Here is a 144179-nt window from a genome sequence, read left to right on the forward strand (position 1 = left end):
ATACAAGAATCATAGCTTGAATGAAATGGAAAATTAAATGGCTGAAGATGACTGTTTCTGACAAACTAGTAAAATAAAGTTCAACATTATTTAATGGAATGGGTAAAAAAAACCAAAAAAATCCTGTTCAATGCTTTTGTCTTAGAACCCATAATTGTCAGAGCATGTTCTTTCTGATGTAACAACACGTACTATGCAGATGAGTTGATATCATCCCAGGATGGTGGTGGAGGGGGAGGGGGTAGTCAGTGTGGCTTTGTCCAAGGACCTCCTCCTCTATCCTCAGATGCTGATGTATCATATAAACAGAGCTTTGTTAGGTGGTGGGACTGTGGTTTTGCTGTGTGGAAAATCAACATTACCACCATCCTCCAGATTTCATTTACATACTGTCATGTGGACTAAAGTAGCTCAGCACTTTTCCTCTTTACTAGAAAGCCAACTATTTGGTCCACATTTTATCAACACAACCTTTTAAAAAAGGGCAAACAAAAACTGCTAAAATAGTCATTGTACAATGACCAACACACTCAAATGGCCAAACATGTTTGTATATTTCAATTAATCTTTTCAGTGGATAGAAAGACAATTGTGAAAAAAACAAAGCAAAAATTTCCAGAGAAATCAGATTAATAAAAATAGTCGATACGAAAACATACATGATTCTAATTTTTTATTCTAATAATCACATTTTTTTTTAAATTCAGTTTTATTGAAATACATTCACACATCATACAATCATCCATGATATGCAATCCACTGTCCACAGTATGATAACATAGTTATGCGTTCATCACCACAATCTATCTCTGAACATTTTCCTTACATCAGAAAGAACCAGAACAAGAATAAAAAATAAAAGTGAAAAAAAAACACCCAAATCATCCCCCCATCCCACCCCATTTGTCCTTTAGTTTTTATCCCCATTCCTCCACTCATCCATACACTAGATAAAGGGGGTGTGATCCACAAGGTCTTCAAAATCACACTGTCACCCCTTGTAATCTACATTATTATATAATTGTCTTCAGGAGTCCAGGCTGCTGGGTTGGAGTTTGGTAGTGTCAGGTATTTACTTCTAGCTATTCCAATACATTAAAGCCTAAGAGGTGTTATCTATATAGTGCATAAGAATGTCCACCAGAGTGACCTCTCGACTCCATTTGGAATCTCTCAGCCACTGAAACCATTTTGTCTCATTTTGCATCCCCCTTTTGGTCAAGAAGACACTCTCAGTCCCACGATGCCGGGTCCACATTCATCCCCGGGAGTCATACTCTGCGTTGCCAGGGAGATTTACACCCCTGGGAGTTGGGTCCCACGTAGGGGGGAGGGCAGCGAGTTCACCTGTTGAGATGGCTCAGTTAGAGAGAGAGAGGGCCACATCTGAGCAACAAAGAGGTACTCAGGGGGAGACTCTTAGGCACCTCTAATAATCACATTTTTAACATTGTGTCCGCATTCCTTAGACTAAAAAATAGCACAACAAACTCTGAATCTCTGAATTAATGGCAAACTCTGAATCTAGCAGAAGTGAAGTTATGATTTTAAGATTTTTGCTTTTTAAATTCATGACAGTAGCCTCTATTATGAGTTTTCTTTGGAGAATTTAAAATGAATTTGTCCATAAATTGCTACAAAATAACTTCCCCAAATGTGAATGAGTTTGGTAAAATTTAAGTATTTTCCTGCACTTATGTTTCTAGGTAATAAACTTGAAATTTTATTGCCAAATAAGAGCATATGGTTATATTTTTCAAACTAAATGAAAACATTCATTTGACAAATTAGTTTAAGGTTATGCAGAAAATTTCAATAACGACAATTCAAATAAAGTAAACAGAATAAACCATTTATTAAAACATGTGATAAACTTTTTGATCCAATTGTACAGCAGTCAACATTTTCCCCTCACTAACATTCCAGCTAAAACACAGTTACATAGTTAAATCACAACATAATCCAATCTGACCAGAGGTTGAAAATACTTATATGTTTTTTATCACTCAATGATTAGACAGTGAGGTACATGCTGATCTAGGTCTTCTTGATGAATCAAAGAGACAATAAAAATCCCATATACCCCATGAAATTTTATGAACTTTGTTCACTGGTATGTGTCCAAACTTAAAATTCTCATTTCATCAAATGAAGAGTCTATGAGTCACATCTCCCCTCTCCTCAGAAAATAAATATCAGAAACAAATTAAGATTAAAAGTTGGGTTTGAAACTGTACTTTATTTGTTACTATAACATTCTCTCTCTTTTTTCAACTGATCAACTGTAAGCATGCAAAAAGTCGTCTTCTCAATGGAGCTGCTTCCACAGCCCCTTGGATATCAATAGGTAAATTATAAAGGTCATTAGGTTCGTAGTTCTCTACTCTTTTACAGCACTTCAAAGCAGTGTGTGAGACACTACACCACAGAGGTAGGAAAGACCACATCTTTTACAAATTATCTTCTTCATTGTAGAGAATTCACAAAAATAAAACTGACAAAATGCTAAACCACGCCTTTGATGAATGCCGAAGGACCATGGATCCACCTCCTCTTATTTGAAGAATTAAATCCCCGGAGTGTCCACGCCTTTGTAGGGCACTTGTTGATAACAAGATCCACCAGGGCTCCGAACAACTGCACTAAAAAAGCCTTCCTTCCATTCTCATTTGCCGATTCTTTGTACCACCCAGTCCTGCTGGCAGAGAGGGCAGCGATTATTCTGTTTTACCCACAGGGACATGCAGCAGTTGTGGAAGGAGTGATTACACTCTCCCCAGACCACTGAAAGAAAGAATATTTACATTACATATTTCAATTCAAATTATTGAAATCAAAATTATAACTATGCTATTTCATATGAATTTTAGGAATAATAATCAGCTTTCTATCAATTTAACTACTAAGATGGTTAATTGGTCAAAATAATCTCTTCTATTACAAGGAAGCAAACAGAATCTTATATGTGTAAGGCATGCTTTTAAAAACAAGTCACTGTTGAGGACTTTCCATTTATGTTCTAGAATTTGTGTGGTTGAGGTGGTGGTCCTCAGTTCCTACAAAGCTCTACATGCTATATTCCAGAAGTTGGGAGCTTAAAGGAACTGAGCCTTCTTTAAAATTCCAGACTTTATCAGTCATGCAATGACCTGGGAGACCTTTTGGGCTTTATTTTGTTGGAAAATGTACCCCACCCCCACCCCCGCATTTTGTATTTACCAAGACATAATGAGTTTTAAATGTTCTCCTTTCAATAGTAGGCAATTATAAATAGATGATGGGATTCTAAGCATTATCAGTTGCACATCTACCAAGCTGTTTTCTAGAAGTGATGAACTGAGTTGTTATCTAGAAGCAGGGCAATTCCTTATGAGACAAAATGAAAATTTCAAAGTGGCTGGCTGCAGAGAGAAGTCTCTCTGTGATCAAACAAAGCTAGCCTACCTCTCACAATTCCCAAATTAATTTATTTTAAACAGACAACATGAAAGAAAAATACAAAACCAGAGACATCACCCACAATCTAGGATACAATCTCACACTTGGTTTTTTTTTTTCCTTGCTTGACCAACTGAATTCTATGGAAACATACCAAGATGAAATTAAAGAAATAGGGAGAAAAAGGGAAAAGAGGAAGAAAATACTTCTTATGAAAACTGACTATACATCACATACATCCTTAGTAATAAGCTATATGTAAACCATGCAAGTACCAAGTTAACCTTTCATTCTAGGGAAATGTTGAAACACTTTAACATAGCAATCTAGAAGTGCTAGGAAATAAAAACCTTGGAATTGCTTAAAATATTTAGGCTAAGATAAATTTTGTAGTCTCAGACTCTAAGGAAAATGGAATAGATTTCTAAAAACAAACCACACAAATAAAATACTTGACATGTAGATTTTTTCTTACCTTAGTTGAAACGTTAAATACTATATCATAAAAGAGTACTGTAAACTGAAATGCTTTTTAAGAATGAAAGCCTACCAAAAGTGACCTATAAGATAGCCAAAATTTAAATGATGTTTTGGCAAATTCCTCATATAATTTTATAACAGAAGAGAATTATTTCTTTTTTGATTATCAAAATGTTTCCTATGACCATGTCAGGAATATATAACCAATTCTCAATTGTAGGCAATAAAAGAACTTGCAGATTCATTCCACTGACGTCTTTTAAGAACCAACAGATTTTATATTAATAATGGATCACTGCTTTACAGTTTATTTTTGTGTATTGATAAAGTCAACCTTAATTGCAAATTCAAACATCCCCCCTGAGAGGAAACCTTCAGTTGAAAATGCAAGAGAATGAAATTACAACATACCAACACAATCCTCTTGTTTGTTTTCAGCTTGACATCTAAGACAGGCATCTAAAAGTAAACAAACAGCAATTCTCATTCTGATGCTCAGAATGCATTTTAAAACCCAGACACTTCAAAGTCAAATAAAACCCTAGGGGTTACAGATGAAGATAATAAACTCATATTATTAATTTCTCATCTGAATATAACTTTTTAAAGACGAATAAAGTACCAGGCACTCTAATTACTTATGACCAGGAGCAATTTCGCAAAGGTTACCAACCCTCTATTTTTATAAGCTCTGATGAAAAGATGTCCTGCCAGCAGATGCAATCACTAGAGGAAAACATGCCACACTACTATATTATAAATTATTATAAACTCATTGGCCACCCCTACATAGATCAACCGTATTAAAGGTAGTTTGTTTTCAAGACACCCTTTTAAATGAGCCATGCATATATATTTAATTTTGTTTATACTTAAAGAAACTCTAGAAGAATATCCAAGAAACTAATAAAGTTTACCTGGGAAGGAGAATTATCACTGTTTATCTTTTTATATTTTTGAACTATCGGACTGTATAACCTACATAAAAATTGAATTTAAAAATCTATAATTAAATAAATAATTTTATACACTTCCTATTGGTCATTCAAACAAGACTGGTAAAAAAGCAGTGAAGTATAGACAGGAAAGCAAAGGCTTTCTGGCATCCAATCTTACTTCATTACCATTTACCAGCTGTGTACCCCTGCTCCAGTTAATGAACCTCTATGAGCCTCAATTCTCTCATCTGTAAAGTGGGGATACCACAAGATATTTATATTTTAAGTGGGGATGATACATATCTGTGAGGATTTTATTAAATAAAATTTTAAGTACTTAGATACACAATGTTCTCTTTTCTCTTTAAGAAAATACTTTCTTTACAGATAAGTCTGAGCCCAAAGTATCTACCCAACAATGGCAAAGTATTTTTAGAAATTACTTAGGAGTAAATACCAGGAATGAGCACTCAAAGAGTGAACAAGAAACTTTCAAAATTCAATCTTGAGTACTATTTGCTTGATGAAGGTAACAGTGTATTTTAGGGAGCACTAAAGCAGACTCACTCACCATGTAGAGGAGGGATCAGAGGGATCAAAGGATAAGATGTTTAAACCAACAGAAAAAAAGTAGTTTTTAACATAAAAAGGAGAAAAACAATTTTGCAAAAATGGAAACAGTAGATTTGGAACCTGCTTCTCTTCTTACACTGGATTATGCTTACACATTTTTTTGTTCCTCTCCCCATGCTCTTACCCTTAAAAACAACAAAAACATACCCTGGCCTCTTCAATGTGGACTAAAAATAACCAGTGCTTCAATTCCAAAACTACTGTGCATCTACTTTGTGCAAGGAGTTATGCACTGGGGGCACCAAAATGACCAAGGCTGGGTCCCTGGTTTCTCTCTAAAAGCTCACCAGGAAATGGAGAGGCAGGCAGACATGCAACTAAATATCATAAGGATCGTGATATACAAGTGAAGAAATCCTACCTATATCTGGCTTCTGTTCTGTAAAATCACAAAATTTGAGAATTTTAGAGCTGTGAAGGGCATCTTTGGTGATTCCAATTGTTTTCTTTTACAAACTATAAAAATAAGGCTTCACAAAGGTTTAATCAAAAGTCGGAGTTAACATATAGCCACAAAGGGTTGCTTCAGCTTTTTATAAGCTTGGCTGCAGTAGTAAACCTGTGCCCTCTTCCTCAACAGCATTTGCTCACTGTGGAGTCTGCTCCTTTCAGAATAAAAGGAAAGTAGAAAATAAGGTAGAGAATGTTACCCATGTCAGAAGTGACTGACAGGCAAATACTGAAGCAAGAAGTCAAAACAAATTGTTTTTAAGTGTCTGAGAAAAATTTCAAATACTAAAGAAACAGGACTAAGTGGGCTCTTGTTGCAGAATCTAAAAGTCTCTGAATTATGCTTAACGGCTTTGGTTTAGAGCCATCATCAAAAGTTGACACCAATACAAATTCCTAAATTTCAGGTAAAAGAAAAAAAATTTTCTTTTAATGGTGTTCCCAATACCTAAAACAGCATATTTCTAACGAGCACAATAATACAGCAATCCTTTTGGGTAAGGATTGGAAGTCTGAAAAACAAACTTTGTGATGCTGTCAGCTGACCACTCAGTGGATTTTAATACTTCCTACATAAAATAAAAAGATCTACTAGTCCAGAATACTTTCTGAATCCAAAGTACAGCTGTTGTAAATCTGTAACATTAATTCTGCAGTAACAAAATACTTGCTATAATTAGAAAGTTAATGAACTTGAGCCATTTATAGCCCATATCTATTTTAAATATTCCAGTAAAGTTTATTTGTAGCAAAATTTCAACTATTATTAGGGGTTTCTGCATTTCCATTTATATTTATAAAAATTTCTTTGGGGAAAAAATAGCTTTTTTAGACATAAATTCTTTTTTAATGTCCTTTCAAAAACATTTTCCTTCTTAAATTAAAGGAAACTTAAGGGATGACATTTTTAGCAAAGTTTATCTTGCAAAAGAAAAGATTAAGTTGCTTGCATCAGTTAAAAATGGCACCCAAACTGGAAACATTCTGATTCTTATTTAAGTAAGGGGTGGGGGAAACTGTATTGCAGGCAAATAAATGCATGCTTATAGGGAAGCAAATAAATGCTTTAAAAATTTAATATGTAAGATAAATGGGTCATGTCTAAAATTAAGTTCTTTCAAAAGTAAAAAATAAAAATATTTGTATCCCATTGTTTTAAATCCTCTTTGAAACATGCCCTTATGAACAAAACACAAAAGAGAACATACTACAGAGCCTAAAATGAGAAATCTCCATTCTGGTAGGTTTAAATTCTCATCTCGCAAGGAGGGAGAGCAATAGTTTTTAAGTTATTTTCTCCAGTTCTCTCATTTTTTCAGGGCAAGCCCTGAAGTTTCCAAACTACAGAACCTGTTTTCTTCACCTATTCTCAAGAAACAACATATAAGATGCTGTGACAGTAATTTCAGATGCCCTATTTAAAAACATAACTTGCATTTTAAACAGTACCCCGTTTAAAGGTGGTTTGAGATCTTAAAACAGAAACCACATAAAACATAACTGGATTCAGCTGTTCTGAAATGTTTCACTTGGCCCAATATATATATATTTTTTAAATATCACAGAAAGTAAGACCTATCTGTAAAAGAGGGTTTTCCACAAAAGCATGACTCAAAGCAGGACAGTATCTTCTCAAGAAAATAGCATCCTATGATGGGAGGACAGAGGGCAGGATGGAAACGCATTTATTTGGAGCAGAAATACTGTCCCTGAAAAAACGACTGACATTCTTCAATTCCCATGTAACTTAAATATTCTTGAACTACACTGTAGCCCCTTCAAACCCATAGAGTGCTTTCTGACCAAATGAAAAAGCCAGAAGAACAGCAGTAGGTAATCTAGAAATGCAATAGCTGGGCACATTTTTCTTTCCTGCGCCTCTCCAGAAGAGGACTGAGGGTGTCGTTTTTCGTGGAAGGTGATTCAAGAGGATCACTTTGGTGTGTGATCAGAACGATTAAAGGGCACTGCCTCTACCCTGACCTCTTTCCGGCGTTGCTTTTAGAGATCCGGTTGCAACACATGAACGAAATGGATCCTCCCAGCTCCCATCATGTCACCCAGTTTTATTTTCTTGACTGCTCCCATCACTACCTGAACTCACTTTGTTTAATTCCTCTGCTTATAGCCCTTCTCCCTCCCTAAAACATATGCCCCCCTCTTTGCCTCCAGCATTAGGCGCCTGTAGAAAGACCCCAGGCGGCGGCCGTAGTCCTCAGACCGGGGACTGACCCCACCCGCCTCCGCCCCTTCCAGGGATCGGCCGGCGGAGGCCGCAGCGCGACCCCGGCCTCGCGTGCAGGGCTTACCCATCACCTGGACCCTGCAAATGGCGCACGTATCGCACTCCACGTCCCAGCTCCACATGGCCACCGCGTTCCACTTCTTGAGGGAGAACATTTTGTCGCTCCCCGACTTGGAGCCCGCGCTCCCAGAATGAGAGGACAGAGTGCCGGACTCCTCACCGTCTTCCACGTCGGCCATGGCGGCGGCGCGGAGCCGGCGACCGAGACGTCGAGCCGAGAAAGGCGGGCGACTACGTCGGTTCCCCGGGGTCGGCGGACCCGCTGCAGCGCCGCCCGCAGGCCGCGAGCCACCGGCCGTTGCCGCGCCTCCAATCGGCGCCGCCCGCGATTGGCTGGGGCCGTCCGGTGACGTCACCTACGTCAGCGCAGGGGTTGTGGGAAAGGGGTTGCGTCTCCACCTTCCCTGCGCTGTGGCCGTCCCCGGTTCTGGGTGTCTTCGCTGGGAATAAGGGTTGGGTTTGTTGAATATTACTGGCGTAAAAACAGAGGACTATGCTCTGTTTTATGCCGATAGTAAATTTAATGCTGTCAGGAATATTCTTGTTAATTTACTCGTTTGTCTCTTCCTTCCCAAATGTAAACTACATCAATGCGGGGACCACTTCCCTATCACCACCTTTTCCTCGGTGCCTAAAACCTGCCTGGCCGCTGTAGGCGCTCGATGATTATTTGTTGAGTGAAGGAATGAATGACCTCGAAGATCTAGATAGCTGGCTCAGTGGTTCTCAAACTTTTTAGTCTCAGGACTCCTTTACACTCTTAAAAGTTATAAGGAACTTAGCCTTTGTTTATGTAGGTTACAGCGATGCTTACTTTTTAAGAAATTAAAACAAAATTCGTAAAATGTCTTAATTCATTTAAGAATAATAGTAATAAACGTATTACAAGGTATCATTAGAGTGATGGTATCATTCATCATATAGCTTCTGGAAAATTCCACTGTTCATTAATGAGAGAATGAGATCAAAAAGAGTATTTCTGAGTATTATTTTCCAAATAGTTTTGACCTTGTGGCCCCCTGAAAGGATCCTGAGGACCCTAGTGGTTTCTCTGGACCACAGTTTGAGAAACTCTGATATAGTTTAACCTCTTTCCTTTATATGTAGGGGTCATGAGGTCCAGAAAAGTGAAGTAACTTAACAAAGATGTGATTTATCACATTGTGATTATGTGAGGGTGGCAGTTTTGAATCCAGGGTTCTTCCATTAGCACAGGCTCATATTCTTGTTTTCCTAGGCAAAACAGACAATATTTGAAAGATTAGAAAGCTGAGGCACAGGTAGCCTAAAGAGGTGCCCGATTCTCACCACTACCTAGAGATGGATATCTACTGTATCATGTTCGGGATTCAAAGCCTCCCACATCTTGCTGTGCCTTTCACTATTCCCTCATCTCCTGATCTTAGGTCTTGTGCCTGGGTAGGTCCTAACAAGACTCAAGGAGTCTGATGGGAAAGTTGTGAATACATCAACAAATAAAAATATAAATATGGACACAGGGTCATATTTGGCTAGATGCAAATGTGTATCTTTTGTTGAGTGTTGAGTTAAGTGCTGTGCGGGTATGGAGACATCCCTGAGGATTGATGCAGTGAGTGAAAGCCTCATGGAAGAAATGAAGTTTGAAGCTGGGGGAGATAGGAGGCCTGGAAAACAATAAAGAGAATAAATCTCTCCAAACTGTCAGCCAGACCAGTCTAGTAGTAGTGGTGGAGGATGTAAACCTTACCACACCAAACTTTATAAGCCAGACAAAAATGCCTGTTAACAAATCCAAATGACCCATTCAAAACACAGGTTCTGTTCATATTAAACAACCACACATTTGACTGAAGATGGCTATTGTTTTGGTTTGTTAAAGCTGCCAGAGTGCAATATAGCAGATGTGGATTGGCTTTTATAAGGAGATTTATTTATTAGTTACAAATTTACAGTTCTTAGGCCATAAAAGTGTCCAAACTAAAGCATCAACAAGATGATACCTTCACTGAAGGACACCTCTGTCAGCTGGTCCTTTGCTCCCGGGTTGCTTTCAGCTTCGGATTCCAGTGGCTTTCTCTTTAAGCGTCCATGGGTCCTCACTTAGCTTCTCCGGGGCAAACTCTGGGCTTCATCTCTTAGCTTAGCGTCTCCAAACATCTGTCTGTCTGCATCTCCAAGTGTCTGGGTCTTTGTCAGCTCTGAGCTCTCTCTCTCTCTCCCTGAGCTCTCTTAAGGACTCAAGTAAACTAATTAAGACCCACCTTGAATAGGCAGGGTCACATCTCCAAGGAAATAATCAAAAGGTCCCACCCATAACTGAGTGGGTCACATCTCCATAGAAACAACCTAATCAAAAGATCCCACCCACGGTAAGTCTGCACCCAAAAGATTGGATTAAAAGAGCATGGCTTTTCTGGGGTAAATAACAGTTTCAAACTGGCACAGCTATAAATGCTAGATATCTAATAAAGAAAGAAGGCTGGTAGCAGATGAGGATAAAATTCACCCAGTTGTTGAGAACTGGGCAGTTGGAAGGAGGAAAGGAGGGAAACTCAGCTGAAAGGATGAAAGGGGGGAGGATGGTTTAGACTTAAGGAATGGTGGCTGCCTGTGCCAAGGCATGAAATTTGGAGGCAGAAGTCTTCGCTGTGTTGAAATTTGAGAGTGGATGTGAGGAGGGATAATGGGGGTAAGAAATGAAGAGAAGAGACACTTGACAGAGATGAAGGCATTGTGGGTAAGAAGGCGAGTTCAGTTTTGACACATTGTATGTTAAGAGGACTTTTTCAGATGACAGAGAACAGGGATGATGCAATGTATGAGATTCAGTGCAGCAAGCGAGGATATATTGGGAAGAGGATGGAGTGGGTACAGAGACAAGGAAACTAAGGCTGGATGGGATGTTCAGGTGTGGCCCGAGCCGGCTGGAGGGGACTCCTGTGATTCACCTCCTTTGATTCACCCCTGTGAGGATTTGTCTCAGTTATAATCACTAAAAAGGCATAAGCACCAAAAAGGGAACCTAAAGAAGAGTGCAGGGAAACAAATACCTGTTTACCTCATGCTCCACTTGGCTCCCCTTCTACCATAACACCAAAGTTACTCTCCCCAGTTCCAGGGGTGTGTGAGCAAAAGTCAGACTCAAGCTCTGGATTTCAGGACCCATAACCCCAACTCTGCAGTCTCCACTACTTACACTCACTAAGTTGAAGACATGGTCCTTTGCGTTTGGGGGACTTCCCTTAAGCAAAATATTTAAGTCCTTTAAAAAAGCTGTCTCTCAGTGCAAGTGGATATTTTTGTTATTTCTTTCTTTGATTTTCACTCCAGCTGTTATTCCACACACACCCCTCCTCTATGGCATTCATCTTTCCATTATTAGGGGTAAAAAACAACCCTATTGACATTTGCGTTTATTGAGCTGCCTTTCCTGGAAGGGACCGGTGTTTGGAACTGTAAAGAGAAGTAAGAAAACTGTCCAAGAGGCTAGGAATCAAAGCCCAAAATATGTATGCTGCCCTACCTGGGGATGTCCTAAACAAATCCGCTACCCATCACACTTGTCAGACAAGAGCCATCTCTCTTCTTTCTTGGAAATAATTGTGTCCATGCTCATAGGTCCCTGGGTATTTGCTGGTCTTCTTTGGTCAGATGGAACATTCCAGTTCATTTGCTTCCCTTGGTCCTAGATGAAGGTGCCATGTAGCTACAAATTGCTACCTTCCCCTCCCTCCATCACCACAAGATGGTGAAGGTGCAAATTTGACTAATCAGAATTTTGGTGAATTTCTGAAATCCCCCAAATTACCATATTTCATCTAATGTAAGACATCATCATCATAATGTAAGACATCATCAAATCCCCCAAATTACCATATTTCATCTAATGTAAGACATCATCAAAAATTACCATATTTCATCTAATGTAAGACATATTTCATCTAATGTAAGACATCATCAATTGTTAAAGGAGTGAAGAAAGAGATGCATTTCAGAGTAGATGTAAAATGAAATATGAAAATCCATGCCTAAAACTCAGGATGCCTTCTTTAGAAAACTGATACTCTTCCTAAGAAAGTGAGAGATTTCAGGATTGATTTTGATCAATTTGCCTAAAATTACACCAAGTTGGATCTTCTTGAACAAGAAGTGTGGGTGGGTATAGCCCTGTGGTTGAGCTTTTACCTACTTTCTGAAATCTGGTTGTTTTCTATCAGATATTAGTCATGTGTGCTGGTTTGAATGTATTGTGTCCCCCAAATGCCATTGTCTTTGTAGTTTTGTGGGGCAGACGTTTGGTGCTGGTTAGATTTGCTTGGAATGTGCCCCACCCAGCTGTGGGTAATGATTTTGATGAGGTGTTCTCATGGAGGCGTGGCCCCGCCCATTCAGGGTGGGCCTTGATCAGTGGAGCTATATAAATGAGCTGACTCAGAGAGAGGGAAGTGAGTGCAGCTGTGAGTGGCGTTTTGAGGAGGAGCAAGCTTGCTAGAGAGGAATGTCCTGGGAGAAAGCCGTTTTGAGGCCAGAGCTTTGGAGCGGACGCCGGCTGCTTTCCTAGCTAGCAGAGGTTTTTCGGAGGCCATTGGCCATCCTCCAGTGAAGGTACCCGATTGCTGGTGTGTTACCTTGGATGCTTTGTGGCCTTAAGACTTAAGACTTTAACTGTGTAGTGAAATAAATCCCCGTTTTATAAAAGCCTATCCATCTCTGGTGTTTTGCATTCTGCAGCATTAGCAAACTAGGGCACCATGTCTGGTTGGATGGCTCACCAGTGCTTCAAATTCAACAGGTGAAAAAGGAGTTAATTGCCTTTCTTGCAAAATTTAGCTCCCCTCCAAGAGTTCTCTTTCTCTGCCTGAGGTATCATTCTCTCTCAGGTCTAATTGTCCTAGCCTGAAACCATAATCACCTTTAACTCTTCCCTGTTCCCCACCCTCCAGATACAATTATCTGTTTATTTTTCCATTAGAAATTTCTAGAATCAACCCAACTTTCCATTCCCATTGCTGAGTCTGAGCCTAGTCATCCTTCCCCTGTATTACTGTGTCTGGACTTCCTTCCTCTCTCCTCTCCCCAATCTAACTGGTGCTCCATCCAAGTGCCTGACTAATCTTCTGACATTCCCATTTCCATCTGGCACTTCTCTGCTCAAAATGTTCCATGGCTCCCATTATCATCACAAATCTAAATGTCTCAGTGGATCATTTAAGTCCATTAACAATATGGCCCCAACCTACCTTTCTAGTGTCAGGCTAAGCACTCCTTTCTGGGACCCTCATCAAACTGGCCTGCTTTGTTGTTCAAACACAGCCTGGTCATCTCGTCCTGCAATTCAGCTGACAGAACCCCTCCCGCCCTCCCAGCTGGCTTGCCCTCTGCACTTGGGAAGAGCCCACTCCTCCTTGAGTCCTCACTGATGACCCTTTGCCTCCATATATTATTTCCACCCAGGAAATCATAGCACCTTTTGTGCTTCTTCCATCCTTTTGACACCTGGTTACACAGCATCCAAAAAGTGTTACTGATTTTAACAAGCTCATCACAGTTTATCAAATCAAAAAAGTGTGCCCCCTTAAAGTGGTAAAAATAGAAGAGACATTTATTTCAGTGATGCTACCATTGCTGAAAATAATTTTGAAAATTTCAGTATCTGAGACCTATCCTTTTACATATTTTCAACAATAACAAATCTTCATCCTTTGAGAATCTATTTGATTTTTGAAGCTAGATAAAACTCATTGGAAACAAATCAGATTAAAATCATTTTGATACACACACAAGATGAGACTAAAATGAGACTGACTTTGCCTATATAATGTTGAAAGCAATTTTAAAAGTTTATTTAATTGACAGATTGTTAATAATACAAAATTAAGAAAGCAAAAAGATATATAGTGAAAAATAAAGCAAGAACTGTTAATAGGATCTTATGTAGTCTCCAGAAATTCCTATATATTTACAAGCAGAAACATACTACATCTATTCATTTTCAAAATAAATCTTAATTTTCCATGCTCTTCATTCCTACACCATATTATCATGACATGTAAAACGCAACAATCCAATTTATTATGCATACATTGATTAACCACATCCACTTCCGTTTCCCATGGGACTGACATCTTCATGGTAGGGTAGAGGGATGATAAGTTTCCTCATTTGGGGAAGATCCCTATTTTTAGGGATGTTGTCTTTTCAGAAGTGGTTATTAGTTACAAACATTCCTGTTGTTCCCAAGTATAGCTTTAATTATTTGAAATTCTTTCTTACTTAGATAAAGATCATAATTTCCTTCAAGTTATAAATTCTACATACACAAAAGAAAAAGCCCTATAAGAGAATCACACCTATTTTTACTAAGGTCCAATTGTGAAACTCACATTTTAGATAACAACAAAGGTGATAGGATTATCACTACTTTGAATTTTAATGAAATAATCTTATCAAATTTTAGAAATCAAAAGGGCTTGGTTACAGTGAAAAATATTACAGAACAAGCAGTGTCATTCTGGGTATGTCTGTACTCTGTCATGGAAATAGATGGCATCCATATTCAGTTTTTAGCCTGTGAAATAGGAAAACATAAATTAAAAAAAGAAAAAGGGAAGTTCAACTAAACTACATACAACAGAGAGTAAACATATGTGAATCATTTCCCCCTAAATGACAGCAGAGGCTTCAAAAAAAGTGTAATTAAATGTGTCTTTTCCAAACCACAGCAGGCTAGCAGGAAACCAGGATCTGTTGATGGGAGAACAGGGTTAACATTGACCTCTGAAGGAACTGTTTTTCTCTTACTACTTAAACCTTGGTACAATCATCATCCATCAGAATGGACATTACCTAGAATGGAAATTCTCTCATAACCTTATCAAGTGCAAAATCTGCTGCCACCTGAGCTATCTACACCTCCCCAACCCCTGAGAGTGCCCCAGGCTCCATGCAGCGCCCCCTGGTGGCTGCTACTTACCAACACAGATATCCAAGGGCTTACCTTTTCCTTCTTTTTATGGGTAATACTAGATTTCCTGCTATTTTTCCAAATAGATCTGAAGGTGTCTGAAGAGATTTGGGGAGTGACTGTAATTTTTAACACTGGCAGTTTACCTGCAGGGAGGAAGAACATAATAGTAAATGGTAGACTATCTCACAATTCCATTTGGTGGACTGGATCTTAGGCTGAAGGGGGCATTCTCTCACTCTTCTTACCAGTTGGGCAACTCTTCTCCCATCTAATAACTTTTCTCTATATCTCCTTGATGTGAGTGATCATAACAGTTAATTTACCTGTGTAATATCTTCTTACACTTGGTCTTTCTTTTCTAATCCCCACTGTCATATCTTTTACCTGGATGATAATAAATAGTAGCTTCCTAAATGGTCTTCCTAATCCTAGACTTCTTCAACCCCAAATTCATCCTGGACCCTGCCACCAGATTAAATATCTGAAAGCAAAATTCTGATCTTGTCATTCTCCAGCTCTATTACCATTACCGGTTCTCCATCTATAGTAGATAGCTCTTGTTTTTCTCTGCCACACTTCCATTCTAGCTTCTTTTTGGAACAACACCTTGAATTTCCTTTGGGAGTCCACTCCCCTGCCCTTCAGAGATGAGCACATGACCCAACACTGGCTGATTAGTGTATTTCACCCCCCACCACAATGATTGGGTAAGGGGTGTGCATGTGAGTGTGACCTGAGGTGGTTCATGAAAGTCAAGAGAAGAGCTCTTTCTGTTAGATCACTAAATTGGAAGAATGTAAACTTTGGGTTAATGGTACCAACTTGCCACTGTGTGGGAAGAACCTGCCTGAGAATAAAATCAACTCAGACCAGAACTACCAGGAAAAGATGGATATTGGTGGCATTATTTGAACACCTGACTCTAGCTGGACCTGAAGCCAAAAACTATCCTTGGACTTTAAGTTATACGGGTTAAAATAAATCTCCTTTTGCACTTAAATCAAGAGTTCTCACTAACCAAGAGTTCTCACTAAATTGCCTATAAAATAAAAACCAACTACTTAGCATGCTATTCAGAGACCCTGGAATGCAATCTTGTGGGGGCAGATTTATAAGTCTTTTGATTAGGGTGGAAACTTTTGACTGTTTCCATGGAGATATGACTCACCTAACTGTGGGTGAGCCCTTTGATTGGGTTATTTCTATGGAGGTGTGGACCCCACCCATTCAGGGTGGGTCTGATTAGTTTACTGGAGTATTTAAGAGAGAAACCAAGAGCTGACACAGACCCAGATGCTTGCTGATGCTTACAGACAGTTAGAGATGCAGACAAAAGGATGTTTGGAGATGCTAAGCTAAGAGATGAAGCCCAGAGTTTGCCCCAGAGAAGCTAAAAGAGACTGAGAGACATTTTGGAGAACACCATTTTTAAATGCAACCCAGGAGCAAAGGGACAGTGCAGACACAAGCCACGTGCCTTCCCAGCCAACAGAACTGTTCTGTACACCATAGGCCATTCTTCTGTGAAGGTATCCTCATGCTGACGCTTTAGTTTCAACACTTTCATGGCCTCAGATCTGTAAATTTGTAACCTAATAAACCCCCTTTATAAAAGCCAGTCTATTTCTGGTATTTTTCATAATGTCAGCTCTAGCAAACTGGAACACTTCCCATGGCAATTTCTTGTCCCTTTTCCTCTTTCTAATTTTTCTGGATGGCCAGGTCCTGTTCATAGGGCTAGAGGTGCCTCAACATAGAGTCTCCAGAGGCCAGGATAGACCAGGGAGAGGCCAAAAGCAGAGAGTATGTAAGAAATATGGTTGAGGGGAAAAATAAGAACTTTAGAAATAGCACTGAATGTCAGCTCCAGAAGGTGAATTGAGGTTAAAACATGAAAATGATTGTCTAAGCTGGGTTGTAATGGTATGGGATCAAATCAGGCTGGGCACAGTAAAGGGTAGTAGAGGGCAAGGTAGATGAATATGGACAAAGGAACTGGAAGCATAAGAGGATATGGTTTATAATTTGAGGACGTGGAAAGGGCCAGAATCTGAGTCTGCTGAGAGCCTAAGTGGTGTAAATGTGTCCAGAAGAGAGGCAAAGTCAGTATCCTAGTTTGACGTTTTCCTCCAGTGAGTAGAGCTTGTTAGAACTGGTGTGCTAGGGGTCATTCCATCCTATCTCATCAAAGACAATCAAGTGGGGGGTGGGGCTTGCTCCAATACTGGGTGGGGTTGGTTAGTAATAAAATAGAGGGTAATGATATGTTAGCAGTTTGCCTAGGTTGAGAGGTCATGCATAAGTAGGCTTTTGAATTTCCTGGGTCTATTTTTGGCACCATTGTGTTTCTTCTGTGTTTCCTTGTGGAGTAGTGGCAGGTCATGCAGGTGCAGCCAGGTAGCAGTCTCAAGGGGTCACACTGAATGTCCAACAAAGACTATGATGTCTCACTAGGGCAACTCTGGAAGGGCCACTGGCTTCAAGGGTCTTTGACAAGGTCTAGAGTACAAAGGACCAGAATGGTCAGTCTGTAGCAATCCAAAGGAGCTTGAGGCAAATAATTCTGGTTCCTACCCAATATCCTTTCTTCTCTTCTTCTTTTCTAACAGAACTCAGATTTTGTTTGGGCCAGCAATGTGTTCAGCAAAGAAACTCTACTGTCCAAGTCTCTGCTGGCATTAGGGGTGGGCATGTGACATACTTCTGGCCAATGAGACACAGGCAGAAATGTGCTGGGGATTTCTAGGAATTCCTCAACTACACACTGCCACTTCCTCCTTGTCCCATCCTTTTCCTTCTGGCCTGGAATGAAGATGGGAGACTAGAGGTGAAGCGGCAATTTTGCAGCCATGAGGATAAAAGCCACTTGTTATGGTTGATGGTAGAAAAAGAGAGAAGGAGGCTGGGACATTGATGACATCATGGAGGAGCTATACCTGCCCAGTCAACCTCTACCTGATTAAGCATTGTAGTTGGGTCTGTTACATGTAGTCAAACACCCAACCCTTGCCCATACACTCTCAATCCTCCTTGCCTGATTTATTTTTTTTTCCAAAGTATGGTCACCATGTGATAGAGAATACTTTAAATTTTCCTTCTTTGTTATTGTCTGTCATCCTGCACTAGAAAGTAATCCTCACGAATGCCGGAATTCATCGTGCCACTCCCCAGTGTGTAGGACAGTGGCAGGCACATAACAGGCACTTAATGAATAGATACCAAAAAATATAAATAAATAAAAATGACACTGAAGTATTCTGTTTCCTAAGTCAAGACAAAGCCCTTTACGATATGGATGGCAGTCTGTCTTTTGGTTAACTTTTTAGAAAAGAAGTGAGGCTGCTGCTGTTTTGAGGAAGATTTCATTGTGTGCATTCCATCATTAAAGGCAGGTCATTAAGAACTCCTTGGTAGGCAAATAAGTGGCCTCAGGCTGTTAATTTGGATTTCATGAAAGAATTAAAATTAGAAATTACCTTGTTAATTTGCAAATGATAAGGATACAGAAGCAATCAAAAGAAGAACATTAGTTCTATAATCAGTGATGTTACTAATTGCTTTTAATGTTTAAAATTATGCCATTAGGGCTGCATAGCAAGAGACTTTTTCTACAGAATCCAAGCATTTAATCCTGTTCTGAGGAGTCTTTCTTGGTGTTCAAACTAACAGTCTGATTGAAGTGCTGCATTAGAAATACTGTATAATTATTTCAGTTCAAGATATTGTCACATTAAGGCTACTCATGATATATTCTAGTATATTTGTGAAACACCAATTTCTTGGGCAATAAATTATTTTTTAATGCTTTTTAAATGAGTATTTGTACTTTCAGGTGGTTATTTCACAATTATCGTCTCATTTGTGCAAATTGAACGCTTTACTAAGCAAGCACAATGTTTTGCAGTTCCAAATATGTTCTCAACGATAATCATTTTTCATCAAAGCATCTGAGACCTTCCATCATTAGTATTTGCTAGAGTAATGGTCAGAAGGCCACCTGCTTCTCTGTTGTGTATAATGAAAATGTTACTATGACGCCAGGAAAAACAAAATGAAATCATTAGATCATTAAAGTTAAATTTGAATTAATGTTGACAGAATAACTCTTTTGAATTTGAATTCAAGTCTAGTGGAACAGGAAGTAAATGTTCTGTTTCTATAAAATGAAGTGGAAATTAAAAAGTCTTGGAATCATCCGATTTGTTGTTATTTAGTTCAAAAATGGCAAGTAGTAGACAGTAAAATTATAATTTTTCTCTCTAAAACAGGGCCAGGGTTAAAAAAATCTGTAATTATACCATATCTTTAAGACTGTATAATCAGAGATGATAAAGACCAGATGCTGTGACATTTAATTCTGTTAAGTGTTCTGTTCACATATCCACGAGATAATGTGCCAAGGTTTTCCCCACTTTTCTTAACATTGAATTTGCATTTTCAAATCTGTTTATAATGTCTTTGTTGAGCCTCATTTAACATGATGCTTCTTCACCTCCTCCCCATGAGCTGTAAGGGTTGCCATCACTAATAATGGTCATTATATTGATGGAGAGGGCAGAGATGGCCAACCATAAACAACTCCCTCCCTATATGATTCCCTTGTTTTCAAAGAATTAGATGATCATAAAATACCCTTAATATTGTCCCTATGCCAATCACAATTTAACCATTTTTGATGATCCAGAAAGCATATCAGAATCTTATGGGTGCAGTTGCTTGAGATTGCCAAAGGATATCTGGACAAGTCTTTGCAGGTTGATCTGGGGAGGAAAATAGAGAATGGGAGAGAGAATAGGCAAGGATGAGAGGAGAGACAAAGAAAAAGCTACAGAGAAATTTCCACTTCAAAGATATTCATTACTTAGAGCAAGGATATATATATCACAAAAGTTGTAAAACTCTGTGCAAATCACTGGGAAAATTGACACAATGGTGGCCAGGATATGACTATTCCTGGGTCAGCAAATAGTTGAGGCCAGTTATTTAAATGACAAAAATAGAGCAAGTTTTGAGTAGTACAGAGTTTGGGAATGAGTGGATTTGGGCAGGTTGGAGTGAGGACACAAAGTAAAAATATTCTTACTTGTGTTTCTTGATTTCAGGGCTTCAAGTATGTTAACAGCAGCCATTTCTCCCAGGACATTGTTTCCAAGGTCAATTTCCCTTAATTTGGCAGAGTATCTGATCAGGCTGCCCAAAGAAAATGACAAAACAAAATGGCATTGTGCCAAGCATGGTTATTCAAAGACACTTAACGCAGTTATTTTGGGGTATAATCTTTCTTTTTAGGAGTTGCTCTCTCCTTACTCCCATTCCCTAAGATGACACACTTACCCCAGCATCAATTTAAGCCTGGAGACATCCTGAATCCAGTTTTATTTTTCCAATTTAATATCTCCAGTTCAGATGCTTCTCTTATGTAAATTGGTGAGAGAAGAATTTTTAGTTGCCTTAAACTTTGTCTCCAGATCATTCATCCATTCATTTATTTACTCAAAAGAGATGATGTGATATTGTACAGGGCTTCCCAATCTTTGAGATTTTCTACACTAGTAAATGTCAAAAAACTGGGGAGGAATGACAAAGGTTTGGCATTTTCAGTATGGCAAATGTTCTGGTTTGCTAATGCTGCCAGAATGCAAAACACCAGAAATGGATTGGCTTTTATAAAAGGGGGTTTATTTGGTTACACAGTTATAGTCTTAAGGCCATAAAATGTCCAAGGCAACGCATCAACAATCGGATTCCTTCACTGGAGAATGGCCAATGGTGTCCGGAAAACCTCTGTTAGCTGGGAAGGCACGTGGCTGGCGTCTGCTCCAAGTTCTGTTTCAAAATGTCTTTCTCCCAGGATGTTCCTCTCTAGGTTGCAGTTCCTCAAAAATGTCACTCTTAGTTGCTCTTAGGGCATTTGTCCTCTCTTAGCTTCTTGGGAGCAAAAGTCTGCTTTCAAAGGCCATCTCCAAAATGTCTCTGTAAGCTGCAGCTCCTCTCTCAGCTCCTGTGTGTTCTTCAAAGTGTCTCTCTTAGCTGTAGCAAGCTCACTTCTTCTGTCTGAGCTTATATAGTGCTCCAGTAAACCAAGCAAGGCCTATGCCAAATGGGTGAGGCCACACCTCCATGGAAACTATCCAATCAGAGTCATCACCCACAATTGGGTGGGTCACATCTCCATGGAAATACTCAAAGAATTATAATCTAATCAACACTAATATGTCTGCCCACACAAGATTGCATCAAAAATAATGGCGTTTTGGGAGACACAATACATTCAAACCGGCACAGCAAATAAACAGCTCTCACCCAGTAACACCATAAAAGAAAAAAATTACATAGTTAGGAAGAGCATACTCTCAAAATAAATGACAGCCCTTTACAACTAATAGCTTTAGCTTTATGAAACATGCACTGCACTGTCTTTATTTTTCAAATTTCTTTGAGGAGTGTTGAACATTCCTTTTAATTCATCTGCCAGAGGCTCTTTCTCTAACTTGCTCACAGGTGCTAGCTGAGGCCCTGGGGTGCTGTATTTAGCATCTTTACTGTATTATCTCATTTAATCCTACAACACTCTCTTGAAGTGGATTCTATTATTGTGCCCATTTTTACAGATGAGGAAACTGAGATAAAGATATTATTTAACTTGCGTACGATTACACAGCTAGTAAAAATGGAGCACGGCTGTGAACCCAACCCGTCTGCACTAAATAACCATGGAACATGATTCAGATATTCCAAGAAAAGATGCCTTTAGTCCCCAGTAGTTCCTAATTCTTACATGTTAAGAAAAGAGAATAAAAATATTTATGTCTTTTATGTCATAAGAGAAAAAAAAAAACATGGCACAGGAATCCTGGCACCATGCAGATGCATGTTATTTATGGTATTAACGGATCTGTCACACAGGGTAGCTTCCTGGGTGTGCAATCTGCACAGTCACAGGGGACTTGGTTTAATGCTCTGCTGTCACCCTTTTGATATTCTTAATACTTTTTAATTATTTATTTATTTTTTATTTTGAAATAAATTCAAACTTACAGGAACAGTTGCAAAAATAATACAAACCCCATACACAGAACTCCAGCATACCCCAAACCCCCTCCACTGATACCCCGATCTACCAACTTTAATATTTAATCACTTTACCATTTCTTTCTTTCCCTCCCTGTCTATCATCCATCATCTATTGCTCTGTCTTCTGAACATATGAGAGCTAGTTGCACACATCCTTGAACAAACAATGTAATTCACATATACATTTCCTATGAATAAGAATATTCATTTATGTAATCACATTAAGTGTAGTTAAGAAGTTCAAGAAATTTAACATTGATATAAAGCTTACATTCTATATTTTATTTTTTTTCTTATGTCCCAATTGTGTCCTTTTGAGCCTTTTCTCCTCTATTCTTAGATCCTGTCCAGGATCATCTATGGCATTTAATTGTCATTATCTATTTAGACTGTCTTTTTTTTCAATTGTGGAAACATATCTACAGCATAAATCTTCCCATTCCAACCCCTCCCAAGCATTCCACTTAGTGGGATTAATCACATTCACAATGTTGCAATGCCATCACCTTCCCACCATCCATTACTAGATATTTCCCTTCACACCAAACAGAAACCCTACACTCATTTCTTATTAACTCCCCATTGCCCCTTCCCCCACTTCTCATAATCCATACTCTATCTTTCATCTCTATGATCATAGTCCCTGATACTTTCTTTGTGTTTACCATGGGGCTTAAATTTAACCTCTTAAATCTATAACAATCTTGTTTTTCTTTGATACCAACTTAACTTCAATAGGACACGTAAACTATATTCCTATACTCCTCCATTCCCCCACCTTTATGTAGTTCTTGTCAAAAATTACATATTTTACATTGAGTTGAAAACCACTGATTTATCATTACACTTTATGTATTTTAGATCCTGTAGGGAGTAAATAGTGAAGTTACAAATCAAAATACAGTAGTATTGGTATTTATATTTACCATGTGATCTTTACTGGAAATCTTTATTTCTTCATGTGGTTTCAGTCAATTGTTTAGTGTCCCTTCCTTTCAGCCTGCACAATTGCCTTTAGCATTTCTTATAGGACTGATCTACTGGTGATGAAGTCTCTCAGCTTTTGATTATCCGGGAATGTTTTCATCTCCCCCTCATTTTTAACCTCCAGGTGTTTGTGAATTTTCTAAGTCTCTGATGGCTATTGACTTCTATTTGTATTCCACTGTGGTCAGAGAATGTGCTTTGAATAATTTCATTTTTTTAAATTTATTGAGGCTTGTTTTATGTCCCAGTATATGGTCTATTCTGGAGAAAGTTCCGTGATCACTAGAGAAGAATGTGTATCCTGGTGATTTGGGATGTAATGTTCTATATATGTCTGTTAAATTTCTCTCTATCTCTCTCTATTTTCTTTGTTTCTCTGTTGGTAGGGCTCCCTTTAGTATCTGAAGTAGGGCAGGTCTTTTATTAGCAAAATCTCTCAGCATTTGTTTGTCTGTGAAAAATTGAAGCTCTCCCTCAAATTTGAAGGAGAGTTTTGCTGGATAAAGTATTCTTGGTTGGAAATTTTTCTCTCTCAGAATTTTAAATATGTCATGCCACTGCCTTCTTACCTCCATGGTGGCTGCTGAGTAGTCACTACTTAGTCTTTTTTTGTTTCCTTTGTATGTGGTGAATTGCTTTTCTCTTGCTGCTTTCAAAACCTGCTCCTTTTCTTCAGTATTTGAGAGTCTGATCAGAATATGTCTGGGAGTGGGTTTATTTGAATTTATTCTATTTGGAGATTGCTGGGCATTTATGATTTGTGTATTTATATTGTGTAGAGGTTTGGGAAGTTTTCCCCAACAATTTCTTTGAAGACTCTTTCTACACCTTTACCCTTCTCTTCCCCTTCTGGGACACCATGAGTCTTACATTTGGATGTTTTATTTTATCTATCATATCCCTGAGATCCATTTCAATTTTTTCAATTTTTCCACATTCTTTCTTTTGTTCTTTCATTTTCTGTTCTGTGGTTCTTGAGGTTGCTGAGTCATTGTTCAGCTTCCTCTAGTCTTGTACTATGAGTATTCAGAATCTTTTGAATTTGGTCAACAGTTTCTTTTATTTCCATAAGATCATCTGTTTTTTTATTTACTCTTGCAGTTTCTTCTTTATGCTCTTCTAGGGTCTTCTTCATGTCCTTTATATCCTGTGCCATGCTCTTCTTCATGTCCTTTATATCCTGTGCCATGCTCTCATTGTTTGTCTTTAGTGCTTTGATTAATTGCTCTAAGTACTGTGTCTCCTCTGATCTTTTGATTTGGGTGTTTGGGTTTGGGTTATCCATATCATCTGGTTTTATCATATGCTTTATTATTTTTTTTTAAATAAATCTTCATTTTATTGAGATATTCACATACCACGCAGTCATACAAAACAAATCGTACATTCGATTGTTCACAGTACCATTACATAGTTGTACATTCATCACCTAAACCAATCCCTGACACCTTCATTAGCATACACACAAAAATAACAAGAATAATAATTAAAGTGAAAAAGAGCAGTTAAAGTAAAAAAGAACACTGGGTACCTTTGTCTGTTTGTTTGTTTGTTTCCTTCCACTATTTTTCTACTCATCCATCCATAAACTAGACAAAGGGAAGTGTGGTCCTTATGTCCTTATGGCTTTCCCAATCCCATTGTCACCCCTCATAAGCTACATTTTTATACAATTGTCTTCGAGATTCATGGGTTCTGGGTTGTGGTTTGGTAGTTTCAGGTATCTACCGCCAGCTACCCCAATTCATTAGAACCTAAAAAGGGTTGTCTAAATTGTGCGTAAGAGTGCCCACCAGAGTGACCTCTTGGCTCCTTTTGGAATCTCTCTGCCACTGAAGGTTATTTCATTTTCTGTTGTTTTTGGGCTCTTGGCATTTGCTTTACTTGATAGTGTTCCTTTAGGATATGATGGATTATTCAAACCCCAATCTCTAATTTGTCAGATCTATAGCTTGGTGGCATACACTTTCTCTAACCAACCAGCAGATGGTGTCCATGAGTCACCTATTCCCCTCAAGTCAGTTCTCCCCAACTTTGTCTTTGTGGTGTGTAGGGGTCTGATTCTTGTGGGATCCAATTGGTGCACCAAGTTTGGGTGCGTTGTTGGTGCTGTCCACCCTGAATATGGGGCATGTGTCTGAGTGGTTAGGGAGGCAGGGCAGCTTTAATAATCAAACCTCTCAGGTGTTCCTGGAGATTTAAGGCTGTTGCAAGAGTCTAAACCTTCATTTCAGTCTTGCCACAGATTGTCTCTGCCGCTGACCCATAAGTGTTTGGTATTGGTGAAGGGTCCCTGGGATTGCCGAGTGGGTCCTTCTTCCCAGCCGTGCCCTTCCAGGGCCTCTGCTGGGGGAAGGCTGTGCTATGTCACAAGTGTGCGCCATCCCTCAAGGGAAACCCTGGGCTGCTGGGCTGTGCAGGGGCGTTCTCAGCCTGCTTTAAAGATAGCTGAATGGGGTGCTTAATACTTTTTGAATAGGTTCTATAGTTTTCATTTTACACTGGGCCCTGCAAATTATGTAGCTGGTCCTGCTGTCACATTTAGCGTAGTCAGAGCAGAAGACAGAATCTGACAAAGGGTCAGCCTTAAGTAATTGGACAGGTTCTGGCAACACTGTAGACCATTGCCAGATGAATCCTAATCAGAGGGAGCCCTGATTCATACAAGTAGGAACTATAGGGCCATTTGGCTCCTGCCTTAAGCTCAAAGAAGTCACAGATACTGGCTTTAGGAGTAGACTTAAGCAGCAGAGGTAGGTAATGTCACATTACCAACAAAAGGCATGGCACCCCCTGTCTCTTGACTAGCTAATCTAAGGGTTGGGGATGGGCCCAAATGGTAGAAGGATAGCTGGGTAAATGAGTAGGCAGGAGGATAGCTGCCCCATAACCTCCATCACAAAACCCTACCTCAACATACATGCATATGCATAAATCATTCTAAGTCAATATTCAATCTAAGCAGACCCAGGAGCTCACTGTGCTAATAGGCCCTCAGACAATAGTCCCTTAGCTCTCCTTCTAACCTCTGAGACCCTCCTTCAAAGACATTCAGGGTCTCCAGTGATAAAGGGGAGGAGCCATGTATCTGTTCCCTGAAATGCTCCCAAGCATCTATTTGGTCATTGCCCAACTCCCCCTGAGCTGGTCCAGAACAGGGCAGGTGGGATATGAAGATAGTGCTTCCACTTCCTCATGCAGCATGCAGCACTGCAGATGGATGCGAAAGGAAGGTGAGTGTTGGACCTACAGAGATGGGAAAGGGGGATACAAGGAAGCTGCCCTTCAGGTGAGCATGCAGTTCACAGTGTGAGCCACATAAGAAAGCCACCAACTGCTGATGAGGTGGGGTGAGGCCAAAACGGCCCAGAATAGTTTGAAGGTGCAAAGTCCACAAATACTACATTTACAGTAACCTGTCATTATGAGCTCAGGTTGATTAAGTCATTAGGGTAGAAGAGAATGTAAAATCAAGCATAATTACTAAAAAGTTGTCCACTGAGGCAGGTTTCAGTCACCAGGGGAGGAAGTGAAGAATGATGCAAGAGGTAAGGGGTGAAAAATAGGTGAGTTGGGCTGGTGGGGAAAATGAGAGTGTTCAAGGACTCTACAAGGGTGAGAGCACTTCCAACAAGGAGCCTGGTTCAGGCTTTGAGTCAGTTAAGACCCAGGTTTCAAACCCAAATTTATAGTTACAATTCTGACACCCTGGGCAAGTGACTTAGCTTCTTTGAATCTCAGTTTCCTCATCTGTAAAATGAGAGTAATCATAATATTTATGATCCAAGATTGTGGTGAGGAATAAAAAACTATATGCATAGCCCCTGGTACATGTAAGTGTTTAATAAAATGAAGCAGGACTTTTGCTTTTGGCCTTGAGGGAGTAACAGGGACTGGATTTACCCTTCTGCTGAAGTAATTTTGAAAACCAGAGAAAATGTATTTAACAATGGTTTTCACTCATTGGACAACAGGCAGCACAGGACAATGATCTTGGAGAGTGGAAACACAGCACACAAGGTGAGCCCCTGAGAGTGTCCCTGATAACTGCTTGGAGAGAGTTTCTGCATCACAACATTGGGAGGGGGAATCAAATCAGAGCCTGATGGTCTTGCTGAGTTGAGGAAACAGACTTCAAAGTTTGGGGAAAGATGTCAGAATTTACGAGGCAGAATACTGGAAAGAAGAGCTTTGCAGAAAAAGAGAGCTGGAGATCAACAGACAGTTTACCTCAAATCTTTGGTTAAGTACTCATAAGCATAAGCTTCTGGGAAAAGTACTAAGGCCAGGCAAAGAATCACAGGACAGAAACACATGGAACAATCCATGAAGCTCATAAGAGCCAGGAACAGTTAGTATTCCTGCCAGTCAGTGTGTAAAGACCTTCTACCACACAGTCCATCAGTGAGAGTCCTAAGAAGTTACCATGATTTGAGGCTGCATGTACCCCAGAAAAACTTGTTCTTAAATTTAATCCATTCCTGTGATGTAAACCCATTGTAAGTAGGACCTTTTGATGAGGTTACTTCAGTTAAGGTGTGGCCCATTTCAATCAGGATGAGTCTTAATCCTACTACTGGAGTCCTTTATAAGTAAAATGAAATTCAGACAATGAGAGAAAGCCCTGGAAGCAAGAAGCTGAAATTCAAAGGCACCTGTAAGGAAATGGAGAGGTCAGGAGAGGCCGTCATGTGCATTGCCATACAACAGAGGAGACAAGGACCAAGGACCAAGGATCACCAGCAGTCAGTCCCCGAATGTCAATCTTTGGGAAGAAAGTATCAGTTTGACAACTCCTTGATTTGTTCTTTTTCCCAGCCTCAAGCCATGAGCAAATAAATTCCTATTGTTTAAGCCAAACCATTGCATGGTATTTGCTTGAGCAGTCTAGGAAACTAAAACAGAAGGGTATTGCCTCAGTAGTGTGACCAAATTAGCCCTTGAGTAAAGGCTATTCTGGATCTGCCCTAATGAAGCTTTAAAGTAAGCCTCAAAATGATCCAATTATTTCCAAAGAACTTAACCATATTATAGAACAAAGACCAAAAAATGTTTAAAGGAATGAAAACAAATTCACAATATCTGGCATCCAAAGAAATTACTAAACATGCAAAGAAGCAATAACTAAGAGAAAAAATAATCAAAATACCTAGAAATGATACTGATGATCGAATTAGTGGTAAAGATATTAAATCCTTTATTAGAAGTATATTCTATGTCTTCAAGAAGACAGAGAAAATTATAAGCATGGTGAGGAAAAGAATGAAAGATATAAAATAGACCCAAATTGAATTTCTAGAGAAATGTCTGAGATGACAAATACATTGGATGGAATTAACAGCAGATTAGACATTACACAAAAAATGATTAGTGAATGTGAAGTCATAGCAATAAAAACTATTCAAAGTGAAACACAGAGAAATAAAAAGACTGGAAAAAAAAGCACAGCATCAGTGAGCTGTGGGGAAAAAAATCAGCCTAAATTGCATATAGTTAGAGTTCCAGAAGGAGAGAAGAGACAGGAGGTAGAAGAAAAAAATATTTGAAAAATAGTGGTTGAAATTTCCTAAATTTGGTGAAAAGTATAAATGCATATATATAAGAAGCTCAACAACCCCAAGCAGGGAAACAAGAAGAAAACCACACCAAGGCAAATCAAATGCTGGAAACCAGTGAAAAGACTAAGTCTTAAAACTAGCTGGAAAAAAAGACAAATTATATATAGAGGAACAAGGATACAGATGATAACAGAATTCTCATCAGCAATAATGCAAGCCAGGAGACTCGAAAACATTTTGAAAATACTACAAAAAATAAAAAAGGTCAACCAAGAAATCTATACCCAGTAAAAATATCTTTAAAAATGAAGGCAAAAGAAGATTTGTTCAAACATAAAAAGCTTAGAGAATTCATCACCAGCATAAGAAATAGTAAAGTAAATCCTTCATTTAGAAGGAAAATGATACCATATAGAAATTTGGATATATCTAAAGGAATGAATAATACCAGAAATTGTAAATATGTAAGTAAATATAAAAGACTTTTTCCTTTTATTAAAAAATTTTTTGAATCACTGCTTAAAGCAAGCATAATGTATTTTGGGATTTATAATATATGTAAAAATGAAATATATGACAATAATAGTACAAAGAATGGAAGGGGAAGAGAAGTAAACTGTTGAAAGATTCTTATATAAGTAAAGTAATATAATATTATTTGAAGATAGACCATGGTAGGTTAGAGATGAATACCATAAATGCTAGAGCAACCACTAAAACCCAAAAAAGACAAAGAGGTATAGCTAGTGATAAGGATATAAAATGGAATAAAAAAATACTCAGTCCAAAAGACGGCAGAAAATGAGCTAAAAAGGAACAAAGAACAGAGGAGACAAATGGAAAACAAATAACAATGTAGTGGACTTAAAACTCAACCATATTGATAATCATATTGTGTGTAAATGTTCTAAACATACCAGTTAAAAGGCAGAGATTGTGAGATTGGATAAAAAAAGACTCAACTATATGCTATATATAAGAAATCCAATTTGAATATAAGATCACAGATGGGTTAAAAGAAGAAGTATGGAGAAAGATGCTATTATTAATCAAAAAGAAAGCTGGAGTGGATATATTAATCTCAACCAAGTCAATTTCAGAGCACAGAAAATTATCAAGAATAAAGAAGGTCATCTTATAATGACAAAGTGATCAATTCATCAAGAGGACATAATCCTAAATGTTTATGCTCGTAATCAAAGAGCTTCAAAATATGTGAAGCAAAACCTGAGTAAACTCCAAGGAAAAATAAAACAAAGTCACAATCATTCCTTTCTCAATAACTGATAGAGCAGGTAAACAGATAATTGGTAAGGGTATAGAATATTTGAACAACACTGCCAACCAACATGACCAAAATGACATTTATTGAAAACTCCATCCTATAACAGCAGGACACACATTCTTTTCAAGAGCACATGGAACATTTACCAAGATAGGGCATATTCTGGGCCATAAAACAGGTCTTAATACTCTTAATCAGTTTGAAATCATACAGAGTATCTTCTCCAGCCACAACAGAAATAAATTAGAAAGATATCTGGAAATCCACAAATATTTGGAAACTAAACAACACTTCTAAATGGCCCATGACTATTTAAAAATAGTTCAAACTGAATGAAAATACAACATATCAAATTTGTGGGATGCAATGAAGCTTAGCAGTGATATAAACAATTAGAATAGCAGAAAGGTTTACAAATCAATAATTTAAGCTTCCACCTTAAGAAACTAGAAAGAGAAGAGCAAATTAAATTCAAAGTAAGTAGAATAAAGGAAATAATAAAGGTAAGAGCAAAAATCATTGAAATCAAAAGCAGGAAAACAGTGGAGAAAAGTGAAACAACAACAACAAAAAAAAACAAGCTGGTTCATTGAAAAGAACAATAAAATTGATAAACTTATAGCCTGATTGATCAGAAAAAAGAGAGAAGACACCAATTATCAATATCTGGAATGAAAGAGGGGATATCACTACAGATTCTACAGTCATTAAAAGGATAATAAGGAAACATTAGGAATAATTTTATATTATTCAATAACTTAGATGAAACAGACAAATTCCTTGAAAGGACGAACTACCAAAACTCACTCAAGAAAAACAATAATCAGAATAGTACTACATTTATTAAATAAATTGAATTTGCATTTAAAAACCTTCCCATACAGAAAACTCCAGGTAAGTTCTACCAAATATTTAAGGACAAAATAATGCCAGTTCTACACAAAGTCTTCCAAAAAACTGAAGAGGGAACACTTCCTAATTCATTCTGTGAGACCAGCATTACCCTGCGCCCAAAACCAGGCAAAAATGTTAGAAGAAAAGTACAACCCAATATCTCTTATGAAAATAGGTGCAAAATAGCAATATACTAAAAGAATAATATATCAGCAAATAACAAATCCAGCAATATATGAAAAGGTTAATAAAAGTGAAGTTTATTTTAATTATTATAAAAATAGCAACAAAGCTAGCCAGGTTGGAAATCTTCACATCTGCCCTGAATAAGGAAGTAAAATATATTAGCAAAAGAATGTTTTTCTCCTAAAATAATAAATAACAAACAGTCAAGCCCTCAAGCTCCAAACTTTGGATTTGTCCTATTGTTCCTGAGTGTACCAACATGCTACAAGTACTGACCACCTGGGACAGAGTTGCTGGGAACCCTTTCCATCTAGCAAACTTCTTTCTACCTTAGCTGCGGACATCCTGACTTGGGGCTTGGTCCATTGGAGATGCGGGTTTAGTATAACTGAATAGGGAGATGTCCAAGGTTGTCAAGAAGTTTCCAGAATAGCTGTATCTTTCTGCCTAGAGAAATTGGTACTCCTTTATACTCAAACAGAGAAGAGTTTTCACTTTCCAGTAGGCTACTTGTCTTCCTCAGGTCCCATTGCTAGCATTTCACATTATATCCTAAATTTAGGGAAGAAAAATCTAGAGGTTGTACCTTCTGTCTTTCTTTAACTGCCAAGTTCCAAAAATGGAACCCATTTATGGTTCACATACAACTGTCTGCCACATCATTTTTATTATTTCAGACCCTCCTATTTAGGATCAGTTACCAAAACCAAGATGGGTCACAGCTTCCATCTCCATGCTGGAAAACCTCACCAGGAACAGCTAAAGGACTGCAGTTAAGTCATTGCCTCAGAACTTAATTCAAACACCTAGTTTTGGAAGGTGAACAAGTAAAACCTCTTAATTTGCTACTCACCATGTTAAAATTTGAATGAATTCCAACAAGCCATTTTCTCCTTCTTTTCCTTTTCCATCTATGCCATTATCCACCAAATACAATTTCACTAACCAAGGACCAGCTTCAGACAAACCTTTCATTTTTTTCTTGATTCCTACAAGAAGATCAGGATATTTAATTATTCTTACACAATAGCTTCCCCATGTATCACCAGTTAAGTTGACTTAATTTTTTAGATGTGTACTTATTTGACTTGTGTGAATGGATGCATTTTGCAATATTATCAAGGAAATATATGTAATAAAAAGTCTTCATTCTTTACAACAGGCAGCCCCAAATTGCTCTGGATGAAAGGAAATACCATCTAAGATTCAGATTGTTGCCTTCACTTTGGCTAAATTGGAAAATTAACATCTTTGGAAATTTCTTGGTAGAGGAAGAATGAGTTGTCAGGGGATCCAGAAGAAGTGATAGTCCTTTAAAGTAGCACAAAGGAGCCTGCAAAGTAGTCACATTTTTTTGAGCTCCAGAAGGAAAAGTTGGAACTGTCCTGCCTTCGCAGGCTTCAGGACTGAGGTCAATGGCCCTGGTGTCTAGTTCACCCTCAGTGGCTTTTATAAAGCAAAATGTCCATGTTGTGGAGCAGCATTGTGCACATATTTAACTTAATACCGTTTGAGCTTAGGAGTTGGGCAAAGGCAAAACAGGAAGGGATGGAGAAAAAGAAACAGCCGTGGACATAATGCTGGTCATTCACTCAGTAAGCGTGAGATGGGAGATGCACAACTGCAGCCCCAAAGCCAAATTCTTCCTAGGGTCCCTCACTGTGCAGGCACCTTTCAGAGCTGACGGCGCTCTAAGGGTATAAATACAACAGGATCCATGGGAAAATCCATGGGAAATCCATGGGAAAATTTAAGTCTCCCTCGGACTAGTGGTAAGAGAAGTAACAACGTCATCTTTGCCTATGAAAACAACCAGTTTAGAAAATGGTAGTTCAAACCACTCTCCAGAATTTAGGCATCTAGTGAGTTACAGTGTCACTGTTAGAGGGTAGAAAGGCTGATGTTGCTTAAGACAGGGGTTTCCTGCTCCAGGGTTTCAACCAAAGTTCAAGCAGAACCAGATTCTTTTCTCAGGATGGAAAATAAATTCCTTGGAGAAAGAGATAGTACATGCTCAGCCCCGGTAATACTTGATCCACCACCACTGTATTCACCCCAACCCATTTTTATGTGATCTTACATTTCTTTAGTTTAAAGCAAAAACAAGCTCACCAACAGTGATCACTTTATCTCTATCTCTCTCAGAGAATTTAGCAGTGGCATACCTATGCCTAGTTGTGCCTGCAAGGCAGGGTGGTGGTCGTGAAATGAACGGAAACTCTGGATTTAAAACCTCTCTCTGAAAAATGCCATGTAACTCCCTAGAGAGTCACTTAACTTCTCTGAATCTAAATTTCCTCATTGGTAAAATAGAGATCATGTGTTCACCCCCAGAAGCATAAAACATTGACTGGGAAGCAGCATGAAATGATAGCTGTGGAGGCACCTGGTACACAGTAAATATTAGTACCTTGCTTCCCAGTTTCATTTCTGGATCATGGAAGACAGTGAAACAGCAGAATGGGAGGAACCTGGTGGACAGCCTCCACGTGACAGGTGCCCTGTCTCCCACCACCATCTCCCCTGAAAGTCAGACACAAATTTCTGACATCTGCACACATCCACCTGCAAGTCTCTCCAAGAATCCAGTATGGACTCACTCAACCTTGCATCTTCCCTCTTTGGTTAAGTGGCATGCTTCCCTAGTGGTCCCTGACTTCAGCATCTTTCTTACAATCTCCATTGAATGGGTTACTAGGTCTTGGTTCTCCCTAATCAACATTTCTAGATTATCTCTCCATCACTGTAGTCTCAGTTCTGGGCTTTATCTTCTCTTGCCTGAACTATTGCAAGAACTTCAAACTAGTCTCCCATTCTACAGATGCAGCTCTCTTTAAAATATATTCTGCAAAGCTACCTAAGGTACTTTTCAAAAACTCAAATCTGACTATGTCACTATCCTTCTTCAAAACCATCATTGGCTCCCCTTTACACGCAGGGGAAAGTCAAACTCCTTAGCTTGGCAGTCGTGGTCCTTGGCCATGTGGGTCCTCTGGTCTTTTCCGCCACATCTCCAGCCACCCTTCCAGTGATCACTGCTGTGAACGTCATGTGTCCCATATGCTGAACACTCCAGACACCTTCATCCTCTGAGCCTTTCTTCATGTGGTTCCCTCTACTTAGAATGTCCTCTGTTTTCAGTTGAAGAACTTTTCTTTCATTCCTTCCAGAGAAAGCTCTATTTCCTATGTAGACCAGCATTTAAAGACCAAGTGTAAGTTTTCATGGAGCCAGTCATTTTCCCAGAAGATGAGATCTCCTCATCTTCTCCCTCACCCTCTGAATGCTTCTGGGACATTATAAATTCCAGTTGGCATCAGAATGTTCTGTTAAACCACTACTCAAGTACTGATCTGTGGATGCCAAGTCCTGGTAGGACCCTCTTTGTGTTGTTGATTTTTTTTAAACTTGGTAAAAATAGCTTTTTTCCATCAACAAGGAGCATGTGTAATTTCCTGTGCAATTACCAGAGTTCTATAAACCAGAACATAAATTCTGTTTGCCTGATTACAGGATTTAAGGAAGCAAAGTGTAATTTTGGACCTTGGACCTTGGACCTTGGAACCTGCCCATGAAGGTTTTCATTGTTAAGCTGCCACCCCAGGATGAAATCCCAAGTAAAATAACTTCAGGATTATAACCATTTACTTCCTGTTTTGGAACTAATAAAACTGTTTTGAAGATTACATCTTGACTGTTGAACTTGGCCTTTGCATTCCTTAATGCCGCTGGCATCTCTGTGGACTGTGGCTATGATGTAAGCAATAATGCCTCTTTTAGGGAAGTGAATTTGCCATTTTAGTGGCATTGGTACTCTATAGTAAAGGTCTGATGGATCCCAAGCTGGTGTGTGGATTGGCCATTTAATAGTCAGGTTTTGTCTTCTGTACGTATCTAAGTCATGTACTGGCCCTCCTTGTCCTAAATCCTCAAGAATTAAAGCATCACTGGAGATGATTGTATGGGGCTTGAACAGAGAGGGGGAGCAGGCCCAGGTGCTAGGACACCCCTGAGTCCTCACTGGGTCTTTCAGGAACTTTTGGGTCTTAAGGTGACAAGGCAGGACTGGCTGAATGGCGCTTCGAGAAACCATCTTATCTGCAGGTGACTTTATTCCTGATAACTTTTCGGTAACTTCCAGTCTTCGGACATCTACTGACTCTTTATGGACCTGATGGACTTGTGACTATGAAAAGGCCAAGCCAAACTTACCCATTTGAGTGCTGACCAACCTCCAGCCCCAGTTTCTGTATCTCCATAGTACAAAGAATCATGACGCTTGGAGGTGGGCCAGACTGGGTATGGAAGAGACAGAGAAGCCTGAAAGGAAGGGCCTGGGCCCTGTTTGTTCTGCGCTTGCCAGGGCAGTGAAAGGGCATCTAGGAGTCTCATCCTGCCCTCTGATTTTCTTCACCCAGTAAAATGCAGTCAAGAACAAACAATCTGATTTGATTTTCTCTCAAGTCTAAAGCAGTGGATCTCTAAGTGTGGTCCCTGGACTGGCAGCATTAGCATTACCTGGAAACTTGATAGGCAAATTCTCCAGCCTTACTTCATACCCACTGATTCAGAAATCTGTGCTTTTAACAAGCTCTCTGATGCTGGACAAGATTGAAAACCACTGGTCTAATGATGCTTCATGCTCTGAGGCAGGACTGGCTTAAACAAACTTCTCTAAGTATAGAAATGGAATATTTTGCTTCTATCAACTTAAAAAAGGCTGATAAATGTGAAGTTGTCAGATTCTTGCAATTAGCATTTGGAGAGGAGTAACTGGCATTAGGCTTCTGATTGGAGGTTTGAACTTGTACAGTATTGTGTAGACAACTTTCCAAGCAGCAGGCCAAAAGCATCCCATCCACAAATGGGAGTGCATAAAAATAGTTTGGCTGTTTCCAGTAGGGACCAAATGGAAAACATCTGGCCTCCTCACCCAGGAGGTTGATATAAATCAGCTCAGTCTGACCCTTCATTTAGAAATAAGTGGAACTCTTCTACCAAAGGCAAAACTCACTCCCCAAACAATCAACAAACAAACACGTTATGACTATAAAAGCAATTGTCCAACAGGAAAAGTTGTTTTTAAGTTTGTTTTGTGGACTCTTGAAAGCATAAAAATGTTCTGCCCTTGCAAGCAATAAAATGAATATATATTAGATACAAGGTTGTTTCTAATGATTTGAGGCAAAGGATTTTGGGGCGATGAAGGGCTTTAATGGCTCCTGTTGTTTATGGGATGAAGCTCAAACTCCTTAGGCTGACAGTGCAAAGTCCTCCCTAATATGACCCACCCGCTGTTGGCTCTTGCCAGGTTCACCCTTCCCACATTCTCTGTTCCAGCTAAACTGTCAGGCTCGCAGCTTGCATTGTTAAGTCCCCTCCTCTTCACTTAAGTCCTTCCTTTCCTTTGGCATTGGTTCAGCTCTGGCTTTATTCATAAGGTCGTCCCTCCCTGCCTCCAGGGTCCGTGTGTGTTCTTAGTAGGCCCTACCTTCCGTGGTTATTTGTTTCCTTGTGTGAAACTTGTCCCTAAACTGCATTCTTAATCGCCTTACAGGCAGGAACAGGCCTTGTGCCCCACACAGAGCTGGCACACAATTAACCATTTTCTATTGAGCCAGCCACTATGACCAGACGGTAAGCTCCTTGGGTCAGGGACCAGAGGTCTCCCTCACCACATCCCCCACAGAATGGGCCCATTTTATTAGTCACAGTTGACTGAAAGAATGACCACAGGCCACCTGCAGCTCTTTAAGGCCCCCAACCTCCTCCCTGGAAAACGGCAAGATACTGAACTTCCTGGAGACCTGGTGGGAGCCACCTTACCTCTGCCGCCTGGGCCTCAATTTAGCTATTTAAAAGCTGAGGGATGAATAATCGGGTTGCTTTGTTTGTCTTTTCTCTGGAACTATCCAACTTCTCTGGGGGTTCAACATCTCCAGGGCCTATAGGAGATGGGGAGCAAGGGGGATGGGGTGGGGGGAGGGTGCACAGGAGGATTCAATTTCAAGAAAGGCTGCACCTTCAGACTCTGACATCAGTGCCTATGAGGTTATGCACAATTCTCCGTGTTTTTATGTGTTAGAAGAGTTATCTTGTTAAATATAGACTTCAAATATTGCACAATTTTTGTAACCTTGTTCTGCCATTTCTTCTTCCTCTTCCTGCTCTTCCTCTTCTTCCTCTCCTTCCTCCCCTTCCATCTCCCCCTCCCCCTCCTTCCTCTTCTTCTTCTCCTCTTCCTTCTCATTCTTCCTCTTCTTCCTCTTCTCCTTCTCCCTCTCCTTCTCCTTCTTCTTTAAATCAGGGAAGCTCAACAAATAGAAGTCGTCAGGACCTCTCCCCAGTCTGGAGAGGCCTTAAAGTTCTCAGATAGGTTTTGGCCTTTTCTGTCTCTGCAATGCCAAGTTGGCAGCAGGCTGGGATGCTGATGCTCAGTCATTGTCCTTCTTACCACCTTCTGTTTGTCCAGATGCAGAGGCAGAATTCATGGCCCAGCACTCCTCCCCCCTCAGATGTCATTTGGCCACCTGTTCTGGTGACACAGATTACCCTCATCCCCACAGGAACCCCAAACAATTCCTCTGAAAGGATTTTGGCTGAAAATATTCCCAAATGGCAGCTGTCTAAAACAAATGATAACACAGCATGGTTCTTCCTTGCCGCCCACCCTTTTAGTGGGTTTTCCAGCATATCCAGTGTAAAGACTATACTGACAGCAGACAGCCGAGACCAGGTCAGTTAAATTTTCTCTCTTTACATTTTCATTTGGATTTTTCAAAAACAGGAATTTGTCTTTCTCTAATTCAGTGAAATATCACAGAGGAGATGCAAGTATAATTCAAGGACAAACACACACACATATACATACACACACACAAGAACAGATTAAATTTGAAGAAGTGAAAGCCAAAGGGTGAAGAGCTTCTTTCTAAAGGCCTGTTGCCTTCCACAAACTAACTGTACAGAAAGAAACAAAATGGCCTTAAACAGAACAACACAAATTCAGAGTAGTCTCCAAAAGGAGTTTCCCAAAGACTGTATTTATGACACACCCAGTGAATATCTTGTAATATCTCTTTAGAATTTCGAAATGTTAAAGCTGGAGTGGAATTTAGGAACTAGTAAGTGCAAAGTCCTCATTTTGCAGTATATGGTGCTAAGACATGGTCATTAGTGAGGGAGTTGGAATAGAATCCTGTTTTCCTAACCCGTAGCTGCAAACCCTCAATACTTGGACAGCTTTTCCTTTAGTTTAACCATGCTCAGAGATGGGGAATGAACTTGGTGATTTTTTAAAAATTCTTTCTAAACCACCAAGTTTCTGATTCCAGGTAACATCCACAGGAGAGAAATCTTTGAGCTAAATTGATCAGATCCTGCAGGTTGTTCATTACAGACAGATTGGGCTCTTTTTCAGTATTGGTGATTGTGCCTTTGCTGGTATGGATATTTTATGTCCCCTACAAAGCCATGTTTTAATCCAATCTTGTGGGATTTTTGGATTAAGTTGTTTCCATGAAGATGTTACTCACCCAAATGTGGGTGATACCTCTTGAGTGAATGTTTCCATGGAGATTTGACCCTGCTCATACAGGGTAGGTTTTAATTAGTTCAGTGGACTACTTAAAAGAGCTCCAGGCCCAGACACTGCTGACACTGATGCTTAGAAACGCTTGCTGATGCTTTGAGATGCTAGCCCAGAGTTTGCTCCAGTGAAGCTAAGAGAGGACCCCAATGCTTAGATGCAGGGGCTGAAGAAGCTAAGAGAGACAAATCCAGAGACATTTTGGAGAAAGCCATTTTGAAACACATCCCAGGAACAAACAGACAGCAGACGCCAGCTATGTGCCTTCCCAGCTGACAGAGGTGTTCTGAACACCATCAACCATTCTACAGTGAAGGCATCTGTTCTAGTTTGCTAATGCTGCTGGAATGCAAAACACCAGAGATGGACTGGCTTTTATAAAGGGGGTTTATTTGGTTACACAGTTACAGTCTTAAGGCCATAAAGTGTCCATCAACAAAGGGTACTTTCACTGGAGAAAGGCCATTGGCATCCTGAAAACCTCTGTTAGCTGGGAAGGCATGTGGCTGGCATCTGTTTGCCCCCAGGTTGCATTTCAAAATAGCATTCTCCAAAATGTCTGCATCAGCTTCCAATTGCCATCTTCAAAATGTCTGTCTCAGCTCCAGCTAGCTATGAGCTCCTTCTGTCTGAGTGTGCCAGTTTGAATGTATTATGTCCCCCAGAAAAAGCCATATTCTTTGATGCAATCTTGTGGGGCAGACATTTTAGTGCTGATTAGATTGGAATCCTTTGAGTGTTTCCATGGAGATGTGACCCACCCAACTGGAGGTGATAACTCTGAAGAGATAATTTCCATGGAGGCGTGGCCCCACCCATTCAGTGTGGGCCTTGATTACTGGAGCAGTGTATAAGCTCAGACAGAAGGAGCAAGCTTGCCACAGCCAAGCGGGACACTTTGAAGAATGCACAGAAGCTACAGATGAGAGATAGTGAAGACGACCACTGAAAGCGGACTCTTGCTCCAGAGAAGCTAAGAGAGGACAAATGCTCCAAGAGCAACTGAGAGTGACATTTTGAAGAGGAGCTGCAGCCTAAAGAGGAATGTCCTGGGAGAAAGCTATTTTGAAACCAGAACTTGGATCAGATGCCAGCCACATGCCTTCCCAGCTAACAGAGGTTTTCTGGATGCCATTGGCCATCCTCCAGTGAAGGGACTCGATTGCTGATGTGTTACCTTGGACACTTTATGGCCTTAAGACTGAAACTGTGTGACCAAATAAACCCCCTTTTATAAAAGCCAATCCGTCTCTGGTGTTTTGCATTCCGGCAGCATTAGCAAAGTAGAACACTGAGTTTATATAGTGCTCCAGTAAACTAAACCAGGCCCACGCTGAATTAGCAGTGCCATACCTCCATGGAAATTATCCAGTCAGAGTTATCACCTACAGTTGGGTGGGTCACGTCTCCATGGACACTGAACTAATAGGTTCCAACCCAATCCACAGTAATATGTCTGCCCCCACAAGAATGCATTAAAGAATATGGCTTTTTCTGGGGGACATAAATATACAAACTGGCACAGCATCCCCTTGTTGACACCTTAGTTTGGACACTACTATGGCCTTAGAACATAAATTTATAACTTAATAAATCCCCTTTATAAAAGCCAATCCATTTCTGGTATTCTGCATAATGGCAGCATTAGCAAACCGGAACAGTGCCCAAAACTAATTTCTCTAGTGGCACTGGCTAAGCTGAGCTGTATTTGATTTATATGAGGCCAGAGATAGTGAGTCTGCCTTTTTCTCCACCCGAGTTTTTCTCTCTGTTTGAGGAAATTACTTAATAGAAGAGAACACACAACTCAGGAAGGAGGAAATGATTTAGAAGATGAAGTAAGTGGGAGGAATAGTTGAAACTGCAACAACAAAAATACCTTGTTTTCGGTTTTTCTTCCTTGATGTACTTTTCACTGTTACGGTGCCCGATGATTTTGTAATCTGATTCAAAGTTGAACTTCCTCCCTGTCTGGCTGTATGACAAAAAAAAAGATTTCTAAAAAGTCTGCTTAAAGTCAAATGGATAAATTTTCACACGCTTTGATATTGGTTTTTGCCTTCATTTTACATACACTTCAGGCAGAGGTATTTCTCACAAGAAAGAATTATCTGACTTGTCAAACTCACATTCCTTTCAGTTCAGTCCCATCTTCTTTCATCTTTCTCTCCTCCAGGCTTTAGGAGGGCATGCCACCAAGCAGAGCCCAAGTACACAATTAATCAATACAACATATAAATTTTATATTTTGATAAATCCTAATTAAACACAAAAATAAAAATTTTATTGACTGCATTGTTCAATGAGATGAATGGTGCTATTTTATTTATTTGTTTTCAAGTCATGTATTCAGTAAAGAATATTACTGTTAGAATGGAGCAGACTTCAGCATCAGTTCTATTTTTATCTTTCATTGCTATAGTTGTAAATGCTGAGAAACATTGTTCATACAAGATGGGAAAGAAATAGGGGTGCCAGATTTAGCATTCTTCCCCACCAAAAACATACAGCAAATCCAGTTAAATTTAACTTTCAGGTAAACAATGAATAATTTTTTAGTATAAGCATATCCCAAACATTGCATGGGACATACTAATACTAAATTATTTGTTGTTTATCTGAAATTCAAATTTAACTAGGCAATTCTATAAAGAGTTTTATTATAGCAGTATTACTCAATTCTTTGAACTCCTGAGTTATATGATAAAATCACATAGTGGTCTATCACACACAAAAAGTATTTTTACCGGCTTGTTAGCTGATAACTTGATTAGGTCCTCCTTCAATTTTGTTAAAAGCAAAAATTGGAAGCCACCACTGAGTTATTAGAGTCATTTACTTTCTCAACACTGACATTAATATTTTGAACTGTCTTCACTTTTACGTCTTACGGCAAGACATTCTGCTAAGATACTGGATGGGAAAGGGTGTGCCTTTCTTTTGCAAAGATGAAGGATGATGACTTGACCAAGGACATTTTGATCACAGGCATGGAAGTTGAGAATCTGGACATTTGTTTAAAACTATTCACACATACTCCCAACATACCCCTTGGAAAGTGTTTGTGTACCCCAGTTTCAAGTCCAGGAACCAGGGCAATTCTAGGAGCCTGGCAGGATGAGCCGAAGGACTGGGTAGGGGTGGTGTGCCCTGTTCCTCTGCTCAGGAGTCACCTTTCAGGGTGGCATAGTCCAGCCGGTGGAGCTTGGGTCCCACACCCACTTGTGGTCAGGGGAGGGCTGGCACCCTGACTGACTACCCTCAAAGCAAAATCGGGGTGCTGGTTAGCGGAGGAAGTGGGGGATGGATGCTAGTTTGCCCCAAACGCTGCTGGGTTGTAGAAGAAAATCAGTGCAATTGTTTTCCCTTTGCCAATGCTTGGATGCCTTGAAAAGAGCTGGGTAATGTAAGAAACTAGGACTTGTTGCACTGACAGATTGATATTAAGTATGTTGTGGTTAAAGAAAATGAAAAGGGAACAGGGAGAGGTGCTGGTAATACCCCATAATTCATTTTTCTCGCCTCACATGCCTTTTATTCCAACAATCACTTAAAGCTAATCCTCCAGGCTAAGAAGTTAAATTAAAATAGGAAAGATTGATTACAGCTTTAGGAATACAGCTGTGAAATAAAAGGTACTTTTACTCTGTACTGGCATGTACCCAAATGAATGAGGAATAGCTAAAATAGCATCAGTTGAACTAGATAAAAATCAAAGTTCAAGTGACTGTCAATGTGAGAGACTATCCTGATTAGTCTTACGGTTTGGCCTTAAAGGAAGAGAAGCACCTAGAAATGTATTTGTGGATTTTGCTGTTGTTAATGCTGAGATCCTGAGCGACGTGAGAAACTGACTGCAAAGCCTGGCCCAGCTGGAGCAGTTCCCACCCTGTTCAGGGTCACGTGAAGGAAGCCAGGGCAGGCGCTCTCTGCTGTCAGCTCTAACAAGCCTGGCCTTTTGGGTTCCCGGGAAAGCAATCCACAGCTTTTAAGGTTAAGACTTAACTGCCACTTCCAGTGGAAACCACTTGGGACAACCAGAATGGGAGATTTCCACATGTCACTTGTTTACCTTTCCAATCCCACACCTCTCATGCCTGTCCCCACCTGCCACATGACCAAGCCCTCAGGATGGTGCTTTTATATTCCCAATTATTAAAAAGATCCGCTTAGTTATTTAGACCCACAAGTTACAATGCCCAACTTAATAAACATGGCATTTATTTATGGCATTTAACAAGAATGTTGGTAAAAATAGCAAAGGGAAAATAATACTTGATAATAAATATTGTTTTCCCATCTTTTTGTGTATTTATTTGGTTGGCTGAATTACCGAGTTTAACAACTGATCTATTTAATTATGATACCATTAATGTCCCTAAACAGATAAACTGTTATATTTATCAATTCGTAGTGAAAATTGAGTTCTTTGCACTCATTTCCACAAAGTAGCCTTTACTTCAGCTTTCTATCTTCATTTTTCCCAGCAAGTAGTATGAATGGGTTCCCCAAAGTGCTTCAAGATTTTACGCTTTTATAGGAAAAGGTTGTTGTTGTTATAATGGTGATGATGATGTTGGTGGTGATAATTAATATCCCTCAAGTATTTACTATGTGCAAAGCATGGTGCTAACTACTTTATATCATTTAATACTCACAAAATCCTATGAGGTCATTATCATTATGCTCATTTTGCAGCTGAAGAAGTTGAAGTTGGATTCATTTGGCAACTTGCCTGCAGTCACACACAGAATAAGATTCGAGCCCTGGTCTATCTCTAAGTCTGCTGCTAACCATTTGCTATAGTTTACTGTTACCAATTATTAAAAGTGGCCAGCTTTAACATGTGTTATAACTGTGGGTATATCAGGTCTTTTAAAACAAATGAAAAGCCATTTACAGAGGATTGAGCAGCTGTTGTTTTTGTCTGTCCTGCATCTGCCCTCCCTATCTGTCTACTTCTTTGGGGGCCTTCCACTCCCCTGCTGCAAATCACGTGATTCTGTGGGGCTGCCAATCACAGGGCTTCACCGCTGGCCAGTCGTGGTTCATCATGGCCTGAGGCATAGAGATTGGTCCCAGGGGTGGGCATGTGACCCAAGGAGGGTATTTATAGTCCTTTATGGGATTTGGCACATAGTCACTGGAAGAAAGGGGCTCACACTGTTTGGCTGATTACAAATTTTGATAATACACCTCTGGGAAACTTGGCAGTCACATACACTGCCTCTTCCTGCTTGGAGGGACCCCATGTGCCCTGGGAGAGAAGGCAGCCAGCTCTCAGAAGGGAAGTGAGTCAAAAGCAGCAAACTCAGGGTCTTCTGATGACATAGTGTGAACCCCTGAACTTAGCCATCTCTGAAGACAGTTCCACTCTGTGCCTCCCAGTTATGCAGCCAACAAGCCCACTATTTTTCCTTAATCCTCTTTGGGTTGCTGTCACTTTTAATCTAAAGTGCTGTTGAACATGCTGTACTAGTTGCCTATTGCTGCTGTAACAAATTATCACACGTTTAGTAGTTTAAAACACATACATATTGTCTTACAATTCTGAAGCTCAGAAGTCTGAAATGGGTCTTATGGGCAAAAATCAAGGTGTCAGCACAGTTGCATTCTTTCTGGAAGCCCTAGGGGAGAGTCCATTTCCTTGCCAGCTCCTAGAAGCTGCCTGCATTCCTTGGCTCATGGCCCCTTCTTTAACTTCAAAGCACATCACTCCAACCTCTGCATCAATGATCACATCTCCTTCTCTGACTCTGATCCTCTTGCCTCCCTCTTATAATCCTTGTCATTCGTTACCTTGGGCTCATAATAATTCAGGATAACTTCTCAACTCAGGATCCTCAACTTAAACATGTCTGTAAAGTCCCTTTGCCATGCATGATAGTATATTCAGGGGATCCAGGGATTAGGGCATGGACATCTTTGGGTCGGGGCGAGCAGCACTATTCTATCACACTTGCTGAGGAAGAAGAACCTCTGTTGCCACTTGAAAGGTCACTTTAATCACAGAGGAAAGTTTCCTTTGTTTGGGCGGCCCCATCAGCAGGTTAGTGCCAAGTCCCCTAGCACTTACCTTGCAGCAGCTGAGGGGGATTTCCGGTGTCTGGTGAGGATGTGGCTGACTGGGCTTTCCCCTGCATCTCTGCATACTCTGCCAGGGGTCTGAGGAGAGCCAGGGCTCCGGAACATTGCAAGTAATTGCCATCAAGATGCAGCTCACTGGGAAGAGGACAAAATGCATTGTTCATTTGATTATTCCCACTTCCTCAAATTTGGATTTGAGGTTTTCATTTCAAAAAATCATAGGTAATAAAAAATAGACTTACTGAAACTGTCAGCTGGCCAAGAACATGCATTCAGGATCACACTCTTGATTCTCAAGTTTAACTAAAGGGACTTTCTCTGATAATTAAGGAAAAAAAAAAAACCTGAGGGGGGAAAAACCTAGATGATTAAACCATAATGAAAAATCAGGAGGAGTTATGGGCTAGTAGACTCTGTAAATAAGCAGGTTCTGCAACTCAAGATGGATCAGTCCCAAGAGGATCAGGGGAAGCAGGGGAAGCATCTCACCAAATGGCGCTCTGGCTTATGATCGAGCCCAGCCTTGGCCCACTCTGTGGCCCCAGACCACAGTAACGCAGACTGAGGCCTTGAAGCCTGTGGTTGTTCTCCAGGCCTGAGAAAATACTCTCAATTTCCTCATTTCCAAATCTAAAAAGAATGATAGGAACAAATTAGTGACTTTTAAAACCCATGTTACCCACTGGATTATTAAATTTAAAGCACTCCCTAGGATGCGTTAGAGGCATTTTGCTGACCCCCAATCTGAGATTCCAGGATGAGGGCTGGCTGTGGGGGGCAGCCTGGGTGTGTAGGAAAGGGGACCCAGAGTCTGTCTCTTGGGCGAAGGGAGCAGAGGACAGTGGGAAGTACCCATCCAGGGAGCAGATGGAGAGCAAGCTCTGAATCTTGAACTTCACAGAGACAGATGTGATGGCCCTGCTGGCAGGGACAGGAGTAGTCCAGGAAGACCCTAGCGGCCCCAGGACTTTATAAGGAGGGGGCCTTTTAAAGTGTGTGCAGAGAAGGTTCTGGAAGCTCAACTTCTCATCCTGCCTTTCACGGCCCTCTGCTGTTTCATCCCCTTATATTGCAAACTGAAATCATGTGCATCATCTCCTTGATGCCAGCAACAGCCTCTGAAGTGGGTATCAGCAAAATTTAATGGATCAGGAAGCTGGGTTTCAGTGCGGTAAAGCAACATCTTTAAGGAATTTGTAATGTCAAGGCTTAAACTTTAAGATGAAGAGGGTAGAATTAACAGAAATAACTTCTAAAATGTATTGATTCATTCAACAAGTAATTGTTGAGGGCCTACAAGGTGCCAGCTACTGTGACGGGAATGGGATGCAGCCGTGCATGGGACAGAAGAGCATCCTGCTTGATGGACCTCAAGGAAGACAATGAAGAAAGACCGCCAGTCCCCACAAGGCCATTAACCTGCAATTGTACCAGAGCTGAGGTCTCAGATGGTGATTCCCAGCTACCCAATCCTGACAGCTTCTAGGGGTCTTAGCAGCAGCAGCATTTCGACTGAGGGTTAAAAGAAACTGCTTCCTGAAGTTGAGAATTCCTTCTTTCTGCCTTCTCTCTCCCCACCAGCCTGGGTCCCTGGTGAGGTCGAATGGGCTGTCTTAGCAGTGGGGCTAGCTCTGCTGAGTGCAGCCTGGGAAGCTGACGAGGGGAGATTCCTGGACAGACCCTGTGGTCACTGTGTGGTGTCCTGGGGCCCCTGGCCTCCTGCTGCCCTGCCATAGGAGACCCTGCCTAATGTTCCTCTTGGAGTTCCAGGAAAACTACTAGGATGAAACCCTGTGCCTCAGCAGAGAACTCCCCTCTCCCCAAGTTTTGCTGATGGACCTGTCCACGGTCTCCACCACAGCCTTGATGAGACCCTGGCTCAATAAGGTACCTCTTCTCAGGCATGAGTCATCTCTTTCCCCTCACTGCCTCTGGCCTCTTGAGGGCAAGGCACCCCCTGACAACATGGGAAGAGGCCTGTGGTCCAGACTTCCACATTGGCAGAGGCCATCTTGTCATGGATCAGGGAGGCAGTAGGATTTGCCCCAGATGGTTCAAGAACTCAAAATTATTTATAGGTGGCAAATTATAGATTCCCAGGAATCTTGAGTCACAAGTTAGAGGGTGGGCTCTGATTCAGACAATCTGGACTCACATGACAGCCCCATCCCTATCAGCTGAATAACCTTGAACAGGCTAATTAATCCCCCTGTGTCTTTCCTCATCTGTAATTTAGAAATAGAAATGTTACCTGTCTTATAAGGTTGTTGGGAAAATAAAATGACATAATCCATGTGTTGTGCTTGAGTGTTAGCACTCAACCATTAGTTGGGATTTATTGTTATTATTATAATCATTATTACCCCTGACATTCCTCCAACACGCGTGGTGCCTCTGAAGGCCACACCTTTCACCCCCTCTTCTCCTGGTGAATATTCAATCCATCATCCAGGAAGCTGTGGTTTCTCTTACCTGAACCACCACAGAAATATATACGGACATCTTTTGTGATACTCAGACCTTCTACCTTGCATTGTATAAAATGAAGAGCTGGTTTCCTCTTCACTTCTATACCAAAAATCCCTTGTGCAGCAGCATGCTCTTATACATATTTGTATCTTCCTTAGCAATAAATACAGTATCTTGAACAAACTGAACTTCAATAAATATTTGTTGAAAGAATAAAGGAATGCTTAGAGGCTCTTTTTGAGAACACTCACATTTACTCGAGAACATTAGCTCTATGGAGGTTTTAGAGGGTCTTCCTCCTTCAGTCATGACTCAGGAGGCTCCAGGAAAACCCAGACATTGCCCTTCACTCCCTGCCCATCCCCACAGCTGACAGCAGGAACTCCGCCTTCCATCCTTACTTGCAGTAATCGAGGACAAGAGAGTGCAGACTACTGAATTGCAGAGCCTTTCCAAGTCGCCCTAGAGACCACAGATCCATTTTGCAATCAATGATTTCTAGAGTGGTCAGTGGGTAATTGGTAGGCCCCTTCAATTCCAGAAGCAGAGCCTAAGAAGGTGAGGTAAAAAAAAAAAAAGTGTTTACACAATGACGAAAAATATACCGTGTTTTTATGTTCTTTAAAAGCCAATTGTGCTAATTACTTCAACCTTTATCTTCTTTTAACTGAATAAAAATTTTAATAGTTAAATTATCTGTCATTCATAGTCATAGATATTATTAGGATTTACAGGTCTGCTCAAAGCTGAACTGTGCAAATCCGGCAATGAGGTGCTTGTCTTTGTGGAGCATTTGGACTGACAATGCATTAGGCATCTCAAATTCTCTCCTGCCCCCGAATTAAGGAGGCTTCTGGCAAGGCTGTTCCTTGTTAAAGGACACCAAGGACAGTTACATCACTCCCCTAAGTGGTGGTAGGTGTTATTTAAAACTACAAATCATGGGAATGTCATGAAGCTACCTTTTAGCAATTAGGATCACCACAGCCTAAGGATTCCTCCAATTCAGAATTTAGGCCAAAAGGGGCTTTGATGGGGTTTGGGGGATTAGGGCTTTTTGAAGTAATGACGTGTTGGTCAGATACAGGATTCCAAATTGTACCTTGGCTGAGAATAAAAAGACACTTGCAACCTTAACTGCAGAGCTGGTGCCAGGGGCCTCTTTAATGAGAGCTGGATTAAATTTCTCAAGCCAGCTTTCTGACAGAGGAGCCCATGTGGCACTTCTGTTCGTATGCTACCAACAGTCTGTGCAAATCAGCTTCTCGATCGGGCCCAAAGGACCCTGGCCAGAGGTATGCAGCTCCACTTTCTGCTATGGGCAAGGACCAAAACGCCCATGGTAAGAATTCCTCAGCAATGTCCAGATTACCAAGAGGACAAAATTTTAAAGAATCATTGAGGATTGCTTTTAGTTTGCATGGACAGCTTTCTATTCACAGCAATTGAGTAGACTGGGCATCCTGACTGACCTTCTGAATAAAAACAACTAAAAATGCTGGTTGCATAATTAAAATCCTTATATTAAGTGTGTTGAACTAGCTGGCAGCCTAGTGAGGAATAGCCAACTGTCAGTGAAGGGGAGAAAGTGGGAAGCAGGGTGCTGAAGCCAGCTTTCCCTTTCAGAGCATGACTAAAGCGGCGGATGTAAGCTTTGGTTTTCATGGGTCATAGGGCCCAGGGGACTGGAGAGAGAACCTGTGGCCCATCAAGGTGAGGAAACACTGCACAAAGGTGTGACCCAAAACATAACTTGGGGCTCAATAGACCCACCTCTCCCATCTCCCGAGGACCTGGAGGGAAAATTGTCTATCTCAAACTGATACTGAGCAGAAGGAAAAAAATATATTTATCCCCTGAGAACTCACAAATCATCACTACACAGGTTTGCAGGCTGAATTAATTCTACTAGGATGGTTCAAAGAAACCTCAAATTGGGGATTCAATTTAATGTGGCTGCAGAATGGTAGCACCCTGAGTATCTGGCAGAAGCAAATGTAAATCGTCTCTGGAGGAATATATCTTCAAATCAAAACTCAAGGAATTACCATAACTATTTTTTCAAGAAACATGAGTTTACAGTAAGAAAATAAATCACAAAACACACAAAGAAATATCACCGTTAAGTATGGATGAGTAGAAGCAAGAGACAATAGGATCAGACCTCCCAATCATTCAAATCACTGAAACTACTAGAACATGAAATGAAATTAGCATGTTCAAAGCAAAAAAGCAATAAAATAAGCGATTAAAAAAAAGAGAAGAGACTAGAAAAAGAACCATTGGTGCCATTTCTCATTTTCCTCTCCCCTCGTCCTCCTCCAAAGCAATTTTTTGACGATCAAATATTATAGTTTAGTTTTACCTGTTTTTTGAACTTCATATAAATGGAATCATACAGTATGTATTCTTTTGCATCTCTCTTCTTTTGAGCACATTATGTTTGTGTGAGTCATCCACACTTTTTTGTATAGCTTAGTTCATTTTCATTGCTATATAGTGTGACTATTGTGACTAATGCTACCATGAACATTTTTGTACATGTCTCCTGGTGCCCATGTGCATATATTTATGTTGGGAATATAGCTATGGAGTGGGATTATGGAGCATAGACATTAGTATCAATAGATACTGCAATACTGTTTTCCAAAGTTATTGTACCAATTTACACTTCCACCAGCAGTATGTAAAAATCTCAGCTGCTCCAAATCCTCACTGACTCTGGTAATGTGTTTTTATTTTCATTATTCTTGTAGGTGTGTAATGGTATCTCTTCATGTTTTAAATTTGCATTCCCCTAATTCCTAAAGAGGTCGAGCACCTTTTTACACGTTTATTGGCTGTTTGATATTTTCTTCTGTAAAATGCCTATTCAAATTTCTTGCCCATGTCTCTTCTGTGTGTTTTTTTTTTTTTTTTTTTGTCTTTTTAATAACGGGAGTTTTAGTAATGTATGGGAGTTTTTTGACAATATATGCTGAACATGAAACACGTTTGATTATTGTGCCGGTTCGAATGTATTATGTCCCCCAGAAAAAGCCATATTCTTTGATGCAGTCTTGTGGGGCAGACATTTTGGTGCTGATTAGATTTGCATGGACATGCACCCCACCCAACTGTACATGATAACTCTGATGAGATATTTCCATGGAGGCATGGCCCCAGCCATTCAGGGTGGGCCTTGATCAGTGGAGCCATATAAATGAGCTGATGGGCAGAGAGAACTCAGTGCAGTGCAGCTGTGAATGACATTTTGAAGAGGAGCCACAGCCAAGAGGGACACTTTGAAGAAAGCACAGGAGCTGCAGATGAGAAACAGTTTGAAAACAGCTGTTGAAAGCAGACTCTTGCTCCAGAGAAGCTGAGAGAGGACAAATATCCCAAGTGCAACTAAGAGTGACATTTTTGAGGAATTGCGGCCTAGAGAGGAACGTCCTGGGAGAAAGCCATTTTGAAACCAGAACTTGGAGCAGACGCCAGCCACGTGCCTTCCCAGCTAACAGAGGTTTTCCGTATGCCATCAGCCATCCTCCAGTGAAGGTACCCGATTGTTGATGCCTTACCTTGGGCACTTTATGGCCTTAAGACTATAACTGTGTAACCAAATAAACCCCCTTTCATAAAAGCCAATCCATCTCTGGTGTTTTGCATTCTGGCAGCATTAGCAAACTAGAACAATTATATACTCAGCAAACACTTTTTCTAGCTCCGTGGCTTTCCTTTTCACTCTTTGATTGGTGATCCTTCATAAATAGAAGGCCTTAGTTTTAATAGAGTACAATTCATCATTTTTTAAATGGTTAGTGGTTTTTGTGTCTTGTTTAATAAGTCTTTCTCCACCCCAAGGTTGTGATGCTATTCCCCTGTATTATAGTCTAGAAACTTTTTTATATTGCATTTCACATTTAAATCTGTAATCCACCTGGAATTGATTTTAGGGTATGACATGAGGTAGGTATAAGTCTTCTTTATCCTCCATACTTACAGTCAATTGTTTCAGCACTATTAATTGAAAGGACCACCCTTTCCCCAATGCTCTGCATTGTCATCTTTGTTGAGAATTAAATGTTCATATAGATATGGGTCTGTTTCCGGATTTTCTATTCTTTTCCATTGGTTTACTTATCTATCCTTGCAACGATAAAAATATTAGCTACTGTAGCCTTAAATAAGTCTTGATAACTGTTAGAGAAAATTCTCTCACTGTGTTCTTTTTCAAGATTGTTTCGCTTATGCTTAGCCATTAATATCTCCATATAAAATCGAGAATCAGTTTTTCAAGTTCAATAGGAAAACTATTTTTATGGCTCTTTGATTCTTCCTGCATTACCAACCTTCCATCTGGAATCATTTTCCTTCTTTGTGAAGAATTCACTTTTGTATTTCCTTTATGTCAGATCTGCCAGTGACAAATTTCCAGTTTTTGTTTATCTGACAATGTCTTTATTTCATTTTCATTTTTTTTGAAGAATGGTTTTTTGGGGGGAGGGTATAGAATTTTTAATTGACACTTCCCACCCAGAATTTTGAAGATATCATTCTACTGGTGACTGATCTTCAGTGTTGCTTCTGTTGAAAAGTCAGATGTCAGTTTTATGCACTTCTTTAAAGTACTGTGATTCATCTTAAGATTTAAAATGTAAGATTTAAAATAGACTGATTTAAAGATTTTCTCTTTGTCTTTGGTCCTTAGTAGTTTTACTCTCTGTGGCTTATGTCTTTCATGTTTGAGAAAGTTATCATCTCTAGGTATTGCTTTGCTGCATTCTCAGTCCCCTCTCCTCCTGGACTCCAATTATACACATGTGGATCATCTCACCTACCCACTATGTCTCTTACCTTCTCTTCTGAGTTTTCTTTCTTTTCTTATTTCATGCTTCATTATGGATGTTTTCTTCTAACCTATCATTATTTTACTAATTATCTCTTTAGATCTGTCTAATATGCTCTTAAATCCATCCACTGAGAATTAAATTTCATTGATCTTTTCTAGAATGTCAATTTAATTCATTTTTTTAGTTTCTAGTTCTTTGTCAACATTTTTTATTTCGTCTAATATTTCCCTGAACATTGTAAGCATAGATATTTTAAAGTATATGTCTGATAACTACAATTATCTGGAGTCTTTGTGGGACTGTTTATATAGTCTGTTATTTCTACAGTCTATTTCTTATTCATATTGTCTTGCATCCTCATATTTTTTTCCTGTATGCTGTACTGTGTTTTTATAAACCTCTCTATAGATATAATTTGGAGCCTAAAATTATGTAATTGCCTTCCAGGGAGTATTTTTATTTGCTTCTGGACTCTTGGGGGCACCAATAATCTGGAATATCTCAATCTAATTCTGGAACTTGAGATGATCAGAAATTAAGTTATAACACCCCTCTACCTAGCTGTATTCCTAGCTGCCTGTGGCCTTCACAGTCCCAACCCAAAGCAAGGGGTGCTCATTAGGGCTTCCCCAGGCAATCAGTGTCTCCTAGCATTGCAAGACTGACAAAAGCACTGCTTAGATTCTCTTTTTTTTCCCATAAAAAGAGACATAATATTTTATTAATTAAGTGCCTCACAGATTTCTCTAATAATTTTCCCTATTTTTTAAAATGCTATTTTATTGAGATATATTCATTCACCATACAATCCATCCAAAATATACAATCAGTGGCTTACTGTATCATCGCATAGTTGTGAATTCATCACCACAGTCAATTTTAGAACATTTTCACTACTCCAAAACAAGAAATAAAAATAAAAAGGAAAACCAAAAACATACCATACCACTTAGCCCCCCAATTATTGACCCCTAGTATTGAAGTGATACATTTGTTACTTAAACCACCCCCTCTTTAAATAATATATCCCAGGAAAAAATAGTCCTTGGCTGTGTCTGTACATTGGGCCTCCAGCCTCTCTTGGATTCCTTGCATAATGTGTGTGTGTGCATGTGTGTATTCTAGCTTATCTTGTCCTCTGTAAGAGGGTTGTTCTGAATTACCTGATAGGTACCTGATACCTATCCAGAAGCAAGGTCCTGCATATGATTTCTCACTAACAGTAATGGAAATTCAATTAAAACAAACCAATGACTAATCTATAATTGCATATCCAAGCAACTTTTCTTTCAAGAATGAAGGTTATGTGTGCTATTTTAGCAGTCAGAAAGAATGAACACGGAGAAATTCTGACAACATAATGTGAGTAAAAAAGGATACATACAGTATAGTTACATTCATGTAAATAAAAACACATATGCATAAGTTATAAAAGTATGAGAACAATCATGGGATTGAAACACCTCAACTTTAGGCTAGTGGTACTTCTGGGGAAGTAGATACGAGGAAAGGAAGCGAAATAGCTGCAATTTTTATTCCTTTTTGAAAAGTATGTGTCATCTGGGTGGTGGGCACATGATTTGTTCAATTTTTTCTTTATTTTTATATAAAGTTGAAATATTTCTTTTAAAACACATTTTTTTTAAAAGAAAATCTTGCACATATATCAGTCAGCAACCAAATGAACTACAGCTTGAATACATGATATTACATATTTACATTCAATTTTAAGGTTCGAAAAAATATTTTGAAACCCATGACTCACAAGTCTGGCAACCTCTGGGTTGTTCAGCTGAAGGCCCCAGATGCAGAGCTCTTTCCCCAGTGTGTAACACTCATCTCGAATTGCCATGAGCAAGGGTTCCAAGGAAACTGGTAGCAAGTTTGGTGAGGAGTCATTAGGTCTTATAAGTATAAACTGGAGTATAAGAAAAAAGGAATGTATCATCATAACCATAAGGACATTTAAAATATGATTAATTTTGGATCAGCTGTGCATTGGGGTGGAATTCAACACCAGCAATGTTTATGAAGTTCTTGCCATGTGCAAGGCCCCATGGGAACTCCTACAGAGCAAAGAATCTCTAGCAGGTTACTAATCATTATTGGGTCAGGAAATCAATTCAGTGGTTGCAATCAGCTTTTTATTTTTATTTTTTAATGAAATATAAAAGAAAGGAAAATATCTGAGTGCATGCTGTGGAGTAAGGCTATTAATCGGCTCATGAAACTTTTATTTTAGTGATATGCAAAATCAAAATGGAGGCCAAGCCTAAGCAACCCACCCAATCTAAACAACCCTTAGGATTGTACTGATGCACTCGAGGGGAATTTCACTTATATACCAGGTCAGGATGTTAATTATATTTCAGATGATGGATTGTAATAGTAACTCATAAAGATTGGGAAACATTGCTGAAGGGAATATAAATTTGAACAAGACTTATGTTTAACCCTTATGACTAAGTACTGACAGCTAATTACAATACAAGAATTACAGTAGAAAAAATAAATTACTAATTATTTTGCCACAAAAAGGGTGGCTCTGAGAAGCTCTTCCATTTGGATGAGCAGGAACTGCTAAAGACAGGATAAGAAAGATCTGGGAGGACAGAGTTGGGAAGAGAAGAGGAGGTGGGGGGAGAGAGGCTGAAGGGAAGGATAGGAGAGGGGGGGAGGTTGCCCTGGGAAGTGAAAGTTTTGGGGAAAGAGGGATGCGTGAAGAGGAACTTTTTAGGAGATGCTTTTTGTGAGAGGAGCAATGTATTCATCCTCCCACCCCACCCCCACCCCCACCCCCACCCCCAAAGAAGAAGGAAAAATCTGGGTGGGTCAAAATCACCTTAGAATAATGTTCTTTTTTTTTTTTTTTTTTTCCTTTTTAAAACACCTATCTGTATCTAATGGCTTTGTTTAATCTGATGTCTTGTCAGCAGAGCATTTTAGGAAATCAGTAGGTATTTGATTATGAAACACAGGCTGTTCTTCTGGGCTGGCGATAGAAAAGTCGTGAAGCCGCCCAGTCTGTCTTTGGGGTGCCAGGCTCCCCCTTCTGGTCCACCAGGTGCCTCTCCCCAACCTTCCCAACAGTGGTCCATTTAGTTTCTTTTTTTTTTTTTTTTTTTTTTTAATCATTTTATTGAGATATATTCACATACCACGCAGTCATACAAAACAAATTGTACTTTCGATTGTTTACAGTACCAATACATAGTTGTACATTCATCACCTAAATCAATCCCTGACACCTTCATTAGCACACACACAAAAATAACAAGAATAATAATTAGAGTGAAAAAGAGCAATTGAAGTAAAAAAGAACACTGGGTACCTTTGTCTGTTTGTTTGCTTCCCCTACTTTTCTACACATCCATCCATAAACTAGACAAAGTGGAGTTTGGTCCTTATGGCATTCCCAATCCCACTGTCACCCCTCATAAGCTACATTTTTTTTTTTTTTAATCATCATTTTATTGAGATATATTCACATACCACGCAGTCATACAAAACAAATTGTACTTTCGATTGTTTACAGTACCATTACATAGTTGTACATTCATCACCTAAATCAATCCCTGACACCTTCATTAGCACACACACAAAAATAATAAGAATAATAATTAGAGTGAAAAAGAGCAATTGAAGTAAAAAAGAACACTGGGTACCTTTGTCTGTTTGTTTGCTTCCCCTACTTTTCTACACATCCATCCATAAACTAGACAAAGTGGAGTTTGGTCCTTATGGCATTCCCAATCCCACTGTCACCCCTCATAAGCTACATTTTTATATAACTGTCTTCGAGATTCATGGGTTCTGAGTTGTAGTTTAATAGTTTCAGGTATCCACCACCAGCTACCCCAATTCTTTAGAACCTAAAAAGGGTTGTCTAAAGTGTGCGTAAGAGTGCCCACCAGAGTGATCTCTCGGCTCGTTTTGGAATCTCTCTGCCACTGAAGCTTATTTCATTTCCTTTCACATCCCCCTTTTGGTCAAGAAGATGTTCTCCGTCCCACGATGCCGGGTCTACATTCCTCCCCGGGAGTCATATTCCACGTTGCCAGGGAGATTCACTTCCCTGGGTGTCTGATCCCACGTAGGGGGGAGGGCAGTGATTTCACCTTTCAAGTTGGCTTAGCCAGAGAGAGAGGGCCACATCTGAGCAACAAAGAGGCATTCAGGAGGAGACTCTTAGGCACAAATACAGGGAGGCCTAGCTTCTCCTTTGCAGCAACTGTCTTCCCAAGGGTAAAATTTATGGTAGAGGGCTCAACCCATCAAACCACCAGTCCCCTATGTCTGTGGTCATGTTAGCAACCATGGAGGTGGGGTAGGCGAATACCCCTGCATTCTCCACAGGCTCCTCAAGGGGGCACTACATCTTTTTTTTTTTTCCTTGTTTGTCTTTTTTCTTTCTTTTTTTTTTTTTTAACTTTCCCTTCTTTTTTAAATCAACTGTATGAAAAAAAAAGTTAAAAGAAAACAAACATACAATAAAAGAACATTTCAAAGAGACCATAACAAGGGAGTAAGAAAAAGACAACTAACCTAAGATAACTGCTTAACTTCCAACATGTTCCTACTTTACCCCAAGAAAGTTACATAATATAGCAACATTTCAGTGAACTTGTTCCTACTACATCCATCAGAAATTAACAGACCATAGTCATTTCTGGGCATCCCCAGAACGTTAAATAGCTTATCTGTTCTTCTTGGATTATTGTTCCCCCTTCCTTAATTGCTCTCTACTGCTAGTTCCCCTACATTCTACATTATAAACCATTTGTTTTACATTTTTCAAAGTTCACATTAGTGGTAGCATATAATATTTCTCTTTTTGTGCCTGGCTTATTTCGCTCAGCATTATGTCTTCAAGGTTCATCCATGTTGTCATATGTTTCACCAGATCGTTCCTTCTTACTGCCGCGTAGTATTCCATCGTGTGTATATACCACATTTTATTTATCCACTCATCTGTTGAAGGACATTTGGGTTGTTTCCATCTCTTGGCAATTGTGAATAATGCTGCTATGAACATTGGCGTGCAGATATCTGTTCGTGTCACTGCTTTCCGACCTTCCGGGTATATACCGAGAAGTGCAATCGCTGGATTGAATGGTAACTCTATATCTAGTTTTCTAAGGAACTGCCAGACTGACTTCCAGAGTGGCTGAACCATTATACAGTCCCACCAACAATGAATAAGAGTTCCAATTTCTCCACATCCCCTCCAGCATTTGTAGTTTCCTGTTTGTTTAATGGCAGCCATTCTAACCGGTGTTAGATGGTATCTCATTGTGGTCTTAATTTGCATCTCTCTAATAGCTAGTGAAGCTGAACATTTTTTCATGTGTTTCTTGGCCATTTGTATTTCCTCTTCAGAGAACTGTCTTTTCATATCTTTTGCCCATTTTATAATTGGGCTGTCTGTACTATTGTCATTGAGTTGTAGGATTTCTTTGTATATGCAAGATATCAGTCTTTTGTCAGATACATGGTTTCCAAAAATTTTTTCCCATTGAGTTGGCTGCCTCTTTACCTTTTTGAGAAATTCCTTTGAGGTGCAGAAACTTCTAAGCTTGAGGAGTTCCCATTTATCTATTTTCTCTTTTGTTGCTTGTGCTTTGGGTGTAAAGTCTAGGAAGTGGCCTCCTAATACAAGGTCTTGAAGATGTTTTCCTACATTATCTTCTAGGAGTTTTATGGTACTTTCTTTTATATTGAGATCTTTGGTCCATTTGGAGTTAATTTTTGTGTAGGGGGTGAGGTAGGGGTCCTCTTTCATTCTTTTGGATATGGATATCCAACTCTCCCAGCCCTATTTGTTGAAAAGACCATTATGGCTCAGTTCGGTGACTTTGGGGGCCTTATCAAAGATCAGTCGGCCATAGATCTGAGGGTCTATCTCTGAATTCTCAATTCGATTCCATTGATCTATATGTCTATCTTTGTGCCAGTACCATGCTGTTTTGGCAACTGTGGCTTTATAATAAGCTTCAAAGTCAGGGAGTGTAAGTCCTCCCACTTCGTTTTTCTTTTTTAGAGTGTCTTTAGCAATTCGAGGCATCTTCCCTTTCCAAATAAATTTGATAACTAGCTTTTCCAAGTCTGCAAAGTAGGTTGTTGGAATTTTGATTGGGATTGCATTGAATCTGTAGATGAGTTTGGGTAGAATTGACATCTTAATGACATTTAGCCTTCCTATCCATGAACATGGAATATTTTTCCATCTTTTAAGGTCCCCTTCTATTTCTTTTAGTAGAGTTATGTAGTTTTCTTTGTATAGGTCTTTTACATCTTTGGTTAAGTTTATTCCTAGGTACTTGATTTTTTTTAGTTGCTATTGAAAATGGTATCTTTTTCTTGAGTGTCTCTTCAGTTTGTTCATTTCTAGCATATAGAAACATTACTGACTTATGTGCATTAATCTTGTATCCCGCTACTTTGCTAAATTTGTTTATTAGCTCTAGTAGGTGTATCGTTGATTTCTCAGGGTTTTCTAGATATAAGATCATATCATCTGCAAACAATGACAGTTTTACTTCTTCTTTTCCAATTTGGATGCCTTTTATTTCTTTGTCTTGCCGGATTGCCCTGGCTAGCACTTCCAGCACAATGTTGAATAACAGTGGTGACAGCGGGCATCCTTGTCTTGTTCCTGATCTTAGAGGGAAGGCTTTCAGTCTCTCACCATTGAGTACTATGCTGGCTGTGGGTTTTTCATATATGCTCTTTATCATGTTGAGGAAGTTTCCTTCAATTCCTACCTTTTGAAGTGTTTTTATCAAAAAGGGATGTTGGATTTTGTCAAATGCTTTTTCAGCATCTATTGAGATGATCAATTGATTTTTCCCTTTCGAGTTTTTAATGTGTTGTAATACATTGATTGTTTTTCTTATGTTGAACCATCCTTGCATGCCTGGAATGAACCCCACTTGGTCATGGTGTATGATTTTTTTAATGTGTCTTTGGATTCGATTTGCAAGTATTTTGTTGAGGATTTTTGCATCTATATTCATTAGGGAGATTGGCCGGTAGTTTTCCTTTTTTGTAGTATCTTTGCCTGGTTTTGGTATTAGATTGATGTTAGCTTCATAAAATGAGTTAGGTAGTGTTCCATTTTTTTCAATGTTTTGAAAGAGTTTGAGTAAGATTGGTGTCAGTTCTTTCTGGAAAGTTTGGTAGAATTCCCCTGTGAAGCCATCTGGCCCTGGGCATTTATTTGTGGGAAGATTTTTGATGACTGATTGGATCTCTTTGCTTGTGATGGGTTGGTTGAGGTCTTCTATTTCTTCTCTGGTCAGTCTAGGTTGTTCATATGTTTCCAGGAAATTGTCCATTTCTTCTACATTATCCAGTTTGTTGCCATACAGTTGTTCATAATATCCTCTTATAATTTTTTTAATTTCTTCAGGATCTGCAGTTATGTCACCTTTTTCATTCATTATTTTGTTTATATGGGTTTTCTCTCTTTTTGATTTTGTCAGTCTAGCTAGGGGCTTGTCAATCTTGTTGATCTTCTCAAAGAACCAACTTTTGGTGATATTTATCTTCTCTATTGTTTTTTTGTTCTCTATGTCATTTATTTCTGCTTTAATCCTTGTTATTTCTTTTCTTGTACTTGGTTTAGGATTGGTTTGCTGTTCATTTTCTAGCTTCTTCAGTTGATCCATTAGTTCTTTGATTTTGGCTCTTTCTTCCTTTTTAATATATGCGTTTAGTGCTATAAATTTCCCCCTTACCACTGCTTTTGCTGCATCCCATAGGTTTTGGTATGTTGTGTTCTCATTTTCATTCGTCTCTATATATTTAGCAATTTCTCTTGCTATTTCTTCTTTAACCCACTGATTGTTTAGGAGTGTGTTGTTTAACCTCCAGGTATTTGTGAATTTTCTAAGTCTCTTATGGTTATTGACTTCTAATTGTATTCCATTGTGGTCAGAGAATGTGCTTTGAATAATTTCAATCTTTTTAAATTTACTGAGGCTTGTTTTATGTCCCAGCATATGATCTATTCTGGAGAAAGTTCCGTGAGCACTAGAAAAGTATGTGTATCCTGGTGATTTGGGATGTAATGTCCTGTAGATGTCTGTTAAATCTAATTCATTTATCAGATTGTTTAGGTTTTCAATTTCCTTATTGGTCTTCTGTCTGGTTGATCTATCTATAGGAGAGAGTGATGTGTTGAAGTCTCCCACAATTATTGTGGAAACATCAATTGCTTCCTTTAGTTTTGCCAGTGTTTCTCTCATGTATTTTGTGGCACCTTGATTGGGTGCATAGACATTTACGATTGTTATTTCTTCTTGCTGAATTGCCCCTTTTATTAGTATGTAGTGGCCTTCTTTGTCTCTCAAAACATCCCTGCATTTGAAGTCTATTTTATCTGAGATTAATATTGCTACACCTGCTTTCTTTTGGCTGTAGCTTGCATGAAATATTTTTTTCCATCCTTTCACTTTCAGTTTCTTTGTGTCCCTGTGTCTAAGATGAGTCTCTTGTATGCAACATATTGATGGTTCATTTTTTTTGATCCATTCTGCGAATCTATATCTTTTAATTGGGGAGTTTAATCCATTTACATTCAACGTTAAAACCGTGAAGGCATTTCTTGAATCGGCCATCTTATCCTTTGGATTATGTTTGCCATATTTTTCCCTCTCTCTATTAATATCCTTTATTGTACCCATACCGAATCTCTTTAGTACTGAACCTTTCTCCAAGTCTCTCTGTCCTGTCTTTGTTTCTCTGTCTGTAGGGCTCCCTTTAGTATCTCCAGTAGGGCAGGTCTCTTGTTAGCAAATTCTCTCAGCATTTGTTTGTCTGTGAAAAATTTAAGCTCTCCCTCAAATTTGAAGGAGAGCTTTGCTGGATAAAATATTCTTGGCTGGAAATTCCTCTCACTCAGAATTTTAAATATATCGTGCCACTGCCTTCTTGCCTCCATGGTGGCTGCTGAGTAGTCACTACTTAGTCTTATGCTGTTTCCTTTGTATGTGGTGAATTGCTTTTCTCTTGCTGCTTTCAGAACTTGCTCCTTCTCTTCTATGTTTGACAGTGTGATCAGTATATGTCTCGGAGTGGGTTTTTTTGGATTTATTCTATTTGGAGTTCGCTGAGCATTTATGATTTGTGTATTTATGTTGTTTAGAAGATTTGGGAAGTTTTCCCCAACAATTTCTTTGAATACCCTTCCTAGACCTTTACCCTTTTCTTCCCCTTCTGGGACACCAATGAGTCTTATATTCGGATGTTTCATATTATCTATCATATCCCTGAGGTCCATTTCGAGTTTTTCAATTTTTTTCCCCATTCTTTCTTTTATGCTTTCATTTTCCATTCTGTCATCTTCCAGGTCACTGATTCGTTGTTCAACTTCCTCTAGTCTTGTACTATGAGTGTCCAGAATCTTTTTAATTTGGTCAACAGTTTCTTTAATTTCCATAAGATCATCCATTTTTTTATTTAGTCTTGCAATGTCTTCTTTATGCTCTTCTAGGGTCTTCTTGATTTCCTTTGTCTCCCGTACTATGGTCTCATTGTTCATCTTTAGTTCTTTGAGTAGCTGCTCTAGGTGCTGTGTGTCTTCTGGTCTTTTGATTTGGGTGCTTGGGCTTGGGTTATCCATATCGTCTGGTTTTTTCATATGCTTTATAATTTTCTGTTGTTTTTGGCCTCGTGGCATTTGCTGAACTTGATAGGGTTCTTTTAGGGTTTGTAGACCAGTTGAAGTCCTTATCTCTAATTTATCGGATCTACAGCTTCGTGGAGTACACTTTCTCTAACTAACCAGCAGGTGGCGTCCACGAGCCACCTGTTCTCCACAAGCCAGATCTCCCCCGCTTAGCCTTTTTGGTGAGTGGGGGAGTGAGTCTTGTGGGGCCCAATTGGTGTACCAAGCTTGCGTGTGTAGTTGGTGTTGCCTGCCCTGTATGTGGGGAGTGTTTCTGGGCAGTCGGGGAGGGGGGGGTGGCCCTAACAATCAAATCTCCCTGATGATCCTAGAGTTTTAAAGCTGCTGCAATAGTCTAATCCTTCAGTTCAGTCCTGCCACAGTTTGTCTCTGCCACTGACCCACAAGTCTTTGGTATTGGCGTATGGCTCCTGAGACTTGCAAGTGGGCCCCTCTTCCAGGCTGTGCACCCCGGGTCCTCTGTTGAGGGATGACTGTGCTATGTCACAGGTGAGTGCCGTCCCCCCAGGGCAGTTCTGGGCTGCTGGGCTGTGTTGGGAGGCTCCCAGTCTGCTCAAATGATGGCTGAATGGGGCTCTGTTAATTCACACTGCTCCCCCTTCCCAGCTCTGGGACATTCAGCTGAGGTTTCAGGGAAGGCTAATGTCCACGCCCAGTTTTGTGGTGTGTGCCTGTTATTTGAAGCACTTCCGTCACACTGGGTTGTCTGGGGCAGCTCTGGGCTATGGGGCTGGCGATGGGCAGGAGTGTTTCCTGTCCACCAGGATGGTGGCTGTGAGCGGACACCCCCCTTTTCTTGGGAAGTTGTGTTGTTTAGTGAATTTTCTCAGCCACTGGATTATTGCCTTTTGTCTCAGAGCTCTCTTAGTTCTGCTCTTGACTTGACGTGCCCAAATTTCAATTCTTTGAAGCTTTCTGTATTGAGCTTCTTAGAGTAATTGTTTTAGAAAAAGCAAAAAGGATTTAAAAAAAAAAAACAAAAAAAAACGGCCCTCCTCAGAGATCTAATGGGTTATTGAAATGCTAATAGACAAAGCAACCAGGGTCATTAAGGAAAGGTGCACAGGGCAGAGAGATCAGCTTTGCTTCGGGATTTGCATATGCGCCTCAAGGCCTGATCTCCGCCCTTCCCCTTTCTGTGTTCACCAGAACTCCAAAAATCCTCTGCTTTTATTTTGGAGTTTTTCGTGTTGTTTTTTTTCTATGCCTGTCTCCTCTCTGCTGGGCTGGCTGCTCTCAGAGTCTCTGGTGTCTGGTCTCAGTCTATCTATGGTTGGAGTTTGAATCAGTAGAATGAGTTTCCGGTAAGAGCAGCCACTGCAATTCTCCCTTCTCCTTCCCGGAGCTGACAGCCCCTCCTCCCCCGGGACTGAGCCTGGCAGGGAGGGGCGCGGGTCCCCTGGCCGCAAAAACTTACAGATTTCGCTGATCTCAGCAGTTCCACGTTTTCATGAGTGTTGTATGAAGTATGCCCAAAGACAGATTGCTCTGTGGTGTCCAGTCCACGCAGTTCCTGGCTTTTTACCTACTTTCCTGGAGGAGTAACTAAAACATACAGCTCACCAGTCTGCCATCTTGCCCCGCCTCCCCCCATTTAGTTTCAATGCTGCCTTCTCCTCTTCTTTCCTCTCTTCCCAATCCCTAAATTTAAACTCAAGAAAGATATGACATCAGATTTTTTTCGGAATTCCACTGCTTTTGGGGTCAGAATTGTGTCTCTTTTGACCTCATTCACTTGCCTCACAGGGAGAGGTGTGGGGAAGCACAGGTCTGGGCTGATGATGTGGACACAGAGGTGGTCAAGAGAAGGAGACATTCACTCTGAAGGGTCAGCTGGGGTGGCCAGAGCACTGGAGAGGGGAGGGCCTGCAAGGATGACAGCAGCGGTGGCTTTTGAGCTGGGCCTTCCAGATGGTGACGTGGAGTGAGAAAAGGCACACCTGCTGGACAGGATGAGAAGGGTGGATCTGGAGGTAGGAGCTGGAAGGTAGGGGAGTTGCTGAGCAGACACCTGGTGCCAGGGCAAGGCTTCGGACTTCACTCAGTCAGAGTGGTGACACAGCCAGATTTGGGCTCATGGAGACTGGGGACCCATGTTCCTTGGGGGTAAACCCCAGTCAGCTCATTTCAGAGAATAAGAAAGGAGATCATACACTCACCTTCCTGAGAATCTGCTCACCATCAATGCTGGCTTTCAGATCCCTTCTGATGGTTGGGCACACAGATGTCTGAGACTGTGCACAGTGCCTCTCGTACGTTTTCAGGAACTTTTGGAGAATAGGAATGATACGCAGAGGTGCCTCTTTAGTTTTTCCTTTTCCTTCTTTTGCTCTTGGCATTGTTGTATAGTGTTGGATTCCACGTGGATACTGAAAGCAGAAACTTATCCTGAAACCCAACACACACATGTCTTTTTAAGGAATAGAACACATCTCCCTCACTAAAAATTGACAAACATTCTTGTATACCCCTTTCTCAAAATCTTAAAATGCTTCATTTATCTTAAAACAGGAGCAGGGGTTACTAGATGTCAAGATGGAGATGGTAGAAGGGGAATTGTTCGGTTTTCAATTTCCTTATTCATGGGTCCAGGTTTTTTCTTTGAGATTCTTTAAAATTTAAAACTCAATTATAAAGGAATTAAAATAATATTAATATTGGATGCTAAATATTACCAAGGGTATATAAATTTAAAAATAACATAATTCTTTTTTATAAACACAATTCTTGCCAAGTAGTATATGAGTGGTTAAGAATGTGGGTTTGGAGGTCAGCAGACCTGGGTTTTAGCCTTGCCTGCACCACTTGATTCACTATGTGGCCTTAGATACGATACAAAACCTCATTAAGACCCCATTTCCCTGTCTGTAAAACGGATTATGGTTGTTATAATGATTAAGTGAGATAAGTTTATAAAGCACTTAGCCCAGTGCCTGGCACATCATGGAAGTGCTCAATGAACTTTATTATTAGTCATGTTTTTATTATTATTCTGCAGGCTATAGGCAGTAAATCAGTACTGATTTTGTCCCTTAAATTATTCAGCCTGGAAGGGTCCCTCCATGTGATGACTTAAGGTAAAATGATTAGGGCACTGAACTGGATTCACAGAGACAAAGGTTTGTGGGAATTATTAGAGTTTTCACATATGGGAATGTTTCCAGCTGGAAACTGTTCAGATATGTTGTGCCTGACTTGCATCAAAAGGGGCTTTCCTGGTTGAATCTAGGCTGGATGGAGCATCCCAGAGAAATTAGAAAGAGACATGGGCTATGGAGAAAAGCAAACATCACAAGGAATTCCAATTTTCTGAAACTACCACCATCACTTTTCCACCCACATGATTGCCTCAGCCCTCTTGTCCTCTGTTTTAATTTGCCAGGCTGCTGAAAGAAAATACCATGAAATGGTTTGGCTTGAACAATGGGAATTTATTAGCTTACAGTTTTGAGGCCAAGAAAATGTTCAACTCGAGGCATCATCAAGGCGATGCTCTCTTCCCAAAGACCATCTGCCCGTGACCCTTGGCTTCTCTGCACATGGCAAGGCACTTGGCAGCAGTTGCTGGTCTCTCTTCTTCTGGGTTTTTTAAAATTTCAGCTTCTTGCTTCTGTGGCTTTCTTTCTCTTTATAAAGGTCTCCAGTAATAGGAATAAGACTCATTCTGAATGAGGTGGGTCACACCTTAATTGAAGTAACCTCATCAAAAGATCCTACTTAGAATGGGTTCACACCCACAGGAATGGACTAGATTTAAGAACATGTTTTTCTGGGGTACATTGAACTTCAAACCACCACATTCCCCTTCAGTCTATTCTCCAGACAACAACTAGAATGACATTTTTGAAATGTAAACTAGATCGTGTGATTGTTCTGCTTGAATGTCTCCAATGTCTTACCATTGCACCTATCTTTATCGATTTTTTGTATGCTTATTCAATCAGTTATTAAGAGAGATATATGAATCTATTTCTGCTATTAGTTCTGGCAATTTTTGTTTTCTATATTTCAGAGCTATGTTATTAGGTTCTTTTAAATTTAGAATTGTTAGATCTTCCTGTTAGGTTGGTCCTTTTGTTATTATTTAATATCTTTCTTTCTCTTTAGTAATACTTCGTGCCTTAGAGTTGTGGTTCCAAACTGTGCACTGTGGTGCCTATGGGCATAGCAGCAAACACAGAGGCATTGTAGGATATTTTAAAATTTCGAGGGAAATCCAGCAACATCTGTCAGATGCCACGTGAACTACTACCTGGAAGTGGTTCATTGTTTCAAATTAGGTCATGACTGAACTAATAATCTATTGATATGTAACAAATTTCCCCCAAAATTAGCAGCTTAAAACACAAAACTTTATTATCTCACAATTTCTGTGGGTCAGGAATTTGGGAGTGGATTAGTTGGGTGGATCTGGGTCATGGTCTCTTGTGGAGTTGTAATCAAGCTGTCAGCCTGAGCTGCATCTTCTGAAGGTCAGTTTCCAAAATGGTTCATTCACTGGCTGTTGATCAGAGGCTTCAGTTCTTCCCTGGCTTTTGGCAGGAGGCCTCAGTTCCTCATCATGTGGGCCTCTGCATAGGATTATTTGAATGTCCCTAAGACATGGCAATAGGTTTCCCCCAGAGCAAATGATCCAAGAGAGAGAGTAGGGAGGAAGTTGCAATGCCTTTTATGGCCTAGTCCCAGAAGACACGCACCATCCCTTCCTCACGGTCTATTTGTTAGAAGTGAATTACTAAGTCCAGCCTACACTCAAGAGGAAAGGAATTCACCCCATCTCTTGAAGGGAGAAATATCAAGGAATTGGAGGACATATTGTAAAACCATCACAATGCTATGTATTACTTTCAATGACATCATAGTTTTGTGAAATTGGGGGTTTGGAGGTTGCTGTGAAAAAAAGGGAGTACTGAAAATCAGTGTAGAACAGGAAATGAAGATGACAGTATCCAATTTGACTCAAAGGTTTGAGAAGTTGTGCAGTGCTCAAGTAAACACATCCCATTAACAAATAACTGTGGTTATTAGAGAATTAAATTAACATATACATTTTTAAATTTATGTGCTTTTTTTTTCAAATGGCTACTAAGTTGTTAGGTTATAAACACTACTTAAATTATTTGGACCTGACTACTTAATGAATGGAACTGTTGAGGATTTCTTTTGGTCTGTGGTGCCAATGAAAAACTCACTGACTGACTAAAGGTGCCATGAACCAAGAAAATTTGTGAACCTATGACTTAGAATTCACCTGGTCTGGTATTATTATAACTATACCGGCTTCCTTTTGGTTAGTGTTTGTACAGTATGTTTTTTTATTCCATCTTTTTATGTCAACAATTCAGGGTCCTTAAAGTTAAGGTGTGTCACTTGAAAGCTGCATATATTGGTGCATTTTAAGAAAAAACCTGTTTTAATAAATTTAATCTTTTAATTGGAACATTTAGTCCATATACATATTTGGGATTAAATCTACCCTCTTTTTTCCCACCTGTTTTATGATTCTTCTCTTTATTCTTGTCTTTTTTTGGAGTAATAAAGTATTTTTTAATTATTATATGTTCTCCTTTATTAGCTTAAATAGTTATTTTTAAATTATTTTTTAATGTTTATCCCAGAGACTACAACATGCATCCTTAATTTATTACTGTGATGGAAATTCTTTCCCAATATAAAGAACATTTATCTCCATTTAATTCTTTCATGTATTTTGTGTTATCATTGTCATGAATTTAATTCTAAATATATTTTTTGCATAGTCTTGTTTCTAACTACTCAAAGTGGGAACCATAAACCAACAGCATCAGCATCACCTTGGCAGCTTGTTAGAAATGCAAATTCTTGGGCACCTTCCATGGACCTACCAAATCAAAATCTCTGAGATTGTGACCCCCAAATCTGTATTTTAACAAGCTCTCAAAGTGACTCTTTTGCCTGCTAAAGTTTGAGAAGCACTGTTCTACAAGACAGGCTGGTCACCCTAATCCAATCAGGCACTAAGATGACTCAAAACTAGGGTGCATATTTTAAGAGGTTTGGTCTACCCTTGGTTTATACCTGCTCCCGAGCACCTTTGTCTTAGTTTCTTAGTCTCTTGTCCTGTGCAGGCTTAAGAAGAATACCACAGCGTGTCTGGCTTACTTCCTTGTGCCTCCCTTCCAAAAGCTCCAAGATTTTGGCTCCTCAAGACCAGGTCACCTTGGCAACCCCAAACTACAACTACTGTGTTCTAGTTTGCTAATGCTGCAGAATGCAAAACACCAGAGATGGACTGGCTTTTATAAAAAGGGAGTTTATTTGGCTACACAGTTACAGTCTTAAGGCCATAAAGTGTCCAAGGTAACAGATCAGTAATCGGGTACCTTCACTGGAGGATGGCCAATGGTGTCCAGAAAACCTCTGTTAGCTGGGAAGGCACGTGGCTGGCATCTGCTCCAAAGTTCTGGTTTCAAAATGGCTTTCTCCCAGGACGTTCCTCTCTAGCAAGCTTGCTCCTTTTCAAAACATCACTCACAGCTGCACTGAGTTCCTTCTCTTTGAGTCAGCTCATTTATATGGCTCCACTGATCAAGGCCCACCCTGAATGGGTGGGGCCACACCTCCATGGAAATATCCCATCAGTTATCGTCTACAGTTGGGTGGGGCGCATCTCATACAAACAACCTAATCCAAACATTCCAATTTAATCCCCACTATTATGTCTGCCCCACAAGATTGCATCAAAGAATATGGCTTTTTCTGGGGGACATAATACATTCAAACCGGCACATACCGTCTCCAGCAAACTCCAACTTTTGTCTCCAGCCTCCTGAGATAGCCAAAACGCTCTGCTGGCTTTTCTGCCTCTTAGCCACTGCCGTCTGCCCAGTTTTTCACCCTCTAGCTCAGCTCCAAGAATCAGCAAATGCTCTAAGAGGATTAGCAGAATGTTGTGGTTTCCTTCTCTCTGGGATCTTGGCTTTAACTCCAGTCCTGATTGCCTTGGTAGCTCTCTGATTCCTTCAAACCAATAGCATGGTTTTTGTTTTTTGTTTTTTGTTTTTTTATCTGACTTCTATTTGTTCTTGGCAAACATGTTGGTGAGCCACAGCTATTCTACCCTAGCTAGAAATTCCATTGCACTTGTAATAAAAGTCAAAATCTTTACTATGTTTTATAAAACCATAATGTGATGCCTCCCCTTTGCCTATGTCTTCAAGACATCTCAACTTTATCTCATATTATTCTCTCCCATATTGATCTTTTCGTTTCCTTGAACACAATAAAATTTGTTCCAGCTTTAAAGATTTAAAAAAATTTTCTAATTATATACATATAACACCATTTTTTTATTGTACACTTCAGTGCTATTAATTACATTCACAATCTTGTGTTACCATCATCGCCATCCATTGCTAAGACTTCTTCATGACCCCAAACAGAAACTCTGTACTTACTAAGCAATGGCTCCCCATTCTCCTTCCGCTGGGCCCTTGGTAACCTCTAATATACTTTCGGTCTCTATTAATTTATTTTTCCTAGATATTTCTTATAAGTGGAATCATATAATATTTGTTCTTTTGTGTCTGGCTTATTTCACTCAGCATTAAGGTCCATGTTGTAGCATGTATCAGAACATTTCCTCATATATATATTCATGCATATATATATGAATGGATAAACTATATTTTGTTTATCCTTTCATCTGTGAGTGTACACCCAGGTTGTTTCCACCTTTTGGCAATTGTGAATAATGCCTCTATGAACATTGGTGTGCAAGTATCTGTTTGAGTCCCTCTTTTAATTCTTTGGGGTATATACCTACAAGTGGAACTGCCAGGTCATACAGTAGTCTATATTTAACTTCTTTTTACAATCCTACTAACAATGTACAAGGGTTCCAACTTGTCTGCACCCTCACCAATATTTATTCATTCATTTATTCATTCATTCATTTATTTAAATAGTAGACATCCTAGTGGGTGTGAAGTGGTATCTCATGGTTTTGGTTTGCATTACCCTAATGACCAATGATGTTGAGCACTGTTTCATGAGCTTATTGGCCACTTATATATCTGCTTTAAAGAAATTTCTATTCAAGTCCTTAGCCCATTTTTTAAATTGGGTTGTCTTTTTGTTGTTCAGTTGTAGGAGTTTTTTCTATATTCTGGATATTAACCAGATACATAGTTTCCAAATATTTTCTCACATTCTGTAGGTTGTCTTTTCACTTTCTTGGTAACATCCTTTGATGCACAAAAGTTTTAATTTTGATGAAGTCCAGTTTATCTATTTTTTTCTTTTGTTCCTTGTAATTTTGGTGTCATATCTAAGAAATGACTACCAAATCCAAAGTCAAGAAGTTTTCTCCTATGTTTTTTTCTAAGAATTTTATGGTTTTAACTCTTAGGTTTAGGTCATTGATCCATTTTGAGTTAATTTTTGTATGTGATGTGAGATAAGGGGCCACCTTCATTCTTTTGCATGTGGTTATCCAGTTTTCCCAGCATCATTTGTTGAAGAGAATATACTTTTCCCATTTAATGTACTTGATACCCTTGTCAAAAGTCAGTTGGCCGTAGATTGGCACGTTCATTTCTGGACACTCAGTATGATTCCATTGATCTATATCCTATCTTTATGACAGTACCACATTTTTGATTACTATGGTTTTGTAATAAGTTTTGAAATTGGGCAGTGTGAGATCTCCAACTTTGTTTTTCTTTTGCACTATTGATCTGGCTATTTGGGGTCCCTTGCAATTCCATATGAATTTGAGGATCAGCTTTTTGATTTCTGCAAAAAAAGTTTGCTGCATTGTGATAGGCCAGCATTAGAAGTTTTGCACTAGGTATTTCTTCTGCTTGAAATGCTTGTATCCTTATTATTCTCATGGCTCATGTCTTCCTATTGTTCATTTTCCAGTTTCGTATCTTCTAGTCAGAATGGCCTCAGTTCATCTCTATCACATTTCCTGTTTTAATTTTCTGAACAACAGTTGTCATCATCTGAGGTATTTCTTAAGTTTAATATTTGTTTGTGAGTTTAGTGTTTTTCTCCCTCCTCTAGCATGTAAGGTCTGTGTAAGCAGGGACTAGACACAGGAGACTGGCCCAGCGGGGGATGGCTTCCCATGAGTGGGGTGCACAGGGAACAGGCCCTGGGTGAGGATCAAGCGGCTTGATGAGCAGGGACCTTGCAAATACTGTGTGTATTGTTCATTGAAGTTTCCCCAGGGTTAGAACAGTGCCAGACACATGGTAGTCACTTTTAGTTGCTGAATGAATGAGTGAAAAAGTTCTGGGAGTAGAGACACTCAGGTACTGGGGTAAGGGAAAAATTGCAGTATTATTAGCTTTGGCTGGGATTGTTCAGATTGTCTAATCCAGGGATGCCACCACTAGGGTGATCGATATGCTGGATATACTGGGATGGTTGCTTGTCCTACCACCTCCCTCACCCATGGCCATCACACAGAAGCAGCCTCAGAATTCTATTGAGGCCATGCTAGAGGCTGCTACTCCAGAGCAACCAGACAAGGCAGCTCCTGGAAACCTAATCACCTTCTTGGCCCTGGTCTAACCTCTTGTTTTATTCATGACAAAACTGAGGCCCAAGAAGGGGAAGGGCTTGCTTGGGTTGAAAACAGAGCTGGATCTCCTGACTCCCAAGGTTGTGCTTGTGGCAGATTCCAGGTGATCTCTATCATGTGGCAATTGGCAAACACTGGCATAAAAGCAAGGGAAAGTGTATGAGGTGGGGAGGGAAAGGTCCAGGCTTTGGGTCAGGAGGAACTGGTTTAAATCCTGTTCCTGTCAATTACAGATAGAGTGACTCCAGGTGATACAGTTCATTTCTCTGAACTTCATTTTCTTCAACTGTAAAAATGGGGAGATAATATCTCTGAGTATTTGTGACGGTTAAATAAGACAACGTATGTAAAGTTTTTTCTTCAGTAACATAGGTTTGATGGTGATCAGTAACTGCCTCACAGAGTTGTTACGAGAAATAAGTGAGTTAGTACATGACAAGTGCTAAGAAGAGTCCAGTCTAAGTGCTCAGAAGGGGGACAGAGGCATAGAGAAAGAAATAATTTGCCTAAGGTCAGGCAGCTTGTAAATTGTGCACTTGGGATCCAAACTCAGGCAGTCTGGCTCCAAAGCCCAAATTATGAACTACTACAGGGTATCACCTAAAAGGTACTATATTGTTATTAATGTTCATGTTTTGGAGCATTTCACACCAGCTTTTTTTTAAATTCATTTTTATTGAGATATATTCACATACCATGCAGTCATACAAAACAAAGCATATATTCAATTGTTTACAGTATCATTATATAGTGGTGCATTCATCACCAAAATTAATTTTTGACATTTTCATTACCACACATACAAAAATAATAAGAATAAAAATTAAAGTGAAAAAGAACAATTAAAGTAAAAAAGAACACTGGGTGCCTGCCCCCCCCCCCCCATTTCCCTACTCCTCCATCCATAAACAAGATAAAGGGGAGTATGGTCCATATTGCTTTCCCAATCACGTTGTCACCCCTCACAAGCTACATTTTTATACAATTGTCTTCAAGATTCATGGGTTCTGGGTTGTAGTTTGATAGTTTCAGGTATTTACTGCTAGCTATTCCAATTTATTAGAACCTAAAAAGGGTTGTCTATATTCTGTGTAAGAGTGCCCACTAGAGTGACCTCTCGGCTTCTTTTGGAATCTCTCTGCCACTGAAGCTTATTTCATTTCCTTTTGCATCCCCCTTTTGGTCAAGAAGATGTTCTCCATTCACACCAGTTTTTGATGCGTGATTGCAGATGTTCCGGTTTGCTAATGCTGCCATTATGCAAAATACCAGAAATGGATTGGCATTTATAAAGGGGGTTTATTTGGTTAATAAAGTTACAGTCTGAAGGCCATAAAGTATCCAAGGTAAGGCATCAACAACAGGGTACCTTCACTGAAGGATGGCCAATGGCGTCCGAAAAGCTCTGTTAGCTGGGAAGGCACATGGCTGGTGTCCACTTGCTCCCAGGTGGCATTTGAAAATGGCATTCTCCAAAATGTCAGTGTCAGCATCTTCAAACTGTGTCTCTCAGCTGCAGGTAACAGTGAGCTCCTTCTATCTGAGCTTTTATAGGGCTCCAGTGAACTAATCAAGGCCCAGGCTGAATGGGCGGGGCCACACGTCCATGGAAACTTTCAATCAGAGATCACCTCCTAAACAAAGGTGTCACTCACAGTTGGGTGGGTCACATCTCCATGGAAACAACCCAAACCAATATTCCAACCTAATCAACACTATACGCCTGCACCCACAAGATTGCATCAGAGAACACAACTTTTTCTGAGGGACATAATATATCCAAACTGGCACACAGATACACAAACTACACACAAATACATACACCAGAATTGGGATCATTCCCAATTCTGGTGTATGTAAGTAAAAGAAAATGGTCACCAGCATTGGGCATTGCCAGGAGAAGATCCCTTTCTAGAAAGAGCTTTTCCAGAAAACAAAAACAAGTGACCTGCAGGGGTTTTCTGAGAAAATGGAACATATCTTATAGGGTTGCTAATAAGCAACACCTGGTGATAAAACTAGTTTCAGTCCAGCAGAGAGAGCTTATAAGAATGGACAAACATACCATACTAATCAATGCATATCTGCTCCCCACTTTGTAAGACCCTCTGTTTCGGTTTGCTAAAGCTGCCAAATGCAATATATCAGAAACGGGTTGGCTTTTTCAATGGGGTTTTATTTGGTTACAAATTTACAGTTCTAAGGCCATGAAAATGTCCAAATTAAGGCATCAGGAGGAAGACACTTCTCTGAGGAAAGGCACCAGGTTTCCTCTGTCACATGGGAAGGCACATGGTTATGTCTGCTAGTCCTTCACTCCTGGTTCTCGTTTCAATGGCTGTCTCCAAACGTCTCTGTTCATTTCTCTCTCTGCTCTCCTGCTTTACCTGCCTTTTATCCTCTCATAAAGGACTCCAGTGAAGAATTAAGATCCCCTTGAATGGGCTGGGGGTCACATCTCAATTGAAATAGCCTAACCAAAAGGTCCCACCCACAATAGGTCTGCCCCCACAAGAATGGATTAAAAGATATGGTCCTTTCTGGGGTACATAACAGCTCCAAATCAGCACACCCCCTTACGTAAAATGGAAACAATATCAGCCAACCAGAGCATTTCCTCGCTTGCTTCCCACTTAGATCTCCATGAACTTCCCCTTTCCATCCTCTCAGTGGAGCTCCCTTCTACTTTCTGAGTGGGATGCTGATGGATTCATGAATGGCTCAATAAAGCTGTGAGATCCTAAATTGCATGAAAAGTTTTTCTTTTAACACTCTATTAATACACTTCTAAATCTTGAGTTTGTCACTTAATATTTTATGACAAGCATTTCTTCGTGTCATTTCCTGTACAGTATATGTTGTGGCGCAAATACTTAGGTGTTCCAAAGCTAGCACTGATCCATTGATTCATCAATGAATATCTATTGAAGGCCTGCTGTGTATGTGCCCAGTGCTCAGTGCTAGGTCTTACTTACGTTATCTGAGGGTGACTCTCTCCCTCTCCCCAGCTTCCTGGAGAAGGGATGATGGGGGCGAGGGCTGAAGGGCTGGGAGTGAGGGTGGGGGCGCCTGTCCTGAGAGGGAGAGGGTGGAATCTCCCTGCATGCCCAGATAGCGCAGCAGCCGGCTCCAGCTCAGGATCCCAGGGGACAAGAGAGGGATGGCAAGTATAGGCTGCTTCCTGCTCTCTTTTCCATACAATTCATGGAACAATTTCCATAAAGAGAATCCTAGCTATTATACCCAGAGGCCGGGAAATCCCCAAATGCCACGTACTGGGTCACCCTGCCCTGGGGAAACCGGGGTGGTGGCGGTGCCACCTAGGGAGGAAACAGGGCTGCAAGCACGCACAATCTCCATTGAGCCCCGGCCCCAGCCGGGTACTGAGAATTTAACCCGGGGCCACGTGGTTTGGGGTGCCGGAGCAGCCTGCCCTTCTTCGGACCCTCTCCCAGCCCCCCGGGTCCCGGCTCTGCGCCCCCCACTCACACTGGCGCAGGGTCCCTGCGTCCCTCGCCGCACCGGCCTCCCGCGTCGGGTCCCGCGCCTTGGCGACGCCTGGGAGGGGCGGTCACAGCGACCGCCGGGGGCGGGGACCGGGCGCTGGCACCCGAGGGCCGCAGCGGGGAGGGCGCGGGAGGGAGAAGAGCAGAGGCTTCGGGCAGGAAATATCGTCCCAGGGTGTGTCGGAGCCCAAAGGCTCGGGCTTTTAGAGATCCTGGTGTCCTGGCTGCCGGCCGGGCTTGTCGCAGTCAACTGCTCTGCGAGCGGCGAGATCTAATCACGAGTGGAGGAAGGAGGACCCGTGTCCTGGTCATCACCGGGTGCCAGGGGGGACAGAGGCAGGCCTGGCGAGCTCAGACGCCGCGCCGGTCAGCTGACGGGCAGCACCGGCACCCTGAACGCGGTTTCCCAGAGAGACGATGTTAGCAGTGGTGGTTACTTCCCACATCCGCTGGGAAGAGGCCAGTGCCGGGGGACATACTCGCGTCACCACCTGGACCTGTCCTGTCCACTAGAGGTTTCGATTTGCGGCTCATTTTGTTCTCTGTCTCAGGAGGAAAGGGGCAAGGGAATAAAGGAAGCTGCCGAGGGCTGGGCCTGTGAAGGAGTTTTTTGGGGACTATTAAGGAGAAAAGTCCAAAAGCAGCTGCAGCTTTCTGGAGAAGTGGGATGAAATCTTGCTGTGGACAGTGGATATGGGGTGTGTAAACTAAAGATGGAGGGTGTGTGGTAGGTAGAATAAGGGTCCCTAAAGATGTCCATGCCCCGAGCCTTGGAATCTGTGTATATGTTACCTTACATGACAGACAGGACATTGCAGATGTGATTAAGGTTACAGATTTGAGGCGGCCAGATTATCCTGGATTACCTGGCAGGTTTGACCTGATCACGTGAGCCCAGGAACAGGAAACCAAGAACCTGTGGTCAAAGGAAAGATGAGAGGATAGAAGTAAATGCAGAGAGATGCAATGTGAGTAGGAGTCTGCCCGCTATTGCTGGCTTTAAAGACGGAAGAAAGGGCCATGAGCCAAGAAATGCTGGCAGCTCCTAGAAGATGGAAAACACAAAGAAATGGATTCTCCCTTAGAGCCTCCATAAAGGAACACAGCCACCCTGACAATTTGACTTTTGTCCAGTGAGACCTGTGTCTGGCTTCTCCAGAACTGTAAGATAATGGATTTATGTTGTTTTAAGCCACTAAATTTGTGCTAATCTGTCACCGCTGCAACAGGAAACTAATTCAGGGGTGAGAGAGGTAGGGGCAACAGACCTGGCTGGCACCGCTCCCCAATGTGTTCAGGAGGACCACTCTTTCTCCTCTTTCCCCTCGAGAGTCCCACACTGCAGCCTATCAAGTTGGTGTGTATCAAGAGGCTTGGGGGTAGAAGAAAATTCTCCCACAGCTTCCCATCACATTTAGAATAAAACTCAACCTCCTCACCATGGCCCGGGAGACCTGCCGCAGCCAGTCCCTGCCTGTCTCTTCAAGGCCTGCCCCTTGCCAGCTGCTTATTGCGCTCCAGCCCAGGCTTCTTTCTGTTCCTCAAACTTGCCACACTCATTTCTGCCTCAAGGACTTCTACGCTGTCAGAGATGCCTTCTCTAATGACACCATCCCCGAGCACTGGCACAATGCCCTGTTTTATATTCTTCACAGCATTTTCGTTTATTATTTGTTTTGTTTATTTATGTACTATTGGCTTCTCGTCCAGAACAAAGTTTCTTCAAGGCAAGACCTTACTGGTTGTGCTGGTTTGGATATATTATGTCCACCCAAAAGCCATATTCTTTAATATAATCTTGTGAGGGCAGACATTAATCTTTTGATTGAATGTTTCTGTGGAGATGTGACTCAGTCAACTGTGGGCAAGACATTTGATTAAACTATTTCCATGGAGATATGGCCCCTGCCCATTCAGGGTGAGTCTTAATTAAATCACTGGAGTCCTGTAAGAAGAACTCAGAAGGAGCTCAGAGCAGTTGAGAGGGACATTTTGGAGAGAAGCTAGGAACTGACACTGACGCTGATGCTTGGAGATGCTTGGAGATGCAGACAGAGGCCCAGAGACATTTTGGAGAAAGCCATTTTGAAACATAACCTGGGAGCAAAGTAACATCAGATGCCAGCCGTGTGCCTTCCAAGCTAACAGAGGTGTTAGCAAACTCAGGGCTTCATCTCTTAGCTTAGCATCTCCAAACATCCTTCTGTCTACCTCTCCCAGCGTCTCCAAGCACCTGGGTCTATGTTGGCTCTTAGCTTCTCTGTGCTCTGTCTCTTCATGAGCTCTCTTAAAGTACCCCAGTGAACTAAACACTGGATGGGTGTGGTCACACCTGCTTGGAAATTATCTAATCAAAAGGTCTCACCTACAGTTGGGTGAGTCACATCTCCATGGAAACAACCTAATCCAAAGGGCCCACCCTAATCAAAATCTAACAAATCTGCCCCCACAAGATTGCATTAAAGAGCATGGCTTTTGTGGGGAACATAATAGATTCAAACCAGCACAAGTAATAGGGTTTGTTTGTTCTTATTAAGCCACTAAATTTTGCAGTGATTGTTCCACAGCAATATATATACAAAACTAGTATACCTAGGAACTTCTTTCTCGGTAATGGAAGATTTACAGGGTTCTCAGTGGTGCCTGGCTAAGCCTCTGATGACCTCTCCGATATCCATTGTCCACTGCTACCTTGCTAACACAATTAGTGTTTGGCATGTGGGTCATAAGACAGGTGAGAAAGCAACATTCCTCAGTATCCCTTGCATGTGAAGTAGTCATGTGACATAGCTCTTGCCAAGGAGATATAAGCAGAAGTTTTCTTTAAAAGGAGGCAGGCCCAGCTGGCATGATATTTTTGCCTTGTTCTTCCATTTCTTCTTGCTTGCAATACAGTCAAAGTGCTGAAGGTGAAACGACCTTTCTGTACATGCTGTCATCATCAGGCATCAAGCACACGCCATGAAAGGCTGAGCAGATGGATGGAAAGAATCAGGGTCTCTGATGGCATCCTGGAGCCACTGTTTCAGCCTGGGCTGCCCCGTTCTGGGTTCTCATTACATGAGGAAAAGAAAAACCCTGGTTTAATTAAGACAAAACTGCTCAGATTTCTGTCCCCCACAGCAGAATGGGGGTTTACCAAAATATGAAGACTTTAATGCATCTGACGCAAATACCCAGTTCCACACTTTTAAGAAAAGTGTGGTGAGCAATTTTCACACTTTTGATTGTGACTGTTTTATTTAAACTTTGTATTGTTGACCCATTTCTGAAGCACATAGGAACTGTTCTGAAGAGAACAGGGACTAGAGAGGCAAGAAAGGGGACACTACTTCTTTGGGTTCTTAAGAAGAACACTGGGTTTCAAACTGAGAAAATGAAAACCAGCCCTTCTGGCAGCCAGACCATGATTTCCCAACTGCGCATAAGCAAGCTTGGACAGAACCCCACCCCACTCCCCTGTCCCCAACAAGACAGACAAGGCCACTCACCAAACACAAAATCGATATCTTCTGATGAGTCTGAGTGACTGCTCCTCCTTCACCAATGACAAGGCAACTCTAGTGCTTCCCCCTTCTAGATAACAGTTACTTAGATATCCAGTTACCAAATTTGCCCCAACCTTCCCTTAGAATCACCCAGTACAAGCCCCAGTCCCATAAGAAGCCCCTCCCAACTCCCTCTTCCTGAGCCTTCTCACGGTTCCTCTGGGGGACTTCTCTCCTGCAGCAAGCCCAATAAACCCAACATCTTTTTTCTTTAACTGCTCCTAGTGGGCTTTGTTCAGTGGGCTTTAACAGAAGACTCCAAAGCCAGAGCTTTAAGCCCCCCTTACCTATAGTGTTTCACACAAAAAAAGGTTCATGAAGTGGTGCGAGGAGGCTGATAAAAGATGACAGCACTAGGGAGGATGTTGGAACTTGCTAACTTGCTCAACTTTGGCCTCAAATAACTTTTTCTCTACCTGCATGTCTGATTCCTTCCAGCACGGACTGGAGGGATAAGAGGAGGACTTTGTACCTATCTTGTTCAGCCCCTTCCTCCACCGGAGTTCTTGGGAAACTCTCCTTTTTGCTCTTTCTGTAGTGTTCATTCCGTCCTGATTGGGTCTCTATGTGAAAAAGAAGCAAGAATCTTCAATGAGAACACAGTGAGACACTTGCATCAGGCAGGTAAGGTTTCTAGAATGTGCTTCCCTCAGGTGGGGCATGTCTGAGATTTACAGGAACTAGATGTAGTAATTTATAGGAACTAGTGGGGTCAGTGAGGATTGGCCTTGCAACCATTTGTAGGTGTCTAAAAAATGTCCTGACCTGAAAAAACATCCCAAATGAAAGTCGTAACTAAAAGGATCTTACAATGTTTTCCATTGTGAAGCTCACATGGAGAAGGATGTTTAAAAACAAGTTTCAAATAGTTTTTCAATGAGGTGAATGGGATGATGATACAAACTGAGTCTTAAACATGGGCTGTTTCAGAACTTCTCATCCCTGGCTGCGCATTAGAATCAGCTGGGGGCTTTAAAACACTGCCCATGCCCGGGACCTGTTATGGGTTGAGTTGTGTCCTCCAAAAACGCATGTTGAAGTCCTAACTCCAAGAATGTGACCCTATTTGGAAATAGGGTCTTTGCAGAGGTAGTCATTAAATTACATACTGGAGTAGGGTGGCCTCATAATCCAATATGACTGGTGTCCTTATGAGAAGGGGAGAAGACACAGGCACGGGGGAGAATACTATGTGACGACTGGGGCAGAGACTGAAGTGCTGCAAGCCAAGGAACCCCCAGGATTGTCAGTCACTGTCAGGAGCCAGGAGAGAAGCATGGAAGAGGTTCTTCCCTACAGATTTCAGAGGGAGCATGGCCCTGGCGACACCTTGATTTTGGACTTCTAACCTCCAGAACTGTAAGACAAAATTTCTGTTGTTCAAAGCTACTCAGTTTGTGGCACTTTGTTGTGGCAGCACTAGGAAAAAAATAGGCCTCCAGCCCAGACAAATTGCATTGGAAATTCGGTGGGGAGGGGAGGGGATGGGAGAGGAAGGGGATTGGTGGGGAGGGGCCCAGCCAGCAGTGTTTGCTCTCCAGGTGATTCTAATGTGCAGCCAGGGTGGGAAAGCACCTGTGCGTGGAAGTCCGCTAAGACCAGGAACTAGGTCTGGGTCTTTGGGTTTTTATAATAAAATAAAATAAAAAATTTATATTCCAGTAACATATATGCAACCTAAAATTTCCCATCTTAACCACTTTTAAGTATATGACTCAGTAGTGTTCATTGCATTCACAATGTTATGCTACCATCACCATCAAAACGTTTCCATCACTCCAAACTCTACCAGTTAAGCATTAACTTGTGGTTCCCCACCCCGCATCCCTTTCCCTGGTAATTAATATCCTAATTTCTGACCCTATGTATTTGCATACTCTAATTATTTCATATAAGTGAGATCATACAATATTTGTCTTTTTGTGTCTGGCTTATTTTATTCAACATGATATATTCAAGGTACATCCATGTTTTCACATGATCAGAACTTCATTCCTTTTTCTCGTTAAATATTCTATTGTCTTGTATTTCCTTAGTGATCTTCTGACTAGACCTCTATTCATTATTGAAAGTGATGTATTAAATTCTCCTATTAAATGTAGGACTATCAATTTCTTTCTTCAAATCTGTCAGTATTTGCTTTGCATATTCGGGGACTCTGCATATATATTTATAATTGGTTTATCTTCTTGTTGAATAGACACCATTATCAGTATATATTTACTGTCTTTGCCCTTTGTAACTATTTTTGACTTAGCCTATTTTTTCTATTAATATAGCTACCCAAGCCTCTTTTGGTTACTACTTGCATGGTATATTTTTTTCCACCCTTTCACTTTCAACCTACTTGTGTCTTTGAATTGAAGGTGAGTCTCTTGCAGACAGCATATAGTTGTGTTATGCTTTTTTATCCATTCTGCTGATCTCTGCCTTTTGATGGTGAGTTTAATGCATTTACATTTAAAGTCATTGCTGATCATGCAAGACTTTCTTCTGCCCTTTTGCTTTCTAGATTTTGTAAGTCTTATAAGTTTTTGTCCCTTAATTCTTCCATTAATGTCTACTTTTATATTTATTTTATTTTTTGTGTTGTACCATATCTATCTGGATATATTTTTCATATTTTACTTGTAGTTACTATGAGGTTAAAATTTAACATCCTAAAATATAACAGTCATACTTGGTTTGATACCAACTTTATTCAACAGCATACACATAAACTTTTCCTATATGTGTCCATCACCTCACTCTTTAAAAATTTCTTACCAGTTATGTCTTTGTACATTGTATGTCTAAAACCATAGATTTATCATGACTTTTTATACATTTGCATTTTAGCTACTGTGGGAGGTAAGAAGTGGAATTACATACCAAAAAAATACAATACAATAGTACTGGCATTTATAATTACCTAAACAGTTACCTTTACCAGAGGTCTTTGATTCTTTATGCTGGTTTGAATCACTGTCTAGTGTCCTTTCCTTTCATTCTGAAGAACTCCCTTGAGAATTTCTTGTAGGGCAGGTCTAGTGGTGATGAACCTCCCCAGCTTTTGTTTATCTGAGAATGTCTTAATCTATTCCTCATTTTTAAAAGAAAGTCTCCCTTGATGTAAATTTCTTTGTTAGCAGCTGTTTTCTTTCATCCCTTGCCTCCATGGTTTCTGGTGAGAAATTAGAACTCAGTCTAATTGGGACTCCTTTGTACATAGCTTGTAGCTTTTCTCTTGCAACTTTCAGAATTCCCTCTTGTCCTTTGCATTTGATAGTTTGAGCAGTATGTGATGAAGTATATTTTTCTTCATGTTTATTCTGTTTGGTGTTCTCTGGTTTTCTTAGATGTAGATATGTATGTCTTTTGCTAAGTTTGGGAAGTTTTCTTTCATTATTCCTTTGAATATTCCTTCTGCCTCACTCTCTTTCTTCTCCTTCTGGGACACCAAGATGCATACATTGTTATACTTGATGGTATTCCAGAGGTATCAAACTATTTTTCCTTTTCATAGTTCTCTATTTTCTGTCTGCTCCTCAGCCTGACTCATTTCAATTGTCTTGTTTGAATTCATTGATTCTTTCTTCTGCTGGCTCTGATCTGCTGTTGAAACCCTCCTGGGAGTTTTTCATTTCAGTTATCATGGTCTTCAACTCCAGTAGTTCTGTTTGGTTCCTTTTCAAAATTTCTATCTCTTTACTAAAATTCTTATATTGCTCATTCATTGTTTTCCTCATTTCCTTTCATTTTTTTCTGTATTTCCCTCATCTCCTTGAGCATATTGAAGATCATTTTTTAAAGAGTCTTTGGTATATCCACAGTCTGGTTTTTTTCATTGATGTATTTTGGATTTTTATCCTCTTCCTTTGGATGGGCCATCACTTTGTTTATTTCTTTTTTTCTTATTAGGGAAGTTTTGGGTTTACATAACAATCATGCATAAAATACCACATTCCCATTTACCACCCTATTATTAACACCTTGCATTGGTGTGGAATATTTGTTACAATTGATGCTAGCACATTTTAATAATTGTACTATTAACTATAGTCCATGGTTTAACTTAGAGTTCATTGTGTAGGTAGTTCCACGGATTTTCTTTTGTAAGATTTTTATTCCATAGCCATATATACAATTTAACATATCCCCTTTTGATCATATTCAGATATATATTTTAGTGCTGTTAATTACATGAACAGTATTCTGCTACCATCACCACCATCCATTACCAAAATATTTCCATCAATCCAAATAAGAACCTTGTATGTTTTAAGCCTTAACTTCCCATTCTCTATCCCCACCCCAGCCCCTGGTAACCTATATTCTAGATTATGACTCTATGGGTTTGCGTATTCTGATTATTTCAAGTTAGTGGGATCATACAACATTTGTCCTTTTTTGTCTGGCTTATTTCATTTAATATCTCTTCAACGTTCATCCACATTGTCACATGTATCAGAAATTCATTCCTTTTTGCAGCCAAATAATATTCCAGTTTATGTATATACCACATTTTATTTGTTTATTCATCAGTTGATGGACACTTGGATTGCTTCCATCTTTTGGCAATTGTCAATAATGCCACTATGAACATTGGTGTGCAAATATCTGTTTAAGTCTCTGTTTCAATTCTTTTGGTTATATACATGGTAGTGGGGTTGCTGGGTCATGTGGTAATTCTATACTTAGATTTCTGAGAAACTATAAAACCGTTTTCCAGAGAAGCTGCACTATTTTACATTCCCACCAACAGTGAATGAGTGTTCCTATTTCTCCACATCCTCTCCAACACTTGTTCTTTTCTTTTTTTTTTTTTTTAAATAGCAGCCATTCTAATGGGTGTGAAATGGTATCTCATTGTGGCTTTGATTTGCATTTCCCTGACGGCTAATGATGTTGAGTATTTTTTCATGTGCTTTCTGGACATTTGTATATCTTCTTTGAAGCGATGTCTATTCAAATCTTTTGCCCATTTTAATTGGGCTGTTTGTCTTTCCTGTTTCTTTTTTGTCTTGTAATCTTTTGTTACACATGGTACATACTAATGCTTTAAAATATTAATTTTGGGACTTATTCCCTGATGTCTGTTTCTTGAGTTTGTAACCATCTGCTGATATGACAGACTTTCTTGAGTGTCAGCCCTCCTATCAGGAAAGTCTACCCAAGGCGAATATGAAGTGCGGGTTCCTCCCTGCCTTTTCTAGCCCTGTGTCTTGTCCGGGGCTTGTGCTTACTACTTGCTTAGAAGTTCCTCTGTATTCAAGAATTTGAATGCCCCCTCTACTTCCCAGGAGATAGAACTTCTCCCTCTCCTGTGTGTTTAAAGCAGGTAAGCCTTTACCCTAGCTGTCTGCCTCAATTGTTTCTTACACTGCTTTCATGGTCTCAAGCTGCTTTTGCCTGGAGGGCAAATTCTAGGAGGGAGAGTACACTGGAGAGGAGTTTCCCAAGTTAGTCTTTCCCAGATGGAGCAATGCCAGGGATCCACAAAAGGGGTGCAGTCTGGTTCCAGACTGCTCTGGAGAGGGGATGAGAGAGGTACTGGAAGGGTGCAGAGGTTCTCCCATGGTTCTCCAAAGCTGTGTTTTCTGGATGTGCCCAGCAAATGCATCCCTTCAACTAATCTCCCTAGCTCTGAGGAAGCTAGCATCTTTAAGTCTTTTCCACCACCTTTCTCTGGAATGGGTAGGAACAATGGTCACCTTAAGAGCAAGCCCCCAACAATCTAAAGTCGGCAATCAAAAGCCATAATCAGCAATCACCTGTGCTGAGCCTGGTCTTGGGGAATAGGATTTTACATCCTTTTCTGTCACAAGTGAGCTAGCCAGAGGCCAAACCCATCAGCAGTCTGTCACAAGAGTGGAGTGGTGGTGGTGGGTGATGCTGGTTAACAGCTGTGCAGAGTGAGAAATTTACTTGTTTTTACCATAATTTACCAGGCTCTTCCTTCCACTCTTCCCTGAATGTTTTACAGTGTTCTCCTGGACTCCAGATTTTCAAAATAATTGTTTCAGGTAGTCCCCACCTATTTGATAGTTGTTCTGGTGTAGGGACCAAATCCTGGAGCTTTCTGCTCTGCCATCTTCCCACAATCCTCTGTCTCATTGTGGTTTTGATTTAATTTCCATATGGTTAATGATATTAAGCACTTTTGCAAGTTTAGTTTGAGCTTATTGGCCATTGTATATATTATTTGAAGAAATGTATGTTCAAGTCTTTGCTTATGTTTTAATTGGGTTGCTTGCCTTTTGATTTTCAGTTGTAGGACTTTTTTTATATCAGATATATGGAAAATATTTCCAAGTATATTTTTCCCAAGTATATTTTTCCCATTCTGTAGGTTGTCTTTTCACTTTCTTGATAATGTCCTCTAGTGAACAAAAGCTTTTAATGAATTCCCATGTATCTATTTTTTTTTCTTTTTGTACTTTTGTTTTTGGTATAAATTCTAAAATCCATTGTCTAATATAAGGTCCTATAGATAATTCCCTCTGTTTTCTTCTAGGAGTTTTATATGTTTGCCTCATATTTAGGTCTTTGATTAGTTTTTGTATATGCTGTGAGGTAGGGATCCAACTTCATTTTTTGCATATAGATCTCCGGTTTTCCTAGCATTTTTTTTTTTTTTTATTCTCTATTTCATTTATTTGGTCTCTAATCTTTGTTATGTCCTTCCTTCAGCTCACTTTGGGTTTAATTTGCTCTACTGGTTCATCCAGGTTGAAATTAGGTCATTGATTTGAGATCTTTTTTCTTCTTTCTTTTTTTAGCATTTTATTGAGATATATTCACATACCTTACAATCCGTCCAAGGTATACCATCAATGGTTTTTAGTATAATCACAGAGTTGTGCATTCATAACCACAATCAATTTAGGACATTTTCATTACTCCAAGAAGGAAACCCCCATACCTCTTAGCAGTCACTTCTCAATCCCTCTATCCTTCCCCAGCCCAACATAACCATTAATTTAGTTTTGTCTCTGTAGATTTATTTATTTTTAAGGAACACTGAAATATTACTGTTAACTATGGTCCATAGTTTACATTAGGTGTATTTTCCCATATACCATCCTATCATTAACACCTTGTACCAGTGATATACATTTGTTATAATTCATGAAAAAACATAGTTATATTTGTACTAGTCACCACAAACATCATCCACCACAGGTTCCACTATGTTATATAGTTGCATGTTTTATTCTTTTGCTTTCTTTCTAGTAACACACAAGACTTAAAACCACCCCTTTCATCCACATTCACACACATAATTCAGTGCTGTTAATTATACTCACAGGAATGTGCTACCATCACCTACCCATTTCCAAACATTTACTATCAACCTAAGTAGAAATTCTGTACAAATTAAGCATCAGGTCCCAATTCTCTACCCTCATTCTCTCTCCTGGTAACCTATGTTCTAGATTCTAATGTTATGAGTTTGCTTATTATACTTAGTTCATATTAGTGAGATCATACAATGTTTTCCCTTTTGTGTTTGGCTTATTTCACTCAACATAATGTCCTCAAAGTTCATCCATGTTGTCACATACATCAGGACCTCATTCTGTCTTATTGTTGAATAATATTCCATCGTATGTATACACCATGTTTTGTTTATCCATGCATCGGTTGATGGACACTTGGGTTGCTTCTGTCTTTTGGCAATTGTGTATAATGCAGCTATGAACATTAGTGTCCCAGTATCTGTTCACATACATTTTAATTCTCCCAGTTGTTTACCTACTAGCAGGATTGCCAGAACAAATGGCAATTCTAACATCCTAAGGGACTGCCAAACTGTCTTCCACAGTGGCTGCACCATTTTAAATTCCCACCAGCAGTGAATGAGTGTTCCTCTTTCTCCAAATCATCTCCAACACTTGTAGCTCTCCTTTTTTTATATTGAGCATTCTAGTAGGTGTGAAATGATATCTCATTTTGGTTTTGATATGCATTTCCCTAAGAGCTAGTGATGTTGAACATCTTTTCATGTATTTTTTTGGCCATTAGTATTTTCTCTTTGGAAAAATGTCTATTCATATCTTTTGCCTATTTTTAATTGGGTTGTTTGTCTTTTTGTTGTTGAGTGGTGGGATTTCTATATATATTCTGGATATTAAACCCTTATCAATATATGGTTTCCAAATATTTTCTCCCATTGCATAGGCTGACTTTTCACTTTCTTGACAAAGTTTTTTGAAGCATAGACGTTTTTAATTTTGAGCAGGTCCCATTTATCTATTTGTTTAATTTCATTGCCTGTGCTTTGGATGTAAAGTCTAAGAAACCATTACCCAGCACAAGATCTTGAAGATGCTTCCCTACATTTTCTTCCAGGAGTTTTATAGTCCTAGTTCTTATATTTAGATCTTTCATCTATTTTGAGCTAATTTTTCTATAAGGTGTGTGGTCAGGGTTCTTTTTCATTCTTTTGGATATGTATAACCAGTTCTCCCAGCCCCATTTGCTGAAGACACTATTCTGTCCCAGTTGGGTGAACATGGCAGCCTTGTCAGATATCAATTGGCCATAGATGTGAGGGTCTATTTCTGAACTCTCAATTTCATTCTTATGGTTAGTATATCTATCTTTATGCCAGTACTATGCTGTTTTGACTACTATAGCTTTGTAATATGCTTTGAAGTCAGGATGTATGAGTCCTCCAACTTCATTCTTCTTTTTCAAAAAAGAAGGTTTTTGTTTATTAGGAGCCCCTGCCCCTTCCAAATAAATTTGATAAAGCCCTTTCTAATTCTGCAAAGTTGGCTGTTGGAATTTTGATTGGGATTGCATTGAATCTGTAATAAATTTGGGTAGAATTCACATATTAATGATATTCAGTCTTCCAATCCATGAACATGGAATGTCCTTCTATTCGTTTAGGTCATCTTTGATTTCTTTTAGCAATGTTTTATGGTTTTCTGTGTACAGGTCTTTTCCATCATTTATTAAATTTATTCCTAGATATTTGATTTTTTTTAGAGACTATTGTAACTGCAATTTTCTTTTAATTTTCTCATCAGATTGCTCATTACAAGTGTGTAGAAACACTACTGATTTTTTTGTGTTGATCTTGTATCCTGCCACATTGCTGAATTTGTTTATTAGCACTAGTAGTTTTGTTGTAGATTTTTTTCAGGACTTTCTGTATATAGGATCATGTCATCTGAAAATAGTGAAAGTTTTACTTCTTCCTTTCCAACTTGGATGCCTTTTATTTCTTTTTCTTGACTATCTGCCCTAGCTAGAATTTCTAGCACAATGTTTTCCTGAGCTTAGAGAGAAAGCTTACAATTTTTAACCATTGAATATAATGTTAGCTGTGGGTTTTCCATATATGCCCTTAATCATGTGGGAGAAGTTTCCTTCTTTTCCTGTCTTTTGAAGTGATTTTATCAAGAAAGGATGATGGATTTTGCAAATGCCTTTTATACATCATTAAGGTGATCATGTGTTTTTTTTTTTTTTCATTCAATTTGTTAATACGGTATTCTGGAATACTAATGCTGCCATTATACAAATTACCAGAAATGGATTGCCTTTTATAAAGGGGGTTTATTTGGTTACAAAGGCCATGAAAATGTCCAAATGAAGGCATCAACACAAGTATACCATCACCAAAGGAAGGCCAATGGCATCCAGAAAACCTCTCTTAGCTGGAAAGGCATGTGGCTGGCATCTGCTGATCCCAGCTTGTGTTCCAGCTCCACTCTCAGCTCCTGTGTGTTCTTCAGAGTGTCTCTCTTGGCTGCAGCTACTGCTTCTTTCTGTGAACACTTTTATAGGACTCCAGTGATTCAATTCAGACCCACCCTGAATGGGTGGGGTAACACCTCCATGGAAATTATCCAAAGGACTCTCCCACAGTAGATTGAGTCACATCTTTTCATGGAAACACTCAATCAAAGGATTCCAACCTAATCAACACTAATACATCTGCCCACACAAGATTGCATTAAAGAACATGGCTTTTTGGGGGACATAATACATCCAAACTGGTACACTAGGATAGACCACATATTGGGTCACAAGGCAAGTCTCAAAAAATTTTTAAATATTGATATTATACAGAACACTTTCTTGGATTATAATGGGATGAAGTTAAAAATCAGTAATAGACAGAAGGTTGGAAAATTCATGAATAAATGGAGGCTAAACAATACACTCTTAAACAACCAGTGGGTAAAGGAAGAAATTACAAGAGAAATCAATAAATATCTCAAGGCAAACGAAAATGAAAACACAACATATCAAAAATTATACAATGCAGCAAAGGCTGTGCTGAGAGGGAAATTTATTGCCCTAAATACCTATGTTAAAAGAGAAGAAAGTCAAAACTTGAGGAATTAACTGTTCACTTGATGGAACTAGAGAAAGAACAGCAAACTAACCCCAAAGCAAACAGAAGAAAGAAGTAACAAAGATTAGAGCATAAATAAATTAAATTGAAACAGGAAAACAATAGAGAGAATCAACAAAACCAGAAGTTGTTTCTTTGAGAAAATCAATAAAATTGATGGACCCTTAGCTAGGCTATCAAAGGGGGGGGTGTGTGTGCAAATAGATACAATCAGAAATGGGAAAGGGGAAATAACTACTGACCCTGCAGAAATAAAGGGGATAATGAGAGGATACTATGAGAAACTATATGCTAATAAACTAGAAAACTTAGATGAAATGCACAACTTCCTAGAAAAGAATGAACAGCCAACATTGACTCAAGAAGAAATAGATGACCTCAACAAACCAAACACAAGTAAAGAGATTGAGTTAGCCATCAAGAATCTCCCAGAAGGACTTCTGGAAGATGGTGGCATAGAGAGGAGTGGAAGCTAGTTAGTTCCCCTGGAACAACTAAGAAACAACCAGGAACAACTAGTAAATAAACTGGAATAACTGCTGGGGAACAAATGTGACTGTCCACACATCATACACCAACCTGAGTTGGGAGGAATGCCTGAGATTGCAGCATAAAATCTGTAAGTAAAAACTGTGTAGCCAAGCCGGGAGCCCCTTCCCCCCACAACCTAAATTGCAAAGCCTCGTGGTGCTAGAGAGCAGCACTCTCCAAGCAGAGCAAGCAAATACAGCTCAGCTGAGCCCCAACTTGGGTTTTAATTAACAAACATGGACTGCTCAATACAAGCTATGAATCCCCAACAAGCAGACAGAGGCTTTTGGTGATGACTGACCTTGGAAAGCCAGAGGACCTCTCTGGGAGGGAGGGGAAGCCCAGAGGACTGGGTGCTGTCTCTGGCCGACAGGTGAAACTGAGGGCCATGGACTGACCCTGAAAGGGGGCTTTCTGCCCCCTTTTCTCTCTCTCTCTCAACCTGAGCGGCTCAGTGGAGAAAACCTCAGCCATTTTCAGTACACAGCACTCTTCAGTGGAGAAAGCCTCAGCCATTTTCAGTTCTCAGCAGTCTGACCCAAACAAGGGCAGAGATAGCAGAGTCACAGAGAAAAAGAGCCTATTTAAATACAAATGAAAACTCCCTAGGAAAGAGGTGGTGCCCAGCCCTACTACCTGCCTTTCATTAAGAACTAGACCCCAGGGCCTGGGGGAAAACAGCCACAGGCCACCCTCCTTACACCAGTCTGGAGTGACAGGCTGACAGGTGCCACCTGCTGGGCAGAAAAGCACAGCAGCTTGAGGCATCACAGGGTGTGTCAAGCTTCTAAGACACACACTCAGGGAAGCCTGATACTATTGCCTCATTCTGAGATCTGAGCCCCTTCTGGTCTGGGAAAACTAGATTGGGGTAACCAAGGAATCCAGATGCCTGGAGAGCAGAAAAGTAAAACATACACTAAGGTAAACAAAGTTATTACCCAGTCAAAGGAACAAATTTACACTTCAACTGAGATACAGGAATTTAAACAACTAATGCTAAATCAATTCAAAAAGTTTAGGGAAGATATGGCAAAAGAGATGAAGCATAAAATGAAAACACTGGGCATAGATAAGGTAGAAATTGAAATTTTGAAAAAAACAACTGGCAGAATGTATGGAAATGAAAGGCACAAGACAAGAGATGAAAGGCACAATGGAGACATACAACAGCAGATCTCAAGAGACAGAAGAAAACACTCAGGAACTGGAGAACAAGGCAGCTGAAAGCCTACACACAAAAGAACAGATAGATAAAAGAATGGAAAAATATGAACAACATCTCAGGGAATTAAATGACAACACAAACACAAGATGTGTCATGGGTATCCCAGAAGGAGAAGAGAAGGGAAAAGGGGCAGAAGCAATAATAGAGGAAATAATCAATGAAAATTTCCCATCTCTTATGAAAGACATAAAATTATGGATCCAGGAAGCACAGCATACCCCAAACAGAATAGATCTGAATAGGCCTATGTCAAGACACTTAATAATCAGAGTATCAAATGTTAAAGATAAAGAGAGAATCCTGAAAGCAGCAAGAGAAATGTGATCCATCACATACAGAGGAAGCTTGATAAGACTATGTGTGGATTTCTCAGCAGAAACCATGGAGGCAAGAAGGAAGTGGGGTGATTTATTTAAGATATTGAAAGAGAAAAAACCACAAACCAAGAATCCTATATCCAGCAAAACTGTCCTTCAAATATGAAGGAGAGTTTAAAATATTCTCTGACAAACAGACAATGACAGAGTTTGTGAACAAGATACCTGCTCCACAGGAAACACTAAAGGGAGCTCTACAGACAGAAAGGAAAAGACAGGAGTGAGAGGCTTGGGAAACAATTTGGGGAGATAGCACAGCAGTGTAAGTACACTGAACAAAGATGACTGTGAGTATCGTTGAAAGAGGAAGGTTAGGAGCATGTGGGACACCAGAACAAAAGAGGAAAGATAAAGACTGGGACTGTATAATTCAGTGAAACCCAGGGTGCTCAATGATTCTAATAAAAGGTACAAATATGTTGTTATGTGAGGTAGAACAAATGAATGTCAACATTGCAAGGTGTTAAAAATGGGGTGGGATTGGGGGAAAAATACAATCAATGCAAATGAGAGACTATAGTTAACAGAAACATTGTATTATGCTTCTTTTAATATAACAAAGGCAATATACCAAAGCTAAATGCCTATGGGGGGGGGCATAGGGGAAGGATATGAGATTCTTGGCATTGGTGATGTTGTCTGACTCTTTATTCTACTTTAGTTTAATGCTATCTTTCCTTTTGTTGCTTCCTAGCTGTCATGTTTTGTTTTGTTGTTTTTTTCTCACTTTCTGTTTTCTTTCTCTTTTGTCTCTCTATATTCTTTGACTCTTCCTTATTCTTCATGGAAGAAATGGAGAGGTCCTTATATAGATAGTGGCAATGGTGGTAAATATATAAATACATGACTATACAGAGAACCATTGATTGTTTACTTAGGATGGAATGCATGGTGTGTGAACAAAACTGTCTTAAAAAAGTGGGTTGATGAAGAAAACTTGAGGGCACTATATTGAGTGAAAGAAGACAGACACATAAGGACAAATATTGCAGGGTCTCACTGATATGAACTGATTATAATATGTAAACTAATAGACATGAAATGTAAGTTACCAGGATATAGAATGATGCTAAAGAATGGGGAGCGATGCTTATTATGAGCAGAATGTTCAACTAGAGTGAACTTAAACATTTAGAAATGGACAGAGTTGATGGTAGCATGTTTGGAGAATAACTAACAGTGATGAATGGTGTGTGAAGGTGGTGGAAAGGGGAAGCTCAGAGTCATGTATGTCACCAGAAGGAAAGTTGGAAGTTAAAAGATGGGAATGTATAAATCAGTGAATCTTGTGGTGGACAATGTCTGTGACTAACTGTCCAAATATTAGAAATCTCCCTCATGAACTGGAACAAATATATGACACTATAACTAGAAGTTAATAATAGAGGGTGTGCTGGTTTGAATGTATTATGTCCCCCAGAAAAAGCCATATTCTTTGATGCAATCTTGTGGGGCAGATGTTTTAGTGCTGATTAGATTGGAATACTTTGAGCATTTCCATGGAGATGTGACCCACCCAACTGTAGGTGATAACTCTGATATAATTTCCATGGAGGTGTGGCCCCACCCATTTAGGGTGGGTCTTGATTACTGGAGCAGTATATAAGCTCAGACAGATGGAGCAAGCTTGCCACAGCCAAGAGGGACACTTTGAAGAAGGCACAAGAGCTGCAGATGAGAGACAGTGTGAGGATGGCTGTTGAAAGCAGACTTTTGCTCCAGAGAAACTAAGAGAGGAAAAACACTCCAAGAGCAACTAAGAGTGACATTTTTAAGGAGCTGCAGCCTAGAGAGTTATATCCTGGGAGAAAGCCATTTTGAAACCAGAACTTTGCAGCAGACACCAGCCACGTCCCTTCCCAGCTAACAGAGGTTTTCCAGACACCATTGGCCGTCCTCCAGTGAAGGTACCTGATTGTTGATGCATTATCTTGGACACTTTATGGCCTTAAGACTGTAACTGTGTAACCAAATAAACCCCCTTTTATAAAGCCAATCCATTTCTGGTGTTTTGCATTCTGGCAGCATTAGCAAACTAGGACAAAGGGGCATATAGGAAAAAAATATACCTATTGCAAACTATATACTACAGTTAGTATTTTAACATTCTTTCATCAACAGTAACAAATGTACTATACCAATACTATGAATCATCAGTGGAGGGGGGTTGGTTAGGGGTATGGGAGGATTTGAGTTTCCTTTTTTTGTCTTTATTTTCTGGAGTAATGAAAATGTTCTAAAAATTGGAAAAAAATTAATTGTGGTGATGGACGCACAGCTGTATGATGGAATCTTGGGCAATTGATTGCATACTTTTGATCTTTGGATAATTGTATTGTATGTGAACAATCTCAATTAAAAAATCTCCCAGAAAAGAAAAGCCCAAGACCAGATGGCTTCACATGTAAATTCTACCAAGCATTCAAAAAATAGTGAGTACCAATCCTGATCAAACTCTTCCAAAAAAATTGGAGGGAAAGATACCTAACTCATTCTATGAAGCCAGTATCACCCTAGTACCAAAGTCAGGCAAAGATTCTACACAAAAAGAAAACTATCTCTTTAGTTGTGAACATCTTCAACCAAATACTCACAAATCAAATCCAGCAGCACATTAAAAGAATTATACACCATGACCAAGTGGGATTTATTCAAGGTATGCAAGGCTGAAATCAATTAATGTAATATACCGCATCAATACATCAAAGGAAAGAACCACATGATCATCTCAATTGATGCAGAAAAGGCTTTTAAAAAAATTTAACAACCTTTCTTGATGAAAACACTTCAAAGGATAGAAATAGAAGGGAACTTTCTCAGTATGATAAAGGCAATATATGAAAAACCCACAGCTAACATCATACTCAATCGGGAAAGACTGAAAGCTTTCCATCTAAGATCAGGAACAAGACAGGGATGACCACCGTCACGATTGTTATTCAACACTGTGCTGGAAGTGCTAGCTAGAGCAATTAGGCAAGAAGAAGAAACAAAGGGCATCCAAATTAGAAAGGAAGAAGTAAAACTTTCACTGTTTGCAAATGACATGATCCTGTATGTGGAAAATCCAGAAAAATCTACAGCAAAGCTACTAGAGCTAATAAATGAATACAGCGATCAGGAAAAAAAAAGTCCATTTACAATGCCAAACAAAAGAATCAAGTATTTAGGAATAAACTTACCCAAGGCCACAAAAGACCTATTCACAGAAAACAACAAGAACCTGCTAAAAGAAATCAAAAGGACCTTAAAAAAATGGAAGAACATACCGTGTTCATGAATTGAAAGATAAATATAGTTAAGATGTCAATTCTACCTAAACTGATTTTAGATTTAATGCAATACCAATTAAATCCCAACCACTTACTTTGCAGAAATAGAAAAACAAATAACCAAATTTATTTGGAAAGGCAGGGGGCCCTGAATGGCCAAAACTATCTTGAGAAAGAGGATTGAAGTGGGAGGTCTCCCACTACCTGACTTTAAATCATACTACAAAGCTACAGTGGTCAAAATGCATGGTACTGGCATAAAGATAGGTATACCATCAAATGGAATTGAATTGAGTGTTCAGAAATAGACCCTCCTATCTATGGACAATTGATCTTTGATAAAGCAGTCAAGCCAACACAACTGGGACAGAGCAGCCTCTTCAATAAATGCTGTTTGGGGAACTAGATATCCACATCCAAAAGAATGAAAAAGGACTCTTATCTCACACCTTATACAAAAATTGACTCAAAATGGATCAAAGACCTAAACATTAGCATGAAGACCATAAGACTTTTAGAAGAAAATATAGGGAAATATGTTAAAGATCTTGTGATAGGCAGTGGTTTCCTAGACTTTACAGTCAAAGCACAAGCAATGAAAGATGAAATAGATAAATGGGATCTCCTCAAAATTAAACACTTTTGTACATCAAAGGAATTTGTCAGAAAAATTAAAAGGCAGCCTATACAATGGGAGACAATATTTGGAAACCACATATCAGATAAGGATTTAATATCCAGAATATATAAAGAGATCCTATAATTCAACAACAGAAATACAACCCAATTTAAAAATGGGCAAAAGACATGGACAGACACTTTTCTGAAGAGGAAATACAAATGGCTCAAAAACATATAAAAAGATACTTAACTTCACTGGGTATTAGGGTAATGTAAATCAAAATCACAATGAGATATCATCTCACACCTACTAGACTGGCCATTATCAATAAAACAGAAAATTACAAGAGCTGGAGAGGATGTGGAGAAAGAGGCACACTTATTCGCTGCTGGTGGGAATATAGAATGGTGCTGCCACTCTGGAAGGCAGTGTGGTGGTTCCTAAGGAAGCTAAGTATAGAATTGCCATATGATCCAGCAATTTCATTACTGGGTTTGTACTCGGAGGAACTGAAAGCTAACACACAACAGATATACGTAAACTGATGTTTATAGCGGCATTGTTCACAATTGCCAAGAGATGGAAACAGCCCAAATGTCCATCAATGGATAAGTGGATATGCAGCTGTAAGACAGAATAAAGTCATGGAACATACAGGAACATGGATGAACCTTGAGGACATTATGTTCAGCAGAGTTAGTCAGAAACAAAAGGACAAATACTGTATGGTCTCACTTATATGAACTAAGATTAATGAGCAAACTTTGAGAGTTAAAGCTGAGAACACTGGTTATCAGGAGTTAAAAAGAGGGTAGATATCAAGCATTTGTTGCTAAAGGAGTATAGAATGTTCAACAGGATTGATTGTACAGATCCAGAAATAGATGGCACCATACTGTGTGATGGTAGCACAATATTGTAAGTACACTGAACAAAGATAATTGTGAGTAAAGTTGAAAGAGGAAGGTTAGAGGTATGTATGGCACCAGAAGGAAAGATAGAGGATAAAGACTGTAACTGTATAACTTAGGAAACAGAGTGGTCAATGATGGTGACTAAATGTACAAATATAAAAATGTTACATGTGGGAGAACAAATGAATGTCAGCCTTGCAAGGTATTGAAAAATGGATGGTATTGGGAAAAAAAGTAAAATCAATGCAAACAAGAGTCCATAGTTAACAGTAACATTGTAATATGCTTCCATTAATTGTAACAAAGGCAATATACCAAAGCTAAGTGTTTATAAGAGGGGGCTATAAGGGAGGGGTATGGGATTCTTGGTGGTGGTGTTTTCAGACCTTATTATTTTATTTTATTTTAATTTTTATTTTATCTTTTTTCTTTTTCTTTTTTTATTAGTGTTTGTGAACTTTAACATATATACATAACAGTGATAACTTTCAAAGCACAATTTCACAAGTTGTTAGAAAGCAGATTTCAAAGAATGACATGGGTCACAGTTCAACAACTTCATCTATTTCCATTACTGTAAAATATAACATACATACAGAAAGGTGTCCACTCTCAATGTACACCTCAACAAGCAGTTACATAGGAAATTTCAAAAACTGTTATGGGTTACAGTTCCACAGTCTCAGTCCCTTCCCTATTATGCAATACAAGGTATATATAGAAAGGTGAAAACCTTCAAGGCACAATTCAATGAGCAGCATCCAAATATATATATTTATATATGAAGTTCCAACACCCCAGCATCCAAATATATATATAAAGTTTCAGTATTCATAAACCTTTGTTAAATCTTATCCTGTTTGTTGCTACCCCTTCCTCTCACTTAATCTCTTTCTCTATCTTCAGGGGTGTCTAGGCAATAAGCACCCTAAGTTGTTCATATTAAAGGGGGTGTTGACAGTATGGGGAAGGGAGCTGCAATTGATTTTTGATCTAAAGAGGTTGTTGCCTCTGGGTTTTAGGACTTGTCTGGTATAAGAACACTCTGGTGGATTTAAGTTTCTGAAAGATCAAACTTAGTGAGTGAATCTTTTATAGAATCTCAGGTAGGGACCTAGGTATTTGGGAACTACTTTTGCTAAGGGCATGGCATACTGTGACCATTTGTGATGTCCAGCTGGAGCTTGCATACAAGAAACCTCCAGGATAGCCTTTTGACTCTGTTTGGGATCTCTCAGCCACTGTGACTTCAGGTTGTTACCTTTCTTTTTTCCCACTTTTGGTCAAGTAGGCATTTTCAATCCCTTGCTGCAAGGCCAGGCTCATTCCTGGGAGTCATGTCCCACATCACCAGGGAGATCCATTCCCCTGGGAGTCATGTCCCTTGTGGCTGTGTGTGTGTGGGGGGTGTGTTATTTGCCAATTTGGTCTTAGAAAGAGGCCACATCTGAGAAACAAAAGAAGTTCCTTGGAGGTGCCTCTTAAGCATAATTATAGGAGGGCTCAGCTTCCTATTTGCAATGCTAAATTTCACAAGAGCAAGCCTCAAGTCAAGGGCTTGATTTATTAAGTACTGGGTTCCTAATTTCACTTAATCTATATTCTATCCCAAGGAAATGGTAAGTTTTTTACATTGTCTTCACTTTGTTGTACAATCATCATTCTCAGCTTTAAACAATTATCATAACGTAATACATCCCAGAGCTCTTATCAGCTGCTAATTATTCATCTCTAGTATTATGTGGTGTTGGTAAGATATCCATACTAAATATAGTCTTTAATACATAATGGATAGTTTTTCCATACCACTCTGTTTTTAACCCTCTGCACCAGTGTCATACCTTATATCATGCTAACACTTACTTAGGTTTGTGGTGCTATTCTGTGGGTTACATACCTTTAAACAACCATTTATAAACATGTTCACCTTTAATGCATCACTGATGCTTATCCCATTAATGAACCATAGTCACATGTGACCATTCCCATACCATTAAGTTCACCCTCATTATCATATCTGTACATGTTAGAATATCATTCCTCCTTCACTAGCTTCTGTCTATCCTAAAGGCACTTATTTTTCACAGAGTTCACATTAGTGGTAACATACAATATCTCGAGAGGCGGGGCAAGATGGCAGACTGGTGAGCTGTATGTTTTAGTTACTCCTCCAGGAAAGTAGGTAAAAAGCCAGGAACTGCGTGGACTGGACACCACAGAGCAATCTGTCTTTGGGCATACTTCATACAACACTCATGAAAACGTGGAACTGCTGAGATCAGCGAAATCTGTAAGTTTTTGCGGCCAGGGGACCCGCACCCCTCCCTGCCAGGCTCAGTCCCGGGGGAGGAGGGGCTGTCAGCTCCAGGAAGGAGAAGGGAGAATTGCAGTGGCTGCTCTTATCGGAAACTCATTCTACTGATTCAAACTCCAACCATAGATAGACTGAGACCAGACACCAGAGACTCTGAGAGCAGCCAGCCCAGCAGAGAGGAGACAGGCATAGAAAAAAAACAACACGAAAAACTCCAAAATAAAAGCAGAGGATTTTTGGAGTTCTGGTGAACACAGAAAGGGGAAGGGCGGAGATCAGGCCTTGAGGCGCATATGCAAATCCCGAAGCAAGGCTGATCTCTCTGCCCTGTGCACCTTTCCTTAATGGCCCTGGTTGCTTTGTCTATTAGCATTTCAATAACCCATTAGATCTCTGAGGAGGGCCGTTTTTTTTTTTTTTTTTTTTTTTTTTTTTAAATCCTTTTTGCTTTTTCTAAAACAATTACTCTAAGAAGCTCAATACAGAAAGCTTCAAAGAATTGAAATTTGGGCACGTCAAGTCAAGAGCAGAACTAAGAGAGCTCTGAGACAAAAGGCAATAATCCAGTGGCTGAGAAAATTCACTAAACAACACAACTTCCCAAGAAAAGGGGGGTGTCCGCTCACAGCCACCATCCTGGTGGACAGGAAACACTCCTGCCCATCGCCAGCCCCATAGCCCAGAGCTGCCCCAGACAACCCAGTGTGAAGGAAGTGCTTCAAATAACAGGCACACACCACAAAACTGGGCGTGGACATTAGCCTTCCCTGCAACCTCAGCTGAATGTCCCAGAGCTGGGAAGGGGGAGCAGTGTGAATTAACAGAGCCCCATTCAGCCATCATTTGAGCAGACTGGGAGCCTCCCAACACAGCCCAGCAGCCCAGAACTGCCCTGGGGGGACGGCACTCACCTGTGACATAGCACAGTCATCCCTCAACAGAGGACCCGGGGTGCACAGCCTGGAAGAGGGGCCCACTTGAAAGTCTCAGGAGCCATACGCCAATACCAAAGACTTGTGGGTCAGTGGCAGAGACAAACTGTGGCAGGACTGAACTGAAGGATTAGACTATTGCAGTAGCTTTAAAACTCTAGGATCATCAGGGAGATTTGATTGTTAGGGCCACCCCCACTCCCCGACTGCCCAGAAACACGCCCCACATACAGGGCAGGCAACACCAACTACACACGCAAGCTTGGTACACCAATTGGGCCCCACAAGACTCACTCCCCCACTCACCAAAAAGGCTAAGCAGGGGAGATCTGGCTTGTGGAGAACAGGTGGCTCGTGGACGCCACCTGCTGGTTAGTTAGAGAAAGTGTACTCCACGAAGCTGTAGATCTGATAAATTAGAGATAAGGACTTCAACTGGTCTACAAACCCTAAAAGAACCCTATCAAGTTCAGCAAATGCCACGAGGCCAAAAACAACAGAAAATTATAAAGCATATGAAAAAACCAGACGATATGGATAACCCAAGCCCAAGCACCCAAATCAAAAGACCAGAAGAGACACACCTAGAGCAGCTACTCAAAGAACTAAAGATGAACAATGAGACCATAGTACGGGATATGAAGGAAATCAAGAAGACCCTAGAAGAGCATAAAGAAGACATTGCAAGACTAAATAAAAAAATGGATGATCTTATGGAAATTAAAGAAACTGTTGACCAAATTAAAAAGATTCTGGACACTCATAGTACAAGACTAGAGGAAGTTGAACAACGAATCAGTGACCTGGAAGATGACAGAATGGAAAATGAAAGCATAAAAGAAAGAATGGGGAAAAAAATTGAAAAACTCGAAATGGACCTCAGGGATATGATAGATAATATGAAACGTCCGAATATAAGACTCATTGGTGTCCCAGAAGGGGAAGAAAAGGGTAAAGGTCTAGGAAGAGTATTCAAAGAAATTGTTGGGGAAAACTTCCCAAATCTTCTAAACAACATAAATACACAAATCATAAATGCTCAGCGAACTCCAAATAGAATAAATCCAAAAAAACCCACTCCGAGACATATACTGATCACACTGTCAAACATAGAAGAGAAGGAGCAAGTTCTGAAAGCAGCAAGAGAAAAGCAATTCACCACATACAAAGGAAACAGCATAAGACTAAGTAGTGACTACTCAGCAGCCACCATGGAGGCGAGAAGACAGTGGCACGATATATTTAAAATTCTGAGAGAGAAAAATTTCCAACCAAGAATTCTTTATCCAGCAAAGCTCTCCTTCAAATTTGAGGGAGAGCTTAAATTTTTCACAGACAAAGAAATGCTGAGAGAATTTGCTAACAAGAGACCTGCCCTACTGGAGATACTAAAGGGAGCCCTACAGACAGAGAAACAAAGACAGGACAGAGAGACTTGGAGAAAGGTTCAGTACTAAAGAGATTCGGTATGGGTACAATAAAGGATATTAATAGAGAGAGGGAAAAATATGGCAAACATAATCTAAAGGATAAGATGGCCGATTCAAGAAATGCCTTCACGGTTTTAACGTTGAATGTAAATGGATTAAACTCCCCAATTAAAAGATATAGATTCGCAGAATGGATCAAAAAAAATGAACCATCAATATGTTGCATACAAGAAACTCATCTTAGACACAGGGACACAAAGAAACTGAAAGTGAAAGGATGGAAAAAAATATTTCATGCAAGCTACAGCCAAAAGAAAGCAGGTGTAGCAATATTAATCTCAGATAAAATAGACTTCAAATGCAGGGAGGTTTTGAGAGACAAAGAAGGCCACTACATACTAATAAAAGGGGCAATTCAGCAAGAAGAAATAACAATCGTAAATGTCTATGCACCCAATCAAGGTGCCACAAAATACATGAGAGAAACATTGGCAAAACTAAAGGAAGCAATTGATGTTTCCACAATAATTGTGGGAGACTTCAACACATCACTCTCTCCTATAGATAGATCAACCAGACAGAAGACCAATAAGGAAATTGAAAACCTAAACAATCTGATAAATGAATTAGATTTAACAGACATCTACAGGACATTACATCCCAAATCACCAGGATACACATACTTTTCTAGTGCTCATGGAACTTTCTCCAGAATAGATCATATGCTGGGACATAAAACAAGCCTCAATAAATTTAAAAAGATTGAAATTATTCAAAGCACATTCTCTGACCACAATGGAATACAATTAGAAGTCAATAACCATCAGAGACTTAGAAAATTCACAAATACCTGGAGGTTAACCAACACACTCCTAAACAATCAGTGGGTTAAAGAAGAAATAGCAAGAGAAATTGCTAAATATATAGAGACGAATGAAAATGAGAACACAACATACCAAAACCTATGGGATGCAGCAAAAGCAGTGCTAAGGGGGAAATTTATAGCACTAAATGCATATATTAAAAAGGAAGAAAGAGCCAAAATCAAAGAACTAATGGATCAACTGAAGAAGCTAGAAAATGAACAGCAAACCAATCCTAAACCAAGTACAAGAAAAGAAATAACAAGGATTAAAGCAGAAATAAATGACATAGAGAACAAAAAAACAATAGAAAGGATAAATATCACCAAAAGTTGGTTCTTTGAGAAGATCAACAAGATTGACAAGCCCCTAGCTAGACTGACAAAATCAAAAAGAGAGAAGACCCATATAAACAAAATAATGAATGAAAAAGGTGACATAACTGCAGATCCTGAAGAAATTAAAAAAATTATAAGAGGATATTATGAACAACTGTATGGCAACAAACTGGATAATGTAGAAGAAATGGACAATTTCCTGGAAACATATGAACAACCTAGACTGACCAGAGAAGAAATAGAAGACCTCAACCAACCCATCACAAGCAAAGAGATCCAATCAGTCATCAAAAATCTTCCCACAAATAAATGCCCAGGGCCAGATAGCTTCACAGGGGAATTCTACCAAACTTTCCAGAAAGAACTGATACCAATCTTACTCAAACTCTTTCAAAACATTGAAAAAAATGGAACACAACCTAACTCATTTTATGAAGCTAACATCAATCTAATACCAAAACCAGGCAAAGATGCTACAAAAAAGGAAAACTACCGGCCAATCTCCCTAATGAATATAGATGCAAAAATCCTCAACAAAATACTTGCAAATCGAATCCAAAGACACATTAAAAAAATCATACACCATGACCAAGTGGGGTTCATTCCAGGCATGCAAGGATGGTTCAACATAAGAAAAACAATCAATGTATTACAACACATTAAAAACTCGAAAGGGAAAAATCAATTGATCATCTCAATAGATGCTGAAAAAGCATTTGACAAAATCCAACATCCCTTTTTGATAAAAACACTTCAAAAGGTAGGAATTGAAGGAAACTTCCTCAACATGATAAAGAGCATATATGAAAAACCCACAGCCAGCATAGTACTCAATGGTGAGAGACTGAAAGCCTTCCCTCTAAGATCAGGAACAAGACAAGGATGCCCGCTGTCACCACTGTTATTCAACATTGTGCTGGAAGTGCTAGCCAGGGCAATCCGGCAAGACAAAGAAATAAAAGGCATCCAATTGGAAAAGAAGAAGTAAACTGTCATTGTTTGCAGATGATATGATCTTATATCTAGAAAACCCTGAGAAATCAACGATACACCTACTAGAGCTAATAAACAAATTTAGCAAAGTAGCGGGATACAAGATTAATGCACATAAGTCAGTAATGTTTCTATATGCTAGAAATGAACAAACTGAAGAGACACTCAAGAAAAAGATACCATTTTCAATAGCAACTAAAAAAATCAAGTACCTAGGAATAAACTTAACCAAAGATGTAAAAGACCTATACAAAGAAAACTACATAACTCTACTAAAAGAAATAGAAGGGGACCTTAAAAGATGGAAAAAAATTCCATGTTCATGGATAGGAAGGCTAAATGTCATTAAGATGTCAATTCTACCCAAACTCATCTACAGATTCAATGCAATCCCAATCAAAATTCCAACAACCTACTTTGCAGACTTGGAAAAGCTAGTTATCAAATTTATTTGGAAAGGGAAGATGCCTCGAATTGCTAAAGACACTCTAAAAAAGAAAAACGAAGTGGGAGGACTTACACTCCCTGACTTTGAAGCTTATTATAAAGCCACAGTTGCCAAAACAGCATGGTACTGGCACAAAGATAGACATATAGATCAATGGAATCGAATTGAGAATTCGGAGATAGACCCTCAGATCTATGGCCGACTGATCTTTGATAAGGCCCCTAAAGTCACCGAACTGAGCCATAATGGTCTTTTCAACAAATGGGGCTGGGAGAGTTGGATATCCATATCCAAAAGAATGAAAGAGGACCCCTACCTCACCCCCTACACAAAAATTAACTCAAAATGGACCAAAGATCTCAATATAAAAGAAAGTACCATAAAACTCCTAGAAGATAATGTAGGAAAACATCTTCAAGACCTTGTATTAGGAGGCCACTTCCTAGACTTTACACCCAAAGCACAAGCAACAAAAGAGAAAATAGATAAATGGGAACTCCTCAAGCTTAGAAGTTTCTGCACCTCAAAGGAATTTCTCAAAAAGGTAAATAGGCAGCCAACTCAATGGGAAAAAATTTTTGGAAACCATGTATCTGACAAAAGACTGATATCTTGCATATACAAATAAATCCTACAACTCAATGACAATAGTACAGACAGCCCAATTATAAAATGGGCAAAAGATATGAAAAGACAGTTCTCTGAAGAGGAAATACAAATGGCCAAGAAACACATGAAAAAATGTTCAGCTTCACTAGCTATTAGAGAGATGCAAATTAAGACCACAATGAGATACCATCTAACACCAGTTAGAATGGCTGCCATTAAACAAACAGGAAACTACAAATGCTGGAGGGGATGTGGAGAAATTGGAACTCTTATTCATTGTTGGTGGGACTGTATAATGGTTCAGCCACTCTGGAAGTCAGTCTGGAAGTTCCTTAGAAAACTAGATATAGAGCTACCATTCGATCCAGCGATTGCACTTCTCGGTATATACCCAGAAGATCGGAAAGCAGTGACACGAACAGATATCTGCACGCCAATGTTCATAGCAGCATTATTCACAATTGCCAAGAGATGGAAACAACCCAAATGTCCTTCAACAGATGAGTGGATAAATAAAATGTGGTATATACACACGATGGAATACTACGCGGCAGTAAGAAGGAATGATCTGGTGAAACATATGACAACATGGATGAACCTTGAAGACATAATGCTGAGCGAAATAAGCCAGGCACAAAAAGAGAAATATTATATGCTACCACTAATGTGAACTTTGAAAAATGTAAACAAATGGTTTATAATGTAGAATGTAGGGGAACTAGCAGTAGAGAGCAATTAAGGAAGGGGGAACAATAATCCAAGAAGAACAGATAAGCTATTTAACGTTCTGGGGATGCCCAGAAATGACTATGGTCTGTTAATTTCTGATGGATGTAGTAGGAACAAGTTCACTGAAATGTTGCTATATTATGTAACTTTCTTGGGGTAAAGTAGGAACATGTTGGAAGTTAAGCAGTTATCTTAGGTTAGTTGTCTTTTTCTTACTCCCTTGCTATGGTCTCTTTGAAATGTTTTTTTATTGTATGTTGGTTTTCTTTTTAACTTTTTTTTTCATACAGTTGATTTGAAAAAAGAAGGGAAAGTTAAAAAAAAAAAAAAAAGAAAAAGAAAAAAGACAAACAAGGAAAAAAAAAAAAAAAGATGTAGTGCCCCCTTGAGGAGCCTGTGGAGAATGCAGGGGTATTCGCCTACCCCACCTCCATGGTTGCTAACATGACCACAGACATAGGGGACTGGTGGTTTGATGGTTTGAGCCCTCTACCATAAGTTTTACCCTTGGGAAGACGGTTGCTGCAACAGAGACGCTAGGCCTCCCTGTATTTGTGCCTAAGAGTCTCCTCCTGAATGCCTCTTTGTTGCTCAGATGTGGCCCTCTCTCTCTGGCTAAGCCAACTTGAAAGGTGAAATCACTGCCCTCCCCCCTACGTGGGATCAGACACCCAGGGAAGTGAATCTCCCTGGCAACGTGGAATATGACTCCCGGGGAGGAATGTAGACCCGGCATCGTGGGATGGAGAACATCTTCTTGACCAAAAGGGGGATGTGAAAGGAAATGAAATAAGCTTCAGTGGCAGAGAGATTCCAAAACGAGCCGAGAGATCACTCTGGTGGGCACTCTTACGCACACTTTAGACAACCTTTTTTAGGTTCTAAAGAATTGGGGTAGCTGGTGGTGGATACCTGAAACTATTAAACTACAACCCAGAACCCATGAATCTCGAAGACAGTTGTATAAAAATGTAGCTTATGAGGGGTGACAGTGGGATTGGGAATGCCATAAGGACCAAACTCCACTTTGTCTAGTTTATGGATGGATGTGTAGAAAAGTAGGGGAAGCAAACAAACAGACAAAGATACCTAGTGTTCTTTTTTACTTCAATTGCTCTTTTTCACTCTAATTATTATTCTTGTTATTTTTGTGTGTGTGCTAATGAAGGTGTCAGGGATTGATTTAGGTGATGAATGTACAACTATGTAATGGTACTGTAAACAATCGAAAGTACAATTTGTTTTGTATGACTGCGTGGTATGTGAATATATCTCAATAAAATGATGATTAAAAAAAAAAATCAAACAAATAAAAAAAAAAAAACATACAATATCTCTCCTTTTGTGTCTGGCTTTTTTCACTTAGCATTTTGTCTTCAAGGTTCATCCATGTTGTCGTATGTTTCATGACCTCATTCCTTTTTGCTGCTGCATAGTATTCAATTGTGTGTTTATACCACATTTTGTTTATCCATTCATCTGTTGAAGTACTTTTAGATTGTTTTCATCTCTTGGCAATTGTGAGTAGTGCCACTATGAACAGTGGTGTGCAAACATCTGTTCGTGTCACTGTTTTCAGAACTTCTGGCTATATACCAAGTAGTGAAATTGCTGAATCATAGGGTAACTCACTATCTAGTTTTCTGAGGAACCACAAAACTGTCTTCCAGAGTGGCTGTATCATTATACAGTGCCACCTGCAATGAATAAGAGTCATAATTTCTCTACATCCTTTCCAACATTTATAGTTTCCTGTTTGTTTAATGGCAGCCATTCTTATTGGTGTGAGATGATATTTCATTGTGGTCTTGATTTGCGTCTCCCTAATAGCTGGTGAAGATGAACATTTTTTCATGTGTTGTTTAGCCATTTGAATTTCCTCTTCAGAAAAATGTCTTTCTTATCTTTGCCCATTTTATAATTGGGCTGTTTGTACTATTGTCATTGAGTTTTAGAATTTCTTTATATATGCAAGATATCAGTCCCTTATCAGATACATGGTTTCCAAACATTTTCTCCCATTGATTTTGTGGCCTCTTTACCTTTTTGACAAGTTCCTTTGAGGTATAGAAGCTTTTGATTTTGAGGAGTTCCCATTTATCTATTTTTTCTTTCATTGCTTGTGCTTTGGGTGTAAAGTCTAAGAAGCTACCTCCTATTACTAGGTCTCCCTACATTATCTTCTAGGATTTTTATGGTACTGTCTCTTATATTGAGGTCTTTGATCCACTTTGAGTTAATTTTTGTATAGGGTGTGAGGTAGGGGTCCTCTTTTATTCTTTTGGGTATGGATATCCAGTTCTCACAGCCCCATTTGTTGAAGAGACTGTTACATCTCAATTCAGGGGATTTGGAGGCCTTATAAAAAATCAGTCAACCATAAATCTGGGAGTCTATTTCAAAATTCTCAATTCAATTCCATTGATCGGTGTCTATCTTTGTGCCAAGGCCATGCTGTTTTGACTACTATGGCTTTATAGTAAGCTTCAAAGTTAGGAAGTGTAAGTCCTTTCACTTCCACTTCATTTTTCTTTTTTAGAATGTATTTAGCAATTCGAGACATCTTTCCCTTCCAAATTTGATAACTAGCTTTTCCAAGTCTACAAAGTAGGTTGTTTGAATTTTGATCAGAATTGCATGGAACCTGTGGATCAGTTTGGGTAGGATTGACTTACTAATGACATTTAGCCTTCCTATCCATGAACATAGAATATCTTCCCATCTCTTTAGGTCTCCTTTTATTTCTTTTAGTAAAGGTATGTAATTTTCTGTGTAGTGGTCTTTTACATCCTTGGTTAAGTTTATTCCTAGGTTCTTTATTTTTTTAGTTGCTATTGAGAATGGAATCTTTTTCTTGAATGTCTCTTCAGTTAGGCCATTTCTAGTGTATAGCAACATTACTGACTTATGTGCATTAATCTTGTATCCCGTCACTTTGCTGAATTTGTTTATTAGCTCAAGTAGCTTTTGGTCAATTTCTCAGGGTTTTCCAAATATAAGATCATTTCATCTGGAAATAATAACAGTTTTAATTCTTCCTTTCCAATTTGGATGCCTTTTATTTCTTTGTCTTGCCAGATTGCTCTGGCCAGAACTTCTAGCACAATGTTGAGTAATAGTGGTGACAGTGGACATCCTTGTCTTGTTCCTGATCATATTGAGGAAGTTGTTGAGGTCTTCTATTTCTTCTCTGGACAGTTTAGGTTGTTCATGTGCTTTCAGGGAATTATCCATTCCCTCTAAATTCTCTAGTTTGTTGGCATACAGTTGTTATGATTTTTTAAAGTTCTTTGGGATCTGCAGTAATGTCCCTCCTCTCATTTATTATTTTTTTTATTTGGGTCTTCTCTCTTTTTGGCTTTGTCAGTCTCTAAGGTTTTGTCAATCTTGTTGTCTTCTCAAAGAACCAACTTTTGGTTTTATTTATTCTATATTGTTTTTCTTCCTTGTTATTTCTTTTCTTCTATTTGCTTTAGGATTAATTTGCTGATCATTTTCTAGCTTCTTCAGTTGTTCCATTAGTTCTTTGATTTTAGCTCTTTCTTCCTTTTTAATGTATGCATTTAGAGCTATAAATTTCCCCATCAATACTGCCTTCACTGCATCCCATAAATTTTGATACATTGTGTTCTCATTTTCATTCATCTCTAGATATTTAGCAACTTCTCTTGCAATTTCTTCTTTGATTCACTGATTGTTTAGGAGTGTGTTGTTTAATCTCCAGATATTTGTGAATGTTCTAGATCTTCGATGGTTATTAACTTCTAGTTGTATTCCATTGTGGTCAGAGAATATGTTTTGAATAATTTCAATCTTTTTAAATTTATTGAGGCTTCTTTTATACACTAGCATATGATCTATCTTGGAGAAAGTTCCATGAGCAGTAGAGAAGAATGTACATTCTGGTAATTTGGGATGTAATGCTCTATATATGTCTACTAAGTCTAATTAATTTATCACATTGTTTAGGATCTCAATTTCTTTATTGGTCCTCTGTCTGGTTGATCTATCTATAAAGAGACTTGTGTACTGAAGTCTCCCACAATTATTGTGGAAACATCTATTGCTTCCTTCAGTTTTGCCAATGTTTATCTCATGTACTTTGAGCACCTTTATTGGGTGCATAAACATTTATGATTGTTATTTCTTCTCGGTGAATTTTCCCTTTTATTACTATATAGTGTCCTTCTTTGTCTCTTATGACATTCTTTCATTTAAAGTCTATTTTATCTGAAATTAGTATTGCTACCCCTGCTTTCGTTTGGCTTTAGCTTGCATGGAATATTTTTTCCCATCCTTTCACTTTCAATTTCTTTGTGTCACCATGTCTAAGATAAGTCTCTTGTAAACAACATATCCATGCTTATATTTTTAATCCATTCTGCAAATCTACATCTCTTAACTGGGGAGTTTAATCCATTCACATTCAAAGTTGTTACTGTGAAGGCACTTCTTGAATCAGCCATGTTATTCTTCAGTTTTTGTTTGTCAGGTGTATTTTTCCCCCCTCTCTCTTTATTTCCTTTAATGTACCCTTACTAAAACTCTTCGGTTGTGTGCTCTTCTCTAGACTTATCTCTCCTTTCTTTTTTCTCAGCTGGTGGAGCTCCCTTTTTATTTCTTGTAGAGCAGGTTTCCTGTTAACAAATTCTCTCAGCATTTGTCTGTGAAAATTTTGAGCTCTCCCTCAATTTTGAAGGAGAGTGTTGCTGGATGAAGAATTCTTGGCTGCTAATTTTTCTCTTTCAGAATTTTAAATACATCATACCATTGCCTTCTCACCTCCCTGATGCCTGCTGAATAGATAATAGTTTGTCTTATGTTGTTTCCATTATATGTGATGAATCACTTCTCTCTTGCTGCTTTCAGAACTTTCTCTTTCTCTTCAGCATTTGACAGTCTGATCAGAATGTATATTGGAGTGGGTTTATTTGCATTTATTCTATTTGGAGTTTATTGGGCATCTTTGATTTGCATACTTATGTCATTTAGAAGGATTGGGAAGTTTTCCCCAACAATGTCTTCAAATACTCTTCCTAGTTCTTAACTCTTCTCCTCCCCTTCTGGAACACCAATGATTCTTATATTTGTGTGCTTCATGTTGTTCATCATTTTCCTGAGATCCATTTCAAATTTTTAAAATTTTTTCACCATTCATTCTTTTATGCTTTCACTTTCCATCACCCAAATTTTGAGTTCACTAAATTTCTCTGTCTCTTCAAATCTGTCTCTTCAAATCTGGAGTTATGTGTCTCAAGAATATTTTTAATTTGATCAACAGTATCTTTTATTTCCACAAGATCTGCTAATTTTTATTACTCTTGAAATTTCTTCTTTATGCTCTTCTAGGGCATGTCCTTTATATCCTGAGTCATGATATTGATGTTTGTGTATACTTCTTTGATTAATTGCTCCAAGTTGTGTGTCTCTTCTGGCTTTTTAATTTGGACATTTGTTTTATCCATATCTTCTGGTTTCTTCATATGCTTTATAATTTTCTGTTGCTTTTGGCCTCTTGAAATTTGCTTATCTTGATAGGGTTCTTTTAGGATATGCAGGATTATTTGAACATTTATCTATAATTTAGCAGCGCTACAGCTTGTTGGAGTGCACTTTTCCTGACCTACCAGCAGATGGCACTCCTGAGCCGCATCTTATGCTCAAGCCAGCTCTCCCCAACTTCATCTATGCACTGAGTGGGAGTCTGCTCCAGGACACAGTGGTCCCAGCCATTCTAGGGGCTGTGGGTGGAGTACTCTGGGGCTGCAGAGCTGCACATCTCACCTTTCAGCTCAAATGCCCTGTCACAGTCCCTCTGTGCCATGCACCCATGAGTCCCTGGGATTGGAGGTGGGCTCCTGGCACTTCCATGGGACACCCCTGCCTCTAGGCTGTGCACACCAGGACATCTTTGGAGGAAGGTTGGATGTCATCCCAAGCCTGCCAAATCCTGAGTTCTCTCAAGGAAGCTCTTGGCCATGGGGCCTTGAAGGATTGTCTCCTAGCCAGATGCATAGATGGCTACACAAGGCATGGAAAGCTGACCTTACAGCATTTGCCTGCTCCAACCTCTAGTCCCTAGCATGGGGGCTCTTGGCTACAGGCCTGTGAAGGGTTATCACCCATTCCAGGTAGTGAGGAGGGTGCCCTGGGAGTGGATGGTTACTTCTCACTGTGCTGTCCACAGGTTCCAGCTGCCCATTTCCTGGTGGCCTTTCAGGCCAGATACTCACTTGTCTTGAACACAGTCTTTTGGTTTCTCCAAGTACACACTCAATATGGGTGTGGAAGTCCCTGTCCAGCTGATGGAACCCTGGTACTGATGTTCTGGAGTACTCTCTGTCCTTTATCTAATGTTTTTCACAGAGGAGAATTTTGCTCTGTCTCTCCTAATCTGCCATCTTGAATCTCTATTATTCTTTTTAAAAAACAATTTTTTGGAGTAATGAATATGTTCAAGTGCTCTTTGTGGTGATGAATGCACAATTGAATGATGATACTGTGAACAATCTCTTGTAAACCATGGATGATTGTATGGTATGTGAATATATCTCTATAAGATTGCAGGGGAAAAAAATAAACAGGGGAACACAAGTGCTGGAGAAAACATGGAGAGGGATGTACTATTCACTGTTGGTGGTGAAGTACTATCTGGAGGACAGTGTGGTGGTTCCACAAGAAGCTAAGTATGTGGGTGCCATAACCTCATTATTGGGTACATACTTGGAAGACCTGAGAACAGGGATATAAATGGACATGTACACACTGGTGTTTATGGTGGCAGTACTCATGATTTGCAATGGATGGAGGTGGCCTAAGGGTACACTGATGAACAGAATGGTGAACTGTGGTGAATGCATACAATAGAATATTGAGTGGCTGTATGAATGAATGAAGTTGTGAGACATGCCTTACTAATATGGGCTACCTATGTGTAAACTCTGAGAATTGAATTTTAGAGCACAGGTTATAAGGGGAATGCTTATTGTAAAGGTCCCTAGATAGTAAGCTCTTACAGCAATCACATCTATTCCTGAGTTGTAATGGTTGTGTCTAAGTTCTGAGATGCTGAGCTCTTTATGTGTGACCTGGTCGGTCTTTGAAACTTTAGGTATCTGTGTGACACCTGAGACTCAGAGCTAGAGTTCAACAACTATGAATGTCAGTATTACCTCATACAGCAACTGCTAGAAAACCTGAAAAAGACTTCAGACTTCAATTAAAGATATGCTTGAAGCAGATCTGGTTAGGACTAAAGCAAATCAGGCCATAAGGTAAAGAGTATTGACTGCATTTTTAAAACTTCAACTTCTGTGTGAGACCAAGGGAAGAGAGGTTTATTTGGTGCAGGATCTATATTTTCTGTAGCACACTAAATAATTTAACTTGTATAGTCAGTTCACTCAAACACTATAATTACATGGAATTTTGAATAGGAAGTGTAATCTTGTAGGTTTGTACAGGTTATTGTGAAATCCTGATATATCCCAAAGTAATTTGGGCAGAGAATAAAAATGTATTTGCAGGGTCCCCCGAGGAACTGAGGGAAAATGTGGAAATATTTAACTTCCCCACCTAGGGAATTACTGATATTCTCACAAGCATTGAAGACTACCAGTTTAGTAGGCCAAGCCCTTGATCTTGGGGCTTGCTCTTATGAAGCTTGTTATTGCAAAAGAGAGGCTAAGCCTGCTTATAATTGTGCCTACAAGTCTCCCCCAGAGAACTTCTTTGGTTGTTCAGATGTGGGCTCTCTCCCTCTAAGCCCATTTGGCAGGTAAACTCACTGCCCTCCCCTCTACATGGGACATGACCCCCAGGAGTGTGAATTTCCCTGGCAATGTGGCATTCCCTGAGACATGACTCCCAGGAATGAGCCTGGACCTGGCATCATGGGATTGAGAAAGTCTTCTTGACCAAAAGAGGGAAAAGAAATGAAACAAAATGAGGTTTTAGAGGCTGAGAGATTTCAAATGGAGTTGAGAGTTCATTCTGGAGGGTTTTCTTATGCACTATATAGATATCCCTTTGTAGTGTTTAGTGTATTGGAATAGCTAGAAGGAAATACCTGAAACTGTTGAACTGCAACCCAGTAGTCTTGATTCTTGAAGATGATTGTATAACTATGTAGCTTACATGGTGTGACTATGTGATTGTGAAAACCTTGTGGCTCACACTCCTTTTATCCAGTGTATGTAAAGATGAGTAGAAATATGGGGACAAAAATTAAATGAAAAATAGAGTAGGATGGTGGGATGGGATGTCTTAGGTGTTCTTTTTTACATTTCTTTTTATTCTTAATTTAATTTTTGGGGGTGGAATGATAATGTTCAAAAATTGATTTTAGTGATAAATGCACAACTATATGATGGTACTGTGAACAATTGATTGTTCAGTGTGGATGATTGTGTGGTATGTGAATATATCTCAAACAACTGAATTTAAAAAAATTTATTTCCTCTTTTGGTCAGTTGATCCCCATCTCATGCAAAACAAAGAAACAAAATAGCTAGAAACAGTTTCTAGGTTGGAAATAAGACCATGTAGGCCTAAATTACTTTGAAAGTAGGTGTGAGGAAAAAAAGACTGGGCCAAGACTGGGCTGACAGTTTCTCTCACCCAGTCCTTTCCATGGTGTGCCCTGCACAACCATCCCTTTACCCTTTGTTTCAAAATCAGTTCCAGAAAGAGTCTCACCTCTGGTACATGACATAAATTCCTACTACAAAAAATAACTTATTATACTTCAGCAAATTTTATTAGGATCTTAGCTTTTTCCAGGCTTTGTAACATAGAAATCAGGTTGAAGCTTTCTATGAAACCCTATATTTGATACCCTATATTTGATATTTATATCAAATATAAATATGAAATATAAATGTAAGACATAAATATAACTATAAGACATTCTTGCTGGATATAAATTCTTGTTTGTCATTTGTTTTCTTTCAGCATTTAAATAATTCATCCCACTGCCGCCTTCTTTCCATGGTTTCTGATGAGAAATTGACACTTAATCTTATTGGGATTACTTTTACATAACACAATGCTTTACTCTTGCAGTTTCAGATCTCTCTCTCTCCTTGCGCTTGGCATCTGACTGTTTGACTACTCTGTCAGAATTTTTTTCTCGATTTCCTCCTTGGATAGCTCATTACCTGTGTATAGAAACCCTACTGATTTCTGTGTGTTGATCTTGTATCCTGCCACTTTGCTGAACTCATTTATTAGCTCCTGTAGCTTTGTCATATATTTTTTCAGGGCTTTGTAAATACAGGATCATGTTGCCTGCAAATTGTGAAAGTTTTACTTCTTCCTTTCCAGTTTGGATGATTTTATTTCTTTTTCTGGCCTAATTGCTCTAGCTAGAACTTCTAGCATGATGTTGAATAATATTGATGACGGTGGGTGTCCTTGTCTTGTTCCCATTCTCATAGGAAAAGCTTTCAGTCTTTCACCATTGAGTGTGATATTAGCTTTGGGTTTTCATATATGCCCTATATCATGTTGAGGGAGTTTCCTTTGATTCCCACCTTTCAAAGTGTTTTTATCAAGAAATGATTCTGGAGTTTTCCAATGACATTTCTACATCAATTGAGAGGATCATGTGGTTTGTTCCTTTCAATTTGTTAATGTGGTGTATTACACCAACTGATTTTCTTGTGTTGAACCACCCTTGCATTCCTTGAATAAAACCTACTTGGTTATGGTGTATAATTATTTTAATGTGCTGGTGGATTCAATATGCAATTATTTTGTTGAGGATTTTTCCGTCTGTATTCATGAGAGAGAATGCTCTGTAATTTTCTTTTCTTGTAGTATCTTTATCAGCCTTTGGTATTAGGGTGATGTTGGCTTCATAGAATGAGTTAGGTAGTGTTCCCTCCTCTACACTTGTTTAGAAAAGATTGAGCAGCATTGGTATTAGTTCTTGGAATGACTGGTAGAATTTACCTGTGAAGCAATCTGGTCCTGGGCTTCTCTTTGATAGGAGGTTTTTGTTTTGTTTTGTTTTGTTTAAATTCAGTTTTATTGAGATATATTCACATACCATACAATCATCCATTGTGTACAATCAACTGTTTACAGTACCATACTATAGTTGTGCTTTCATCATCCCAATCTATTTTTGAACATTTTCCTTACACCAGAAAGAATAAAAATCAGAATAAAAAATAAAAATAAGAAAAGAACATCCAAATCACCCCCCTATTTTTCATTTAGGTTTTATCCCCATTTTTCTACTCATCCATCCAAACACTGGATAAAGGGAGTGCTATCCACAGGGTTTTCACAATCACACTGTCACCCCTTGTAAGCTACATTGTTATACAATTGTCTTTAAGAGTCAAGGATACTGGGTTGGAGTTTGGTAGTTTCAGGTATTTACTTCTAGCTATTCCAATACATTAAAACCAGAAAGTGTTATCTATATAAATGCATAAGAATGCCCACCAGAGTGACCTCTTGACTCCATTTGACATCTCTCAGCCACTGAAGCTTTATATTGTTTCATTTTGCATCCCCCTTTTGGACAAGAAGATGTTCTCAATCCCATGATGTTGGGTCCAGATTCATCCCTGGGGGTCATATCCTGCATTGCCAAGGAGATTTACACCCCCTGGGAGTCAGGTCCCATGTAGGGGAGGGCAGCAAGATCACTCACCAAGGTGGCTTAGTTTGAGAGAGAGGGCCACATCTGAGCAACAGAGGCACTCAAGGGGAGACTCTTAGGCACAATCATAAGCAGGCTAAGCCTCTCCTTGCAGCAACAAGCTTCATAAGGGCCAGCCCCAAGACATAGGGCTCAGCACATCAAGCCATCAGTCCCCAATGTTTGTGAGAACATCATCAACAATCCAGGTGAGGAACTCCAACACCTCTGCATTCTACCCCAGCTCTTAATGGGGACCTTGATAGAAGGTTTTTTTAAAAGGGAATTTTATTGAGCTATATTTACACAGTATGTAATCCATCCAAATTATACAATCAATGGTTTTCTGTATCATCACTTAGTTGTGCATTCATCATCATGGTCAATTTTAGAACATTTGCATTACTCCAGAAAAAAGAAATAAAAGGGAAAAAGAAAACTCCAAACATCCCATCCCTTTATCCTCCCACTTATTGACCCCTAGTATTGTACTCTACCCAATTTTAAGACTTACAATCAAGGTAGATTATGTATTAGTTAGGGTTCTCTAGGGAAACAGAATCAACAAGAGATATCTGTAAATATGATTTTATAAAAGTGTCTCATGCAACTGCGAGTATGCATGAGTTCAAATTCCATAGGACAGGCAGCAAACTGGCAACTCCTATGAAGATGTTTGATGAACTCCTCAGGCAGCAAACTGGTAACTCCGATGAAGGTGTTCAATGAACTCCTCAGAAAACACTTTACTGCTAGCTGAAGAAGTGAAGGTCCTCTATCTGTCTCACTTAAAAGTCTTCAACTGATTGGGTTAAATCCAGCTGACTGAACTCTCTCATTGTGGAAGACATGACCCTCATTGATGTAATCAGTCACAGCTGCAGCCAATTGACTGATGATTTCATAAACCAGCCTTCTGGTTTATTAACCAGCCACAAATGTCCTTGCAGTAATGGTTAGGCCAGGGCTTCCTTGACCAGACACTTGGTCACCATCACCTGGCTAATCTGACACATGAACCTAACCATCATAGTTCACCCCTTGTCAACTTGGCAGTTATACACCTTAAACCATACTTTATCTCTAAGTAGAGGAAAAAAAAACAGACATAAATTTTGCCTAACAATACTCAGCTGTCTTGCGTACAACTGGAAATGCACTAAATCTCTCCAGAATAGGGTGCAAGTCCTTGGGTGACATTAACTCTTAAACCTGAATTCCTTTAACTTAAATACTGCAAAATGAACAATACAGTTTATGTAATATGATAAGGGGATAAGATAGAGAAGAAAACAAAGATATTTGCTTTACAGACAAATACAAACATACTCATAACAAAACAAGGAAGAACTATTCATGCCGTCATAGTCCTCATTTCTGTAACTGGTCACATGGTCGAAGTTCATATTTATCACTACCTTCTTCTACTACCCATTCCATGTTCCCTTTACCCTCAGCAAACACTTCAGCTGGCCGTGGTTCTTTGCCTGGTGGGGTGACCCAAACCTTCATTCCTGAAGTTTCTTGACCATTGGTAGTCCTGCCTGGACTGGGTTGTTGCAGTTTTCCACAGGGCATAATAATACTAAGAGGTGCCCTAGGTGATCTCCTGTATTCCAGGAAAACACTTCTTTACCTCCATTGTGTAGTTGCACTGCTATTTCCCCTTGATAGTAAGGTCACTCACCCCAGCCAGTACAGTAATCCCCTTCCTTGCCTGTTGAATCAGAGGCATAAGAAGCCCAAAATGGCCAGGTGGCAGTCTTAACTCCCAGTTCAATGGAATTATTGTTGTGTTTCCTGGTGGGAGCACTCCTCCTTTTGGAACCAAGACCTGTAGACCAGCAGAGCTTAAGCTTGCAGAGACAGGAAGCAAAACTTTTCCTAGTGAATCACTGAGAGTGATAGTGAGTGGTGCCACTCCTGTTTCCACCCCTTGATTCCTGGACCCATGAATCCTGGCTGGGAGAAACAGCACCATAGAGTGGACACTGATTCAGAGCATACACAGCCTCCTGGAGAACACTGTCCTAGTCCTGCAATTTATTGCCACCTGGTTGGCACCATAATTGAATCTTCAACAGGCCATTCCACCACTCTATCAACCCAGCTGCCTTTGGATGATGGGAAACATGGTAAGACCAGACAATTCCATGGGCATGTGCCCATTCCCTCACTTCATTTGCTGTGAAGTGGGTTCCTTGGTCAGAAGCAATGCTGTGTGGAATACCATGATGGTGGATAAGGCATTCTGTAAGCCCACGGATGGTAGTTTTGGCAGAAGCATTGTGTGCAGGAAAGGCAAACCCATATCCAGAGTATGTGTCTATTCCAGTGAGAACAAATCGCTGCCCCTTCCATGATGGATTTGGTGCAATGTAAGCAACCTGCCACCAGGTAGCATACTGATAACCTCAGGGAATAGTGCCATATTGGGGACTGATTGTGGGTCTCTACTGCTGGCAGATTGGGCACTCAGCAGTGGCTGTAGCCAGGTCGGCCTTGGTGAGTGGAAGTCCATGTTGCTGAGCCCATGCATAGCCTCCATCCCTGCCACCATGACCAATTTGTTCATGAGCCCATTGGGCAATGACAGTTGTGGCTGGGGAAAAAGGCTGATTGGTATCCACCAAACAGGTCATCTTATCCACTTGATTATTAAAATCTTCTGCTGAAGTCTCCCTCTGGTGAGCATTCACATGGGACACAAATATCTTCATGTTTTTTTGCCCCTTCAGAAAGGTCTATCCATATACCTCTTCCCTAGACTTCTTTGTCACCAATTTTCCAATCATGTTCCTTCCAAGTCTTTGACCATCCAGCCAAACCATTAGCAACAGTCCCTGAATCAGTATACAAATGCACCTTGGGCCAGTTCTCCTTCCTAGCAATGTGAACAACCAGGTGTACTGCTCCAAGCTCTGCCCATTGGGAGGATTTCTCCTCACCACTGTCCTTCAGGGACATCCCAGAAAGGGGCTGCAGTGCTGCAGTTGTCCACTTTCGGGTGGTGCCTGCATATTGTGCAGAACCATCTATAAACCAGGCCCAAGTTTTCTACTGATTGTAAGGAGCTCCCCAAGATGCCATAGCTGTGGGCTGGGAAAGAGAAGGTAAGGTGGAAGGAGTGGGGGCCATGGACATTTGGGCCACTTCTTCATGTAATTTACTTGTGCCTTCAGGATCCACTCAAGCTCTATGTCATATATACTATTTCCATTTTATGATGGAGTGCTTTTGTGCATGCCCAACTTTATGGCTTGGCAGATTGGACAACACCCAGCTCATGATAGGTATCTCAGATGTCATGGTAACTTGGTGGCCCATGGTTAAGCATTCTGTCTCTACTAAGGCCCAGTAGCAGACCAACAGCTGTTTCTCAAATGGAGAGTAGTTATCTGCAGAGAATGGTAAGGCTTTACTCCAAAATCCTAAGGGCCTGCATTGGATTCTCCTATAGGAGCCTGCCAAAGGCCCCAAATAGCATCTCTACTTACCACTGACACTCCCTGCACCATTGGATCAGCTGGATTATATGGTCCAAGTGGCTTGCACAGCAGCCTGGACCTGTTGCAGAGCCTCATCTTGTTCTGGTCCCCACTCAAAACTAGAAGCTTTTCTGGTCACTCAGTAAATGGGCTGGAGTAGCACACCCAAATGAGGAATATGTTGTCTCCAAAATCCAAAGAAGCCAACTAAGCATTGTGCCTCTTTTTAGGTCATAGGAGGGGCCAGATGCAACAGCTTATCTTTCACCTTAGAAGGGATATCTTGACATGCCCCACACCACTGGACACCTAGAAATTTTACTGTGGAAGGCCCCTGTATTTTTGTTGGATGTATCTCCCATCCTCTAACATGCAAATACCTTATGAACAAATCTAGAGTAGTTGCTACTTCTTGCTCACTAGGTCCAATCAACATGATATCATCAATATAATGGATCAGTGTGATGTATTGTAGGAGGAAGAAATGATCAAGATCCCTGTGGACAATATTATGACAAAGGGCTGGAGAGTTGATAGACCCCTGAGGTAGCACAGTGAGTGTATACTGCTGGCCTTGCCAGCTGAATGAAAACTGTTTCTGGTGGTCCTTACTAACAGCTATTGAGAATAAAGCATTTGCCAGATAAATAGCTGCATACCAGGGAATGTGTTGATTTGCTGAAGCAGTGATACCACATCTGGAACAGCAGCTGCAATTGGAGTCACCACCTGGTTAAGCTTATGATAATCCACTGCCATCCTCTAAGACCTGTTTGTTTTCTGCAGAGGCCTAATAGGAGAGTTGAATGGGGTTGTGGTGGGAATCAGCACCCCTGAATCTTTCAAGTCCTTAAGAGTGGCATTAATCTCTGCAATCCCTCCAGGAATCTGCTATTGCTTCTGGTTTACTATTTTGCTAGGCAGAGGCAGTTCTAGCAGCTTCCACTTGGCCTTTCCCTCCATAATAGCCCTCACTCCATGAGTCAGGGAACCAATGTGAGGATTCTGCCAGTTGCTGAGTATGTCTATTCCAATTATGCATTCTGGAACTGTGGAAATAATCACAGGATGGGTCCAGGGACCCACTGGACCCACTGTGAGATGGACCTGAGCTAAAACTCCATCAATCACCTGACCTCTATAAGCCCCAACTCTGACTGGTGGACAAGAGTGACATTTTGGATCTCCTGGAATTAATGTCACTTCTGAACCAGTGTCTAATAATCCCCCAAATATCTGATCATTTCCTTTTCCCCAATGCACAATTACCCTGGTAAAAGGCCTTAGGTACCCCTGGGGAAGGCTGGGAGGAAGGTTAACAGTATAAATTTTTGGCAGTGTAACAGGGTCCTTCCTTGAGTGTACCTGGGCTTCCCCTCATTCAAGGGCTCTGGATCTATAAACTGTCTCAAGTCTGGGAATTGATTAAGGGGCCATGGCTCTCTTTTTGTAATTCAAGGTAGATTTTTGTTCATTTGACCTAGATTCTCCTTATACAGTGCAAACAAGAATTTAGTAGACTGCCCGTCTATTTTACTACTAGGTACTCTATGATCTACTAGCCAATGCCATAAGTCTTTGTGAGATTATTTTGACTGCTGCTTCAAGCCTGTTTTCCATTATGGTAGCCACACCCACCTTGTCTTTGGAAGTTAACTGCAGCCACTTGGCTTCTGCTGACTCGGGACCCGATTATCCCCATTGTGTTTAAGGATTCCAGCTCAGTGACAGCAGTTCCCACAGTAATATTGACTTACAGAGAAGGGCAACTACAGAGCTCTTCAGGAATGATGGAGCTAGTCTCACAAATTTATTCCTTACATTCCTGGTAAAAGGTGTGTCCTCTGGACATTCCAGGGGTGTGTGAGCAGTTCTTCCATGATAAATCCACTCTAACATTCCAATATCTCTAAGCCTTTGAATCCCCTCCTCTACATTATGCCAGGGCAGTTCTGGCATTTTGACCTCAGGTAATGTCAGCCACCTTTTGATCCACATTTCAGCCAACCACCCAAAAAAACCCCTCGGGCTACAACATTAAATGTAGAATCTCTGGTTAGTGGGCCCATATCAGTAAATTCAGCCTGACCCAATTTTATATTCCTTCCACCATAATCCCACACCCTTAATATCCATTCCCACACATATTCCCCTGATTTCTGTGTATAAATTGGAAAACTCATACAGTTCTTTTGGAGTATAACGTACTTCCTCATAGGTCACACTTTGTACCTCACCCTTTGGGACCTGTTGGGACTTTAGTCTAGTTATAGGTCTTGAAGCAAAGACTGGTTGTGGGGGTGGGTCATGAAAAGAATTAGAAGCATTCCTCAAGTCCTTTACCTCAGGACATTCTATTGCAGTTTCATCTTGTGAAACAGGATTAATCTCTCCAGATGGGAGTGAGGGATGCTTCCTCAGAGGAGGTGATTACAGGTTTATCAGGCACTGAATGGTTAATCTCTTTAGATGGAAGTTGGATGGCAGGCTCCTCAGGGCAGACTGGATGTTGGGAAGCTGTTTCCTCAAAGCAAGCTGGAGGTTGGGTAGCTGTCTCTTCAGGCAGACTGGAGGTGGGGAGGGCTGTTTCCTCAGGACAGACCACTACAGGTATCTCTAACAAAGACTCAGCAGAATCCAGGGTTCCAGTGTCCTCACTGCCATTATTATTATCAATCCATATGTTCACATCCTAAGTTTCAGGATCCCATTCTTTTCCAATCAATGCCATTACTTTAACAGCAGACACCCTGTGAGGTTGAGATTTTAGTTTACATTGTAAATATGCTACTCGCACAATGAGACTTTGGGTCTGGTTTTCATAAATCTCAAGTCTTTGGCCACAGGAAATAAGATTTTATTTCAGGACACACATAGAAACCTTTACATATGTCATATGGCACTTCAGTTTCAAATTTGAAGCCTTTAGCTAGTCCCTTTCTCGTAACTTTATCCAGCATATCTGAGAGCAACCAGCCATCATCATTATACCTCTTAACTCTGCAAAACTCTGTTAAGGTGTCAAAAACACTGTCACCCAGAGCCTTGCTTCATACAAGAGTATGATTAGGAGAATAAAATGGTGATATTTTGCATATCTCCTTTGTCATATTATGCCATGGACTGTCCATGCCATCTCAATTATTGGAAATGGAGTCATTAGAGCCTTTGAATCTAATCAGAGTAGAAAACCAATTGTAAAAGCCCATTTTAGGATTCTGTTTCTCAAGAACCACTTCCAGTACCAAGCTGTATTAGTTAGGGTTCTCCAGAAAACAGAATCAACAAGAGATATCTATAAATATAAGATTTTATGAAAGTGTTTCACACAACTGTGGGTATGCATGAGTCCAAATTCTGTAGGGCAGGCAGCAAACTGGCAACTCCAATGAAGGTGTTCAGTGAACTCCTCAGAAAATGCTTTACTGGCTAGCTGAAGAAGAAGTGAAGGTCCTCTAACTTTCTCACTTAAAAGTCTTCAACTGATTGCATTAAATCCAGCTGATTGAATCTCTCATTGTGGAAGACATGCCCTTCACTGATGTAATCAGTCACAGTGGCAGCCAATTGACTGATGATTTAATAAACCAGCATTCTGGTTTGTTAACCAGCCACAAATGTCCTTGCTTGCTTGACCAGACACTTGGACACCATCACCTGGCCAAGTTGACACATGAACCTAACCATCACAGTGTAGTATTGTCAGAGATAGATACATAGATCAGTGGAACAAAATAAAACATCCAGAAGTAGATTCATTCAAACACAGACAATTGACTTTTTTTTTTTTTTTTTTTTTTGCTATATAGCTATACAATAATTATCAAAGATCAGGTCTACTGGATTACAGCTCAGCAGTTTCCAGTGTTTCCTTCTAGCTATCTAACACACTAGAAACTAAAAACAAATATCTATATAATGAGTCAATAGACATAATCATATGTTAAATCCTCATTTTTCAGTTTAACCTTCCCCCTTCTCATTTAATCATTCTCTCAGTCTTCTGGGATATCTGTGCAATGACATTTTAATTTCTTCATGCTGGAAAGGGTACTGATCTTATGGGGTGGAGGCATGAAACTGGTTGATGTTCTTAGAGAGACTGATACCTCTGAGTTTCAGGGCTTATCTGGCATAGGAACAATCTGGAGGGCCAGTTTGAATGTATTATGTCCCTCCAAATGCCATTATCTTTGATGTAATCTTGTGTGGCAGACCTATAAGTGTTAATTAGATCATGATTCTTTGAATGTTTCCATGGAGATGTGCCCCACCCAGCTGTGGGTGATAACTCTGATGAGATAATTTCCATGGAGGCATGGCCACACCCATTTAGGGTGGGCCTTGATCAGTGGAGCCATATAAATGAGCTGACAAACAGAAGGAACTCAGTGCAGTTATGAGTGACATTTTGAAGAGGAGCTACAGCCAAGAGGGACACTTTGAAGAAAGCACAGGAACTGCAGATGAGAGATAGTTTGAAGACAGTCATTGAAAGCAGACTCTTGCTCCAGAGAAGCTAAGAGACAAATACCCCAAGTGCAACTAAGAGTGACATTTTTGAGGAACTGCAGCCTAGAGAGGAACGTCCTGGGAGAAAGCCATTTTGAAGCCGGTACTTTGGAGCAGATGCCAGCCATGTGCCTTCCCAACTAACAGAGGTTTTCTGGACACCATTGGCCATCCTCCAGTGAAGGTACCCAATTGCTGATGTGTTACCTTGGACACCTTATGGCCTTAAGACTGTAACTGTGTAACCAAATAAACCCCCTTTAAAAAAGCCAATCCATTTCTGGTGTTTTGCATTCTGACAGCATTAGCAAACTAGAACACTAGGTAAAATTATAAAATCTTAGATAGAGCCTGGGGTATTCTTTAGAGTTTTCAGGAATCATATTGGTTGGGGCTTGGCATGTTGTGGCAATTTGCAGTTTCTGACTAAAGCTTGCATAAGAGTAATCTCCAGAATGACCCCTCAACTCTATTTGAAATCTCTTAGCCACGGAAACTTTATTTTGTTCCATTTCTTTACCCCCTTTTGGTCAAGAAGGCATTCTCAATTCCCTTATGCCAGGGACATGCTCATCTCCAGGAGTCATATCCCACAGTGCCAGGGACACTTACACCCCTGGAAGTCATGTCCCACATTGGGGGGAGGAAGGGAAGTTTTGACGGCTGATTCAGTCTCTTTCCTTATGATTGTATTCTTGAGGTCTCCTAATTCTTCTAGAGCCTGTGGAGGTTGTTTGTGTGTTTCTAGGAATTTATCCATTTAATCTAAGTTTCTAAGTTGTTGGCATACAGTTTTACATAGTGTCCTCTTATGATCTTTTTTATTTCTACAGAGTCAGTGGTAATGACCACCCTATCATTTCTGATTTTATTTATTTACATCATCTCTTTTTTCTTTGTCCATCTAGATAAGGGTTTATCAGTGTTACTGATCTCAAAGAGGAGTTACTGATTCTATTTTTTTAATGTAATTTATTTCCACTCTAATCTTTGTTATTTCTTTCCTTCTGCTTGCTTTGTGATTAGTTTATTGTTCTTTCTGTAGTTTCTCCAGATGTTCATTTAGTTCTTTGATTTTAGTTCTTTCTTCCTTTATAATGTAGGCATTTAATGTAAGTTTCCCTCTCAGCACTGTCTTCACTGCATCCCATAAGTTTTGATATGTTGTGTTCTCGTTTTTATTCATCTCAAGATATTTACTGATTTCTCTTGCAATTTCCTCTTTGACCCATGGATTCTTTGAGTGTTATCTAACATCCATGTATTTGTGAATTTTCCAGTTTTCCAGCTGTTATTGATTTCCAGCTTTATTCCAGTATGATCAGAAAAAGTATTTTTTATAATTTCATTCTTTTAAAATTTATTAAAACTTATTTTCTGCTCCAGCATGTGGTCTATCCTGGAGAATGTTCCATGAGCACTTAAGAAGAATGTATATCCTGCTGTTTGGGGATGCAATGTTCTTTATATCTGTTAGGTCTAGTTCATTAATCATATTATTTAAGTTCTCTGTTTCCTCATTGATCTTCTTTAGATGTTCTGTCTATTTGAAGACAGTGTTGTTGAAGTCTCCCACTATTATTGTAGAGATGCCTATTACTTCCTTCAGTTTTGCCAGTGTTTGCCTCATGTACTTTGGGGCACCTTGAATAGGTGTATAGATATTTATGATATTTCTTCTTGGTGAACTGCCCCTTTTATTAATATATAATTGCCTTCTTTGTCTCATAATATTTTTGCATTTAAGGTCTATTTTTCTGATATTAGTATAACTACCCCAGCCTTTGTTGTTGTTGTTACTGTTTGTGTGGAATATCTTTTTCCAGGCTTCACTTTCAACCTATGTGTATCTTTGTATCTAAAATGAGTCTCTGTAAAAGAGATATAAATGGATCATATATTTTTTTAATCCAGCCTGCCAATCTGTGTCTTTTGATTGGGGAGTTTAATCTATTAAAATTCAATGTTAGAGGCGGGGCAAGATGGCAGACTGGTGAGCTGTATGTTTTAGTTACTCCTCCAGGAAAGTAGGCAGAAAGCCAGGAACTGCGTGGACTGGACACCACAGAGCAATCTGCCTTTGGGCATACTTCATACAACACTCATGAAAATGTGGAACTGCTGAGATCAGCGAAATCTGTAAGTTTTTGCGGCCAGGGGACCCGCGCCCCTCCCTGCCAGGCTCAGTCCCGTGGGAGGAGGGGCTGTCAGCTCCGGGAAGGAGAAGGGAGAACTGCAGTGGCAGCCTTTATCGGAATCTCATTCTACTGATCCAAACTCCAACCATAGATAGACTGAGACCAGACACCAGAGAATCTGAGAGCAGCCAGCCCAGCAGAGAGGAGACAGGCACAGAGAAAAAAAAACAACACAAAAAACTCCAAAATAAAAGCGGAGGATTTTTGGAGTTCTGGTGAACATAATAGGGGAAGGGCAGAGCTCAGCCCTGAGCTCAGGCCCTGAGGCGCATATGCAAATCCCGAAGAAAAGCTGATCTCTCTGCCTTGTGGACCTTTCCTTAATGGCCCTGGTTGCTTTGTCTCTTAGCATTTCAATAACCCATTAGATCTCTGAGGAGGGCCCTTTTTTTTTTTATCCCTTTTTTCTTTTTCTAAAACAATTACTCTAAGAAGCCCAATACAGAAACCTTCAAAGACTTGCAACTTGGGCAGGTCAAGTCAAGAGCAGAACTAGGAGTGCTCTGAGACAAAACGCAATAATCCAGTGGCTGAGAAAATTCACTAAACACCACAACTTCCCAAGAAAAGGGGGGTGTCCGCTCACAGCCATCATCCTGGTGGACAGGAAACACTCCTGCCCATCGCCAACCCCATAGCCCAGAACTGCCCCAGACAACCCAGTGTGACGGAAGTGCTTCAAATAACAGGCACACACCACAAAACTGGGCGTGGACATTAGCCTTCCCTGCAACCTCAGCTGATTGTCCCAGAGTTGGGAAGGTAGAGCAGTGTGAATTAACAAAGCCCCATTCAGCCATCATTTCAGCAGACTGGGAGCCTCCCTACACAGCCCAGCAGCCCAGAACTGCCCTGGGGGGATGGCACTCACCTGTGACATAGCACAGTCATCCCTCAACAGAGGACCCGGGGTGCACGGCCTGGAAGAGGGGCCCACTTGCAAGTCTCAGGAGCCATACGCCAATACCAAAGACTTGTGGGTCAGTGGCAGAGACAAACTGTGGCAGGACTGAACTGAAGGATTAGACTATTGCAGCAGCTTTAAAACTCTAGGATCACCAGGGAGATTTGACTGTTAGAGCCACCCACCCCCCTCCCTGACTGCCCAGAAACACGCCCCATATACAGGGCAGGCAACACCAACTACACACGCAAGCTTGATACACCAATTGGACCCCACAAGACTCACTCCTCCACTCACCAAAAAGGCTAAGCAGGGGAGAACTGGCTTGTGGAGAACAGGTGGCTCGTGGACGCCACCTGCTGGTTAGTTAGAGAAAGTGTACTCCACGAAGCTGTAGATCTGAGAAATTAGAGATAAGGACTTCAATTGGTCTACAAATCCTAAAAGAACCCTATCAAGTTCAGCAAATGCCACGAGGCCAAAAACAACAGAAAATTATAAAGCATATGAAAAAACCAGACGATATGGATAACCCAAGCCCAAGCACCCAAATCAAAAGACCAGAAGAGACACAGCTCCTAGAGCACCTACTCAAAGAACTAAAGATGAACAATGAGACCATAGTACGGGATATGAAGGAAATCAAGAAGACTCTAGAAGAGCATAAAGAAGACATTGCAAGACTAAATAAAAACATGGATGATCTTATGGAAATTAAAGAAACTGTTGACCAAATTAAAAAGAATCTGGACACTCATAGTACAAGACTAGAGGAAGTTGAACAACGAATCAGTGACCTGGAAGATGACAGAATGGAAAATGAAAGCATAAAAGAAAGAATGGGGAAAAAATTGAAAAAATTGAAATGGACCTCAGGGATATGATAGATAATATGAAACGTCCGAATATAAGACTCATTGGTGTCCCAGAAGGGGAAGAAAAGGGTAAAGGTCTAGGAAGAGTATTCAAAGAAATTGTTGGGAAAAACTTCCCAAATCTTCTAAACAACATAAATACACAAATCATAAATGCTCAGCGAACTCCAAATAGAATAAATCCAAATAAACCCACTCTGAGACATATACTGAGCACACTGTCAAACACAGAAGAGAAGGAGCAAGTTCTGAAAGCAGCAAGAGAAAAGCAATTCACCACATACAAAGGAAACAGCATAAGCCTAAGTAGTGACTACTCAGCAGCCACCATGGAGGCAAGAAGGCAGTGGCACGATATATTTAAAATTCTGAGTGAGAAAAATTTCCAGCCAAGAATACTTTATCCAGCAAAGCTCTCCTTCAAATTTGAGGGAGAGCTTAAATTTTTCACAGACAAACAAATGCTGAGAGAATTTGCTAACAAGAGACCTGCCCTACTGGAGATACTAAAGGGAGCCCTACAGACAGAGAAACAAAGAAAGGACAGAGAGACTTGGAGAAAGGTTCAGTACTAAAGAGATTTGGTATGGGTACAATAAAGGATATTAATAGACAGAGGGGAAAAATATGACAAACATAAACCAAAGGATAAGATGGCCGATTCAAGAAATGCCTTCACGGTTATAACGTTGAATGTAAATGGATTGAACTCCCCAATTAAAAGATATAGATTCGCAGAATCGATCAAAAAAAAATGAACCATCAATATGTTGCATACAAGAGACTCATCTTAGACACAGGGACACAAAGAAACTGAAAGTGAAAGGATGGAAAAAAATATTTCATGCAAGCTACAGCCAAAACAAAGCAGGTGTAGCAATATTAGTCTCAGATAAAATAGACTTCAAATGCAGGGATGTTTTGAGAGACAAAGAAGGCCACTACATACTAATAAAAGGGGCAATTCAGCAAGAAGAAATAACAATCGTAAATGTCTATGCACCCAATCAAGGTGCCACAAAATACATGAGAGAAACACTGGCAAAACTAAAGGAAGCAATGGATGTTTCCACAATAATTGTGGGAGTCTTCAACACATCACTCTCTCCTATAGATAGATCAACCAGACAGAAGACCAATAAGGAAATTGAAAACCTAAACAATCTGATAAATGAATTAGATTTAACAGACATCTACAGGACATTACATCCCAAATCACCAGGATACACATACTTTTCTAGTGCTCATGGAACTTTCTCCAGAATAGATCATATGCTGGGACATAAAACAAGCCTCAATAAATTTAAAAAGATTGAAATTATTCAAAGCACATTCTCTGACCACAATGGAATACAATTAGAAGTCAATAACCATCAGAGACTTAGAAAATTCACAAATACCTGGAGATTAAACAACACACTCCTAAACAATCAGTGGGTTAAAGAAGAAATAGCAAGAGAAATTGCTAAATATATAGAGATGAATGAAAATGAGAACACAACATACCAAAACCTATGGGATACAGCAAAAGCAGTGCTAAGGGGGAAATTTATAGCACTAAATGCATATATTAAAAAGGAAGAAAGAGCCAAAATCAAAGAACTAATGGATCAACTGAAGAAGCTAGAAAATGAACAGCAAACCAATCCTAAACCAAGTACAAGAAAAGAAATAACAAGGATTAAAGCAGAAATAAATGACATAGAGAACAAAAAAACAATAGAGAGGATAAATATCACCAAAAGTTGGTTCTTTGAGAAGATCAACAAGATTGACAAGCCCCTAGCTAGACTGACAAAATCAAAAAGAGAGAAGACCCATATAAACAAAATAATGAATGAAGAAGGTGACATAACTGCAGATCCTGAAGAAATTAAAAAAATTATAAGAGGCTACTATGAACAACTGTATGGCAACAAACTGGATAATGTAGAGGAAATGGACAATTTCCTGGAAACATATGAACAACCTAGACTGACCAGAGAAGAAATAGAAGACCTCAACCAACCCATCACAAGCAAAGAGATCCAATCAGTCATCAAAAATCTTCCCACAAATAAATGCCCAGGGCCAGATGGCTTCACAGGGGAATTCTACCAAACTTTCCAGAAAGAACTGACACCAATCTTACTCAAACTCTTTCAAAACATTGAAGAAAATGGAACACTACCTAACTCATTTTATGAAGCTAACATCAATCTAATACCAAAACCAGGCAAAGATGCTACAAAAAAGGAAAACTACCGGCCAATCTCCCTAATGAATATAGATGCAAAAATCCTCAACAAAATACTTGCAAATCGAATCCAAAGACACATTAAAAAAATCATACACCATGACCAAGTGGGGTTCATTCCAGGCATGCAAGGATGGTTCAACATAAGAAAATCAATCAATGTATTACAACACATTAAAAACTCGAAAGGGAAAAATCAATTGATCATCTCAATAGATGCTGAAAAAGCATTTGACAAAATCCAACATCCCTTTTTGATAAAAACACTTCAAAAGGTAGGAATTGAAGGAAACTTCCTCAACATGATAAAGAGCATATATGAAAAACCCACAGCCAGCATAGTACTCAATGGTGAGAGACTGAAAGCCTTCCCTCTAAGATCAGGAACAAGACAAGGATGCCCGCTGTCACCACTGTTATTCAACATTGTGCTGGAAGTGCTAGCCAGGGCAATCCGGCAAGACAAAGAAATAAAAGGCATCCAAATTGGAAAAGAAGAAGTAAAACTGTCATTGTTTGCAGATGATATGATCTTATATCTAGAAAACCCTGAGAAATCGACGATACAGCTACTAGAGCTAATAAACAAATTTAGCAAAGTAGCGGGATACAAGATTAATGCACATAAGTCAGTAATGTTTCTATATGCTAGAAATGAACAAACTGAAGAGACACTCAAGAAAAAGATACCATTTTCAATAGCAACTAAAAAAATCAAGTACCTAGGAATAAACTTAACCAAAGATGTAAAAGACCTATACAAAGCAAACTACATAACTCTACTAAAAGAAATAGAAGGGGACCTTAAAAGATGGAAAAATATTCCATGTTCATGGATAGGAAGACTAAACGTCATTAAGATGTCAATTCTACCCAAACTCATCTACAGATTCAATGCAATCCCAATCAAAATTCCAACAACCTACTTTGCAGACTTGGAAAAGCTAGTTATCAAATTTATTTGGAAAGGGAAGATGCCTCGAATTGCTAAAGACACTCTAAAAAAGAAAAACGAAGTGGGAGGACTTACACTCCCTGACTTTGAAGCTTATTATAAAGCCACAGTTGCCAAAACAGCATGGTACTGGCACAAAGATAGACATATAGATCAATGGAATCGAATTGAGAATTCGGAGATAGACCCTCAGATCTATGGCCGACTGATCTTTGATAAGGCCCCCAAAGTCACTGAACTGAGTCATAATGGTCTTTTCAACAAATGGGGCTGGGAGAGTTGGATATCCATATCCAAAAGAATGAAAGAGGACTCCTACCTCACCCCCTACACAAAAATTAACTCAAAATGGACCAAAGATCTCAATATAAAAGAAAGTACCATAAAACTCCTAGAAGATAATGTAGGAAAACATCTTCAAGACCTTGTATTAGGCGGCCACTTCCTAGACTTTACACCCAAAGCACAAGCAACAAAAGAGAAAATAGATAAATGGGAACTCCCCAAGCTTAGAAGTTTCTGCACCTCAAAGGAATTTCTCAAAAAGGTAAAGAGGCAGCCAAATCAATGGGAAAAATTTTTGGAAACCATGTATCTGACAAAAGTCTGATATCTTGCATATATAAAGAAATCCTACAACTCAATGACAATAGTACAGTCGGCCCAATTATAAAATGGGCAAAAGATATGAAAAGACAGTTCTCTGAAGAGGAAATACAAATGGCCAAGAAACACATGAAAAAATGTTCAGCTTCACTAGCTATTAGAGAGATGCAAATTAAGACCACAATGGGATACCATCTAACACCGGTTAGAATGGCTGCCATTAAACAAACAGGAAACTACAAATGCTGGAGGGGATGTGGAGAAATTGGAACTCTTATTCACTGTTGGTGGGACTGTATAATGGTTCAGCCACTCTGGAAGTCAGTCTGGCAGTTCCTTAGAAAACTAGATATAGAGTTACCATTCGATCCAGCGATTGCACTTCTCGGTATATACCCGGAAGATCAGAAAGCAGTGACACAAACAGATACCTGCACGCCAATGTTCATAGCAGCATTATTCACAATTGCCAAAAGATGGAAACAACCCAAATGTCCTTCAACAGATGAGTGGATAAATAAAATGTGGTATATACACACGATGGAATACTACGCGGCAGTAAGAAGGAACAATCTCGTGAAACATATGACAACATGGATGAACCTTGAAGACATAATGCTGAGCGAAATAAGCCAGGCACAAAAAGAGAAATATTATATGCTACCACTAATGTGAACTTTGAAAAATGTAAAACAAATGGCTTATAATGTAGAATGTAGGGGAACTAGCAATAGAGAGCAATTAAGGAAGGGGGAACAATAATCCAAGAAGAACAGATAAGCTATTTAACGTTCTGGGGATGCCCAGGAATGACTATGGTCTGTGAATTTCTGATGGATATAGTAGGAGCAAGTTCACAGAAAGGTTGCTATATTAGGTAACTTTCTTGGGGTAAAGTAGGAACATGTTGGAAGTTAAGCAGTTATCTTAGGTTAGTTGTCTTTTTCTTACTCCCCTGTTATGGTGTCTTTGAAATGTTCTTTTATTGTATGTTTGTTTTCTTTTTAACTTTTTTTTCATACAGTTGATTTAAAAAAGAAGGGAAAGTTAAAAAAAAAAAAAAGAAAAGAAAAACAAGGAAAAAAAAAAGATGTAGTGCCCCCTTGAGGAGCCTGTGGAGAATGCAGGGGTATTCGCCTACCCCACCTCCATGGTTGGTAACATGACCACAGACATAGGGGACTGGTGGGTTGATGGGTTGAGCCCTCTACCACAGGTTTTACCCTTGGGAAGACAGTTGCTGCAAAGGAGAGGCTAGGCCTCCCTATGGTTGTGCCTAAGAGCCTCCTCCCGAATGCCTCTTTGTTGCTCAGATGTGGCCCTGTCTCTCTAGCTAAGCCAACTTGAAAGGTGAAATCACTGCCCTCCCCTCTACGTGGGATCAGACACCCAGGGGAGTGAATCTCCCTGGCAACGTGGAATATGACTCCCGGGGAGGAATGTAGACCTGGTATCGTGGGACGGGGAACATCTTCTTGACCAAAAGGGGGATGTGAAAGGAAATGAAATAAGCTTCAGTGGCAGAGAGATTCCAAAAGGAGCCGAGAGGTCACTCTGGTGGGCACTCTTACGCACACTTTAGACAACCCTTTTAAGTTCTAAAGAATTGGGGTAGGCGGTGGTGGATACCTGAAACTATCAAACTACAACCCAGAACCCATGAATCTCAAAGACAGTTGTATAAAAATGTAGCTTATGAGGGGGTGACAATGGGATTGGGAAAGCCATAAGGACCACACTCCACTTTGTCTAGTTTATGGATGGATGAGTAGAAAAATAGGGGAAGGAAACAAACAGACAAAGGTACCCAGTGTTCTTTTTTACTTCAATTGGTCTTTTTCACTCTAATTATTATTCTTGTTATTTTTGTGTGTGTGCTAATGAAGGTGTCAGGGATTGATTTGGGTGATGAATGTACCACTATGTAATGGTACTGTAAACAATCGAAAGTATGATTTGTTTTGTATGACTGCGTGGTATGTGAATATATCTCAATAAAATGAAGATTAAAAAAAAATTCGATGTTATTAGTTATATAGGTAGTACTTCAACCATTTTATCCTTTGGCTTTTATTTGTCACATTTATTTTATCCTCTTTTTTTTTTTCCTTTTAGTTACCCTTACTGATAATCTTCATTTCTATGCTTTCCTCCAAGCCTCTCTTTCCTTTCTTTCCTTTTCAGTGGGCAGAACTCCCTTTAGTATTTTTTGTAGGGCAGATCTCTTGTTAGCAAACTCTCTCAGTTTCTGTTTATCTGTGAATATTTTAAACTCTCCCTCATTTTTGAAGGATAGCTTTGCCAGGTAAAGAATCCTTGGTTGGCAACTTTTCTCCTTCACTATCTTCTGCCTTCTCACTTCCATGGTTTCTGATGAGAAATCAGCACCTAGTCTTATTTGGTTTCCCTTGCATGAGGTGAATCACTTTTCTCTTGCTACCATCAGAATTCTCTCCTTCACTTTGGCATTTGACTGTCTGATTAGTCTTGGAGTGGGTCTATTTGAATTTATTCTGTTTGGAGTATATTGGGATTCTTGGATTTGGATAATTAGGTATTTTATAAAGGTTGGGAAATTTTGGGTCACTATTTTCTCAAATATTCTTTCTGGCCCTTTCACCTTCTCTTCTCCTTCTTGGACACCATGATGCATTTGTGTGCTTCATGTTCTCAATCATTTCCCTAAGACCCTGCTGAAATTTTTCCTTTTTTCTCTTCATCTGTTCTTTTGTCTGTTTGAACCTGGATGCTCTGTCTTCTAGCTTGCTGATCTGTTCTTCTGCCTCTTCAAATCTCTTGTTGAGTCTCTAGTTACTTTTTAATTTCATCTATAGTGTCTTTTATTTCCATAAAATCTGTTATTTTTCTTCATATGCTTTTAAAGTCTTTATGCTCTCTCTGTCTTCTTAATATTCTTTATCTCTTTAGCCATCCCCTTGAATTGGTTTAGGAAATTTGTTTAGACAGCTTTGATTAGTTTTTCCAAATTCTGTATCTCCTCCAAGTTTTTCATTATTCCTTTGGCTGGGCCATAGCTTCCTACATTTTAGTACGCATTCTGGTTTTCTGCTGATATCTGGGCATCTGATTGTCATGATGGGTTTATTTTGAAGGTCAGTTTCTCTGTCTTGTCTAGCATTTTGTTGTTGATTGGGTTTGTGTTAAGTTTCTTCTTTGACTGTTGGTTTGTCAGTATTTTCCAGCCAAAACATGGCCAGGTTCCCAGGCAAAGGGAGTAGACTGGATCCAAAGGGCCCTGGGAGAGGGTTTCAAAAGACTCCATATTCCCATCCCCTGCCCTTTTTCCCTTCCATGTCACCAGGCTGCACTTTCTGGCCTATCCAACAGATGGCACTCTTCAGCTACCTATTCCCCTCAGCCCTATGAAGGCAGCCTTTTATGGCTCTTTGCCAGTTCCACCTCTGATGTGGTAGAAACTGGCACCCAGCAGTGTCTGACTAAGATGGGCTGAAAATGTGGAAATCCCATGCTCTACTTTCACTGGCAAATATCTAGCTCAGTCTTGGGCTGTGCCCCACTCAGTATTTGGGGCAGAGGATGCCCACAGCCATCCCAGTCTGCAGAATCTCCCCAGGCAAAGATTAGGCTGCCTGCCATTTCTTCCCTTGAGGGTGGGGATGGGCAAAAGGAGCTGTGGACAGAATTACTCACAGTCTCTGTCTATGATTTCTCAGTCTCATCAACTCACACTTCCCTGGATGTTGCAATGAACTCCCCTGGTCTCCAGATCCCCCCAAACAGTTGGCTTGGACAGTTTCTGCCTAGCTACTTGATGCTTTGGGGAGAGAAGCAGGTTCTGCTGCTTATTCTGAGGATCCTTTTGTATGCAGCACTCCTCAGCAGCTTGTTTTCTGCCCTGTGTCTCCGTGGACTTAGGCCCCTATGTCTGGATGTGTGTGGGGTTCTAACTCACTGCTATGAGTGGCTTTATAGCCTGTGGCCCCAGGGGATGGATGGGAAGGATCTGGGCCACTGCCTCTGAGCAATTCCCAAGGTGCATGGGACTGAGTGAAGGGGAGGGAAGAGGGCCAGCTGGTCCAGGATGGCAGTTTCCTACATCATATTTTTCTCTTTCTTCAATTCTGCATTTATGGAGTCCTTCTCCAGTCTCTACTGTCCTCCAGAGTTCTAAACAAGTGAGATTTGTCTTTTAATTCACTGAATCTCTGGGGAGATTTTTACCTCATCATGTTACATTTTTTAGAAGTCTTTATTTCTTTATGCTGCTTGGAACAACTGTCTAGCACCCTTTCCTTTCTGTCTGAAGAATTCCCTTTAGCATTTTTTGTGCAGCTGGTCTAGTGGTGATGAACTCCCTCATCTTTTGTTTATCTGGGAATGTATTAATCCCTCACTCATTTTTAAAATAAAGTCTCACCAGATATAATCTTCTTAGCTGGAAGTTGTTTTCTTTCAGCACTAAAAGTATTTTAGCCCAGTGCCTTCTTCCCTCAATGTTTTCTGATGGGAAATCCGTACTCAATCTAATTGGGACTCCCTTGTACATAGCTTGATGCTTTTCTTTTTCAGCTTTCAGAGCTCTCTCCTTGTTCTTTGCATTTGATAGTGTGATGAAATGGGGTGTATTTTTCTTCATGTTGATCCTGTTTGGTGTTCTTTGTGCTTCTTGGATGTGCATATTCACATCTTTTACTAAGTTTGGGACATTTTCTGTAATTATTTCTTTGAATATTTCTTATGCTCCTTTCTCTCTTTCTTCTCCTTCGGGGACTCTCATATTGTGTGTATGACGTGCTTGATTGTGTCCCCTATGTGTCTTAGGCTATTTTGTATTTTTATAATTCTTTTTTCTTTCTGCTTTTCAGCTTGACTCATTTCAAGTGTCTTGTCTTCAAATTCACTGATTCTTCCTTTTGCCAGCTCTGATCTGCTGTTGAAACCCACCTGGGGGTTTTTCATTTCATTTATTGTGCTCTTCAACTCCAATAGTTCTGTTTGGTTCCTTTTTAAGTTTTCTATATCTTTCCTAAGACTCCCATATTGCTCATTCATTGTTTTCCTGATATTCTTTAGTTCTATCTCTGTGTTTTCCTTCATCTTCTTGAGCATATTGAAGATCATTGTAAAAAAGTATTTGTCTGATATGTTCATAGTCTCATCTTCTTCAATGATGTATTCTGGATTTTTGTCCTCTACCTTTGGATGGGCCATCATTTCCTGTTTCTTTGTTTGTCTTGTAGTCTTTTATTGCACACTGTATATTTTACTTTTTAAAATGTTCACTCTGGGATTTATTCCCTGTGATGCCTGTTTCTTGAGTTTGTAACCACCTGCTGATAGGACAGACTTTCTTGAGTGTCAGCCTTCCTATCAGGAAGGTCTGTCCAAGGCAAGTGCAAAGTATAGGTTCCTCTCTGTCTTGTCTAGGCCTGTGTCTTGTCCTGGGCTTGTACTTCCTAGTTGCCTAGGAGCCCCCGTGCATATAGGAGTTCAAATGCCTCTTCTACTCCCAAGAGACAAACCTTCTCCCTTTCTTGGGTTTTTAAAGTGTGTAAGCCATTGCCCCAGGCTGCCTTCTTCAATTGTTTCTTACATTGTTTTTGTTTTGTTTTGTTTTGTTTTTTGTATCAAGGTGCTTTTGCCTGGAGGGTAAATATGGGAGTATGGCATACTGCAATGGAGTTTTCCAAGTCAGTCCTTCCCAGCTGGAACAAGACCAGGGACTTCAAAAGGGGGCAGACAGTCTTTGAATTGCCCTGGAGAGGGGATGAGGGAGGAGCCAGGAAGGGTGCCAAGAGCTTCATCTACAGCTCCCTAGAGCTGTGCTTCTTAAAACCTCCCAAACAAATACAGCCCTTCAAGTGTCCTCTGCAGCTCTGAGGAAGCATGCTGTCCTCAAGTCTCCTCCATTACCTTTGTCTGGGGTAGGATGGAACAATGGCTGACCTGAGCTGGGGCCCCAGTGGTCTGAATTCACTAATCAAAAGCTGTGAACAGTGATCAGCCTGTTAGGGAATTGGATTTTTATGTCCCTTCTGGCATTAGCAAGCTACTCCAGGGGCCAGACCCCATTGCAGGCTGCAGCAAGAATGAGGGATGGGCTCTCAACTGTGCAAAGAGCAATTTACTGGTCTATACCATAATTTACCAGTCTCTTCCTCCCACTCTTCCTTGTGTGCTGTTCAGTGTTGTACTGGACTCTGAGTTTCAAATAGTTGATTCAGCCAGTTCCTGCCTGTTTAATGGTTGTTCTGGTGGAGGGACTGATTCCTGGAACTTCCTACTCCACCATCTTCCCACAATCCTGTCCAGCAATCTTGATCAAATCTCTTGTTCTAGAGATTAAACAATGTCTATAAGTAAAGTTTTACTGGGACACAGCCACACCTATTTGTGTTTTGTCTAGAGCTCCTTTCGTTCTGTAATAGCTGAACTGAGTAGTTGCTACAGTTATTATATGGACCACAAAGCCTACAATTATTACTATCTAGCTCTTTTCTGAAAAAGTTTGTTGACCTTTGTACTAGGCAATCACTAAATCCCTTTCTACCCCAACATTTTGTGACTTGTGTTCATCTTTGTGGAACCATATTGACCAACTATATAAGATCTTGCTCAAAGCTAATTAAACTAAACCAGGACTCTTTCACTGTGTGATAAGATATTTATATTTGGTTACAGAGATGCTTCTCATTTGAAAACATATACTACCTAACTAATCCACATCTTTTCATTTGCCCTTGCCTTCAAATGGTATTTGGTATCTTCTGTTTTCTGTTATGTTAAATAATTCTTTATTGTATTTAAACTGTATAACATAAAATATTTATGGTTCCCCTCCACTGAGTATTTTAGCAGGGCAGAGTTATAGATTGTAAGGAAGCTTGAGAGTCCATCAAATCTCTTCTACTCCTTGTGGTCAGAATTGCACTTAAAGCCTCCTGGAAAGGTTTTGGTTTACCATAGTCTTTAAAATCCCCAGAAAAGAGCATTGCCAAACACTCACTCTGCAGTTCATCAGCTGTTAAATAATTTATAGCTTGGGTGCCTTTGTCTGAAGAGAAGGTATTTAGAGTTGTTCCTTTTTTAAGGTTTTCCATGAGTTTATTAATGGGGCAGTACTTCCAGCTATTTAGACCTTGATTTTTATTGTAGCTCAGGGTCTTTAATCTGGGGAACTATGGCTTCTCAGTTGTGGTACCTTCTGAGGACAGTGATTAAGGAATGGGACCTGGGAGACTACTCTGTTGTTGCATGTTCTATTTCCCCTCCACACTTTCCAATAGGGGCAGGACACCTTTTCTTCCAAGGTTCCATAGCACACACACAGTGTATTTTGAAAATTTTTCTATTCAACCTCTTTGCAACCATCTTTGTTTCCAAAGACGAAGAGAGGGAGGAGCAATAGAATACTTTATATTGGAAAGCAACCAAGCCTTTCCATGCAACTCACTTCCACATACAATCAATAAATTAGCATTTTATTTATGCTATATAATGCAATTCTTTCCAGAAGTCTGATCTGGAAGCCAACTACTATTTGTGTTTTCCAAAGTCGTCTTTGGAGGAGTGCTAATTATTTTCCACCTAGAGTGCAATGCTGGGGGGTGGGGTGGTGGTGGTGGTAGTGGTTCACAATTGCCTTATTGCAGAAGGAAGGTCTAGCTAGTGGATCTCTGAGGATAGGAGCATAATATATTCCAGGGGCAAGTAAATATGACAATACATTTTTGACCAAGAAAATGATACCATTTATGTATCATTAACAAGGTTCTGCCTTTATTAAACTGCTTTAAATTTCTTTCAGTAGAGAGAAAAAAATACATTAATTTGAACCAAAAGAAAATATACATCAACTCATGGCACTGGCTGAATCTGGGGTTTAGTGCTTTGTTGGGAGAACTGTATTTTGAAGTAAAACAGTTCATGCCCATTTAATAATGGTTCTGATGGAAGGACTGATTCCTGGAACTTCCTACTCCACCATCTTCTCACAATCCTGTCCAGCAATCTTGACCAATCCCTTATTATTAATTCTATTAGTTTGTCTGTAGAGTCTTTAGGGTTTCTATAGACTGTTATCTGATTTAATGTCAGTTTGGTTCCTTCCTTTCCACCTTTTACATCTTTTATTTCTTATTCTTATCTTATTGTGTTAGCTAGGACCTCTATACAATGATGGCCTGTGACAGCAGCCATCCTTATCTTGTTCCAGATTCTCAGATAATGCTTTCAGTATTTGACCATTAAGAATGACACATGCTATAGTATTTTATTTTATTTTATTTTATTATTATTTTTTTAATGCATTTCTTTATTGTGAACTTTAACATACATACAAAACAGTAGTAACTTTCAAAGTATGATGTAACAAGTAGGTAGAAAGCAAATTTTAAAGCATGTCATGGATCACAGTTCCACAACGTCAGCTATTTCCATTATTGTAAAATATAACATACATACAGAAAGGTGTTAACTTTTGATGTACAGCTCAATAAGAAGTTATATAGGTAATTTCAAAAATTGTTATGGGTTACAGTTCCACAGTTTCAGTTCTTTCCTTATTATGAAATATAGGGTATATACAGAAAGGTGAATGCTTTTAAAGCACAATTCAACGAGCAGCTATAGAACAAATTTCAAAGAATATTATAGGTTACAGTTCCACCATGTCATTTACCTCTTTCCAGCTATTCCAACATATATATATATATGTAAAGTTTCACTATTCGTAGACTTTTGTTAAATCTTGTTTGTTGCTACGCCTTCCTCTCACTTAATCTCTTTCTCCATCTTCAGGGGTGTCTAGGCAGTGAGTGCCCTAATTTGTTTGTATTGAAAGGGGGTGTCTGACTCCTATTCTTAATTATCAGGTGTCTACTGAGATCTGAGGAAGAGGGTTGTTTGCACCTTTTGGGTATTGTGAACATTGCTACCCATGTTATCTATCTGAGTCCCTGCTTTCAACTCCCTGTATCCTACACCCAAAAGTGGAATTGCCGTGAGTCAATACAAAATCTTGAGTTAAACATCGATTTTTCAGCCTGTGAGCTACTTTTGGGTAAGGCTCAATAAAGCCTATTTTCTAAGTTGAAGATGGGGAGCTTTATCTTGAGCTTTAAAAATTCCAAAGAAACAGTTACATCTATGTTAGGTCTATTCTATTATTTTAATACTTTTTCAAGAAAAAGATAAGAAATGCCAAGAATTCCTTTCCTGGGAAAAGAGATAATAATGATCTTGAAATGTTAATGGAATTTTAAATATTTTTAAGGTGAAATTTGTAGTTGATTGGTTTTTTTTAAAATGAAGTGTCAAAACTTTGAATAAAGTCATTGTTTATAATCTACCATGAAAGGGACTGAACAGATAGAAATATTCTTGAACTAAGAGTATTAGATTGAAATTCTAAAATTTCCCTATTTAAGCCTTCTTTATAAAATATTTATAATGAATATACATATTTTATAGGAAACTAGATACTTTAAATACAGATATACAGCATAAGCAACCTAAGAAAAATAGATTAACAGGGGTTCATCAAAATTAAAAACTTGTGCATCAATGGACATTAAGAGACTGCAAAAAACCTATAGATTGGAGAAAATATTTGGAAATCATATAATAGATAATTGTTTAATATCCAGAATTTATGAAAAAAACTTCTACAACTCAATAACAAAAAGACAAACAACCTAATTAAAAAATGGACGAAGGATCTGAATAGACATTTCTCCAAAGAAGATATACAAATGGCCAATAAGCACATGAAAAGATGCTCAGCATCGTTATGGAACACGGTCTTGAATCCTTTTGTTCCTTCCTCTTCTATACAACTAGTTTTAAAGAAGGAACAAGAATCAAAATGCAGAGGCAGCATGTATTCCTCAGTGGAATAAGTTTCCCCATTGTTTTCTGAAAATAATTTAAATGTCTCTGTTTTGGGGTCATAATATGATTATTATTTATTCTTTGCTTAATGCAACTTTGGTTCAGCCAGTGGGAATACTACCTATTTTCCCATGCCCTTCCCACTCCCACTCAGTGCATTTGGCATTGCACAGTAAACAAAAGGCAATTGTGTGTACTTAATACATATTTTTAGTTTACCAGTATTAGAAACATTAAATGATCTATTTATCTAAATTAAATTTTAACCATTCTGGTGTAGGAACCAGCCCAATTATCTCTTTAATCCCTTAATAGTTAAAGGTAAAAGATAAAGTTCAATTAAGATTCAAAAAAGCCACCCAAAGAAAACTCATGAAGACCAAATACAGCACTACTCAATACATTTCAAATACATATTCAAGTCTTTTTGACCATAACATTGTTATATTCATCATGGGAAGGCAGCGTAGAAAAGGTTTTCTTGCTTCCATGGGTCTAGGTAGTTTTATAAAGAGATTAGATAATTAATATTATAATATAATAATTAGATAATTTGTCAGTGTTCCCATTATTTTTTCTTCTGGTTAATCTTCTGATGAGCAGCAAAACTTCTTTTTAAAAGTATCCAGTTCAGACAGAGAACATGTTTTTAAATTAATTTTCTAATTTTGTTAGTATAAAAATTATATGCTCCATCTTAAAAAATTTTGAATATTTGATTAATGTTAAGAATTTTCAATACTATGATTGTATACCATTAAAAAAAAAACAAAACACCAACATGGCTTGTATTTTATTTAAAAATCAAATTTCCATTCCAAACTTAAATTCAAAAGGGAAGATGATTACTTTCAGGGTGAGAATAAATTTCCTACATTTATAAAGGAAGACTGACCAGAAAGCAGATGGTAGATACATAATAAGGAACTTAGGTTCAAAATATTTTCTTTCAGCATTTGGTCCCATTTTTATTCTATAGCATTCATCATGATTTTTCCTTTAGCTATGTGAACAACAAAAAGTTACAGTGCAAATGACTCAAACATAACACATTCAGGAGTAAATTAACAATGAAGAGTAAATATGTATCCAACTAATATAACAGTAAGTAGATTGTTCATGGCTGATACAGTCTTGACTTAGTTTTAGTAGACCAGTTAAGTTTCTTCATTTCCTTCATTTTCAGTTTATCTGCCTAATGGGTATAACATACTCAATGTGAAAAAAACAGTACATGGGACTTAAAATCCAAATTAATAGTTAATTAAAAATACTTTCTATAAACTTCTTTCTGTATATTTATTTTCCTTTTTTGGGGGGCTGTTTTAGGGCTTTATTAGCTGTCTCACCCCCCCCCCCTTTTAAATTATGGTAACGTATATTACCTAAAATTTGCCCTTTTAACCATTTTTAAGTATATACTTCAGTGGAATTAATTACTTTTACAGTGTTGTGTTACCATCACCACCTTCTATTACTGAAACTTTTTTCATCACCCAAAACATAAACTCTTTACCATTTAAGAAATAACTCCCTCTTCCCCTTCCCCTCAGCCGCTGGTAACCTCTAATGTACTTTCGGTCTCTGTGAATATGCTTATTCTAGATATTTCGTGTAACTAGAACCATACAATATCTTGTCCTTTTGTATCCACCTTATTCTACTGCCTTATTTTATTTAGCATAATGTTTTCAAGGTTTGCCCATGTTGTTGCATGTATTAGAACTTTCTTTTTTACAGCTGAATAGTATTCCATTGTATGTTTATACCACATTTTCTTTATGCATCCATCTGTCGATGGACACTTGGGTTGTTTGCACCCATTGGGTATTGTGAATAAGGCTTCTGTGAACATTGCTGTACAGGTGTTGGTTTGAGTCCCTGCTTTCAAGTCTTTGGAGTGTATACCTAAGAGTGGAATTGCTGGGTCATGTGGTAATTCTCTACTTAACCTTCTGAGGACCTGCCAAACCATTTTTCATAGCTTTACATTGTTTTACATTCCTGTCAGCAGTGCACATGAGTTCTAACTTCTCTACATCCTCACCAACACTTGTTATTTTCCATTTTCTAAATAACAGCCATCCTCTTAGGTGTGAAGTGTACCTCATTGTGATTTTGACTTGCATTTCCCTTATGGCTAACGATGCTGAGCATCTTTTCATGTGCTATAGTATTTTAGGGATATTCTTTTTCTGGTGCCTAGATTATTTTTTTTAATAGTTTCTTTTAATCATTATTCAATGCTTTTTTCTCTCTCTGTTAGATGATTATATGATTTTTCTCCTTTAATCTGTTCATGTGGTTAATTACATTAGTAGATTTTCTAATACTAAACCTGCCTTGTTTGAATAAACCCAGTTTGGTCATGTGGGATTATATTTTATATTCAATACCAGATTTGGTTTGCTAAAATTCTGTTTAGGATTTTGCATATATGTCCACGAGCAAGATTGGCTTATGAGTATTTTCTTGTTCTTTGTCTAGTCTTGGTGTTAAGGTCATATTAACTTCATAAAATGAGTTAGAGGATGTTCATTGTAGCCTGGGTTTTCAGAACCATGAAGATGTTGTGAATGAAGGTTGTAGGCTTAGGTCATGCTGTGCTCATGGTTATGGCTTCTGGAGGTGTGGTACAAGGAGCTTTTTGCCCTTTCTATCCAGATTGAAAGCTACCATTGGCAAGTTTTCTTGCTACCTTCCTTTGGGGGTGTGGATGTTGTTCCTAAATTATTCCTTACTAAGGGTGTTGTCCTTAAGTCCAAAGCTCTGTGTACTGACTCTCCACCTTGCCTTGGGCATTATTTCTACACCTCCTCCCCTAGCCTGGAAAGCCGAAACTCTTGATCTCCAAGAATTTGCTGATGTCCCAGTATAGCCAGTGACTTTAGCTTTAGTTGACCTTCCTGGTTTCATGCTTTTCTTTAATTTTGGCATCTGAGGATTTCTCTTAATGTCTCTTAATTTCATGTCAGCTCAGCCATGCATTTAAAAATAGTTTTAAAAATATTTTCTCAGCATTTAGGTGTTTTATAGTGTTTTAGGTGTTTTGTAGTGTTTGGGGATATCAGTGTACCTTAAATGTGAAAATTTTATATGTACCTTTATATGAAAATTTTATATTTATAAAAATTTTTTGAGGAGTAGTTAATAAAATCACACTTTAGAACATACAAAAAGTAAAAAAGGTATACAGTGAAAAGTAAGTCTCACTCCCTCATCCTCCAGTTACCTCCAACCAGAGGCAAAATTTTTTGGTATATCCTCCCAAAGATATTCTATGCATAAAGTACACACACCGTTTTACACAAATGATAGCATACCAAATCCTCTATTATGTGTTTTGGCTTTTTTTTTTTTTTTAACTTAACATTAAATCACAGAGATAGTTTCATATTAGTATATAAAAATCTTTCTCATTCTTTTTTTATTCTTGTAAAGATGTAACA

At 39.6% G+C, this 144179-nt stretch overlaps 2 protein-coding genes across 3 annotated transcripts; both read right to left on the reverse strand.

Moving 5' to 3' along the window:
* Positions 1–1831: 1831 nt before the first annotated feature.
* RNF7 (ring finger protein 7) lies at positions 1832–8548 on the reverse strand. Of its 2 annotated transcripts, none has more exons than XM_037843672.1 (3): positions 8256–8548; positions 4330–4377; positions 1832–2784 (listed from the first exon to the last, which is right to left on the reverse strand). In XM_037843672.1, the coding sequence occupies exons 1-3, from the start codon at positions 8421–8423 to the stop codon at positions 2728–2730; spliced, it is 273 nt and encodes a 90-aa protein (XP_037699600.1). In that variant the 5' UTR covers positions 8424–8548; the 3' UTR covers positions 1832–2727. The 2 variants fall into 2 exon arrangements, with proteins under 2 accessions (XP_037699600.1, XP_037699593.1); XM_037843665.1 differs by having other exon boundaries at positions 8249–8535.
* Positions 8549–14157: 5609 nt separating this feature from the next.
* On the reverse strand, positions 14158–74936 carry LOC119527598. Its single transcript, XM_037827794.1, has 11 exons — positions 74908–74936; positions 64007–64216; positions 53922–54074; positions 47723–47871; positions 45342–45482; positions 44842–44987; positions 40645–40740; positions 32031–32166; positions 20277–20383; positions 15224–15336; positions 14158–14794 (listed from the first exon to the last, which is right to left on the reverse strand). Exons 2-11 carry the CDS (start codon positions 64184–64186, stop codon positions 14783–14785), a joined length of 1233 nt encoding a protein of 410 aa, XP_037683722.1. The 5' UTR covers positions 64187–64216; positions 74908–74936; the 3' UTR covers positions 14158–14782.
* Between the last annotated feature and the right edge of the window lie 69243 nt (positions 74937–144179).

Source organism: Choloepus didactylus, chromosome 1 (genome assembly GCF_015220235.1).
Source record: "Choloepus didactylus isolate mChoDid1 chromosome 1, mChoDid1.pri, whole genome shotgun sequence".
Lineage (NCBI taxonomy): Eukaryota > Metazoa > Chordata > Mammalia > Pilosa > Megalonychidae > Choloepus > Choloepus didactylus.

What these genes read in the sequence shown, in the direction of transcription:
- RNF7 (XM_037843665.1), bottom strand. Translation starts at nt 8,423, where the DNA reads ATGGCCGACGTGGAAGACGGTGAGGAGTCCGGCACTCTGTCCTCTCAT. An exon ending in TTGCAGGGTCCAGGTGATGG is followed by an intron (nt 4,378 to 8,248) that starts GTAAGCCCTGCA and finishes GTTTACTTTTAG; the next exon opens with ATGCCTGTCTTAGATGTCAA. An exon ending in CAAACAAGAGGATTGTGTTG is followed by an intron (nt 2,785 to 4,329) that starts GTATGTTGTAAT and finishes TCTTTCTTTCAG; the next exon opens with TGGTCTGGGGAGAGTGTAAT.
- LOC119527598 (XM_037827794.1), bottom strand. Translation starts at nt 64,186, where the DNA reads ATGCCAAGAGCAAAAGAAGGAAAAGGAAAAACTAAAGAGGCACCTCTG. An exon ending in GTGAGCAGATTCTCAGGAAG is followed by an intron (nt 54,075 to 64,006) that starts GTGAGTGTATGA and finishes CTTATACTCCAG; the next exon opens with TTTATACTTATAAGACCTAA. An exon ending in GAAGAAAAACCGAAAACAAG is followed by an intron (nt 32,167 to 40,644) that starts GTATTTTTGTTG and finishes ATCTTCTTGTAG; the next exon opens with GAATCAAGAAAAAAATGAAA.